The sequence below is a fragment of the Mustelus asterias genome, chromosome 17, assembly GCF_964213995.1.
Source record: "Mustelus asterias chromosome 17, sMusAst1.hap1.1, whole genome shotgun sequence".
Taxonomy (NCBI): Eukaryota; Metazoa; Chordata; class Chondrichthyes; order Carcharhiniformes; family Triakidae; genus Mustelus; species Mustelus asterias.
This window is the reverse complement of record NC_135817.1, coordinates 50,895,256-51,017,151: the sequence shown is the minus strand read 5'-3', so window position 1 is coordinate 51,017,151 and position 121,896 is coordinate 50,895,256. Positions and strand designations below refer to the sequence as shown.

Sequence of the window (121,896 nt, the reverse complement as noted above, 5' to 3'; positions counted from 1 at the left end):
ATCAGGTTCTGCCAGTTGTCAGATAGTTAAACACTTCCTTCCCTTTTCCTACTGTACAATGTATATAGCCAGAATTGATCTTTGTGGGCATTGTGTTTCTTTATTGCCATTTTTAATCCTTGTTTTGGTATGCTTTTTAAAATAACACATTATTTTTTATTATTAATTTCACTCTGCAATTCTTTGGTTATCCCAGCATCAGTACACATAGGGGTGGAATTAAGAAAAGCTGTGGGCCCAGACTCAATCCTCCTCAACAGAAAGGCCCAAAACTAGGTTGTGTGTCTTTTCTAAATACTCCTGGTAAACTGCCAGTGCCTTTTGCACCTCTTTAAGAAACTTATTCTTCTGCAGGCTGAACTTAAGGCCTTTTGCCACACTGGAAGCGGCTTTCAGGTAAGCCCTAGGAAGTGATGGGGCACAACGGGAGAACAAAGCGAATGACGGGGGAATAGTCACAGCCTTTGGAAGTACTATGAAGATGGGAAAGCATTCCTGCTTTTCCCAGCTGCTTATTAAAACTTTAAACAATGCGCGTGCCATTTAGGTTATTGTAGGTGGCTGGATTTGTGGATGGTGAAGAGGATTGTCAGAGGATACAGCAAGATATAGATCGGTTGGAGATTTGAGCGGAGAAATGGCAGTTGGAGTTTAATCTGGACAAATGTGAGGTAATGCATTTTGGATGGTCCAATGCATGTAGGAATTATACAGTAAATGGCAGCACCCTTAGGAGTATTGACATAGGCACAGAGATCTGGGCATACATGTGCACTGATCACTGAAAGTGGCAATGCAGGTGGATGAGGTAGTCAAGAAGGCATTTAGCACGCTTGCCTTCATCGGTCGGGGCATTGAGGGTAATGCTGCAGCTGTACAGAATCTTAGTTAGGCCTCAATTCGAATATTGTGTACAATTCTGGTCGCCACACTACCAGAAGGATGTGGATGCTTTCGAGAGGGTACAGAAGAGGTTTACCAGGATTTTGCCTGGTCTGGAGGGTATTAGCTATGAGAACAAGTTGGGTAAACTCGGTTTGTTCTCATTGGAATGACGGAGGTTGAGGGGCGACCTGATAGAAGTTTACAAAATTATGAGTGGCATGGACAGGGTGGATAGTCAGATACTCTTTCCCAGGGTTGAAAAGTCAAGTACTGGGGACCTAGGTTTAAGGTGCGTGGGGAAAAGTTTAGGGGAGATGTGCGAGGCACCTTTTTAACACAGAGACACAGAGGGTGATGAATGCCTAGAACGCACTGCCTACTCCCCGATAGCAGCATTTAAGGGGCATCTCGGCGAATAGATGAATAGGATGGGAATGGAAGGCTACGGCGTCTGTAAGTGCATACGGTTTTAGTCTAGGCAGGCATCATGATTGGCACAGACTTGGAGGACCGAAGGGCCTGTTCCTATGCTGTACTGTTCTTTGTCTTTGATTGCATCCGTGCATTGAAGAAGACAGAAGGAGGCAGTTATCTAATTATCATTGCTTGAAAGATATGTCAATAGCATCCACATATCCTAGTGAGTCAAAATACCCATATATTTCCTTGTAATGTAGGATTATTCTTTGTAATTAGTTTTAAAAAATTTGTTTATGGAATGTAGGCATTATTGGCTATACCAGCATTTATTGCCCAAGGCTAATTATCCTTGAGAAGGTGGTGGTGAGCTGGCTTCTTGAACCATTGCAATTTCTGTAGTCTAGATACAATCACAGAATTGTTAGGAAGGGTATTCCAGGATTTTGACCCACAATGGTGAAGGAATGGCAATATAGTTCCAAGTCAGGGTGCGGTATGGCTTGGATCTTCTGCTCTTGTCCTTCTAGGTGGTGGAGGTTGTGGTTTGGAAGCTGTCAAAGCAGCCTAGGTGAGTTGCTGCAGTGCATCCTGTAGATGGTACACTCTGCTGCCATTGTGCATCAGTGGTGGAGGGAGTGAACTTTGAAGGTGGTTGTGGCTGGGGTGTCAATCATGTGGCCTGCTTTGTCCTGGATGGTGTCCATCACACTTGTGACTGGTGCCTTGTAGATGATGAACAGGCTTCGGGGAGTAGGAGTTTAGTTATTCTCTGCAGAATTCCCAACCTCTGACCTGCTCATATAGCCACAGTATTTATAAGGCTGGTGTAGTTCAGTTTCTGGTCAATGGTAGCCCCCAGAATGTTGATAATGGGGGATTCAGTGATGGTAATGTCATTGAATGTCATGTGGCAATGGTTAGATTCTCACTCATTGAGATGATCATTGCATGGCACTTATGTAGTACAAATGTTATTTGCCATTTGTCAGCCCAAGTCTGGATATTACTGCATTTGAGCGTGGACTGCTTCAGTATCTGAGGAATCATGAATGGTGCTGAACATTGTGCAAACTAGTTGAACTAAGTATGGGCTTAGTGCAAAGGTCACTGTACTATATCTGGAAGTGGGTGTGCCCACCTGCTCTTCTATATTGAGCCCATTTTGGCGTAGAGTAGGCACGTGCCAAAGGAGCCAAGCGACCTTCCCTTAGTTGCATGCTCACTAAAAAGGGGAACTTCAGGTTGATTTGGATTTAAAATTTTCTTTATCATAGTTCCTTTCTAGCAGGAGTTGAGTATTACCAATTTAAGGATCAAACCACTCTTAACCTTGACGATCCAAGGCATAATGTAGGTGAAACCAGGTGTCAAGGATACACAAAACATGACACCATTTCAGTAACTGTCCAAATTAATCCTTCCCTCATATCCTATCCTACATATATACATAAGCACTGACACTGACCAACTAACCAACAAAATTTGCGACAAATCAACTCTTTGCTGAAGCTAACTGTTCTTCTAATGTTTGTGCCTCGACAGATGTGGGAAGAATCCTGCTGCAGTGCCCTCCCTGGAGAAAACACCAGTAAGTTCACCTAGCCACAAGCTCATAGTCAGGCAAATGCCGTTATAGAACCATCCATTCAGCAGAATGTAGATCTGAGATTGAGGGTAGTGCACTGGGCAATACACAAAGATGTGTAAGCAGGAACAAAATTGAGGCAGTGTAGGAAGAATAGGTAGCATCAAGACAAAGGGTAAAATCACCTTCATTTACAGAAGCTAGACATCCTAATTTCCAGAGTTGAGCTTGTAAAAGAAGATTCTTTGAAATCATCAGAGGTTGTTGGATTCATTGAGGCATATGTCTAGGAGCTATATGGGTACTTGGGCACAACAGGGAAAACATAGGACTGAATATTTTGGTGAAGGATGGAAGTCCCACTGCTGGGGCTAAAATCAGCAGTCAACTCTGCTCCACAAGCAGCAGAACATTGGGGCAGCATTTTCCCAGTCAATAGTAGGATGATCACACAGTCCCCCAGCCCACCAAGAATGCAGCAGCGGCCCTCCCGACAGGCAAACTGCCTACAGGGGAGAAAAGTGGCCTTTAATTGGGCTCTTGTATGACTTAATTGGATACCACTGGGTGGCCCCCACCACTGGCAATATGCCATGGTGACAGGTAGACATCAAGCTCTTCTTTTGACACATTCCCTACCATATTATCAACCCTCTCATCTCCCAGCCTATTGCCAAACCATTTGGAAAATTCAGCCCATTCAGTCAGCATTGGAAGGAATGGCAGCTCCAAAACCAAACTGACATGAGTGGCTACCATATAGGTCTGGGATGCATATTTTGCCCTCAATTGGGTGGGATGAGGCATCCAAATGAGCAAAAAGATTAGCCAACTTCAGCAAGATCATTGACACAATGGTATCTGCTCAATAAGAGGTTAGCAAGCACAATATAGTGGAAGCCTAGGAGAAGGAGGCAGAGTGCTGGTATTCAGTGATGATTCTATTTCCCTAGAGAGGAGATTTAGAAACATCCAATAGGCCAGGTAGGTATTATTGTAAGGTTGTTTGGTGTCTCACTTAGAGGTCTGGAGGCTTGTAGAGTTGAACATTTATTAACAGATCATGAGTGTATACATCTCCAAAGTTCAACCTGCATAGGTGTTGTCTCCATGCTGGCTTCTGATGGGACTATTACAGTCATCAGTCTACTATCATGTGAGTCTCTACATCATACTGTAGCCTGAACTGTTTCCCCGGTTCCACATTAATGCTTACTAACCTGAACACCCCTTATACTTTGTGCATACCCAGTCAAAGAGAGTGATAACCTTGACTGACACTGGGAGTGCAATGCCTGCATTGCTGAGCGGCTGCAATGAAGCAGATCACATAGCTATTATGCTGTCTCCTTGAGAAGATAAAATCTTCAAAGGCACTGCTGTTCTGTAAGGTTTAAGAACATCCAGTGAGCAAATATATTCTTTAAGAGAGCAAGTGTCCTTCTCCTCTCACCCCAGTACCAAATTAATGCTCACCCTCCTCCTCTTGCACTAAATAAGCCAGGTGCAGTGATATTCCTAACTGAATCCTGATTTTACTGATGGGGGTCTTAAAACAGTCCTCAAATTTTTAAACAACTTGTTAATTTTCTGAGAAATGGCGACGGAAGTGTACAACTTGTAGCCTCTCCTTTCAAAATATCTAAAAGTGAAATGCTACAATTATAAACCTTTGCACCTACTTTTTAATGGGAATCTTCATTTATAGAGAAGAGCTGTCATCAATTGACACCCTATTATAATGTGCACTGCATACTAACACAAATGCTGTTAATTGCAACCCAAGTTCATTGTCACTAGATATCTGAAGGCAACAGAATCCAGGCAAAACCTTGAATCACAAGTCAACATCTTTCCCTAAAATTTGGTCCACTTTAGAAACTGCGAAGTGGAAAATCACCTCTATGATTTGCATTATATGTTGAATTTTGCATACTCAAATTGTAAAGCCAAAGACGAGGTCATCACTTTAATTTCTTTATATATATACGAAACTTAATCAAAATTGGACATAATTTAATATCTGTCCCCAGAAGTGGAGTTGCCACATTGTTGGGCAGGAGGGTGCAGAGTGGCGATTCCACCATATTTTCACCTTAATCCAATTAAATCTTGGCTGAGTAGGCTTGTGGGCAGCCTCTAGCCCAGAGGCCAATTGAGGCCCTTAAGAAGTCAGTAGCAGGTGGGGGAACTGACTGTCTGCGATGCTGCCCAGAAAACCTTGTGGCCTTTTGGGGAAGTTGGGGGTCGGTGGAGGTGGGGGAGTGGGGTTGTTCATTCTGTGCCTGATTATTATGAAGAGCATGCTTCGCAGGAAGCTAACTCTGTCGCCTGTTCAGTTAACTGATTATAGTATGCAGCCAGCACACTTAGATCACAATTGAGCGATTGCACATTTGAGAAATGGGTACAAAAATGTGAGAGGTCAACACCACTTAAAGCTATCCTGCACTCTTCAGCCTACAACTCTTAAGGGGGTGCTGCATTCTGGTTGCAGCAGGTGCTGGAACTGGTTGCAGAAGAGTGTGTTAGCAAGAAGGGAACCGCATTATAGCAAAACATGGCAGAGAAGGGTTCTGAGATTTTCCAATCCTCAAGCCTAGGTCATGCCCCTGCAGTGGAGAAGAAGTGCAATATATCTGTAGGAAGTCCTCCAACTAACATTGCAGAGATAGTGGGGCCAGATAGCTGTGGCAATCAATGTTAGCAGGCAAGACTCAAAGACCTAGACGCAGTGGCATAAATAGCTGAATGATCCCACACGAATGGTCAAGGTCAGCAAATACATCTTTGAATGCCACATCCCACCAACAGATCCACTAACCTCACCCTCACACACTTAGTACAGCTTCAAGCCTCTTACCCACATCTCACAATTTGCACACTTTATACTATTTAACCATGACACATTACCCAAACACATTGTACCACACTCATTGACACAGTTCTTTCTCTCTTGCAGGACAAGTGGCAGTTAACCAGAGGAAGCAGCACCTAACCAGTGTGTCACATGTATAACTGTATATCCCTTATCATTAGGAGACAATTGTTGCCATCATTGGAGTGACTTAGCTGAAATCACCACAGTATGCTCATACCTCATTCTCCTTTTCTAATTCCACTATATCTTCATCCCACAATCTATTCTGAGTTATAGGTGGCAGATGGTGTAAATTTGAAATTTTTGACTTTGCTCCATCCCCTCACCACAACCCAAGCAGTATGCCTTTCCCCTTTCAGATGCACACACATTGCAACTTGGCCAAACTTGGTGAAAGAGAATGAGATAGAAGACTGTGTTATGTAAGAAATACTGTCCTTTGCTCTTGCATTCACTACCAGCAGCCCATATACAGGCAGTGTAGGTACTATAGAGTCTAGCTTAGAAATGGGATCTTCTTGTGGTGAGGCCTGCAGTCAGGGAAAGGGATAAGGATAGAATAAGTGCCAGCTTGCTGGAGGGTGAGACCACACATGGCAGAAAACCTAGATGAACTCTTTGGTGGGGTGGCATTTAGCAAAGGGAATATGTATTGTAATGCTTGGTGCATTGACAGACCTCAGCTTGCTGCCATGAAGGCTCAGACTGCTGCTATTATAGCTGTAAGTCTTCAAAGGGTCTTGCATAGTATCTCAACAGTGCAGCAATCTGTGCTCCCACAGATTGCTAGGATTGGTAAGGTGCCAGGAGGAGTGTGGTGGCACCATTGAATATGAACCTGGTGCCTTCTCTCAGGGTGACAGCATTCAACCTCCCATCCTGCAACTCGACTAGTGGCCTTGCTGTTGTCTGTCGTCCTGGAAACCCATATTGCTACTTCCTATGCTGAGACGATGAAGTTCAAAATTGGGCTTTCTGGGGCTAGAGTTGCCCAAGTCATCCTGCAACTTTCACCACTGAAATTCAGCAGCTTTCAAGCCATCCTACAAACACTAGGGAGCAACACATTGGAGTGCCAAGACAGGCACTAAGGGAATGCATAATAGTGGTTAGTTTGCATTTATGTGCAATATGGCATGCTTTGGTTTATACATTTGGTTTGGAATGTTTATTTTATGTAGGTTATAGCTTTGACATGATACTGATTAGGAAGCTGTTATGATCAGTAACAGAGAGAGGCTAAGCTATTTGTGGACTTTGGAATAACAACAGAAAATGCTGGAGCTTTCCAACAGGTCTGGCAGCTACTGTGGAGAGAGAAACATTTCAGATCAATAGTCCTTCTTCAGAACAGGGGACTTTGGGTTTACTGGTACCGCATTTGGTTGAGTCAGTTAGAAACAAACCAATCAGACCAGAAAAGGGCTTGTGTAGGTTGCCTCTTCTTGTTCCCCACCATGCAGCTGGTGGCAATAGCTGTTCCTTCATGATGGTGAGATTTGAAAGATGCAGCAGACCACAACAAATCTTGGCAAGTTTTCTGCCATGTACTTCAGGACTGCTCCAGAGCAATCCAGGCAGTAGAAGCATTGTTTAAAGTGCAAGCAACATCAATGATCTGTTCTAACACATTTTTGTAACAACATGGTTTTCATTATATGTATGCTGCCCAAGTGTACTGAGATTGCACACCATCATTATGAACCATGTGGTTAATGAATTTGTTTTTTAATTCATTCATGGGGTGTGGACATTGCTGGTTAGGCAGTGAGCGGTGGTGAACTACTTTCTTAAACCACTACAGTCCTTATGGTGAAGTTTCTCTCACAAAGCCTTTTTGTAGTGATTTGGGACAACTGAGTGACTTTCTAGGTTATTTCAGAGGGCAAATAAAAGTCAACTTATTGCTATGGGTCTGCAGTCACATGTAGGCTAGAACAGGTAGTGATAGCAGACTGTCTCCCCTAAAAGACATTAGTTACCATATAGAGTTTTAGAATCATCCAATAGTTGCAGGGTCACTATTACTGACACTTGCTTCTTATTCACACTTTATTTCATTTAATTAATTGAATTTTTAAATTCCCCAGTTGCCATGATGTGGTTTGAACGCATGATCCAGACCATGTTTGGACATAATATCTACTATGCTATTGCACCACCATGTCATTGTAGTTCAACTGCAGATAGCAGAGCAAACTGCCACAGAATAATGGCATCATAACTGCTGAAAGGGTGTTGGGCACTTACTGGCATGATTTGCTATGTATGGTCATGCACCAACTACACATTAAGAAGGTGGAATCCCTTCTGGTTGGGATACATTACAGAATTAATAAGCAGCATTTGCACAACAATGCACGTGAAATCAGTACTATCCTCATAAAATCACATTCTCACTCTACCTGCTTGCCTTTGACAAGAGATAATGACATGTAAAATAAAAACAGAAAATGTGGGACAAACACAGCAGGTTTGGCAGCATCTGTGGCTGTTCAAAAATGCTGCCAGATCGGCTGACTTTTTCCAGCATTTTCTGTTTTTATTTCAGATTTCCAACATCCACAAGATTTTGTTTTTATTTTTAAAAATGAAATGTATTTAACTTTATTGGAATACAGAGAATCAGTAACCTCCCTTATGCAACACTGGATGGCAAATTGCGAGATGCTGCAAATATCTTGTGCTCCAGCCTGGTAAAACATGATGCATAAAGGTTTATGGTTACAGTCATTGGCAATATGGTACTTGCCCTGCTCGAGCTTGTGGCTCTAGCAGGTGGCAGATTCTCATGAAGATTTCCTTCATGAAGCGTAGACTTCTGACACACTGTTCCTCACTGAGGCTCAGGTTGGAGAATTGCTTCTCAACACCTTGATGACAGCCCTTCTTCCCCTCCTCCTCCTCCCTCTTCCAACAGCCTATCCTGCACTCTGCTGCCTCTGCTTATTGTCCCTGTCGTGCTGAAGGCCAAGAGGGTAATACAAACTATGTTACCCATGTCTGGGAGCAAGTAACGTATGCAGAATCCTTGGAATCAGGACAAAATCATTCAGAATGTGCCATACCACTCCCTGTAAACTTCAATGACACTGGAAACTACTAAATGTTTCTACATTTGCAACAAGAGCCAATAGAACATAATTAGCAAATAACCTGAAAGTAGTTGATGGTCCCTTTAAATAGCATTTATGGGGCTCTTCCTACAACTGAACATGTGTTAAGGCTGTGCAAGCTGGAACATTGAATTCCAAAATTACAGCATTGCTGATTGATGTCACAATCTGCCTATTCTGCTTATTTTGGACAGACACACCCTATATACAAGCTAATACCCTCACCAGATGTATATGGCGTGGACACCATTTTGAAGGCAAAGTGTCACCTGTGTATCTGGCTTTTGAGGCCACTATCTTGCATTCAGTTTTAAAAGTCTCCTATACAGCAGCAATGGCTGCTAGAAATCCTGCATTAATTTCTTATTCTAGACAGGTATCAGTGCAGTGGTGGCATGTGATTAGATATTCAAGGTGAGAAGCTAATAATCCATGAAAAGTTCTTCATTGGTTAAAGTCTGATTCTTTAGGTTTTTCCTAACACATCACTTACTGGTGTCACGCTTTTCTGTGGCTCATCAATGTGTCAGTTGTTGCATAAGCCGTGTTGTATTACACTGCATCTGCAGCTGACTGAATCTCAAAGACAGCGAGTCCTTCTGGGGAAGTCAATGAGAACAAGATCGCCATCTCTCTGCAGTATGATGCGTGGGTGAGGGAGTGTTGCTAATTGTAGACTACATAATTTATCATAACTGGGAAGAGCCTATAGTGATGCAGTTTTGCTTCAAAAGCTAAAGATCTGTATGAATTTCAAAAATCACATTAATTCTCAGAATTCGCTTATCAAATATAGTTCCTTGCTTGTATCAATTTAAGGTAGGTATTATATTTTCTAAAACAATCAAATATTCTTTTTTGGGTATGTAAGATTGATTTGAAAGTAATTCTGCTAATAGTTTACACTGCTGTTTCTTCAGTGCTGCCATCTTTAAACTATGATTCTCAGTGTAAAGCCCTTTACAGTCCAAAATGTTTCTTGCACATTGATTACATTTTAGCACAGGTACATTCCATTTAGTTTCCATGTTTATGTTTCATTATGTTTTGCTAAAATCTCCTGTCTTTTAATATGAACATAGTGGACTTTCCTTAACATCAAGTCTGATGCGATAAAGTTCTGGTGAATTTTCATATGCAATGCCACTCATTTTCTCAACAATAATTAATTTGCATAAATTTATGAGGTGAAATCACTCTTAAAATGACATTCAAGTCACAATTTCAGTTTAGAATCATTTAAAAACCCAAGGTCTGCAATTTTACAGAGACTGTGGACTTTCCACTGCCAGGGACAAAAGTGGAAGGTGAACCTGCTTAGGCAGGTGGCAAGACTCGGGTGCATTTTGTTAGTGGTCACCAATTAAGTAGCCATTATCGAGGCTGCCATTCTATTAAGGACAGCCTGCCTTCAGGAGCTGTTGGTCCCATCACAGGGTGTGGAAGTTCAACAGCCTCAGCAGTGTTACCACTAGCAATTCCTTTGCTGGGGCTGCATGTGAATACATGAGAGTACATCAAAGACAGCCAAGTTGGCCATGGTGAAATGTCAGAGGTTGCTGAGGGTAAGCGGCCCTGTTGCCCTGGGGGCTGCCTTTGCCACCAGCGAGGCCCCTTTGTGGGAAAATAAGTGTCCAATAAGGTGGGCCTCTTACCCTGGAGCTCACTGGAAGTCTGCCAAGGTTTACCTGCTGGTCTCCCCACACAGCAGTGGGCCATCTCTGAGTGGGCAAAATTCTCATGGAGGAAAGAATTGACCCATAATTAGCTAATCAACCAGCTCAAGTGTGCTCCTGGAGGGTGGCTGATCTACCACTTTTCCCACCATTGGTAAAATGGCATGGAGGCGGAAGGATTTTACCACTCTCCCCAATATCTTTCAGAGCCATTTTGCCAGCCTTCCTGCCTCCAAGCCCCTTACCATTGACCCAGAAAATTCTGGCCAAGGCTTTAATATTCCATGGGGATTTTACCAATCTCTTGTCATAACCCTAGTTGAAGAGTCAGGCTGTTACCTTGCAGGAGGCGATGGCTGAGTGGTATAATCGCTACCGGGGAGGCAATGGCCTAGTGGTGTCCAGACTATTAATCCAGAAACTCAGCTAATGTTCTGGCAAGCCGGGTTTGAATCCCACCACAGCAGATGGTGTAATTTGAACTCAGGAAAAAATGTCTGGAATTAAGAGTCTACTGATGGCCATGAAACCATTGTTGATTGTCGGAAAAACCCATCTTGTTCACTAATTTTTTTCAGGGAGGAAATCTGCCATCCTTACCTGCTCTGGTCTACATGTGACTCCAGAGCCACAACAATGTGGTTGACTGTCAGCTGCCCTCGGGCAACTAGGGATGGGCATAAATGCTGGCCTGCCAGTGATGCCCATGTCCCACAAATGAATTTTAAAAATGTTCCTGTATGGTGTCCAGAGTTATAACAGAAGATCACTGGAATGTTTTGGGCTCAAGCGTTTGATTGTCCTGATGATTCATAAGATAAATACTTCACCTGAGAAACTGTTAGACCTCAGCTTTGATCATTGGTCTCTATGCTGAGTTAGCTGATCTCAGTCAGTGCAGCAGTAGGGACATAACAGGTCTCAACACTGATCTCAGTCTAGAAAAATTCACCAAATGTTCCTAGTTTTGAATGCTATCCAGCGGTCCATTGAAATCAATTAAGGACACAATCCGATAAAGCAATGATATCCATCATATTGAATAGCCTGCTTAACACTTCCTGATCAAGGAGCTCACACATTCACCTCAACCAGCTGCACCCTTACACTGGACACATGGTGATAATTTGGGAACAGTTTTAAAAACAATCACAGTTCAACCCTTGAAGAACATATACCCTCAGTTGTGAGTTCTAGGTTTGTCATCATCCAGGACTGGTGTACAAAATAATGTTGTTTTCTGAACTGCTTTCTATCATCAAAAAGAGGCTCAGAATTAGCAGCTATCACTTTCTACATCAGACAGTCCTGGACCTTCAATGGGATCCAATATATGATTGGCAAATGTAGAGCCAAGCTTATTGGCCAACCAAGGGGTAGATGTGGGAACCACTTGCTGGTTCAGACCATTTAATGCTACTTACTAAAATTACTGCTTCTGTCTTGGGGGAGGGGGGCGGAGGGCAACAAAATTTTGAATCTAAGAGGGCAGCATCCTATCCTAATCAGCCACACTGGATTTCCAGTTGTGATGCTACTGTTTCTTTAAGAAATGTATCTTAATCATGTTTCTCTGCAGTTTTTTTTAAGCAAGCCTGTTTTTTTTGTACTGTTGCCATGATGTCCATTGAAGGCATATAATAGACCTTTTTGCTTATTTTTAATTTGGGCTGAATGTAATGCCTTGAAGTTTTACGAGTTTTATGACCCTTTTGAATTGTTGGGGGAAGACTGATTGACAGGTAATGGTCAGGTGGCTCATTCACAGAGGAATTCAAGCATTCATTTTCAATTTTAGTTAGAAGCTAACTACAAGCAGCATTTCCATGTCTCTCCCTTGTATTGGAAATTTAGCTCTTGGTGGCTGACTAGCTAGTATCTAGAGGCAAGAAGTACCTCTGTCTGGTGAAGTGCTTTGCTAGCTAAAAGCTAGAGGCCAGCAGTGGCTCTATCTCTACCTTGAGGTGTACTGAGAGCTTCTGGACAGGGGAATTCAGAGTTTCAATTCTCTATCCAAAGGACTAAGTCACAGCAAGTGTTGCAAAGCTGCAAGTTCCAGCATCACATGAGCATACTTACTTTCTGTGTTAAGCCTGGAACGGGGGTGTATGTAGGGGTGCTTGTGTTGGAACAGTATTTGTAGCTGTTCAGATTTATACGATATCATGGTTGTTTTTTTTTCTTGTTTGTAATTAGTAAACATTATTGCTAATTGTCTTATTATATGTTAACTGTATTCTTAATTAAACTTTGTTTGATAAAAGCTCCCTAGTGGGTCATTTGAAATCATACCTGGAATGAAACGTCTTATGCTTATCCATGCCAAACTTCAAAGTGCAAAACTCATAGCGGGTGATTCTCCCATCCCGCTGCGCTGCTTTTTTAGCGCAGTGGGCTGGAAGACTCTAGTGGCGGCCTATTTGTGCAATTCATGTTGGGTGTCCAGGGTTCCGCGCATCTCCCAATGCCAGATTTACGGCACCGTCAGCTCCAGCATGGGGCTGCCTTAGTATGTAACAGCTAATTTTAATATTAACAGGCCCAGGACTGAAATCTCTGGGCCTGCTAGCCTCTTCCACACGCCCCCCCCCCCCCCCGCCCCACCCCCACCAGGAGTGGTTCACTCCAGCCGGGGGTTTACTATAGCTCCCCACGTGTGAGGAGCTGGCAGCCTGACCCCGCTGGATTGAAGTGGCGGAGGCAATCGAGGCCCCCTAGAGGGTCGGGTGCCAGGGGGTGTCCCCTGGGCATTACCACCTTGACAGTGCCAGCTTGGGGCCCCTGGCACTGCCCAAGGGGCAAAGTGGCAATGCCAAGGGGCACCTTGGCACTGCCCAGGGGGCATCTTGGCACTGCCCATCTGGCATGCTGTATGCGGGGCCTAATGGGAGGCAGGGACTCTGGGGGGGCAATCGGTGGAGGTGGGAGGTCCCGCTGCCACTCTGCAGTCGGGATCAATGGGGGAGGGAGGGAGACCAGTGATTGGGGCTGGCCATCTGGATGGGGAGGTTGGGGTGGAAGCAGCTTGCTGGGGGTTCAGAGCTGCATGGAGAGATTGGCACTGTGGGGGGGGTGGGGTTCAGGACTGCTGGTGGGGAGATTGGGGGGTGAGGACAGGAGATGGAGGCGGGCCAGGAGGTGGGGGAGTCAGAGCTGGGCCCGGACATGTTCGGGGGCCAGTGATCAGGCCGTGGAAGGGTTGGTAGGGCAGCAATGCAGAATTGTGGGGCTGGCTCGTGATCAAGCTGGCCAGCAATTGGGAGGCCAGCAGACAGGGGCCACAGCGCATGCACTGATCTCGGTGCTGGCAGATCGGTGCATGCGTAGTGACCTGCTCAGCGCCATGCTGCCAGCCTCTCCAGTAGGAATAGGCCCCATCCACTGGTTTCTGGAGTGAATCTGGCATGTGCACTCTGCAGTGCACAGAGTGTGGGAGATTCATTTTGAAACTCCTACTGAAAAAACCAGTGTGATTTATTCCAACTTTTACGCAAATTCGACACTTAGAATTTTTTCTGTCAGATAATCTCGGCTGACTCCATAAAACACCTTGGAGTTTCTGACCTGGATTAGCCGAAAGATGTGCGGATTAGGTGGATTGGCCATGCAAAATTGACCCTAGTGTCAGGGGTATTAGCAGGGTAAATGTGTGGGGTTACGGGACTAGGGCCCGGGTGGAATTGTGGTCAGTACAGACTCGATGGGCCAAACGGCCTCCTTCTGTACTGTAGTGATTCTATGATAACACAATGAACATGCCAAATATGTCCTGAGTAGCGTTGGTATCCACTAATATATATTAAATAAAGGGATCTTTCCTTGACCCCATATATTTTGCCAGGACTAACAAAGGAGATCTGAAATGGATGCATCCCAGCTCTTATGATTTATATATGTGCAATCTATATTAAAGACTTGGGATGACGAGACCGAATGTATTATATCTAAATTTGCTGCTGATACAAAGATAAGTGCCCAAAGGATAAGTGAGTGGGCATAAATTTAGCAGATGGAGTATAATGTGGGAAAATGTGACATCGTCCATTTTAGTGGGAAGAATAGAAAAGCAGAATATTATTTAAATGGGGAAAGACTGCAGAATGCTGCAGTACAGAGAGATCCGGGTGTCCTTGTATATGAATCACAAAAAGTTAGCATGCAGTTACAACAAATAATTAGGAAGGTAAGTGAAATGTTGGCCTTTATTTCAGGAAGATGCAGTATAGAAGTAGGAAAGCCTTGCTACAACTGTACAGGGCATTGGTGAGACCACAGTTTTGGTCTCCTTATTTAAAGAGGAATATACTTATATTTGAAGCAGTTCAGAAAAGATTCACTGATTCCTGGGATGAAAGGTTGTGTTATGAGGATAGGTTGAGTATGTTGGGCCTATTCTTATTAGAATTTAAAAGAATGAGTGATCTTATTGAAACATAAGATTCTGAGGGAGCTTAAGGTAGATGCAGAACAGATGTTTCCCCTGATGGGGGAATCTAAAACTAGGGGCACAGTTTCAAAATAAGGGGCCTCTCATATAAAATGGAGATGAGGAGGAATTTTTTCTCTCAGAGGGCGAAACCTGGCCCTATTTTTGCATAGTTGAGTTTAATATTGCATCTGCCCCGTGCCTGAAGTTGCTGTATCTTTTGTGGGTAAGCAACAATGAATGCCATTAGCTTTTCTGTTATTTTGAAAGCAAATTATAGCCTGATGTCTCTGAACTTGATAACTATAACATCCGTTCCAAATAATAATATGAAGCACAATCAGTACTTGCAGTAAGATATTTGCATTCAGTGGTAAAATTCTAAAATCCTGGAATTCAATTTTACACAAAGTACTGATATTAATAACTAGCACAGGAATTCTGATTGACTTGTCATGCAAACATTTTCACTACAACAATTAATTGATTGTAATTAATGCAACCAAATTCTGCAGCTGAGTAACATTTCCAGTTCCATAATTGATGCATAACTTGTATTTTCTAAAATTGGCAACTTATAAAAAAGAAACTTGCTGAACACTTGCAAGAGAATAGAAAAAAATCGCAACTTGACATGTGGCTGATGAGAGATCTTTAGATAAAGAAACCTCTCTTTCTTCATGCTGAGAGCTATTGGTAGACAGATGCCCTTCTGTACTATTTGTTAATATGACTCATGCAACTTTCAGAGCAGTGATTTATCTAGATCAGAGGCAGAAATCTCCATGGAATTGTGAATATAAATGGCTTGTACACAAATAATACTCTGTGGGCATTCTAAAACTGATAGAACAGTAACAATATGATTCAGGCAATTTTCAGAGCAATGCTTTATCTAGATCAGGGGCAGAAATCCCGATAGAATCATGAATATAAATGGACTCTATGCAAATAATTCTCAGTGGGCATTCTAAAACTGCTAGAACTGTAACAATAATAGGAATTCTACACCACATTAAAATGTTCGAATTTAGTATCAAGATTGCACCAGAGATTTCATAGAGTAAAATTACATTTTACATAAAGTTATGTAACTGAAGGTGTGTCATACATGTTCTGACCAGATATTTTTCATTGGGATCACTTAATTTTCTGTTAAAATGTTTGGAGTGATTGTTTCATTGATTTATGCCTTGTTCAAAATGGGGGGCAAAGATAAACCCGGCAACTACAGACCAGAAAGTTTGACTTCAGTCATAGGGAAACTTCTGAAAACTATAGCTTGGGCAAAAAGTTAAAAGTCACTTAGACAAGTGCAGGATAAGTAAGGAAAGCCAGCATGGATTCATGAAGGAAAAATCATGTTTGACTAACATGCTGGAGTTTTTTGAAAAGGTTGAAGAGAAGGTTGATGAGGGCAACACTATTGATTTTGATATGTATGGATTTTCAAAAGGCATTTGATACAGTGCCACACAACAAACTTGTGAACAAAATTCTAGCCCATGGAATAAAGGGGAAAGCAGACACTTTGATAAGAAATTAGCTAAGTGACAGGGAGCAGAGAATAATGATAAATGGTTGTTTTTCAGATTGGAGGAAGTGGCAGAGTTCCCCAGGGATCAATGTTGGACATTTGCTCTTCCTGATATATATTAAGGGCCTAGATTGTGGTAATCAGTGTATGATTTCAAAATTTGAAGATGATACAAAGATGGGAAACATTGTCAGCTGTGATTAGGATGGTCTTGAACATGTTGGTGGAATGGGCAGACAAGTGGCAGATGAAGTTCAATGCAGAGAAATGTCAGGTGATTCATTTTGGCAGGAATAAGGAGAGAGAGAGTATAAAATAAAGAGAGAAATTCTAAAGGAGATGCAGGAACAGTGTATCCTTGGTGTATATGTACATTGAAGATGGCAGGATATGTTGAGGGAGGAGTTAATAAAGCATATGGTATCATAGGCTTTATGACTAGGGACACTAGTAAAGAGGTCACGCCAAACTTGTATAGAACTCTAGATAGGCCTTGGCTGGTGTACTTCATCCAATTCAGGGTGCCATACTTGAGGAAGAATGTAAAGGCATTAGAGACAGTCCAGAGGAGATTCATAAGGATGACTCCAAGGATGAAGAACTGTAGCCAAGTAGATAGATTGGAGAGGTTGGGACTGTTTCTTTGGAGAAAAGAACGCTAAGAGGAGACTTAGTAGAGATATATAAGATTCTGAGGGGAATGGACAGGATAAATAGTGAGAAATTGTTCCCACTCAAGAGAGGATCAAAAACTAGAAGACACAGATTCAAAATAATTGGCAGAAGAGGTAAAAGTGATGTGAGGAAAACATTTTCACCCAGAAAGTGATTGGGGTCTGGAACAAACTTCCCGATAGGCTGGTGGAGGCAGGTTCAATTGAGGTATTCAAAAGGGAATTGGATTGCAATCTGAAAAGAAAGAATGTGCAAGCTATGGGGATAAGGCAGGGGCATTGGACTAGGTAGAATGCTCCTTCAAAGAGCCAGTGCAGACTCGATGGGCCAAATGGCCTCCTCTGCACTGTGTGATTCTATGCAGTTTTCTTAGTAAGAAGGATCACAAAGCACAGAGCATCTCTGGCAGCTCCTTTGCTAGCCCATTGGTTTGAATTGAATTATGACACAATCAGATCTTGGTTGTAATCGAAGGTACTGAATTTCACATTTTTCAAACATTTTCAAGATACTTATTTCAATCATGCCTCATTCAAAGAATAGCTTGAACTTTGAAAACATTATTGATTAGCTGGAAACTAAAAATAGAAGTATGAGAGCATTATTGACTCTTGCTGTCTGAGTTATTTTGCCCAAATCTATATGAATGATTACCTTGGTGATCTGAAAACAACTACCACACGTCACTGAATAAACATGTAGCATACAATCGTTGGTACTATAGTTCTTCTGCAATGCATATGCTAGCTTTCAATATTATGATGCTTGAAATTTTCTAAATGACCAAAATACAATATGCATCACAGTACAATCCAGAAATGTTTAAGATAAAAGCAAATTACAGTGGATGCTGGAATCTGAAATAAAACAGAAAATGTTGGAATATCTCAGCAGGTCTGACAGCATCTGTGGATAAAGAACAGAGCTAATGTTTTGAGTCTGGATGACTCTAAATCAGATTGCTTGTTGTCTATAAGGTCATTAAGTTCCCAATCTTATTTTAGTTAATGTATCCCTAAAATGCATTTGGAAAAGTTCAGATATTCATTGCAATATAAATATAAATTGCTGGAAATACTTATTCTCTTCAGGTTGGTCCTCAAATTTATTTATGTTTCTATTTTACAATTTCCTTTGCATTGCTATGTTGTTGTGGGAAAGAAAATTGGTGAAATTTATTATGTTCTTTTTAAAAGATTGTGTAATGCTTATCATATATTTATCTTCTTCTATCACAAATATTGCAAATTTGTCATGAGAAATTAATACATCTGCAAGTTGTTTTCAAACTGCCTTGCGTAGGATCATAAGAACCTAAGGGGATTTCATTGTCAGAGCCAAGGAAGTGACAAATCGCGTATTTTCATTTCTCCCCATTGATTCATTTTGTTTCTTCAGTTTGATTATTTTAACGAATGCTTCCTGTTTTGGTGCTGCATTTAAATAATCAATGTTATTTTAAATTTACAAGTATGATCTCAAATTGTTACATTAAATATAATGACAACTGCATAGTTATGATTTTTTTTAGAAATATCTAATTGTTTATCCAGAAAATATTTGTGTCAATTGGGCTTAAAGTTCCTGGAGAGTTCCTTCAGGCTGGAGGCACCTTCCCCCGGCCTAACCCATGACAGCAAGATCGCACCCCCTACCCCCCCCCCCCCCCCCACCCCTTGTGACACCTCCAGGGCATCCCCTATTCTCCTTTCCCTGCAACCCCTGGTATTTACCAATGCTGCAGTTCCCAGGACATAGTTTCAGGCACGGCACTGCAGTACCCATTTTGGCCACTGCAGCACTGTGCCTGGATGGACTGGAAAGCTCGCAGCCATTCTGATTGGCCCAAAGCTCTCCAAGGCCGGACTTTCATCCAAGTGAGGACAGAAGCCCAGCTTGCTGCCAATCAATGCTCACTTGAGCATGAAATGTCAGTGGGCCTGTTGGGAGTCAGTGGGGAAGGAAGCACTTCCCATTGACTCTCTGGATGACAGGTGCCAAGCACACACCATCCTGAAAATTCAGCCGACGAACTCTTGAGTGGACATGAGCCATTTTCCTACATGAAAGAACTTCTCTAGGAACTTCCCCCGAGAGACCAGTTGCAGAATTATTTTTACAGAGGGTTGTTAAGAATTTACTTGTGTGTCTTCTTTATCTAAGCAAAGATTGTAGACACAAGAGTTCCTAAAAGGGGGGAAAAGTAGTAAAAACAGAGCTAATCCAAGCCACATAGATCAGCTAAGTCCAAAGTTTGATTGAACAGTGACAGCAACAACTGTGCAATAATAGCATGAGGGAGTTATATTTTGAGATACTACTCAGTTGCATCTGCCATATCAGGCAGTCAGTAGTGGACAGCTGTATTAAGTAAGTGCTCAACATTATGTTTGCAATGAACAACATTTTCATCAGTTTATCCATAGAAAGAAGGCATCAGCTGAGTAGAACACACAACATTGTGTCAGCAGGATTCATTCTCAAGCGAATTGTTACCCATCAGGTATAAGGGTTCTACACATTACCCAGGACATAAAAAAAGAAAAGATTACACTAAACTAACGTTCAGGTGGTTTCTGGCCATAGAAACATCATAAGGTACATTAGTGGCAGCTATCTAGAAAGCAGCTTTCATTTGGGTAGTGTAATCCGTCTGATGTCATATCTAACTTTCCGTAGTCTTTGTCATGCGGCAAGCTCACTGTAGGTTGCCATTTCCGATCAGTTCAATAAAGCCCCTCACTGAGAAGACACTGAAGAAGCTCTGATGTCCATGTACTTGAAATATGGTGATCATAAGAAGAGGAAAATAGAGTTTCGAACCAAGGGGCTGGCTGCAGGGAAGACCCAGCTCAGAAGGACACACAGGTTCAAATCTGCAACAGAAAAAAGCTTCTGAAACTGGGACAAAGGAAAATCAAACAACAGCTGCAAGTAAAATGTTAGTTACAGAAAAGACACAACTAAGAAAGGCACACAGAAAAGTTCAAATCTGCCGAAAGCTATAGCAAAAGGACATAGGAAAAGCAAATATAAATGGACAAAAGGAAAATAGACAAAGGCTGCAAGAAAAATTGTTGAGTGAGTACAATGGCTGCAGTAAATTTTCCAATCCCAGCTCCAGGGGACATGAAATGCAATACTGGCAAAATTGGTAGGGTTTTTTCAATTACAATGGCAAAACTAAGATATTGCATCTGAATTAATTAACAAACCTGAACCAGTAAGAGTAACCACGGGGGCGATTCTCCCAAAAGGTCTGAATTGGCAGGAAAACTGTTCTAAATCCCGACTGTTCTGACAGTTCAGCTTCTCACCTGAATCTCCGCACTCTGTGCACGGAAGGGGTCCCAGTCGTGAATATCATTAAAAACCCAGGGGGGCAGGATCTATTTGCACCAGAGTTTGACAGTTCTGGAGCTCTGCGCATGCACAGTGGCCCCAAACTGTAAACCTCCCGTTTGCTGGCCAGCCCGATCGCTGGCCAGCCTGGGACCACCGCAGTGCTGCCCCTCCAGCCTTCCCCACAGCCTGATTGCAGCCCCCACAACAATTCCCGGGCCAGCCCTGTCCCCCCCCTGTCCCGGAGCGCCCCGATGTCCAGGTCCCACCCCCCAGCAGTAGCGATGCCCCCATCCCCCTCATCCCGGCAGACCCCACCCCCCCAGGGGTCAGACCCCCCCGGGGGCAGGCCCTCCCCCCTCCCCCGGCAAGGTGCCCCCTGGGCATGGGAACTTTGCCCCATGGGCAGTGCCGGGGGCACAGGCTGGCACTGCCAGTGTGGCCATACTTGGGGGGCCCTGATTGCCCCTCCCTTCATTTCGGCGGGGTCACCCGCTTGTTCCCCGAACGTGGGGAGCTAGATTGAACCCTGCCGGAATGAAGTACTCCTGGCGGGATGGGAGATTCAATCTGGACCTGTCTGGCTGGTGACTGTTCGCTGGCTCTGGGAGATGCGCATGCGTTCCCAGCACATGCGTAAATCCCTGTTCAAGGCTGCAGACACACGTCTTCCACTGCAACCCACCAGAAAAGTTGCGGGTTGCAATGGGAGAATCACAGCCCACATTTCTAACACTGCTGGAGAGGGACTGCCACAAAGTGTATACCACTCAAAATCTAACCAATGAACAAACAAGAAAGACAGCAGTGATTTTGAAAGCCTTGAATGTACTCTTTGAACCCCAAGTGAATGTATGAACGCTATATCTTCAACACTAGAGCACAAGATGCACAAAAAACCATTGAACAGTATGTGACAGCAGTAACACAGCTTGCAGAATCATGAGAATTTGGACAGCTAGAAAATGATTTCATTCAAGAAAGATTAGTTTTAGGTGTCCAGGTCCCCTCGGTGAGAGCAAGTCTACTGAAAGATGAGAAGCTGATGTTAAGGAAAGTGATGGACGTATGTCGAGTTACGGAAGTTGTGAAACATCCGCTAGAGCTTATGTCTGGCAGAGAAGACTAAAAGATACAGCATGCTGAGAGACATTCCAGGCTATCACAGACAAAGGGCAGGATCAAATACTATGGAGAACAGCATATCAAGAAAAAGACGAATTGTCAAGCATGGTGAAAGCAATGTTTGAATTGCAAGAAGCATTTTGCACACAAGCGTTTGGCGAGAAAGAAGAAAAGCAAGCCTATACAGATAGCTATTGGAGAGATATTTGCAGAAGGGTCTGATGAAGAACTATACACAATACAACAGGTTAGTTCTGCCAAGTCTGCAGGCAACAAATGGTTTATGACTGTTACAATGATGTTTGCAGATGTAAAGTATCAAACGAACAAGAAATGTTACCTAGAGAGTGCTGCACCATGCAATACAATGACCTTCACAGATCTGTCTGAAAGAGTACAACATGGCAATCTGAAAATGAAACCCTCGAAAGTGAAGTTGAAGCTATATGACAGCACGATACTCATGCCGAGAGAACAAGTTAGTCTGAGATTCCAATGCAATTTCAAGAAGGAAGATCTCAATTTCCTGATCATAGATGGGATGCAACAGCCACTCATCTCAGCTGAAATAAGCCTAAAGCTTAGGCTGGTAACCCAAGATGTGTAGGTTAGATGGATTAGCTATGGTAAATATATGGGATTACGTGGGTATGGTGAGGGAAAGGGCCTGGGTAAGATACTCAATACAGATGCGATGGGCTGAATGTCCTCCTCTACACTGTAGGGATTCTATGATTTTATGAAGACTCAAGCTGAATTTATATCTTTGAACACGCACAATTAACTGAAGTCTTCAGTGAACCAAGTTGTCTGAGATCCGAACAAACAAATGTCAGAGATGACACAAGGGGACCAGGTGGAAATAATGGGTCTCAATTCTATAGTTGGCAACTCAAAGCGGGAGTTTAAAAACTGAACCAGATGTACAGCCAAGCAACACGGCAGGCAGAAAAGACACACAAAGAAGTTGTAACCTTGAAAGACTCCTCGAAGAATGAACATGTAGCCATGAAATAATACGAGAAGCCAGTTAGGGTACAAACCCTCAATGATCCCAAGTGAGTCAGTCTATGTATAAACTTGGAACATGTATAGAAAAATTGTCACCTCAATCGTGTGTGGTGGAAGTGAATGGCCAAATATTGTGGTGCAGCCATAGGCATATACAATCAATTAGCAAAAGCTGTTCCTTCACAACATGAAGCTGTTCCTTCTCTGTAATTGGCTGGTCAAGGAGAAGGGATCTCACCACCTGTACAGAACTACCATCAATCCCAGAGGCCCAAGTGTCCCAACTGCAATGGAACAATAACATTCACCAAGCCATCAAGGCCCATAGGATTGACACCTCTGGACAGGGATCATCACCCAGACAAACAGTCAATGTCAAAGTGTACATGTACCATTGACAGACCGGCATGATTTAAAAACAATGTCCAAAATTTTCTGGCTATGAGATTACCAATTTAACTAAATTTTATTACACAATTTAAGATTAAAATAGCTAGATCCCTGGTTGGTTGTGCAACATATTGTTTTAGAAAACTGTCTTGAATGCATCCCATGAACCCTCCTCCAGGCTACCTTTGCCAATTTGATTTGTCCAATCGATATGAAGGTTGAAGTCCTCCATGATTTTTGCTATATCTTTGTTACAAGCTTCTATTGTTCTTTGATAATGCCATGTTTAATGATATAGTCACTGTCAGGGAACTACTCCCACAAGTGTTTTCAGCCCCTTGTTATTCCTTATCTCCACGATTCTTATTTTATATCCTGATATTCTGAGTCAAGATCCTTTCTCACTACTGTCCTTAAGTCATCTGTTATAAACCTTTTCCATTTCCTATTGTAAATGTTGAATACCCTGGGATATTTAGTTCCTAACCTTGGTCACCTTGCAACTATGCTTATGTAATTGCTATTAGATCAACACCATTGCCCTCTATCATACCACTAGTTCATCTATCTTGTTATGAATTCTTCATGTATTTGTCGTAACGTTTTTACCATTATTCCTTGCTTGCATCCTATTTATTTATGCACTATTCCCCTTAAACTCTCTGTCTCTTCCTGACACATTCTGCTTATCTTTACCCAAATCACTACACTACTTTATTGCCTTGTTTTTTGTTAATTTCTAAATTTCTCCTCACCAGACCCCTTGCCTGCTTTTTAAAAACTCTTGTCAACAGCCATAATTATTTGATTTGCCAGTACGTTGATCCAACTCTGGTTTAAGTGTTGACCATCCTCATGGAGCATTTAACTCTTTCCCCAAAACTGATGCCAACGTCGCATGAACTGAAACCGCTCCCTCCCACACTACCCTTTGAGCAAACCATTTAACTCTCTGATCCACTTGATACTGCCAATTTGTGTGTGACTCAGATAGTAATCCTTTTTTCCCTGTGAGGTTCTGCTCATTCATTTAGAACTTAGTCCCTCAAACTTTCTTTACAAAACCTCATTCTTAATTTTACCTATATCACTGGATCCTACATGGACTGTGATACTTTGATGTACTTTCTATCATTCCAATTTCTTCTTCAGCTGTGATAAAGTATCCTTAACCCTGACACTGGGCAGGCAAGATGACCTTGGGACCACCTGGTCATGACTGCAAAGAATGATATCTATTCCCTAAAAATATTATCCCCTTCCGTTACTGAGTGTTACAGTCAGTGTACACCATATGCCTTGCCATGTCTGTCTAACCGTGTTTGAGAATGACTCCAAATCTGCTACTTTGTGCATATTTCTGATTCGGGAATGATACAGTCACTATCTTTGAATCTGCAGTCATGAGTAAGTATACATTTTAAGGTGCTCCATCATGTGTCCAAATTCATTTTTGAGATGGGGAAGTCTAATGTCCCTTTTCTTGATTGGTTGAGAAATCCACTACTGTCTACCGCAAGCCTACTTTCACCAGTCAATCGACAAGTTGGGCCTTTTATTGTTCCACAAGCTGTAAGATTGGCCTTATCAGCAATTTAGTAATTAGGGTCCTAACTCTTTGCTAAATTGCAAGCTTTATGCAGAAAAAGAGTGTGTTAGGGATGGGCAATAAATGCTAGCCTAGCCAGCCACCAGCGATGCCCGCATCCCATGAAATAATTTTTAAAAACCATCCTGCAGGGCAACAGCTAACCCAATCAGATTATTATTCACTGTGTATTGTGAAAACTCATAAATGGGCCAAAGGCCACACTGTTGGACCTGAAGTATCCTGGTCTACCTCAAATTACCCTGGAAAGACAAACTATATCAAAAATTTGAATAAACAGGTTAAAGAAGCCATTTCAGGTGGCTACTATGTAGTGCCTACTGTACTTTCCACTAACAGGATGTTGCCATCAGGCTAAAAAGTTGTTCTGCCTACCTCAAAATTGAGCAATGTTGTGCATGAATTTCAGAGCCAGTGTGATGCCAGGTATGTAGGCCATGTATCCCAATGGTTGGCTGATGATTTCAACAACATATTCCTTTGGTTGTTCATAATAGGAAGACTACAGACCATAGACAATCAGCTCACGCTTGTAAAACCTGAAGCAAAATGTCTACTGTTAGATGTGACTCCATGATTGGGCTGCACTTGCTGGGCAATCGTAAGTGTGCAAACAGCTACACTAACTACTAATTTAAGATAATCTGTTGAGCTCATAATGTAGTTTATTTATGCTTGCTTTTTTGCAACATATATTGTTCTTTGCAAACAAAAGGAATATGTTCAAGCCTTGTGCCCTTTTTGAATTATCAGGGAACTTGGGGAACCTATAGTCTCCCACTGTTTTCACCATGGCAACTCCTTGGCTAATCAAGGTCAATTGGAGAGTCAACAGGAGATGAGATTGTTGATTTGTGGCAATTGACTTTGATTGTACTTTAATTGTTTTGATCATTTAACATTTAGCATTGTTGCATTTGTTCTGATGAGTGCAAAATGCAAATCATCAGCAACATGGCTGTTTTCAGCAATAACCTTATTTATTTAATTTGTTAAAATTATTATTCAATTGATTATTTTGCTTCTATTAATGAATTAGTTTATCAAGCTTAAGTTATTAATTTAGTATAGTTATTCATTTCTGAGTTTAACCCACTTCCCTAGTTTAAGAAAGGAAACAAAACTGTTGCCAACCAATCACCTACCTGTTGTCCTGTGACGTCGCTCCTTGATTTATTTTTGTTTATTCTGAATTTGCACATCTCCTGTTCTCACTGCTTTATCGCTGGTGTCCCAGCTCCCGCTCTCAGTTGCACAGAACCTTTCTACGAGGTTTATTTCTTGTTGACAGGTGTCATGAATCATGGCAGTGGTGTGTATCCTTAATCCCTTAACAGTCAAATAACGCTGGCAGTATTGACTGTCGTAGAATGAAGAAATTATGGTTCCTGGCAGGGTAGAAAACTTTGACTGGCTTCATTCATATAGTAGTAGCTCATTCAGGTAATGAGGGGTTTGGAACTGGTGTGAGGGGCCAAATTACCGCATTTTTGAGAATTGCGCCACAGGAAAGAAAGGGAGTGTTCTTTCTTGCTGCTGGTTGCTTTCCAAAAGAAAATTAAGGTCATTTCTGGCAGCAAAAAACAACACACAAGTAATCATTGTATTAGCCTTTATGGTCAATGAAACTTTTTGGGTCTTATGAAAGTTTTCTTTAAAAAACACAGCAAGACTGTTTCAAAAATATAATGGATCTTGGGGTTCAGATGATGTTGATAAATTGCTTGAGCTTTAGTTTGTGGTTTTTGATGTAATCTGAATCCTTCTGTTACCGTCTTGTAACATACTCCAGCCTATGTTTTCTCTATATTTAGTGCTGGTACTTGTTGCATAAATAGAACAAGTGACAATACTCAAGTGGATTATAAATAATAAACCACTTTGATGTTGACCGACATAGCTGGATTCCTAACATTAATGGGTTGCGTGGACCAACATCACTGATTAATTTTTTTGTAGAAATAATCTACTGCTGAAAGTGATGGATCATTTCCATCTATTACCCCAAAGTATTTATTTGAAAGAGTATAAATTTAAAATAGGTATTAATTTTTAAAACATCCTGCTTTGTGATGGGATAATAAGGGGCAACTAAACATTATTGCTGGTGTGGAGAATGGTAAAAAAGATGTCCCCACAAACTTTGGTGGGGTCAGCAATGAATGTGCGAAGAGAATTTATTTGCACTTGAGCCAAGATGTACTGGGTTATGTAGTATAAAGGGTTAATAGCTATTATACTAGTCGCGAATATACATCATCAGTGATGTCAGATTACATGTTACTAGAACTCAGAGAGAGATGCTTCTGGAAGGACGTTAATGCCTGTACATAATTAATACATTTTTGGAAGGTCCTGGGATGCCCTGTTCCAGTAGTCTGTTAAAGACACCTGAGATCACGTATGGTGGCAACAGTAAACTTACTGAATAGCAAGGATCCCCGATAAAACTGCTAATGGTGGGAAAATGAAAGCCAATGAAAATAATGTAGTGAGGGAACGACTGTGGCAAAGAATTGGAATTAAAAGTGCCAACAGGGTCCCAAAACTGTTGATTAATGTAACAGACAATCATGGCTGAATCTTTACCTGCACCAGACTTTTTTGGCCCCAACTAAGTAGCACACTGGCAAAACTGATGTTACAGATTCAACAAGTATAGGACCATATTAGGGTTAGCACAGAAGTCTAACAAAGAACAGGTCTGCACAATCCTTTGTTCCATTGGCAGCCATGCAGATGGATTTTAGAGCACACAGCACTCTATGAAGAGGTTAGTAAGGTTTTAGATTCATCTTTTAGTCTGTGGGGAAACACGATTACAGACCATGTGAGGTTAACTGGTATTCTCAGGAATCCAGAGAACATATGATTTTTTTCATTAATAACCTATATCATTTGGCTGATAATTATCAGTATGGGGCTCAAAATGAGTAACTAATCCAAGAGCGCATTGTGGTGGACATGCTTGATAAAGGCTTATCTGATTTTCTGCATTCCATAGAAGAGCTAACATTGTTCAAGGCAGTTCAATTAGTAAGACAGGCTGAGCTACTGTAGCAGAACTCAATTTTAATCCAGGCTGATAGAGAACCTTTATGGAGTTAAACTGCTGACTCATTCCAGTTTGTGAGCAATAGAGGTACCAGTGTAACCAGCAAAAAGCAGACCAATAATGAAGAAGGGTGGTCGCCGCCATTATGCAGTGTTCCTGTTGTGGCATGAAAACACCCCATAGGCACAAAGACTGTCCCACCACTGATGCAGAGTGCCATTCCTGCAGCAAGCGAGGCCATTTCAAAACAGTACGTTACAACAGAAAGCCTCCTACTCCAAAATTTAATGGAAGACTAATCATCCAGGAAATAGAAGATACAGATGAATACGAAGTGCCTCTCCTGGATGAAGTTACAAAATCCAAGGTATCCTTTAGGAGTGTGGATATCATAGTCAATGGCGACAAAGCCAATTTTAAATTGGACAATGGGGGAAGTTCTTTCTGATATGGTACAATGGCTGAAGCCTGAATTTCTCCGCTGTCACTCGACTTCGAGGTCCATGGATCACTTCACTGAAGGTGCAAGGGCAGATGACTACTACCCTTCCATGTAATGGAAGATAACTTATCAACACTGTCTACGTTATTTATAATCAAGTTTGCTCTTTATTAAACAGCGAAGCTTATATAGCTTTGTAGCTTCGTTACTCACAAGTTGCAGTAAAAACCCAAGTCAACCAAAAATGGTATGAACTGGTTTCCAAAGAAGAAGCTCCATATTTGTAGCCACAGGAGGATATTTGGAAATTGTATTCCTCGTTGAGGAGAGGGTGGTTGAAGGAAGAGACTGGGCCATCGCTGATAACAGTGACCAGCCAGAGGAAGAAATTCTGGACATCACACTGCTTTTTGAACAGAGTGGATGAGGATGATACCACTAATAAGTGTGACCAGAATACTGATGAATGTGACCAGATGCCAATCCACAATTCTGGTAAGGACATCAATGATATAGAACAGCCTAGTGTAGGCACTGATATTCACAAAGAGAAACCAGGGATAAAAGCTCCAACAATGGCCAGTGAGACAATTGCAGAGCATGAACTAACACCCCAGACCCTGATGTTAAGGCTGAAGAGGAAGTGACTGAAATTGCTGATATACTAGCTACTCATCTCACAAACACTTCAGGAAGTGTAATGTTTCTAGATCTAGTAGAGGCAGCAATACAACAAACTAATTCAGTAAACACTGTATTGTAACAAAATCTGAGGTAACATTCAAGTATATTCAAGATGTTGTTTTGACAGCTGAAACTCTCAAAATGTCAATGCCTAGCCAAACAGGTAAAGTAAAGTCACCATAGCCCAGATGACCAGAGGCTGCTCGCCCCTTTGTGGGGGAGAGCTGATTGGTGGTGATTTATCCTGACAATCACCACACCTCAGGTGAGGGACAAGGTTGAGAAGGCAGGCCTTCATGAATGACCTCAGCTGGTATGGGAATTGAACCCACACTGTTGGCATCACTCTGCATCATGAACCAGCTGTTAGCTCAGTTGGCTGGATTGAGATGTAGAGCGACACCAATAGCGTGGATTCAATTCCCGTACCAGCTGAAGTTCTTCATGAAGGCCCACCTTTTCAACTTTGCCCCTCACCTGAGGTGTGGTGATCCTCAGATTAAATCACCACCAGTCACCTCTCCCCGACAAAGGGGCAGGCAGCCTATGGTCATCTGGAACTATGGTGACTTTACTTTACCTGTTAGACTAGGCATTGGCATTTCGAGAGCTTCATCAGTGAAGGAAACATCTTGAATCACCCCCACAAAGAGAGCAGCCGATGGTCATCTGGGACAATGGCGACTTTACCTAGCCAAACAGCCAACAGCTGACATGAAAGCAAAGCGTGCACATGCCAAACAACCACAAGCAGAAACACAAAATCCCACAGTACTACAAAAATATTATCAACTCCACTTGAGAATAATCTTCATCCTTTTGTTTGTGCATTAGACCTTTTGGGATTGCACAGCATTTCATTCCTGGCACAGGAACATTGAATGTACTTAAGCAATGGATACTTCCAGCAGTGGAGATCTTGTGATGCAGTGAGTAGAGTTCCTACCTCTGAACCAGAAGCTCCAGATTCAAGTCCCACCCCAGGACTGGATCGCTAATGAAGATGCATTCGTAACACAGCCAACAGTTGAGTATCAACTTGCAAAATCTTTCCAACTCGCCAATGGCAGGCAGTAAGAGCGAGAGAGACTCCTGGTCTGCCATGCATGAAACAGAATTGTGTCTCTCAATCTATAAGCCTCTGGCGACTGGGTATTGACCTATTCCAAGAAAAACCTCACTATGGAAACAGATGAAAGTCTGCCTTGTGCACCACTAAGTGTGGGAAGTGAAATGACAACAACAATTTTCAGTAATAATTTAAAATTACTGGATCAAAAGGCTGTAGACCCAAAACACTTCAACAAAAGCTGACCAAATCGCATTCCTTCCAGAAAGAGTAGCCAGCAGCTGCTGGGGCCACACAAAAGAAGAAAAAGAGAATATCTGTTCATCACTTTTATACTGCACATCAGAAAAAGGAAACTCTGTCTACTGAGGACGAACGTAAAGAACACTGAGGACACAGTTGGAGATTGACACCACTGGTGCAAGAGACTGTGAAGGGGGAGGGAGGGGGCGGCAGGAAGTGTAAATATTTAATCAGTAGAATGAAAGACTTGGGGTGGGATTTTCTGGCTGCGCTTACCACAAGGCCAGAAATTCCTGCCCAAGGTCAACGGACCTTTGCATGGTCTGTCTCTGCCTGCTATGATTCCTGTGGCTGGTGGGATGGGAAAATTTCGCCCTTGGGGAGAGATGTAGTATAAAGAGTTAATAGCTCTTATGCCATCATCAATGATGTCAGATCACTTGTCACTAGAACTTAGAGACAGAGATGCTTCTGGAAGGATCCTCAAGCTTATCTATCCTGTATATAGTTAATAAATGTTTGGAAGTTCCTCAATGTCTTGTTTCCGGTAGTCACTGTTTAACACACTTTAGGACTGTTAATGATTATGATTCATGCTGCAACATTTTTGGGCTAATACATTTAGCTTCTGAAAAAACAGGTTTTTGACCTTACTTTTAAACTCCTCTTCCCAGAAGGGGGATATAATGTTGTGCAGCTATACCAGGAGTTTATCTCTGCTATGTTTTAGAATTTTAGCAGGGATTCCAGCTGTTCCAGAGACCATGGGGCAAATTTTCCCATTCCGTCCACCATGGAGTTCGGAGCAGGCGAGAGGCGGACCATGGAAAGATCTGTTGACCTTGGGTGGGATTTTCCGATTTTGGGATGAGCGCGGCAGGAAAATCTCATCCCATATTGTTTTTCAGGTTACAAGATGGCATTTTTCAATTTTGTCCTGGATTGAGCTAGCTCTGAGACTGAGCCGGATGGGGTATGGAGGAATGGAGCTGGGGGTGCTCAAGTTAAAGATAGAGGGTGGGATTTTCTGACCACACTCGCCCCAAGACCGGAAAATCCCCCTCCAGGTCAACGGACCTTTCAACGGTCCTACCCTACCCGCTATGATTCCTGTGGCGGGCAGGACCGGAAAATTCCACTGAGTCTTAGTTGAGGAGTTCTTCAAAACTGACTGCCTCCCTGTCCTTGATTAGTTCTCCCCATTTTTGGTTCTCAGCAGGGTGGATCTTTGAAGGCTTGGGCCATAGATTGTTTTGAAAGCGTGTTATTGGTTTCTGCGAGTTATTGGATCTCCCATGCTCTTTTTACCCACCATTTGTTCTTTATGTCATGGGTTTTATGTTGTACTGCTACCTTCAGCTGCCTGTAGCACTGCTGTTTTTCTCTTGAGGGTTGGTGATGTTTTTCCAGTCTGTGAAACCTTTGTGCTTATGCTCAATTAGGTCCTTAAACTCTTGGTCATTTTTGTCAAACCAGTGACAATGTTTCCTGGTAGAGAGACCAAGGAGCTCTTCACAGCTGCTTCTTATTGTTTATTTTAGAGTTGACAGAGTTATATAGACCCACCGTAGCTTCTGGTGGCTGGAGGTTGAGAGGTTGGCAGTAAGATGTTGACTGAGAAGGGCTGCCTCGGTGAGATTTTTGAAGCCTTCAGAACAACCAGAGACCCAGAGACTTGGATCAAAATTGCAATTCATTTTCCTCACTGCGACACTGTACCTCACCTTCAGTAAATTACCCACATACTTCAAGATAGAGTGACTGGAAACATTTCAATCTACACTATAGGTTCCACCTCTCAAAATTATTCCTTCGCACTCATATATTCCTATATAATGGGACTGTTCAAATAGTCTGAAGATAAAAGTAGACTAAAATAAATAATAACGTGCCTGTGCAAGTACTATGTGTGCCTACACATACCGTAGTTTGCAATGTACAATAATTTTTTTCAATTTTACTAGTGTATTTCTTCAGCAAATTCCCACAAAATAAATGAAGGAAAAATACTGTGCAACAGTGCAAGCCATCTTTGGCAGCTTCAACGCAATCAGTGAAGGGCCAGATTTTAGTCCCTGGATCAGAAAATCCTAGCCTAGTTCAACTATGACATATCTCATGAATTTCTACGCAACTTCCATTTAATGGCAGTTTTCTTTTTAAAATACTAAACATGACACTAATTCTTTGCTCGACAGTAAACATAATTGCAGCCATCGCTGTCATTTTTTTGGCCTCAGTTTGGATATGTCTATTTGCCAGACTGGGTGTCTCATAGTCATGGTAACTGTGATCTCAGTTATTGCTCATGAGAGCTGTTAGTCTCAGACCTGTGTTTGTTAATTTTGATGTTTCCTCCCTTGTGTGCTTTAACTGTTAAGGTAATCAAAAAGGTTGACATTTATTTTTGTTTAAGATGTGCTTTGATGCTTGCATAATAAATAGGCAAAGTTCATCCCTATTCCTGGCCACTGGGTCTGAAATCTTTGTGACGTGAAAAAATCAGATTATTTCTTAATCATAGCAGAGCCAAATTAAGAATTCCCAGAGCCATTAGCATGAAGAACATTGGGGGTCCCTTGTATAATACTTCCCAACATCCTCTATGTTGAGCCAGAATATTGAGGGAGAACAAAAAATTGAGGCAAGAGCCTTAGAGACACAATCTTTTGGAGTCAGAATTGGTTTCTTGTTCTACATTATCCACTTTGGTGCAGTTGGGTCCGAATATCTACATTCTCAATTGAACATGTTACCAACATACAATTTATCTAAAGTAACGTTAAAAAAAAGTGATGTCTTATAAAATGTCAGAAGAGATGTTTCCTGCAGAGCCACATGGAAGGGAGCAGGAGAGCATAACGAATAAACTGTAGACTGCCACAAAACCTGGAGCGGGGCAGGGTTTGGTGTGTGAACCTCTCATGTCTTGTGCAAGATGTTCTGAGAACCAGGAGGCCATGCGCACAAATAACAAGTTTCTTCCATATTTTCTTTCTCATGAGTCTCAGATTCTGGTTTATGCACTGTGCTCCCTTGCTGGTAGAGAATCTATCTGAGTGAAACATTTGCATTCTGATTGACTAGGAGTTGGGTTTCAAATTACAAATCCCATTCGATACCAAGCTGCTTATTTTAATTTCAGTAACATTACCTGTCTGTGCCCCACATCAATCCCACCATCACCTAATGTTCTATTCCATACTTATCTCTGTTCTAGACCTGATTCAATTGGACCTTACTGAGCCCATTCTTACGGGTGTAAAATGGGCTCAACGAGGGCCAATCTCAAGAATCAAGGTCACATGCCCAAAGGTCACCTGAAAGACATTTGACAAACATTGGAGTAAGCAATTTTTCAGACACCCTGCTGTCAGCTTATTACAAGAATTAAATGAGGGGCTTATTGTCTACTTTAGGCTCTTTCTGCTTAATTAGATACTGTAAAGTGAAGCAAGAGGTGGGTCTCTTCTGCCTGAAATTCTGAGGGTTTTTTTTAAAGTTTATGAGTTTTATTTATTAATGTCACAAGTAGGCTTACATTAACACTGCAATGAAGTTACTGTGAAAATTCCCTAGTCGCCACACTCCAGCGCCTGTTTGGGTACACTGAGGGAGAATTTAGCATGGCCAATGCACCTAACCAGCACGTCTTTCGGACTGTAGGAGGAAACCGGAGCACCCGGAGGAAACCCACGCAGACACGGGGAGAACGTGCAGACTCTGCACAGATAGTGACCCAAGCCAGGATTGAACCCAGGTCCCTGGCACTGTGAGGCAGCAGTGCAAATCACTGTGCCATCGTGCCGCCCGCCTGGTTGACCACCATGAACATGTTTTTTTTTTGAAAGATTGTTGTTTTGCATCCAGGGAGAGCAAGGAAAATAAATAGAGGGAGTGCTATATCAACCTTATGGAACCTCCAATCAGCTGGTAGACTGAGAGCGATAAAAGCTTGAATGTGAAATATTTGGTGGCACTTTCAATAAATGTATTGTGTATTGTATGGAGAGGTTTAAACAAGCAAAAGGAGAGAAAAAGATCTGTTGGGGTAATCTTTGCTGTGATTGTGACTGTATTCAAGAAGGGAGACAAGTCTGATTACAGTAACTACAGAGGACTCTCCCTTCTGTCTGCCACAGAGAAAATTATTGCAAGGATCCTCCTCAATTGCCTCCTCCCAGTGGTGGAAGAATTCTTCCAGAGACTTGGTGTGTTTTTTATCCATCAGGAGGCAACATAGACAGGATCTTTGCTGCATGGCAAATTCAAGAAAACTGAGAGGAACAGCATCAATCACTGTACGTAGTGTTTGCCACCTCATGAAAGCCTTTGACTCTCTCAAACACATGGGTACAATCCTCAAATTTGGCTGCCCTCAGACATTGGTCACCATTATAAAACAATATACCAGCAATCAGCATTGAAAGAACTTTAAAAATAATTCTGTTTTTCTGAACTATGGCAATGTTAAATTTTAAGTGCTTTGAGAAGTTTTATTACATTAAAGGTATGATATAAAGATGTTATTGTTGTTGTTGCTGTGCCCCTGCAATAAATACAAATGAATAAGTGATTCTGCATCTCCTCAAGAATGCTTCAAGCACAAGAAACAAATGTCTTTCCAAATTGGCAAACATTTTCAAAAAGAAATATTTGATTTCATAACAGAAACATAAAATAATATAAAACTTGCAAAGGCAATTTAAACCTCTGTATGATTTGCACAGTCATGAACTCAGTCCAACTAATTCATTTTGCTGAGGATATGCATAGCCAGAGCAAAAACTTCCAAGAAGATTAATAATTACCTATTTAACTATTTAAATAAAAACAAAAAAATGTTGGAAATATTCAACAGGTCAGGTAGCACCTCTGGAGAGAAACAGGATTGACATTTCAGGTCAAGCTGACCTTTCTTCAGAACTGAAATGTAAAAGCTTTGCAGCCAGTGAAAGCGGGGAGAGAGGAGGGAGAACAAAAGGAAGGGTCTATGATAGGATGGAGGACAGAAAAGATTAAATAACAAAAGATATGGTACAAAAGGCAGAGAGTGGTTTTGGATATAGTAAGGAAATAAAAGATGTGTCTGGATGATGCATGAATGTAGGTGAGGGCCAGTGCTGAATTTTCCATGGCCTCTTGCCAGGATAGATTGTCTCACATAACAATCTCCCTGCTGTCTTCAGGTACAAATCTAATTTCAAAACTTTTTAATTAGAACAACAAAGATTATGGGTTGTTTATGAAAGAGGTATTTAAAATTTTGAAAAGATGAGGCTGGGAGATAGAAGCAGAATGTTTCTGATAATTTAGCAGTCTAGAATGGGGGACCAGAGTTACAAGATTATGTGTAAAAGATTCAGAACAGATAGCAGGAGAAGCTTCATATAGAGAGCTGTGTGGAATTCAGTTCTAGGGCTAATGGGGGAGGCAGAAACAATTAGAAACAAGATTAGATTAGATAGGTGGATAAAGGAAAAAGATGAAAGGATATGAGATCAGAATATGATTAGAACAATTTGTTTACGTGGAAGGTAGATGCTGACACAGATCTGAGTAGCCAGTTTCCGTATTGTAATTTCTTTGTGTTTCCATGTGCCCAGGAGATAGAAGTGGCTAAATTAACATGGGTAATGGTGAATGTCCTTGGGGTGACCCAACATCCATCACACCCATCCAGTGTTGTGCCACATAAAAGATTAGGCAGTTACCACTGTTGTAGTGATAGTTATAGGGCTACCTGGAGATCTTGGCTCTCCTAGTGGCAGGTAACAAGACTCAGCTGCCATCTACTTGAGTTTGTCTTCTCCCTGGAGCCTCATTTAAAACCCTATATACTTAGACATAGAGAGGAAACAAATCCTGAACACTTCTTAACCACACAGTTATTGTTAGTGCAATCTGATGTGAGTAGGATTTCAGTGTGCCCACAAGATTCACTTCATATAGCATTGAATCAGGTTAATACATGGAAATGCAGCTGCATTCACGGAAGCTGATGGAAGGTTGTGAGCAGAGGTGCAGATGGTTTTAATGGTTAGGATACCAGGTTTTTACATACACAGTTCTATACTTATGGTCACAGGCCGGTTGGTCATTGATGGAGTGAAAACAATTCTCCTCAGCAAGCCTAGGGTTTGGAGATAGGAGGCTATAGCCTCTTACAGAATATCCGGTTTCCTATGTTCTACTTTAAAACATCCATGCAAACTGCAAGTGTATGAATCTTGCGTTTAATGTGTTTTCCATGGGGAAATAGATGAATTGAGCAGCATGCACAAATAAGGCATCTGTGACACACATGCTACAAATATATTGGGAAATGTGGCAGTTGTTTCCAGCTGTTGTTTATAAAGTCCCGGTGGTGTTGAAGTTCAAAACAGGTGCTAACTTGACAGCCATTGTCTTCCAATTACTTTCTAGGTTAGTAGTTGGCAGGATTAGGCTTCCCGACTTTTTCCCATTTTGACACGGTTCCTTGATGAAGTCCTTCAGGACCCATATGCCTAGATGTTCCTTTGGTTTACTAGCGGTTGTCAGGTGATCTTCTGCTTCATTAATGGGGGCTATAGCTAGTCTCTCTTGAACTGCAGCCTGATTTGGAAATGGAGCACAGACAGCAGAGAGGAAATTGTGTGCGGAGAGAGGAGGACTCTCAATTGAAGACTGTATCCACTTAGGGTTTTTAAGGTGCACTTCCACCTCTACCTCAGCCAGAATCAATGTGTGAAGAGCTTGTGTTTCACAATGACCTAGGCCACCTCCGACAACCCTACCTGTAGCCTCACAGCAAGATGAGGATAACATTACCAGTGGCCGTTTACATCACCATGGTCCTCAATTTCTACTTCAGTGGATCGTTCCAAGTGGGAACAAGTGAAATTAACAACATCTCACTATTTGCTGTCTATTGCCGCATTAGAAAGATAAAGAACTTGATCATCTTCTCACTGACTAGAGAGAAGTAGGAGAGAGCACATGAAATTGCCAGGCTGACAACATTCTCAATGGTGCAGGATACAATTGACTGCATATATGTGGCTCTATGGCCCTGTATGTGTGGTGAACCATCATTGGTTCCCACTGGATAGTGCTGAGCCAGGGGCTGGCCAGTACTACAAGGATGTACATATGTTACTGTTGGGTTGTGCTATTGTTGCTGTTGGGGTTAAGGTGGGGTTGTTACACCTTTGTACTGTAGTGTTGTGGCACATCCCAGTCGGGCTCCGCCTCCTGGGAGAGATATAAGAGTCCCTGCTCTGGCCGGGACCCCTTCAGTCTGGGATAGTGTATATAAGTTCTGGTAGCTTCGTTAACAGTAAATAAAAGCCTTTCATTTACTGAGCTTCAAGCCTCGTGTCTGAATAGCGCATCAATTTTATTTACTGTCGTTAAACTCTCGTCGAAAAAAAAAGAGAGAGAGTATGGAGCAAATTCTGAAGCCGGAACGCCTTACGCTAGATCCACATGCGGTGGGCGCTTCTAACACCTTCGACCACTGGCTGAAGTGTTTCGAAGACTACCTGACAGCCTCCACAGTGGTCGTGGAAAACGGGGTCATTGGCCCTGATCCAGACCGTATGCGCCCCCTTTCTGAACTTCCCTTGCCTGCTAGTGCAAAAGCACTGAGAAGATGCTTAGGCTTCTTCTCTTATTATGCGCAGTGGGTTCCCAACTACGCGGATAAAGCCCGTCCGCTCATTAAGTCCACGACTTTTCCCTTAATGCCAGAGGCCAGATTGGCCTTCGATAAATTGAAAGCCGACGATGCACGCTGTAGACGAGTCCATCCCCTTTCAGGTGGAGAGCGATGCATCTGATTTCGCCCTGGCCGCCACACTTAACCAGTCGGGCAGGCCCGTCGCCTTTTTTTCCCGCACCCTCCAAGGCCCCGAAATTCGGCATTCAGCGGTGGAAAAGGAGGCCCAGGCCATTGTGGAGGCCGTCAGGCACTGGCACCATTACTTGGCGGGAAAACGGTTCACCCTGATCACGGACCAGCGGTCCGTGGCGTTCATGTTTAACAACACGCAGAGGGGCAAAATCAAGAATGACAAGATCTTGCGGTGGAGAATTGAACTCTCCACCTATAACTACGACATCATGTATCGTCCAGGGAAACTCAATGAGCCCTCGGATGCCCTCTCGCGTGGAACATGCGCTAGTATACAGGAGGACCGTTTGCACGCCCTCCATAATGACCTCTGCCATCCTGGGGTCACTCGGCTCTACCACTTTATAAAAGCCCGCAACCTGCCTTACTCGATGGAGGACGTCAGGTCAGTAACAAGGAGCTGTCGGGTTTGCGCAGAATGCAAGCCACACTTTTACCGACCTGACCGGGCACATTTAGTCAAGGCCACTCGTCCCTTCGAGAGACTGAGTGTCGATTTTAAGGGCCCCCTTCCCTCAACAGATTGGAATGTGTACTTCCTCAATATCATTGACGAGTACTCTCGGTTCCCTTTTGTTGTTCCCTGCTCTGATACACCCGCTGCCACGGTTATCAAGGCATTCCGTGATCTCTTTACCCTGTTCGGGTACCCCGGCTACATCCATAGCGACAGGGGCTCGTCGTTCATGAGCGATGACTTGAGGCAATTCCTGCTCTCATACGGGATTGCCTCTAGTAGGACCATGAGCTACAACCCTAGGGGTAATGGACAGGTGGAACGCAAGAATGCTGCAGTCTGGAAGGCTGTCTTACTGGCGTTGAAGTCAAAAGGTCTTCCAGTCTCCCGTTGGCAAGAGGTGCTCCCTGATGCGCTCCATTCTATTCGCTCCCTCCTGTGTACGGCAACCAATGCTACTCCCCACGAGAGGATGTTCTCATTCCCTCGGAAGTCTTCCTCGGGGACCTCATTACCATCTTGGTTGACGTACTCAGGACCCGTCCTCCTGCGACGATATGTAAGGGCCCGCAAGTCCGACCTGTTGGTCGAACAGGTCCATCTCCTCCACGCCAACCCTCAGTATGCCTATGTGGCATACCCTGACGGGCGAGAGGACACGGTCTCGATCCGAGACCTGGCGCCAGCAGGGGACGTAGCAACCCCTGTCGCTCCCATACCCCCGTAACAAACCCTTTATCTCTTGTTTCTTCCCCGGACACGGCGCGGGCAGCATCGGGACCATTGCTTAACCATTTTACTCCCATGTACAGCTTGCCTGAGCCCAGAAGATGGTCGCCACCGCAGGGCGTGTCAGGATCCCCTGGACTACCGTCACCTTAGGGTCAACCGGCCTGTGAGTCCGTGGAAGAACAGCTGGACGCTGCTTTGGGGAGAACGCCACCGCAAGTGCCTACTCCAGTGTCACAGCCGGTATTGAGGAGGTCACAACGACGGTGCGGTCCCCCTGACCGTCTGAACGTATAGACTGCTGACACTTTATTCTGTTTTTTTTGTACCCCGCCGGCCTTTGTTCTCAAAGGAGGGGTGAATGTGGTGAACCATCGTTGGTTCCCACTGGGTAGTGCTGAGCCAGGGGCTGGCCAGTACTACAAGGATGTACATATGTTACTGTTGGGTTGTGCTATTGTTGCTGTTGGGGTTAGGGTGGGGTTGTTACACCTTTGTACTGTAGTGTTGTGGCACATCCCAGTCGGGCTCCGCCTCCTGGGAGAGGTATAAGAGTCCCTGCTCTGGCCGGGACCCCTTCAGTCTGGGATAGTGTATATAAGTTCTGGTAGCTTCGTTAACAGTAAATAAAAGCCTTTCATTTACTGAGCTTCAAGCCTCGTGTCTGAATAGCGCATCAGTATGTTACCAGGGAAATGTTCGTAAAGGCAATGAGTGAATACCTGCTATCCTGGCAGCAGCCTTGAAACGTTCATCCGGCACCAATTATCCATACCTAACACCTTTGAGTCATCATAAAGAACCCAAAAGCTACCTGTTAGGTAACAATGAACACCTGCCCTACTCTACTGACCCCGTAAGAACAGCATGTCTATAATGACAACCTACAATAGGAACATAGTAATATAGGACTTAGGAGCAGGAGTAGACCATTCAGCATTTCATGCTTGTTCCACCATTCAATAAGATCATAGAACATAGAACATTACAGTGCAGTACAGGCCCTTCGGCCCTCGATGTTGCGCCGACCAGTGGAACCAATCTAAAGCCCCTCTAATCTACACTATTCCAATATCATCCATATGTTTATCCAATAACCATTTGAATGCTCTTAATGTTGACGAGTCCACTACTGCTGCAGGCAGGGCATTCCACGCCCTTACTACTCTCTGAGTAAAGAACCTACCTCTAACATCTGTCCTATATCTCTCACCCCTCAATTTAAAGCTATGTCCCCTCGTGCTAGCCATCACCATCCGAGGAAAAAGGCTCTCACTATCCACCCTATCTAATCCTCTGATCATCTTGTATGCCTCTATTAAGTCACCTCTTAACCTTCTTCTCTCTAATGAAAACAACCTCAAGCCCCTCAGCCTTTCCTCATACGATTTTCCCACATACCATGGCTGATCTGGTTATGATCTCATCTCTACTTTCCTGTCTGCCCTCCATAACTCTTGAGTGTCTAACAAAGGTTTGACTCCACCTTGAATATATTTAAAGATCCAGCTTCCACTACCTTTTGGGGAAGAGAATTTCACACTCAAAAGACCCCCTGAGAGAAAAGAATTCTCTTCATCTCTGTCTCACAATAGAGACCTCTCATTCTTAAAATATGTCCCTGAGTTCTAGCTTCCTCACAAGAGGAAATATCCTCCCGGGATCCACCCCATCAAGCTTCCTCAGCATCTTGTACGTTTCAATAAGTTTACCTCTCATTCTAAACTCCAATAAAATGTGAAGGTGAGAAAGTCTGTACGGAACTGGAAGAAATAGCAGAGGTGCTTAATGAATACTTTACCTCGGTATTCACGGTGGAAAAAGACCTGGGTGGTTGTACTACAGGATTGCGGCGGACTGAGAAGATTGAGTTTGTCGACATTAAGAAAGAGGATGTATGTTGGAAATTTTGAATAGCATCAAGATAGATAAGTTGCCGGGACCGGATGGGATGTACCCCAGGTTACTGTGGGAGGCGAGAGAAGAGATTGCAGAGCCTCTGGCGACGATCTTTGCGTCATCGATGGAGACGGGAGAGGTTCCGGAGGATTGGAGGATTGCGGATGTGGTTCCTATATTCAAGAAAGGGAATAGGGATAGCCCAGCAAATTACCGACCGGTGAGTCTAGCCTCAGTGGTTGGTAAGTTGATGGAGAAGATCCTGAGGGACAGGATTTATGAACATTTAGAGAAGTTTAGTATGCTCAAAAGTAGTCAGCACGGCTTTGTCAAAGGCAAATCGTGCCTTACAAGCCTGGTGGAGTTCTTTGAAAATGTGACGAAACACGTTGACGAAGGAAAAGCGGTAGATGTGGTTTACATGGACTTCAGCAAGGCATTCGATAAGGTCCCCCATGCAAGACTTCTTGAGAAAGTGAGAGGGCACGGGATCCAAGGGGCTGTTGCCTTGTGGATCCAGAACTGGCTTGCCTGCAGAAGGCAGAGAGTGGTTGTAGATGGGTCTTTTTCTGAATGGAGGTCGGTCACCAGTGGAGTGCCCCAGGGATCTGTTCTGGGACCCTTGCTGTTTGTCATTTTCATAAATGACCTGGATGAGGAAGTGGAGGGATGGGTTGGTAAGTTTGCCGACGACACGAAGGTTGGTGGTGTTGTGGATAGTTTGGAGGGATGTCAGAAGCTGCAGCGTGACATAGATAGGATGCAAGACTGGGCGGAGAAATGGCAGATGGACTTCAACCTGGATAAATGTGTAGTGGTACATTTTGGCAGGTCAAATGGGATGAAAGAGTATAATATCAGTGTAGAGGATCAGAAGGACCTTGGGGTCCGGGTCCATAGGACTCTTAAATCGGCCCCGCAGGTAGAGGAGGTGGTTAAGAAGGCATATGGTGTGCTGACCTTCATCAATCGAGGGATTGAGTTTAGGAGTCAGGAGATAATGATGCAGCTTTATGAGACCCTCGTCAGACCCCACTTAGAGTACTGTGCTCAGTTCTGGTTGCCTCATTACAGGAAGGATGTAGAAATTATTGAAAGGGTGCAGAGAAGATTTACAAGGATGTTGCCTGGATTGGGTGGCATGCCTTATGAGGATAGGCTGAGGGAGCTCGGTCTTTTCTCCTTGGAGAGACGAAGGATGAAAGGTGACCTAATAGAGGTGTACAAGATGTTGAGAGGTATAGATTGGGTGGATTCTCGGAGGCTTTTTCCCAGGGCTGAAATGGTTGCTATGAGAGGACACAGGTTTAAGGTGCTGGGGAGTAGGTACAGAGGAGATGTCAGGGGTAAGTTTTTCACTCAGAGGGTGGTGGGTGAGTGGAATCGGCTGCCGTCAATGGTGGTGGAGGCAAACTCGATAGGGTCTTTTAAGAGACTTCTGGATGAGTACATGGGACTTAATAGGATTGAGGGTTATAGGTAAGCCTATATATAGGCCTAGGTAGGTAGGGACATGACCAGCGCAACTTGTGGGCCGAAGGGCCTGTTTGTGCTGTAGTTTTTCTATGTTCTATGAATATAGGCCCAACCTGTTCAACCTTTCTCCATAAGATGAGCCCTCTCCAAGGAATGAGTTGAGTGAACCTGCTCTGAACTACTCCAAATGCAATTATGGGCGAGATTCTTTGGCCTCCCAGCTGTGTGTTTCCTGTTGGCAGGAGGTGGCGAGTTGTTTGCTAGTGGCGGGATTCACTGGTCCCGCTGCTTGTCAATGGGAATTCCCACTGATGTCACCACAGACCGGCGGGAAACACGAGGGTGGGGGTGCGCAGCCGGCGGGATTAGAGAATTCCACTGGCGTGAACGGCTGGAGAATTCTGGCCTACATCCTTTTTCAAATAAGGCAACCAAAACTGTATACAGTACTCCAGATGTGGTCTCACTAAGACCCTGTACAGCTGCAGTAAAACATTTCCACTTTCATATTACATTTCTCTTGGAATAAATGCGAAACATTCTATTTGGCTTCCTAATGACTTGCTGTGCCTGCATATTAACATTATGTGACTCATGTACCAGGATACCCAGGTTTCTCTGTATTGCAGAGATCTGTGATTTCTCTCCATTTAAATTGTATACTGCTTTTCCATTCTTCCTGCCAAAGTGAACAAGTTCACATTTTTCATATTATACTCGATTTGCCAAATGTTTGCACACTCACTAAACCTGTCTATGTCCCTTTGTTGGCTCTCTATCTTTACATGACACATTACTTTTCTACATGTCTTGGTGCCATTGGCAAATTTAGCTGCCATGCATTTGGCCTCTTTATTCAAGTCATTGATTTAGATCATAAATAGTTGAGGATCCAGCACTGAACCCTGTGCCACTCCACTAGTTATAGCTTGTCAATCCAAAAAAAAAGAATTTATCTCTACTGTCTGCTTCTTGATGGCTAACCAATCCTTTATCCATGTCTAGAATAGCCTGCTCCCTGGTTGGCTCTAGAATCTACTGCTCTAAGAAATTATCTTTAAAAAAGCTCAATGAACTCATATGCACAACCAGGAACACAGTGGAACAAATCATCCTGAAACAACTGTTCCACTCCCTGGACTGCTTTGGGGAAGCCCTTCAGCACATACTGGAGCAGTGTAAAGGTTCATGGTGATCCATTGCATCCTCCATAATATTGCCATCAGGAATCTGGAGGCCACTGCTGGAGGATGATGAGGACATAGAGAGGATGCATACTGGACTTCTTCCATTTAGATGGCTGCCAAAGATGACCTGTTTCTATTCCCAAAGGACAAGTGTCCTTTATCACCATGGATCCATCATTCCCCACCATTTCTTTCATCTGAGGTATCCTATTATAGCGTCCTTTTCACCAGAATCCTGGAATAAAAGCCATCAACAAAGATATTTCTGTAACAACTTTATCCAACAACGCACTCAATTGCACAAAAATAACAAAGTTATCATCCTTGAACCTTCCCTTATTGCCTGTTTTAAGGGAGCCTTCACCTGTCCTAGTGCTCATTGATGCGCGATATAACTCACGAGGCTAGAGATGCTCGAGGAAATAAAGGCTTTTATTAACTACTACAATAGAGCTACCATATATGATACACGATCCCAGACTGAAGGGTCCCAGACAGAGCAGTGACCTTTATACCTCTCCCAGGAGGCGGAGCCCGACTGGGAAGTACCATAATAACTATAATACAGGTAGAACAGCCCAACACTAACCCCAACAGTAACATGTAGAACAACCCAACCCTAACCCCAACAGCAACATATATACAGACTCATAGTACTGGCCAGACCCTGGCTCAGTACTACCTGGTGGGAATCAACGATGGTTCACCACATTCACCCCTCCTTTGAAGACAAAGGCCAGCGGGGTACAAAACAAGTACAGAACAATTGTTCATCAGTCTATAAGTTCAGACGGTCAGGGGGACCGCACCGTCGTTGTGACCTCCTCAACACCGGCGATGACACCGGAGTAGGCACTCACGGTGGCGTTCTCCCCAAGGCGGTGTCCAACTGCTCCTCCAATGTCTCACGGGCCGGTTGACCCCGAGGTGGTGACAATCCGTTGAGTTCGGACACGCCTTGAAGTGGTGACCATCTCCTGGACTCAGGCAAGCTGTACACGGGAGTAAAAGGGTTAAGTGATGGTCCCAATGCTGCCCGCATCAGGAGGGGAAACAGTAGTTGGGGGGTCTCTAACAGGAGGTATGGGAGCGACAGGGGTTTCCAAGCCCCCTGCTGGCGCCAGGTCTCGAATCGAGACCGTGTCCTCTCGCCCGTCAGGGTATGCCACATAGGCATACTGAGGGTTGGTGTGGAGGAGATGGACCTGTTCAACCAAAGGGTCGGACTTGCGGGCCCTAACATGTTGCCGCAGGAGGACAGGTCCTGAGTACGTCAACCAAGACGGTAATGAGGTCCCAGAGGAAGACTTCCGAGGGAATGAAAACAGTCTCTCATGGGGAGTAGCGTTGGTTGCCGTACACAGGAGTGAGCGTATGGAGTGGAGCGCATCAGGGAGTACCTCTTGCCAACGGGAGACTGGAAGGCTTTTTGACTTCAACGCCAGTAAGACGGCCTTCCAGACTGTAGCATTCTCACGTTCCACCTGTCCATTACCCCTAGGGTTGTAGCTTGTGGTTCTACTAGAGGCAATCCCGTATGAGAGCAGGTATTGCCTCAAGTCATCGCTCATGAACGACGAGCCCCTATCACTGTGGATGTAACAGGGGTACCCGAACAGGGTGAAAAGATCACGAAATGCCTTGATAACCGTGACAGCGGTCGTATCAGAGCAGGGAATGACAAAAGGGAATCGTGAGTACTCATCAATGATATTGAGGAAGTACACATTCCGATCTGTCGAGGGAAGGGGGCCCTTAAAGTCCACACTCAGTCTTTCGAAGGGACGAATGGCCTTAACGAGTTGTGCCCTGTCAGGTCGGTAAAAGTGCAGTTTGCATTCCGCGCATACCCGGCAGCTTCTAGTTATGGACCTAACATCCTCCACCGAGTAGGGTAGATTCCGGGCTTTTATGAAGTGGTAGAGCCGAGTGACCCCTGGATGGCAGAGGTCATTGTGGAGAGTCTGCAAACGATTCTCCTGCATACTGGCGCATGTTCCATGCGACAGGGCATCCGAGGGCTCGTTGAGTTTCCCTGGACGATACATGATGTCGTAATTATAGGTGGAGAGTTCGATTCTCCACCTCAAGATCTTATCGTTCTTGATCTTGCCCCGTAACGTGTTATTGAACATGAACGCCACGGACCGCTGGTCCGTGATCAGTGTGAACCGTTTTCCCGCCAAGTAATGGCGCCAGTGCCTGACGGCCTCCACAATGGCCTGGGCCTCCTTTTCCACCACTGAATGTCGAATTTCGGGGCCTTGGAGGGTGCGAGAAAAAAAGGCGACGGGCCTGCCCGCCTGGTTAAGTGTGGCGGCCAGGGCGAAATCAGATGCATCGCTCTCCACCTGGAAGGGGATGAACTCATCGATAGCGTGCATCGTGGCTTTCGCGATGTCGGCTTTTAGTTTTTCAAAGGCCAAACGAGCCTCTGGTGCTAGGGGAAAAGAGGTAGACTTGATGAGCGGACGGGCTTTGTCCGCGTAGTTGGGAACCCACTGTGCGTAGTAAGAGAAGAAGCCTAAGCATCTTCTCAGTGCTTTTGCGCTAGTGGGCAGGGGAAGTTCGAGAAGGGGACGCATACGGTCTGGATCAGGGCCAATGACCCCGTTTTCCACCACGTATCCGAGGATAGCTAGGTGGCGCGTGCAAAATACACACTTCTCTCTGTTGTAGGTCAGATTCAGGCGAGATGCAGCGCGTAGGAATCTAAGGAGGTTGGTATCGTGGTCCTGTGGTCAAGAGTGATGGTGATGTTATCCAGGTACGGGAAGGTAGCCCGCAGTCCGTTATGGTCCACCATTCGGTCCATAGCATGCTGGAAGACCGAGACCCCATTGGTGACACCAAAAGGAACCCTTAGAAAATGGTACAAGCGACCACCCGCCTCAAAAGCCGTGTATTGTCGGTCCTCTGGGCGAATGGGGAGCTGGTGGTAGGCAGACTTTAGGTCGATGGTGGAGAACACCCGGTACTGCGCAATCTGGTTGACCATGTCAGAAATGCGCGGGAGGGGATACGCATCCAGCTGCGTGTATCTGTTAATGGTCTGACTATAGTCAATGACTATCCGGGGTTTGTTCCCACTCTTGACCACCACGACCTGCGCTCTCCAAGGACTAGCGCTAGGTTGTATGATCCCTTCCTTGAGGAGCCGCTGAACCTCGGATCGAATGAAGATCCGATCCTCAGCGCTGTAACGCCTACTCTTAGTCGCAATGGGCTTGCAGCCTGGCACGAGATTCTGGAATAGGGAGGGTGTGGTAATCTTAAGCGTCGAGAGGCTACAAGTGGAGCGCGTTGGGCAATTTGGAGGCTGCTGTTATCCCACTGAAAGTGGAGGGAGTGGCCCACCGTACTGTAGGGTTACACTCTTCAAGTGGAACATGAAATTTAGTCCGAGGAGTTTTGGCGCGCAAAGGTGCGGTAACACCAGGAGCTTGAAGCTCTCGTAAACTGTGCCCTGCACCTTTAAATTTACCACGCAACTCCCTAGCACGGTGACAGACCGGGACCTTGATGCCATCGAAATTGTCTGCTTGACAGGCTGGATCTGGAGGCCACACCGCTTCACGGCGTCTGGGTGGATAAAGCTCTCAGTACTCCCGCTGTCAAACAGACAATAGATCGTGCGTGTGTTTACCTGTATGTCCATCATGGACTTGTCGAGTCTGTGAGACTTTGCCTGGTCCAGGATGATCGATGCCACCGTTGGTTCGTGAGCGCCACTGCAGGCAGCTGAGATGGATGATGACGATCCCTGCTGGTCATTCGCGGTCGGTGCCGACCAAAATGGCTGCTCCCATAGGTTGCACGTGGGCGATGGCACCAAAATCAGCGACCCCTGGTGGTCGCGCGTCTCTTGCGACTCCGTCGTCTGGAATGGCGACGTCCTGGCCTCGCACGTGGAAGAAACCCTTGACGACGCCGACGATGAAGAACCCGGCTCCGGGGAGTCGCACGCCGCACTGCTGTTCCTGGAAGCAAGTTTGGATTGACATACCTTCGAATAATGCCCCTTCTTGCCGCAGGCGGAGCACAACACCGCTTTAGCGGGACATCGCTGCCGATTGTGCTTCACTCCCCCACAGAAGTAACACCGCGGGCCGCCCGGAGCTGCTGCCGTCGTCAGGCCTGAGGGTGGGCATGCCATCACGCAGCTTTTCGGACCCGCTGGACGAAGTGAGGTCTGTGACTGCTCCTGCCACGCTGTCTCCACGTGGTCTTTGGGATACATTGCCAGGCTTTTGGAAGCCGTTTCTAGCGTATCGGCTAGCTCTATAGATTTAGTGAGATCGAGATTACCTTGCTCCAACAGCCGAAGTCGGATATAAGATGATCCGATTCCCGCCACAAACGCATCTCGAGCGAGGTCGTTCATGTTCTGGTCTGCCGACACTGCTTTGCAGTTACAGCCCCTGGCTAGCTGTAGGAGCTCGCACGCATACTGTTCCGTCGTTTCGCCGGGCTGCCATCGTCGAGTGGCTAAGAGATATCGAGCATGCATCTCGTTTGGCGGTTTAATGTAGCGCTTCTTAAGAAGCTCGAGGGCCCCTTTGTAGTCGGTGGCCGCACGGATCGCTAGATATACAGCGTCGCTTACCCTCGCGTGGAGGACCCGGAGTCTGTCGTCGTCCGTGGTGACCGCTGCGGAGGCTTCGAGGTAGTCCTGAAAACATTTCAACCAGTGGTCGAAGGTGTTGGAGGCGCCCGCCGCACGTGGGTCCAGCGTAAGACGTTCGGGTTTTAACATTTGCTCCATGCTCTCTGTATCGTTTTCTTTTTTTTTCAACGACGAGAGTTCAATTAGTAGTTAATAAAATTGATGCGCGATATAACTCACGAGGCTAGAGATGCTCGAGGAAATAAAGGCTTTTATTAACTACTACAATAGAGCTACCATATATAATACACGATCCCAGACTGAGGGGTCCCAGACAGAGCAGTGACCTTTATACCTCTCCCAGAAGGCGGAGCCCGACTGGGAAGTACCATAATAACTATAATGCAGGTAGAACAGCCCAACCCTAACTCCAACAGTAACATGTGGAACAACCCAACCCTAACCCCAACAGCAACATATATACAGACTCATAGTACTGGCCAGACCCTGGCTCAGTACTACCTGGTGGGAACCAACGATGGTTCACCACACTCATGTGCTGTGCTACCCCAATAACTCAGCATGGCTGATTGAAGGTTGACAACGTTCAGTGCAGGAGACTGCAGGACGACCTGGAGCAACTCTGGCCCTGTGTTCCCAACTTCAGACTGCACGACCTCAACATGGGAGGCAGCAGTCTGGTAGAGTGTAGTGGCAAGAGCACAAATACTGTCAGCCTAATTGAAGATTGCAGGTTCATGCTCTACAGGAAACCCCTCAGCAACTATAGTAATCTGTTGGAGCACAGATTTCTAGACTGCTGTGAAACCCTGCAAACACCTTTGAGCATTAGTATCCACGGACTTTATGGCATCAGTCTGAGCCGTGTGGCTCTCATGACCTCTGCCTGACCTTCCACTGCAGCACTAAGATGCTGGGTGATTCTTGCCTGTACTGCAGTAGAAGCTGAAGCTTTGAACACTTTGTGGTATAAAACGGCTCAACTTATAAGTGTTTTCATGGAGTTGGTCACTATTGCCACACTGGAAAGAATGAGTTCCAGGCTTTATACGAATCACTGTACCACTTTGGAGCCTCCATCTTCCTTGACATTGATAATGGACTCTCTTGCAAGCCTGTCAATGCACCAAGCATTGACAGGCTTGCAAGAGAGTCTTCATCAGGTAAGTGGAGACTCACCTGATGAAGGAGCAGCGCTCCGAAAGCTCGTGATACCAAATAAAGCTGTTGGATTTTAACCTGATGTTGTGAGACTTCTTACTGTGCCTACTCCAGTCCAACGCCGGCATCTCCACATCCAGATGCTACAGACCCTGTTGCAGCTTGCACCAAGTTGCGGAGCACCATCTTCTCTGTCTGGTTCTTGGGATGAAGGTGTGCCTGTTCCCCTGCTGGTTCCTGGCTGCTCCCTTGTATTTCATGCCACTTCTGCCTGCAAGAGAGAGAGCAGAATTTTAGTATGCGTGCATGTGTTTGGGTGATATGCCTGCCATAGCTGAATAGCTGGAGGTATTTAGAGGCAGCAAGAGGTGTGAGTAGTGGTGCTGGCATCATTGGAAGATGTATGAAAGTGAGGTGGAGCATTGGAATGTTAGGCACGAGTCCTGAGTACCATGGAATGCTGATGGGGTGTGTAGCATTGAGCAGCATGAGAAGTTGCTCGTTTGGTGGGTGTAAGATTCCGTGTGAAGGCCACCAGCCTGATGTCAATAAACTTCTTCTGGCACTGCTGGCTGGTCTTCAGGGCCAGATTCATAAAGTTGACCTCCTTGGTCTTCTTCTCCCAATTATTTTGGTGAGTTGTCCTTGAGAATCCCTAGCAACCCTGTGGAAATATGGCACTGGGCCCCCTGTTCAGTTCCATGACTAAGGCCTCCAACTTCTCATCTCTGAACTCCAGAGCTCTTTCTTTACCCTAGTGTCCCATTTCCATTCTCTCCATTTGCAGCAGTGACATGCAGCAACAGTGTCTTGATTCAGTACAGCATCCCTTTAAGAGGGACAGACTTCCTTTAAGATCTGGAAGCTAGCTGAAACATATACTGGTGTTGCAAGTTGGTGGGCCCATGTTGTGCACATGCAGCCAGCTAGCAGCACGGTCATACTGGCCCACATGCAGAACTTATGGTTTGTGCGCTGCCTGCACCAAGAGAAACGGGCATGAACATTGTGTACAAAAATGGGCCTCAATAAATTCACACCTTCTTAGAATCTACAGTGCAGAAGAAGGCCATTTGGCCCATCGAACGTGCACTGACAACAATCCCACCCAGGTCCTATCCCCATAACCCCACATATTTATCCTCTTATGTTCAGTCCTGTGCTCAGTTCTGGTCGCCTCGCTATAGGAAGGATGTGGAAAAGATTGAAAGGGTGCAGAGGAGATTTACAAGGATGTTGCCTGGATTGAGTGGCATGCCTTATGAGGATAGGTTGAGGGAGCTCGGTCTTTTCTCCTTGGAGAGACGAAGGATGAGAGGAGACCTAATAGAGGTGTATAAGATGTTGAGAGGCATAGATCGGGTGGACTCTCAGAGGCTTTTTCCCAGGGTGGAAATGTCTGCTACGAGAGGACACAGGATTAGGGTGCTGGGGGGTAGGTACAGGGGAGATGTTAGGGGTAAGTTTTTCACACAGAGGGTGGTGGGCGAGTGGAATCGGCTGCCGTCAGTGTTGGTGGAGGCGAACTCAATAGGGTCTTTTTTGAAAGACTCCTGGATGAGTACATGGAGCTTAATAGGATGGAGGGTTATAGGTAGGTCTAGAAGGTAGGGATGTGTTCGGCACAACTTATGGGCCGAAGGGCCTGTTTGTGCTGTAGTTTTTCTATGTTTCTATGTTTCTATGTATCTATTCTGCCTGACACTAAGGGGTAATTTATCATGGCCAATCAACCTGACCCGCACATCTTTGGACTGTGGGAGGAAACTGGAGCACCTGGAGGAAATCCATGCAGACATGGGGAGAACATGCAAATTCCACACAGACAGTGACCTGAGGCTGGAATCGAACCTGGGTCCCTGGAGCTGTGAGGCAGCAGTGCTAACCACTGTGTCACTGTGCCACCAGTGCCACTCAACCCCACCAAATGTCTTAGTTTGCTTTCTCTGCAATCAATTCCTTGGAAGACTCCCAGCTGTGGATCTTAGGGTTTTATACCAGCTATTGGCTAAAGTTCTGCTGCGGTCTACTTCCGTCAGGAGAACAATGAAAGTGACCTCTGCCTTGAATTTCTTTTGACAGTGTCTTTCCAGGCATCCTGGGGAACTTCTGTCATATTATTTAGGTAGCAAAAGCCACTAGCTTTCGGAGCGCTGCTCCTTCGTCAGGTAAATGGGAGTTCTGTTCAGAAACAGGGCATATAAAGACACAAACTCAATTTACAAAATAATGGTTGGAATGCGAGTCCACTCTCTCTCCACTCACATTGTCTGTACCTTTAAGACTTGATTACCTGTAAAGACTCGCATTCCAATCATTATTTTGTAAATTGAGTTTGTGTCTTTATATGCCGTGTTTGTGAACAGAACTCCCACTTACCTGACGAAGGAGCAGCGTTCCGAACGCTAGTGGCTTTTGCTACCAAATAAAACTGTTGGACTTTAACCTGGTGTTGTGAGACTTCTTACTGTGCTTACCCCAGTCCAACGCCAGCATCTCCACATCATATTATTTAGGTAGCAGCCCTCCACTTTGTAAAAATGGCCACTGACATTCTGCACAGGAAAACCACACAGGTTACTGCCTTCTCAATGGATCTTCAAAATAAAGAGACCTGCAGCCCATTTCTATAGACTGGCAGGGATCCTATAGGTGAGAGGAGTAATTGGCAGAATACAAGTGGAATTCAAAGCCTTTGTGTGAAAACCTCTCCAGGTTTATTAATAGGATAAGTATTTAGTTCACCAAGGATTGGATTTCTGCAAAGATTTTTATGATCTCTTTCTGTAACTTTAACATAAGATCAGTGAAAATTCCACATAAATTGAATAAATGGACATTTACTCCATTTCTTTGGAATTTCTGGTGAACTTATGCCGAAGTTATGACTGAAGCTCATGAAAATTCTACCTGTAAATGTTCAGCTAGTCACTACCCAGGAAGTTGTCATGACTCTTGCATCATGCAACAATCCATCATAATAGACTCAGGATGATTGATTGACGATCAAGGATACACATCGCAGACATGGCTTATGGCTCCAGTGAGGCATCTATAAACAAAAGGAGAAAACAATTAGCAATGATTTTACGTCCAGAATCTTCAGAATAGATTTTCTTCAGTTCAATTGAATCAAGACGTACCCAATTTTGTTGAGTTTTATTTCCATTTCATTGGCGAGCTACTTGTTCAGCTTGAGCAGCTCATTGGTTGAAGACGGCCGAAAATCATGCTGCTGCAGTATAGTGCAGGGGAGTTAAAGGTCAGGAGGGTGGGTGGTCCTGGAGTCAGTGGGTGTAGGTAAAGACAGGCATCAGCAGGATCATGAATGATTTCACAAAAATCAATTTTTAATGTTTAACTTAACCTGTGTTTGAATTGTTCGTAGGCTACTCAATGTAAGTGTCAATGGATAGGGCATGCATGGCACAACATCACACCCTTTCATGGGGGTCATTTTAATGTCATCATACTCCACTTTTTATGAGCTAATGAGGCCTTTTGGAACCAGAGCTACAAACAGCTAGACCATTTCATCATACATTCAAAAGAGCACCTTAATAATTAAATAAGGGTCGGGATTCTCTGGTTTTGTTCGTCCCACCAGCACTGCCAGTGAGAACAGAGAATTTGGCACTCAGCCAAAACCCCATTCACTGCAGCAGGACTAGAAAATTCCAGCCATGGGTGAAGTCGGAGAATTCTGGCCGAAATGTTTAAAGTGGCTGAAAAAGTGGATTGTGCTGTTCACAAATGCTGTGGCTAAATAGTTAAAAGGGCTTGGTAAGTCACACTCATATGCAAGTTTTATGCCCAACAGGTTTAGGGGGGGGTGCATCTTATGTCCTGGTATAAACAATCTCTGAATGCTCAGCTGTTTGGTTGCCATGCGTAAAAGTTGCAGGTGTTAAGTCGAGGAGACTGGTCTGACATTTACATTTGTTTTTCTTGTATTTTTTCTGATATATTAAACAAATTGCTCAAAAATGAAAGTCTGAATTTGCTTACAAGAATTAATCTAACTTTTCTTCTCTGAAATAAAATTCATTTTTTAATGAGAGAACAAATTAAATCTGGTTGAAACCTGAGGGAGGATAAAAGGTTATTGGAGTGAGAAATTGATATTCACAGATTGAAGGTCACACAAAGTTCCATGTCATTGAACTCTGCTATTTCTGGCACGACAGTGGGATTAAAATGCAATTTGACATTTTTTATTGCCTTTTCTACTTCATTTATTTATGCATTATCTTTCTATACGATAAGCAAACAGAATGGAAAAACCACTTGTAAGTTTGGAACAGTGATCTAATCAAGCTTGATTACATAACTGGCAGCAGTTGGATAAAGTAACAGCTATTTCCACCCCCACGGCTGGATCTGGTTGTCCAGAGGGATTAAGATAAATTGGGAATGAATTTAGTATGGGTTTGGCTGAGGCAAACTGGATGTGATTCCTTGAGACTATCTCTTGAATTATAGGTGTACTAAATTAACTAGATAAGAAATAAATAACTTGCATTTACTTAGCACTTTTCTTTTGACCTGAAGTTTTTAAAAAGCCAGTGAAAGGCTTTTGAAATGTAGTTATTGTTTTAATGTATGAAACACAGAGCCAATTTTCGCACAGCAAAGTACTGCAAACAGTAATGTGGTAATTACCAGATAATCTGCACAGGCACATTCACCAAATTAGTTATTGCCTAACGGGTCAGAAATTGGCACCATTTTCTTTTAATAGTATTTATTATTCTACAGTGCCTCGAAAGGTTAGTCATGGCACGGATCAACTCCGGCCTCCCATATTGCCTGGATCCATGACAGTTCGCCTATCGCCGCAACAGGTCCACAGCAGATGCCATCTCCCTGGACCTACACTCAACCCTGGAACACCTGGATAACAAATACACTTATGTCAGAAACCTATTAATTGACTACAGTTCAGCCTTCAACACTATTATTATTCCTACCAAACTCATCTCCAAACTCTGTGGCCTAGGGCTCGGCTCCTCACTCTGCGACTGGATCCTAGACTTCCTAACCACAGACAGCAATCAGTATGGATAGACAATACTTCCTCCACAATTATCCCCAACACCGGTGCCCCACAAAGCTGTGTCCTCAGTCCCTTACTATACTCCTTATACACTTATGACTGTGTGGCCAAATTCCCCTCCAACTCGATTTTCAAGTTTGTTGATGACACCACCGTAGTGGATCGGATCTGAAACAATGATGAGACGACATACAGGGAAGATATAAAGAATCTGGTGAACTGGTGCGATGAGAATAATTTCTTCCTCAATGTCAGTAAAATGAAGGAAATAGTCATTGACTTCAGGAAGCGTAGTGGAGGACATTCCCCTGTCTACATCAACAGAGATGAAGTGGCAATGGTCGGGATCTTCAAGTTTCTAAGTGTCCAGATAACCAACAACCTGCCCTGGTCCCTCCATGCCGACACTATAGTTAAGAAAGCCCACCAACGCCTCTAATTTCTCAGGAGGTAAAGAAAATTTGACATGTCCACTACGGCTCTCACCAACTTTTACAAATACACCATAGAAAGCATCCTTTTCGATTGTATCACAGCTTGGTATGGCTGCTGCTCTGTCCAAGACCGCAAGAAACTACAAAGGGTCATGGACGAAGCCCAGTCCATCACTCAAACCAGCCTCCCATCCATTGACTCTATCTACACCTCCTGCTGCCTTGAAAAAGCAGCCAGCATAATCAAGGACCCCACGCACCCCAGACATCTTCTCTTCCACCTTCTCCAGTTGGGAAAAAGATACAAAAATCTGAGGTCATGTACCGACCGACTCAAGAACCGCTTCTTCCCTGCTGCCATTAGACTTTTGTAAGAAGTCTCACAACACCAGGTTAAAGTCCAACAGGTTTATTTGGTAACACGAGCTTTTGGAGCGCTGCTCCTTCATCAGGTGAGTGATGAAGAGTTGGGTTCACAAGCATGGCATATATAGACAGACTCAGTTGCAAGATAATGATTGGAATGCGAACCTTAACAGTAAACAATGCGAGTGGAGAGAGGGTTAAGCACAGATTAAAGAGGTGTAAATTGTCTCAAGCCAGGACAGTTAGTAAGACTTTGCAAGCCCAGGCAAGTCGTAAGGGTGACAGGTAGTGTGACATGAACCCAAGATCTCGGTTGAGGCCATACTCATGTGTGCGGGACTTGGCTATCAGTTTCTGCTCGGCGATTCTGCGTTGTTGTGTGTCTTGAAGGCCGCCTTGGAGAATGCTTACCCGAAGATCAGAGGCTGAATGCCCATGACTGCTGAAGTGTTCCCCGACAGGAAGGGAACACTCCTGCCTGTGAATGTCGAGCGGTGTCCATTCATCCGTTGTCGTAGCATCTGCATGGTTTCGCCGATGCACCATGCTGGGACATCCTTTCCTTCAGCGTATCAGGTAGACAATGTTGGCTGAGTCACATGAGTTACAACGAGTCGCGGCTTTACCGTTTGTATCATGCAACACTTTGGTGAAAAAATTGAGAGGCATGGGTTTCATGCTAGAACACTGGCAGAGCGGGCTCTGATTTACCCGTCCCATAGTAATCTCAGGTTTTCTGTAATCTGGGCGCCATATTTGAAGGGCATCCCTGCACAGAGTTAGCACTCTCTAACAGATCAAAAGGTGCTGGAAAGTCATGGCTTCCAAAGGAAGGAAACATGTTTCTCCCAAATTCAGTAGCACTTCTCTCAAGTGCCTGCATGTTGTAGTGGAGGCTCTCTGTGACGGTATCTACCCCTGCACTGATAAAGAACCTCATCCAATGTGACCAATCAGCCTGGGAGGCAGTGACAGCAGTGCTGAATGCCAGTGCACTACAAAAGAGGATAGCCACCCAGTGCAGGAAGAGGATGAATGATGTCCTCCTTTCTGCGAGAGTAAGTCACTCTTCTCATCATTCTCAACTCACATACTGACACACCCAGCACACATCCACAGGGATCTCACTCATTACCAGCTCAAGGGATATCATCATCCACACTCCATCAGCTCCTCTGTGGATCATGTCCTTATCCCATCTATAGCATCATTCACCACCCACACATGCAAGCGTCCTTCTCAGCTGCCTTGGCAGGCATCCTGCTTATATTCTCTCCACCTGCTGTCATGCAAAACAAGCTGGTTCATAACAAGAGGGAGAGGTCCAAGAGCGGCGGTGGAATGCCCAAATATAGGTCTGACCGACTTTGAGAATAGAGCCGGCCAACGTGTCGGCGATGATGTGGACTGTTCCTGTGCTGCGGTATAATCAGCGGCACTCAATCAAGTGAAGCTCCTGCCCTACAACATCCATCAGATAACCATGTTGTGGGTGATGTCTCCTGTTTCACAGTCCCCTGTCATGAACTAATGATCTCTCCTTTTTTTTCACGGGCTCATATGGGAAGTATGAAAGGCTATCCAGAGCCAGACCCTCGACTCAAGCTCAGAATTCATCTCCAAAGGTGAAACTAATGACATACATATTGGAGACCCTTCACAGTGCTCACCCGCACCCTCCACCTGCACAGAGACAATCCTCGGTGGAACGTAATGCAGGAAGCCTTGGGGTCACAATCTGTGAAAACAATGCACTGTCTAATCCACAGCAGGTGAAGGCAGGGACATCCCAGGGTTCTGTCACTCAGAGGACAGCTGGAGACCAGGAATCTGCTGAGCCCAAGTCAGATGATGAGCCACTGGACTGAGTGACACCTCAGTTGCTGGAGTTGGAAAGACAAGTTCAGGAACATTGGGAAGGGATGTCTGCTGAGCTTCTAATTCACAAAGCATAATGGAGAAGTCCATGTGCCTTCAGTCCGAGAGTGATCACGTCAGCATGCCAATGCACCAAGGTCAACACTGGTTGACTGACGGCCATCATGGAGATCATAGTCCAGGACAACAATCCTGTGCTCCTGTAGAAGCTGCACTTCATCACTGAGACACCAGCTAGCATTTATTAGTATCAAAGTTAGAGAGCTGTAGGGCATCTCAAGCTCACTGCAGTTTCCTCTTCTCAGGGAGTTAGTAGGGGCTGTCCGACATCCATAGGGAGGAGGACCCATTGCCCCTCATCCCAGAGGCATCCACCAAGGTGGTTCTGGGAGTGTCTGAGCCATCTGAATTGCCTCTTCCTAGGATGCTATCAGATCCAGCTCTGCATGCCAAGGACGGAGAAGGGCCACACAGCAGACCACAAGAGCAGGCTGGGGCCCTCTAGGTCTCGGCCCTCCAGAGGACACGCGGTAAGGTCATCGCAGAAAACAGGCCGTAACAATCAGCAGGCTGCCTCTGCCTATGCTCTCGACGTCAGGGATGCACCAAGACATAGCAGCAGGGTTAGAAAAGTCAAGAAGATGAGTTGCACAAGGTGGGCACAGGTGTGAATCACTTGTATATAATGTTTATCAATGTAAATACACTCATAATCATGTCTCCTTGTTATGATGAGTTGTGAATGTGTCATTCAGAAGTGAAACTTTGGTCCCTGCACAAAATGAAATCAGGAGTCGCAGTCCTGGGCCGTACCTCTGTGCATGCATAACCCTCTGACCACAGTGATTGTCTTGTCCCAAAGTTACTGCCCACATCAGTGATGCCTGAACATTGATGTTGATTGTGGTTATTGCAAAAATATCATACCCTTGCATTTCTGGGTCACATACTGTTATGTGTGCTCTGAGCATCTTTGAGATGGGGCTGGCCTCACTTCTTGTCTGCATTCTGGACAGATGTGAGTGTAATGCTGAAGGGAACAGATGATTATTGACAGATGAAAATGCAATACTATAGGGGACAGGTGTCCTGGAAATAGTAGATCCATTGATGGTTATTTTCCAAAAGGTTTTGGACCCTGGACTAGCTCCTACAGATTGGAGGGTAGCTAATGTAAGCCCATTATTCAAAAAGGGAGGAGATAAAGAGAAAACAGGGAACTATAGACCAGTGAGCCTAACGTTGGTGCTGGGGATGTTGCTAGAGTCCATTATCAAGGATTTCATAACTCAACATTTGGAAGGCAGTGGTATAATCAGACAAAGTAAGCATGGATTTACAAAAGGGAAACCATGCTTGACGGATCTATTGGAATTCTTTGACGATGTAACTAGTAGAGTTGACTGAGGAGAACCAGTGGATGTAGTTTATTCAGAAGGCTTTCGACACGGTCTCACATAACAGACTACTATGTAAAGTTAACACATATGGGATTTCAGATAATGCCTTGAGATGGACAGAAAGCTGGTTAGCAGATAGGAAGCAAAGAGCTCACATAAATGGATCTTTTTCTGATTTGCAGTCAGTAATTAGTGGGGTTCCACAGGGATCTGTGCTAGGACCTCAACTGTTCACATTATATATTAATGATTTGGAAGGTGGAACTCAATGTATTATCTCCAAATTTGCAGATAGCAAAGTTGGGTGGGAGGGTGAGCTGTGAGGATGATGCAGAGATGCTTTAGCGTGATTTGGACAGGCTGAGTGTGTGGGCATACACATGGCAGATGCAGTATAATGTGGATAAATGTGAGGTTATCCACTTTGGTAGCAATAATAGGAAGACATTATTACTTGAACGGGTGTAAATTGAGAGAGGTGGATACTCAGCAAGACCTTGGTGTCCTCATGCATCAGTTGCTGAAAGTAAGCGTGCAGGTACAGCAGGTAGTAAAGAAGGCAAATGGCTTGTTGGACTTCATAGCAAGAGGATTTGAGTATAGGGATAGGGACAGGGATGTTTTGCTGCAAGTGTTGGTGAGGCCACACCTGGAGTATTACGTGCAGTTTTGGTGTCCTTATCTTAGGAAGGATGTCCTTGCTATGGAAGGGGTACAGCAAAGGTTTACCAGGCTGATTCCTGGGATGCAGTTCTGTCATATGAAGAGAGATTAAGTCGGTTAGGATTACATTCCCTGGAGTTTAGAGAGGGGATCTCATAGAAACTTATAAAATTCTAATAGGGTTAGACATGGTAAATTCAGAAAGAATGTTCCCTATGGAGCAGGGATCCAGAACTAGGGGTCATAGTTTGAGGATAAGGGGTAAACCTTTTAGAACTGAGTTGAGCAGAAATTTCTTCAACCAGAGGGTGGTGAATATGTAGAATTCACTACCAAAAAATGTAGTTGATGCCAAAACATGTCTGATTTCAAGAAGAAATTAGATACAGCTCGAGGGGCTAAAGGGATCAAGTGATATATGGGGAAGGGCAGATCAGGATATTGAATTTGATGATCAGCTATGATCAAAATGAGTGGTGGAACAGGCTCAAAGGGCCAAATGGCTTATTCCTGCTTCTTGTTTCTATGGGGGCGATTCTCCCAAAAGTGCTGAATTGGCGGGAAAACTGGTCTAGATCACGATTGCTTTTTCAGTGCAACTTCAGACCCGAATCTCCCCACTCTGTGCAATGCAGAGGTCACAATCATGAATATCGTTAAAAGCTCAGGCGGTGGGGCCCATTCACGCCAAAGGATCTGAAGTTGGCGGGATGAGCGGGAACCTGCGCATGCACTCATCTCTGGGAAATCGCTGAAAAGACCTCCCAGCATCCAGATCACTGCCACACAACCCCCACAGACATCGCTGGCCCCCTCCCCCTAACAGACACTGTTGGCCCCCCTCCCCCATACAGACATCACTGGCCCCCCTCCCCCATACAGACATCACTGGTCTCATTGCTGGCCCCCACAACCCCCCCATAGACATCGCTGGCCCCTCTCCCCCATACAGACATTGCTGGCCCCCACAACCCCCCCACATACATTGTTGGCCGCACCCCCCCCCCCATATAGACATCGCTGCCCCCCATCTCCCCCCACACACAGACATGGCTGCCCGCTCACCCCATGCCCCCATGGATCCGGATAATGTGGGTACCCAATCCCTCCATCCCTTGAACATTCTGTCCTCACTGCTGCCCTGCAGAGAACTTACATTGTTCTGACATGCACAACCCCACCTTGCGATCATTCCCTCTCTTGAATGGGAGCCAGCTAATCAGCTTCCTGAGGGATGCATGACACTCAACTGAAAGCAGCCTTCAAAATTTCTCACAAGTATTTGTTGCCAATTGGCCCTTGACTGGCCACACTCGCTGCACCTGCGCTCCTCTAATAAGCCAGTGCTGTATATAAGCTGCAGGAATTGACACATAGCCAGTCATGCCACAAAGACATCTGCGCACAAACCAGCACCCAGATTTACAGAGGCCGACCAGGAGCACCTGCTTGATGCCGTGGAGGAGAGGCATGAGCGGATCTTCCCCGGCCAGGGCTTTCACCCAAGGGGTGCATCTGCCACAGCATTATGGGAGGAGGTGGCAGAAGCGGTGAATGCCAAGAGCCTGACACCACGCTCTGGCCAGCAATGTCGGAAAAAAATGTACGACCGTCTTCAAGCAGCAAGGGTGAGTGAGCATCCCACTTGGAACCCCGCACATTCTTGACACGGATCTCAAACCCTGCTTAGAAGCCTGAAGGGTATGCAACAAGTGACCCTTCCCCCAGGAACAGAATCTAACCCCTTCCCCTCACCCCTCAATGAGCACCCTTCAGTGGTGACCGCTTTTCCTGAAACTGCCAGCACAACGCCCGAGACATAGGCACGCATTGCGCACCATGCACTGCAATATATTAATGCTTGCTATCCACCTTATGTTCCCACAGGAAAAGAACATTCACAATGTACGGGAGACGACACAGACTGGTGGTGGTTGCCTGACCTGCAGCAGCTGATCAGCATCGAAGAGCGTGCCATGGAGCTGGCAGGGGATGATGGGCCATCCCAAATGGTCACCGACAGCCAGGTCGGCGTCCAGCATGCAAGTGAGCAGAAGCGCACCCTCAACCTAGGTCATCCTTGAAGTAAGTGTGATGCTGCATGGAATGTTTTGCCTCCCTTCTCCTAATATGTGTTCATTATTGTAGCTTTAACCCAGAGGAACCCGGCCCTTCAGGTGTTGCCACCGCCCCTGCTGCTCTGGAGCAAACTGCCCACGACTCCCTGGATGACACCTCGGAGAGAAGCACTGAGGAATCCTCTGAGGGCAGCACCACTGAAGCGGCACCGGTACCACACAACCCACCAAAACAGAGACTATCATCATGGTGGGTACCTTTAGTGTTGAGGCTTCTGGGTCATGATCTGGTGAGCACATCACAGACACTGATGCACATCAGGTGGAGGCGGTCACATCTGAAGACTCAGGCACACGAAGGTCTGACAGAGGCCACGATTCAGCTGTCTCCAAGCCAGCTGCTGGGCCCCTGGGTGTGTTCCTCCCAAGGCTGGTGGAGATGCATCAGCAAACCCGGGGAGTTGTGGAAGGGCTGTCAGCAACCATGTTGCAACTGCAAGGCTGTTTAGGGGAGTCCAAAAGGGTGCTGTTGCAGCAAGTGGTGCCGACATAGTGTGTGAACCAGGCCAACACTGCAAGGGCGGTGACCACAGTGGAAAGTCTGGCTCAGGGGTCTGTCCTCATGGGTGACAGGGTCCAGACCATTCTGGAGACACTACGAGTCATGGACGAGTGTATTTCCAGCATCCAGGAGGCACAGGGTGTCGGGGGCATGTGGGAGACACTGCTGGCCATGGCTGGGATTCTCGCTGGCATTCTGGAGACACAGCAGACCGTGGCTGTGAGCCTTGACAACTTAGCCCAGGCTCACAGGGCTACTGCTGAGGGGCTCCAGAGCCTGGACCGCTCACAGAATGCTGTAGCGGAGGGGCTCCGGAGCTTGGCCCAGTGTCAGAGGGCCAGGGCTGAGGGATCACACATCATGGGGCAGACGCATCTAGGCCTCCAGGACTGGCAGAGCCAGGTGACACCGGAGCTTCTGGAGCTCAGTCCAGCTTCGCTGGCGTCCCATGGAGTGTCCCCGGGGCATCTGGGCACCCCAAGGGAGGAGGAAGGGCTTGAGGCCATTCCGGGGCCTTCCACCCAGGAGATCCCAGACATTCCGAGACCTTCCGATTCCCCCCTTCCTCATACCGGGGCATCTCACAGCCAGCGAGATGAATAGGGTGGCACTGAAAAAGTGCTATCTGCAAGTCCCAGGGGATGTCCGCCAAGGGCATCACAGGCAATGAGGAGTGCATCACAGATGGACATCTCCACCTCCCATGTGCATCCTGGGGTAGCACCTAGAAGAAGCAGTAGATAGCACAAAGTTAGAAAGTTGTAGTTCACTAAGTGGGCACGGGTGAAGGTCACCAGTAGTCAGGGTTTAATAATCAATAATGTTAAGAACATAATAAACTGTTAATTGCACCTCACAGCTGTGACTAATGTGTTTCTGATCTCTCCCCCCCCCCACCGCCCCTCACAAAGTGCTGAGTGGCCCCGATTCCCAAACATAGAGGTGCTGTCTGATGAGCCTTGGAGTCTCAGCCACATGTTACAGAGTGCCTGCCCTACCTTCCCCAAACATCCACCAGACCCTTGGTGCAAGTGAACCCCCCCCACCACCCCCCCCACCCCCCAATTGACCAAAGAACATGTGTCCCCAACCCTTACAGCTACGTGGGCTAGGGTGGCAGCGTGCATTCGGAGTACAGGTAGGAGTCAGATTTGAGTGGCACCAGGGGTAGGATCTCAGTGTGCACAACAGCGAGTTGTCATCATCCTCCAGCCTTCAACCAAAACTCGCAACCATTACCAGCCCAGGCACATTAACAGGTTTGGGTGTTTCTGGGCGATAGGATGGTAGGATGACAGAGGCTGGGGAAGGGTGATGTGGTGGTTTGAGGACCCAGGTCGGTTTGGTGGGGGAATAGCGGCTGCACTTCCTGGGGTGTGGTGGATGTGTGTTGGTTGCAGCCCCCTCACTGCACAGCACCGGCTAGGTGAAGTGGGCTGCAAACAATGCATCCCTCTCTGCCCTTCCCTGCCGGACACCTGCCATTGCCACCCACCCTCTTTCCTCCGGCTCTTCATATGATGGGATGTCCACCTCGCCCCCTTGCCGCTCCTCCTCCTCCTGCTCCAACTGGTCTCCCCGCTGCTGGGCGATGTTATGCAGAGCACAGCAAACGATAATGATGCGTGAAGCACGCACAGGGTCACACTGGAGGGCCCTCCCAGAGCGGTCCGAGCGGTGGAACCGCATCTTAAGCAGGCCGATGCACCGCTCTATGACGGACCGGGTGGCTGCATGGGCCTCGTTGTAGCGGGTCTCCTCCTCGGTCTCAGGCCTCTGCACAGGAGTCATCAACCATGACCTTAGAGGGTGTCCTTTGTCACCCAGTAGCCATCCCGGGAATCTGGGCTGGTCTCCAAAGAGCCCAGGGATGTCCGACTGCCTGAGCACAAAGCTGTCATGGACACTCCCTGGGTGGCGTGCATCGACCTGCATGGTCCTCATTAAATGGTCGCAGACAATTTGGACGTTCAGGGAGTGGAACCCCTTTCTGTTCACAAATTGCTGCGGTCCTGCATGTGGGGCCTGCAAGGCGATTTGTGTCCCATCCATTGCTCCCTGGACAATGGGAATCCCAGCAATGGAAGCAAAGCCAAGAGCCTGGGCCTCCTGCTGTGCATGGCCCACATCGAAATTTATGTATTGCCCTGCCCGGGCACAAAGGGCATCTGTGACCTGCTGCACACATCTGTGCCCGGAGGCCTGGGAGATCCCAACTAGGTCGCCACTGGGTGCCTGAAATGAGTCGGAGGCATAAAATTCAAGGCAGCCGTAACCTTCAAGTCAACAGGGAGCAGGTGGCCGCCCCTCCACTGAGGTGCCAGGTGTGCGAGCACCTCACAAATGTGTCGCATCGTGATTTTGGAGAGCCGCGGCCGGCGACGGTACATCTCCTCTGAGAGGGCCTTGAATGAATTGCGGGGCCTATACCTCCTTGGCCTTCTGTGCATCCTCTCGGGAGCCTGCTCATCCATCTCCTGGCCCTCAGCAGCAGCCCCCTGCCCTCCTTCCTGAAGGATTGGTAGTGGCCTCTCCACCTCCTGAGCCGCCTCCTCCTCCTCCACCCCTGCTGTCACCAACATGGCCAGCTCCAAATCGAGCAAACCGAGATCCATCTGCACAGTGGCGTTTGGAAAGAGCGTAGAATGATGGATTATTCTCATTGGCTGCATAGACCCAGCACCATCCCAATTTCTCACTTGGGGCAGTACCCCCACTTGTGGGTGCTGGCAACCCCACACAATCCATGAAGGCTTAAACTAGTATGCCAGGGGGATGGGAACCTATGTAAGGAGTCCGAGAAGGAGGGAGCAAGGACAAAATGTGGGGAGAAGGTTCCAACTACATCAAAAATCAGGAAAAAAGTTAAAAGGAAGGAAAACTCAGGAGATGTTATTAATGGAAGTGTTAGAATTCAAAAGAAAGGTACAAAAACTAGCATAAGGGCACTTTATCTGAATGCTCGTAGCATTCAAAACAAGGTAAATGAGTTGACAGCATAAATCATTGCAAACGAGTATGATTTGGTGGCCATTACAGAGACATGGTTGCAGGATGGTCACGACTGGGAGTTGAATATCCAGGGGTATCAAACAGGAAGGTAAGGGAGGTGGGGTAGCTCTGATATTTAAGGATGATATCAGGGCGGTAGTGAGAGATGATATAGGTTCTATGGAAAAAAAGGTTGAATCCAATTGGGTGGAAATTAGAAATAGTAAGGAGAAAAAGTCACTGATAGGTGTAGTCTATAGGCCACCAAATAATGACATCATGGTGGGGCGAGAAATAAACAAAGAAATAACTGATGCAGGTAAAAATGGTACAGCAATTATCATGGGGGATTTTAATCTACATATCAACTGGTCAAACCAGGTCGGTCAAGGCAGCCTTGAGGAGGAGTTCATAGAATGTATCCGCGATAGTTTCCTTGAACAGTATGTAATGGAACCGGCAAGCAAGCTATCCTAGATCTGGTCCTGTGTAATGAGATGGGAATAACTAATGATTTTGCAGTTAGGGATCCTCTTGGAAGAAGCGATCACAGTATGGTTGAATTTAAAATACAGATGGAGCGTGAGAAGGTAAAATCCAATACCAGTGTCTTGTGCTTAAACAAAGGAGGCTATAAAGGGATGAGGGAGGAGTTGACTAAGGTAGACTGGGAGCAAAACTTTATGGAGGACAATTGAGGAACAGTGGAGGACTTTCAAAGCGATCTTTCACAGTGCTCAGCAAAAGTATATACCAGTGATAAGGAAGGACTGTAGAAAAAGAGATAATCCGCCATGGATATCTAAGGAAATAAAGGAGGATATCAAATTGAAAGAAAATGCATACAAAGTGGCAAAGATTAGTGGGAACCTAGAGGATTGGGAAATCTTCAAAGATCAGCAGAAAGTCATGAAAAAAGCTATAAAGAAAGGTAAAATGGATTATGAGAGTAAACTAGCTCAGAATATAAAAACAGATAGCAAAAGTTTCTACAAAATATATAAAACGAAAAAGAGTGGTGGAAGCAAACATTGGTCCTTTAGGGGATGAGAAGGGGGATGTAATAACTGGAAATGAGAAAATGGCTGAGGCATTGAACAGGTATTTTGCGTCGGTCTTCACAGTGGAAGACACAAATAACATGCCAAAAAATTAATGACAGGAAGGCTATGGCAGGTGAGAACCTAGAAACTATCATTATCACAAAAGAGGTAGTGTTGGGCAAGTTAATGGGGCTAAAAGTAGACAAGTCTCCTGGTCCTGATGGAATGCATCCCAGGGTACTAAAAGAGATGGTGGGAGAAATAGCAAATGTGGATGAAGGGAAGGCGGTGGATGTTGTCTACCTGGATTTCAGCAAGGCCTTTGACAAGGTCCCTCATGGGAGGTTAGTTAGGAAGGTTCAGTCACTAGGTATACATGGGGAGGTAGTAAATTGGATTAGACACTGGCTCAATGGGATATTGGGTTTATGTCACACTATTTCACATAAATATTTCTGCTTTTTTCCTCCTGAGTCTTTATCATGCGATCCTAGAATCAGAATTTATGTCACACTATTTGTAACTCCCACAGTTGCGTGGACCTGCAGAGTTTCACTGGCTGTCTTGTCTGGAGACAATACACATCTTTTTAGCCTGTCTTGATGCTCTCTCCACTCCCATTGTTTTGTTTCTTAAAGACTGGATTAGTTGTAAGTATTCGCATTCCAACCATTATTCATGTAAATTGAGTCTGTGTCTTATAAGTTCTGTTTGTGAACAGAATTCCCACTCACCTGAAGAAGGGGCTCAGAGCCTCGAAAGCTTGTGTGGCTTTTGCTACCAAATAAACCTGTTGGACTTTAACCTGGTGTTGTTAAACTTCTTTCAATGGAAGAAGCCAGAGAGTGGTTGTGGAGGATTGCTTCTCTGAGTGGAGGCCTGTGACTAGTGGTGTGCCGCAGGGATCGGTGTTGGGTCCATTGTTGTTTGTCATCTATATCAATGATCTGGATGATAATGTGGTAAATTGGATCAGCAAGTTTGCTGATGATACAAAGATTGGAGGTGTAGTGGACAGTGAGGAAGGTTTTCAAAGCTTGCAGAGGGATTTGAACCAACTAGAAAAATGGGCTGAAAAATGGCAAATGGAATTTAACGCAGACAAGTGTGAGATATTGCACTTTGGAAGGACAAACCAAAGAAGAACGTACAGGGTAAATGGTAGGACTCTGAAGAGTGCAGTTGAACAGAGGGATCTGGGAATACAGGTACAGAATTCCCTAAAAGTGACGTCACAGGTGGATAGGGTCGTAAAGAGTGCCTTTGCTACATTGGCCTTTATAAATCGGAGTATCGAGTATAAAAGTTGGAGTGTTATGGTAAGGTTATATAAGGCATTGGTGAGGCCGAATTTGGAGTATTGTGTACAGATTAGGTCACCTAGTTACAAGAAGGATGTAAATAAGATTGAAAGAGTGCAGAGAAGGTTCACAAGGATGTTGCCGGGACTTGAGAAGCTGAGTTACAGAGAGAGATTGAATAGGTTGGGACTTTATTCCCTGGAGCGTAGAAGATTGAGGGGAGATTTGATAGAGGTGTATAAGATTTTGATGGGTATAGATAGAGTGAATGCAAGCAGGCTTTTTCCACTGAGGCTAGTGGAGAAAAAAACCAGAGGGCATGGGTTAAGGGTGAAAGGAGAAAAGTTTAAAGGGAATATTAGGGGGGGCTTCTTCACGCAGAGAGTGGTGGGAGTGTGGAATGAGCTGCCGGATAAAGTGGTAAATGCGGGGTCACTTTTAACATTTAAGAAAAACTTGGACGGGTTCATGGATGAGAGGGGTGTGGAGGGATATAGTCCAAGTGCAGGTCAGTGGGACTAGGCATAAAATGGTTCGGCACAGACAAGAAGGGCCAAAAGGCCTGTTTCTGAGCTGTAATTTTCTATGGTTCTAAATGCACTAGTGGTAATTTACCAAAATTCGCTGGACTCTGGGGTGGTTCCCGCAGATTGGAAAACAGCAAATGTGACGCCACTGTTTGAAAAAGGAGGTAGACAAAAGGCAGGTAACTATAGGCCGGTTAGCTTAACTTCTGTAGTAGGGAAAATGCTTGAATCTATCATCAAGGAAGAAATAGCGAGACATCTGGACATAAATTGTCCCATTGGTAAGACGCAGCATGGGTTCATGAAGGGCAGGTCACGTTTGACTAATTTGGTGGAATTCTTTGAGAACATTACATGTGCAGTGGACAATGGGGAACCTGTGGATGTGGTGTATCTGGATTTCCAGAAGGCATTTGACAAGGTGCCGCATCAAAGACTGCTACATAAGATAAAGATGCACAGTGTTACAGGTAATGTATTAGCATGGACAGAGGATTGGTTAACTAACAGAAAGCAAAGAGTAGGGGTAAATGGGTGTTTTTCTGGTTGGCCATCAGTGACTAGTGGTGTGCCTCAGGGATCAGTGTTGGGATTGCAATTGTTTACGATTTACATAGATGATTTGGAGTTGGAGACCAAGTGTAGTGTGTCAAAATTCACAGATGACACTAAGATGGGTAGAAGAGCAAAGTGTGCAGAGGACGCTGAAAGTCTGCAAAGGGATATAGATAATCTTAGTGAATGGGCGAGGGTCTGGCAGATGGAGTACAATGTTGGTAAACGTGAGGTCATCCATTTTGGTAGGAATAACAGCAAAATGGACTATTATTTAAATGGTAAAAAATTGCAGCATGCTGCTGTGCAGAGGGACCTGGGTGTCCTTGTGCAGGAATCTCAAGGAGTTGGTTTGCAGGTGCAGCAGGTAATTAAGAAGGCAAATGGAATTTTGTCCTTCATTGCTAGAGGGATGGAGTTTAAAAACAGCGAGGTTATGTTGCAGCTGTATAACGTGCTGGTGAGGCCACAACTGGAGTACTGTGTACAGTTTCGGTTTCCTTACTTGAGAAAGGATATACTGGCACTGGAGGGGGTGCAGAGGAGATTCACTAGGTTGATTCCGGAGTTGAGAGGGTTGGCTTATGAGGAGAGACTGAGTAGACTGGGGCTATACTCATTGGAATTCAGAAGAATGAGGGGAGATCTTATAGAAACATAGAAGGTTATGAAGGGAATAGATAAGATAGAAGCAGGGAAATTGTTTCCACTGGCGGGTGAAACTAGAACTAGGGGGCATAGCCTCAAAATAAGGGGAAGCAGTTTTAGGACTGAGTTGAGGAGGAACTTCTTCACACAAAGGGTTGTGAATCTGTGGAATTCCCTGCCCAGTGAAGCAGTTGAGGCACCTCATTGAATGTTTTTAAGACAAGGATAGATACATTTTTGAACAATAAAGGAATTAAGGGTTATGGTGAGCGGGCGGGTAAGTGGAGCTGAGTCCATAAAAAGATCAGCCATGATCTTATTGAATGGCGGAGCAGGCTCGAGGGGTCAGATGGCCGACTCCTGCTCCGAGTTCTTATGCTCTTATGATGCCATGCGTGACTCGATTAGGGTCGTGTGAGATTCCCATCATGCCAAATGCTGGCACAGATTATGCAGGTCGGTGTGCAGTCGTGGGCAATGTGCCCCCTTGAGCCATTGCTATGTGTGCAACTGCAGCATCCGTTACAGGCATGTGTTGCTGGTCCGTGTCACAGATGTGTGCCCAGTGACAGCAGATTCTATGCAGTCCATGTCTGAACCTCTGCACCCCGACCTGGAGCAGCAGCTGCTTCATCTGGTTAGGCCTCAGTCAGCACATGGTGCACTCCTCCCCCACCCCGGAACACCAGCACTCAGTCGAGTTCCTGACCACACCCCGCGGCAAGACAGTGCCATTGCAAAGTGCCCTGGAGGGGAAGGCTGAGCAGGACTCCTTTATGGAACATCATCCAGAGAGCTCTGAGAAAATAGAAGCCCCCCCATCCCCTCCACCGCAGATATCACTGGTCCATGGGCCAGCATCTGAAGACAGCAGGAGGAAGCCCACCAGACATCTCCAGGGCCTGCCTGCAACATCCCCCACACTCCGCTAGCAGCACTTACCACCTCACGCCAGTTCAAGGTTGCCACGCCAGGTTGAGACTTTTATATACCCACTCTGATTCGCACCCAAGTGACACCACGCCAAAGAGGTGGGAGACACAAACGTGGGCGGAGATTGCATGTCAATCCTGATAATGGCATGCTAAGGTATGGAAAGTCATGCAAAGCAGTGGCATGCCGGTTTTCTGCACGGTCCCGGTGGCGCCATTTTTTTCCGATTGGGGGATGCGCGCGGGTCGTAAACGCTCGCGGGGAACCCGTGAAATGGCCGACACATACATCTCCCGACCCGACCCGCCAGAAAATTTGCGGGTCGCAATGGGAGAATCGCCTCCTATGTTTCTATGTTTCTATTATTGATAGATGTGGGTGTAATGCTGAAGGAGACAGGTGATTATTGACAGATGTGGGTGTAACACTGAAGGAGACAGGTGATTATTGACAGATGTGGGTGTAACACTGAAGCGAATAGGTGTGATTATTGACAGATGTGCGTGTCGTGCTGAATGAGACATGTGATTATTGACAGATGTGGGTGTTACGCTGAAGCAAATGGGTGATTATTGACAGATATGGGTATAATCCTGAAGGGGGCAGGTGATTATTGATGTGTGGGTGTAGAGCTGAATGGGACATGTGATTATTGACAGATGTGGATACTCAAGGGGACAGGTGATTATGCTGCAAATGGATCAAATACTTTTGAAGTCCACGTTCCAGTTTTATCCCAGCAAGGTCTGCATTAGATGGGACTCTGCACAGAATATGAGTGTGCTGATATCTGTCAGACTAGTGCCAGATGCTCCCAATTGCGATCCTATGCTCTCAGGAAAATTGTCACTGCATTTTGTTATCCTTCTCGTCAATCATTTGGCTTTTAGGGCCCCACTTCTGGCCAGAACAATGGCCTGCATCCTGTGATTCCAGAACTTCATCACCCTTTGTTTTTGATTTGATTTGATTTATTATTGTCACACGTATTAACATACAGTGAAAAGCATTGTTTCTTGCGCGCTATAGAGACAAAACATACCGTCCATAGAGAAGGAAATGAGAGAGTGCAGAATGTAGTGTTACAGTAATAGCTAGGTTGTCGAGAAAGATCAACTTAATGCAAGGTTAGTCCATTCAAAAGTCTGATGGCAGCAGGGAAGAAGCTGTTCTTGAGTTGGTTGGTACGTGACCTGACTTTTGTATCTTTTTCCCAACGGAAGAAGGTGAAAGAGAGAATATCCGGGGTGCATGGTGTCCTTAATTATGCTGGCTGCTTTGCCGAGGCAGCGGGAAGTGTAGACAGAGTCAATGGATGGGAGGCTGGTTTGCGTGATGGATTGGGCTACATTCACGACATTTTGTAGTTCCTTGCAGTCTTGGGCATAGCAGGAGCCATACCAAGTTGTGATACAACCAGAAAGAATGCTTTCTATGGTGCATCTTGTGAAAGTCGGTGAGAGTCGTAGCTGACATGCCATATTTCCTTAGTCTTCTGAGGAAGTAGAGACGTGGTGGGTTTTCTTAACTATAGTGTCGGCATGGGGGGATCAGGACAGGTTGTTGGTGATCTGGACACCTAAAAACTTGAAGCTCTCGACCCTTTCTACTTCGTCCCCTTTGATGTAGACAGGGGCATGTTCTCCTTTACGCTTCCTGAAGTCGATGGCAATCTCCTTCATTTTGTTGACATTGAGGGAGAGATTATTGTTGCCGCACCAGTTCACCAGATTCTCTATCTCATTCCTGTACTCTGTCTCATCATTGTTTGAGATCCGACTCACCATGGTGGTGTCGTCAGCAAACCTGAAAATCGAATTGAAGGGGAATTTGGCCACACAGTCATGGGTAAATAAGGAGTATAGTAGGGGGCTGAGAGCACAGCCTTGTGGGGCACTGGTGTTGAGGATGATCGTGGAGGAGGTGTTGTTGCCTATCCTTACTGATTGTGATCTGTGAGTTAGAAAGTTCAGGATCCAGTCGAAGAGGGAGATGCCGAGGTCCAGACCACGGAGTTTGGAGATGAGTTTGTGGGAATAATAGTGTTGGAGGCTGAGCTATAGTCAATAAGTAGGAGTTTGACATAGGTGTCCTTGTTATCTAGGTGTTCCAGGGTTGAATGCAGGGCCAGGGAGATGGCATCTGCTGTGGACCTGTTGCGGCGGTAGGCAAACTGTAGTGGATCCAGGTAGTCCAGGAGGCTGGAATTGATTTGTGCCATGACTAGCCTTTCTAAGCACTTCATAATGATAGATGTCAGAGCCACCGGACAATAGTTATTAAGGCACGCTGCTTGGTTTGTCTTCGGTACTGAGATGATGGTCGTCTTCTTGAAGCAGATAGGGACCTCAGATTGTTGTAGAGAGAGGTTGAAGATGTCTGTGAATACCTCTGCCAGCTGATCCGTGCAGGATCTGAGTGCTCATCCGGGTACCCCATCTGGGCCAGTCGCTTTCCGTGGGTTGACCTTCGAGAAGGCTGCTCTGGTATCTGCAATGGTGACCCCAGATACAGGCTCATCCAGGGCTTCCAGGGTGGAGGGCATGCTCTTGCTGATCTCTTGTTCAAAACGGACATAGAATGCATTGAGCTCATCAGGGAGGGGTGCGTTGGAGCCGGCGATTTTACATGCTTTCATCTTGTAGCCTGTTATGTCTTGCAGACTTTGCCATTGTCGGCGGGGGTCGGAGGTCACCTCCTCCTACTCATCGGATGAGATGTGCACTTCCTCCATCTCCTCATCATCCATGATCTCCCCCCTTTGCATCACCAAGTTGTGCAGCATGCAACAAGTCACAATGATGTGTGACACTCTCTGGGTGGTGTCCTGCAGTGCTCCACCAGATCTTTCGAGGCACTGGAACCTCATTTTCAGGATTCCAATGGTGTGTTCCACCAAAGTTTCCGTTGCGGCATCAGCCTTGTCGTAGCTTCCCTCAGTTGGAGTCTCAGGCTACCACAGGTAGAAGAATGACCAATGGCTTTTGCTTTGCATACTCTGACTCATGATGAATCTAACTATGCTCAACTAGAAAAAGAAACATTAAATATAAATTTTGGCGTACAAAGATTTCATCATTATTTATATGGTTGTCATTTCACATTATTGACGAATCATCGACCCTTAACCATTATTTTTGCGCTGTATAAAGGCATTCCTTCATTGGCTACTAACCAATTGCAAAGTCACTGTTCTGAACACTCCTACAATACAATGCACTGTCAATCAAAATGCCATTCTAAGGCTGATGCATTATCACACATGTCTTTGTCTATTGAGCAGCTGCCACCAACTAGTTTTGCTAATATTCTTTAGTTTTCACTCGTAGATCATTTGCCTGTGCAGCTTCTCAAGTTCAGAGGCATACTAGAAATAATCTTTTGATGGGGAAGGTGATGGATATGGTATTGAAAAGAACGACAGTTGGAACACATCATATACATCCTGATTTGAAACCATATGTGTCAAGAAAGCTTGGGTTTACCATCCAAGGTAAGTGTCTATTATGGGGAATCCGAGTTATCATTCCTCCTAGTCTACATGGAGAGTTCTTGAACAACTATATTAAGGACATCAGATATTATCCGGATGAATGAATTAGCACATAGTTATTTTTCGTGGCTGGGTCTGGATGCTCAGATTGATGAAAAAGTGGGACAATGTCAACCCTGTGCATGAATAAGAAATACACCACTGTTGTCTCCTTTACACCCTTGGGAATAACCTAAAATAAATTACTGTATGTAAATTTTGCTGGTCTGTTTGAAGGTTACAAATTGTAAGTCATAATTGATGCACACTCAATGTGACCAGAGACCAGAGAATGTGACTATGAGATCTACTATAACTGAACAAACCATTGAAAAACTTGACAAAAACCTTTCAAGATTTGGTAAACCAGAACCGATTATTAGTGATAATGGTTCACAGTTCACTTCACAAGGGTTTGAGGATTATGTCAAAGTTAATGATATTCAGCATATAAAATCTGCACCTTACCATCCATCAACCAATCTAAACGATTTCTACAATCCTTGAAACATTCTTTAAAAGTTTCAAGGAAACAAGGTTTGTTATCACGTCATGTGAATAGCTTTTTGGCACTTTATAGAAACACTACTCATGCAACTTCCCAAAGTTCTCCTGCAGTTCCCAAAGTCCTCCTACTCTTAAAGAGAAAGTTGAGAACTTTGATTTATTATTACCTCCAGAAACTTAAGAGATAGTAGAGGGTCAACAACAATCTTAAGTTGCTAGATGAAATGTGAGGGCAAAACAAAACTCATTTTAACAAGGAGATTGAGTATTAGTGCATAATTATGTCACGAGTGAGAAATGGGTACCAGCCGTAGTTCTAGCAAAAACAGGTGCAATTTCTTACACGGTTCAAACCAAAGATGAACTAGTTTGGTGACTCCATGCTGACCAACTGTCAGCTCAAAATGATTTCTCAGAATCATCACCAGAAGTATCAACAAGTCCCTAATGTTGTGGATACTATGGAAGTTGAATCTGAGTTGCCTGATGATTGTGTTTCATTTTCTATTCTGTACAATCAAAAGCTCTTGCAATAAACCTGTTGGGGATGATTCGCCCAAAAAAATTCTAAGTGTCGAGTTCGTGTAAAAACTGGAGTAAATCCCATTGTTTTTTTCAGCGAGAGTTTCAAAATGAATCTCCCACACTCTGTGCATTGCAGAGTACACTAGCATGATTCACGTGAAAAAGCTGGGGGCAGGACCTATTCTCGCTGGAGAGGTTGGCAGCATTGCGCTGAGCGGACCACTGCGCATGCGCCAATCTGTCAGCGCTCAGATCGACACATGCGGAGCAGCCCCGCACTGCCAGCCTCCCGATCACTGGCCAGCTCGATCACTGGCCAGCCCTGCAACCCCGCACCGCTGGCCATATGACCACCCCACAGCCCAATCACTGGCCCCCTGAACATGTCTGGGCCAGCCTCGCCCCCATCTGCCTGGATCTCCAACCCTCCCCACTCCCAACAGTCCCAAACTCCTGATCACCCTCCCCACCCGCAGCCCCAACCCTCCCCCCACAGTCCCGGCCACGCCTCCTTGGCACTACCCGATGCCCAGTGGGCAGTGTCAAGATGCCCCCTGGGCATTGCCACTTTGCCCCTTGGACAATGCTGGAGGCCCAGGCTGGCACTGTAATTGTATTTAAATGAGAATTTGAATAATTTATACAGCTCCGCACCAGAAATCGGCATGGAGCTGACGTCGCCAGAAAGCCGGCACCCGGAGACTCGCAGAGGCCATGGCGCCCAGCGGGAAGCCTGCTGAATGGCCTCCGCTTGAGTCTCCCGGCCACAACAAAAGCAGCGCAGCAGACTGGGAGAATCAACCCCGTTACTTTGAACCTGTGGGCGCGAACCATGGGGTGAATTTTCCTATTCCGCCCACCGCAGGAATCTTAGCAGGCGAGAGGCAGACCATGGAAAGGTCTGTTGACCTCGGGTGGGATTTTCCAGTTTCAGGGTGAGCACGGTCAGAAAGTCCCGCCCCACATCTGTTTCTTTTTGTCTAAAAACCATAACCCCTCACATAGTTAGGACATTAAAAGTATCATAAGCCACATCCTCAGTGAGTAATCCTTGTCCCTGAGGAGCCAGCCCTGTGAACACTGGAAGATGTCAGGGATCTGAGATCTGCTGATGGTGTATGAATCATGGACGCTCCTTGAGTTTTGTGCGCAGACCTACGTGATCTTAGAATCTTAGAAACCCTACAGTACAGAAAGAGGCCATTTGGCCCATCGAGTCTGCACCGACCACAATCCCACCCAGGCCCTACCCCCATATCCCTACATATTTACCCACTAATCCCTCTAACCTACGTATCCCAGGACACTAAGGGCAATTTTAGCATGGCCAATCAACCTAACCCGCACATCTTTGGACTGTTTGCTATGGTCACAGACCAGCTGAACATTGAATGTGTGGAAGCCCTTATTGTGACACACTTTATTGTTGCCATGGAGATCTTAGAGCCATGTGAGTTCAGTCAATGGCACCCTGCATTTGTGGAAAACTACAACTCTCGGAAAATCCCAGTGGTCTTGCTTCCTGATTTTGATTAAAATTGGCGAAGTTGTGTAACTTGGTGAAGATGGCGTCTGTGACCTTCTGGATACATTTGTGGGTGAAGGCTTCAGAGATTCCACACAGATCACCAGCTGAACACTGGAAAGAGCCACTGCCACAGAAATTGAGTGTGGTGGTCATTTTTAATGCCACTGGCAGACGATGCCCTTTTAATCAGCAAGGTACCAGATCCTGTGGAAAATGGCATAGGAGACTAATCTGTTCTCTTGACAATCCCCTTGGTTTTCGTTCATCTGCAGGAAGGACAAGCACCATCTATATATCCTGGGTCTAGCGAGGTGCCTATGAATGACAGCTCTCTGTGGATTTTCTCTACATGCAGAGGAGGCCCTGCCACCCCTTGATCTTGAGGGCTGTTCTCCTCACTTTGTTGGGCTCAGTGTCTTCATCACATTTTTCTCCTTCTATCTTGCCTATACACCATGAAGCAGGCAGTGAGAGCACCAGGCTCCAAGTTCACAATGACCTTCTCACTGCAGTATCAAAAAGAGAGACATGAGGGTCAGCATATGTCTTTTAAGGATCTCTCTTGATTAAGTTTCCGGCTCTGGCTGCATTTCAAGGCCTCCTCACACATGCTGGAGTGTCCTGGCTACCACTTGGATAGCAAATGTTCACTTCACTTGATGCCTGGCCAAGATTTGGTCTTGGTCCTAATCAGCATATTGTGACAACACAAACTGAGCATCTCAGGACAGCTTACTGGTTCTTCAAAGACAAATCAATGCTGACTGTGTCTCTGGCAGTGACTCTCAAGAAGGTCTGGGGAAATGATTGCCTGGGCAGGGAATGAGATATGCTCCTATTAGTTCAGGCATCTGTCAGGGGCATGGTAAATGAGGAACCCTACCTTTTACCCTGAAAAGGCAGAGATTCCCAGGAGGCAAAATGCTGGCAGAATAGTCAGCATAACAAGCTTCAAAATTTTGGTCACAGCATCTTTTGCCTGATGTTCCCTTTTCCTATCCTCCTCCTCTGCAATTTGTACCCTATCAACAATAATAATTTGTATTATTGTATTGCACCTTTAATAAAAATCTCAACAGCGCAAATGGCTCGAGCTATTTTAACTCCCAGATATCATCCACTATTCCCCAACCAACTTCCCACATAAACACTTGAGAATCTGCAACTGTCCAGTGGACTGGTCTGGTGAGGTTTAATTGTGGGTACTCCAGAAGTACACTCATTCTTCCTATCCCTATAATGAGAGTAACTAAATATTATTTGGGGTTGTTGTAGCCCCAGGAATCTTCCTATTGGTTACAATTACAGTCAACATCTGATGACATCATCACAGCCTATCCATATATTTAACCAAGAACTGCATCAGCTTCAAATGAATTTCTTTGTCACCTTCTCAGACTAGTAGATTCAGAGAGAGCAAAGCGCAGGATGTCATCCAGTAACCTCTCATCCAATTTTAACCGCTCATCTGTTTGTTTTCTGCCAACTAGATGATGTTAAAATTGCCCTCCGTGTGTCAGTGACTGACAGTAGATCATGCAAGAATGTGTGTCACAATAATTCTGTGTAAATCTCTTTGAAAGTTTGAGCATTCAGTCAGTTATATTTGCAACTTAAGTTCCTAAACATACATAATGAAGAACGAAACAACTATAAGGTTGTGCAAGGACTTGGCAAGGGCCAGTCGTAAATGTGGAATAGATTGGGTAGCTATGTTCTGTGGCAAGTTTGCTTAGGTCGTGTACCTGGTAAATGGTATGTCATAGATATCTTCCCAAGCCAATTGCTCTCGTAAGCAGTCTGAGCTCATACTTTTGCAGACACAAAATCAAAAGCAAAATATTTTTAATGCTGGAAATCTGAAATAAAAACAGGAAATCCTGGAAACACACAGCTGGTCAGGCAGCAGATTAAACCATTTCAAGCTCCCCTGGATGCATTTTTTGTTTCTTCATCATCCCATTACCACACTCCTTTTGCCTTTTTAAAAATTCATTACAGGATGCGAGCGTCATTGCTGGGCCAGCATTTATTGCCCATCCCTCACTGCCCTCCATTTCATAGGGCATTTAACATTGCTGTGGGTCTGGAGTCACATGTAGGCCAGACCAGGTAAGGATGACAAATTTCCTTCCCTAAATGTTCACCCTGATGTTTATAGGGAGGCAGTGTCGGAGGAGTTCTGGATGGAAACCTGGAGCTCTGCCTTTCCTGGACAATCTGCTGATATTAAATGCAGGATATTGTTTACCTTTTTCTGGCAGATCTCCAGCCCAGTAAAATGTATGATTGATGAACTGGTTGCCTGTCAGGTGGAAAAGCTTGCATCACAGCTTATGAGACTCCAGGCCTAATGAAATGGTCTACCAAGCCACTCAGTTCAAAGGCAATTAGGGATGGGCAATAAATGTTTGACATGATCACCAAATCATCAGGATTGTGTGGACAATGGTAGTGCCCAAGGTCCCCACATTAAACAAAGTCATGCATGGGCTTTTACTAGAGTTCATTTGCCAAGTCCTGTGGCGAAGGAGAATTGGTGATGGGCATAAGGCTGTGAACCAGCGGTTACTAGTCAAGAATCTCCACACGTGTGGCAGAAGCATGAAGGTCTTGGACATGTGCATTGGGACAGAGGTCTCTTTGGGCAGTAGCACCTGTGACTGAACAGCCCTTTTCAGGATACCGCCTATTCATCCCAAATGGGGAGTCAGCTGGAAAGGGTACCCCAAAAATAGATTGTCCCATTTTCTCCTGGCTGAGGAACTACACTGTAAACTGTGAGGTCACCATCTTTGGGGTCAAAGATATGAATAATTTCTTGCCTGACCATTCAGAAAGAAGAGTTGCAATCTTATCATGTGATGCTGAGTTATCAAGCTTCTGAATTGATATTGGTGTCCTTATTGAGACCCATATTCCTGGCAAGGGGCAGCTGAAGGAACAAGCAAGGAATAGACTTTCTCCCGGAAAGGAAGGACTGACAGTGATCCTTGTTTCCATGGAGTATTGACATCCAGAATGGGATCTTGGATGCACGGCCAGAACTCTCCAATTATATAAATGTAAGGCTCATGGCACTTCACCTAGAGTTCAGCCATAAATAGAGAAAGCTGGCCAACAGTGTGAGGAGGGGATAGGCAGGTGATAGAGAAGGGGAGCGCTCAGACCGAAGGTTTGAGATGTGTCTATTTTAACGCAAGGAGTATTGTGAACAAAGTGGATGAGCTTATAGCGTGGATCACTACTTGGAAATATGATGTGGTGGCCATTACAGAGATGACTCAGGGACAAGACTGGTTACTTCAAGTGCCGGGTTTCAGATGTTTCAGAAGGGACAGGGAGGGAGGCAAAAGAGGTGGGGGAGTGGCACTGTTGATCAGAGATAGTGTCATGGCTACAGAAAAGATGGACACCATGGAGGGATTGTCTACGGAGTCTCTGTGGGTGGAGGTTAGGAACAGGAAGGGGTCAATAACTTTACTGGGTGTTTTCTATAGGCCGCCCAATAGTAACAGGGATGTTGAGGAGCAGATAGGGAAACAGATCCTGGAAAGGTGTAATAATGACAGAGTTGGCATGATGGGAGATTTTAATTTCCCAAATATTGATTAGAATCTCCCTAGAGTAAGGGGTGTAGATGGGGAGGAGTTTGTTAGGTGTGTTCAGGAGGGTTTCTTGACACAGTATGTAGAGAAGCCTACAAGAGGAGAGGCTGTACTTGATTTGGTATTGGGAAATGAACCTGGTCAGGTGTCAGATCTCTCAGTGGGAGAGCATTTTGGAGATAGTGATCATATTTCTATCTCCTTTACAATAGCATTGGAGAGAGATAGGATCAGACAAGTTAGAAAAGTGTTTAATTGGAGTAAGGGGAATTATGAGGCTATCAGACAGGAAATTGGAGGCTTAAATTGGAAAGAGGTTTTCTCAGGGAAATGTACGGAAGAAATGTGGCAAATTTTCAGGGAATATTTGTCTGGAGTTCTGCACAGCAACGTTCCAATGAGACAGGGAAGTTATGGTAGGTTACAGGAACCATGGTATACAAAGCCTGTAATGAATCTAGTCAAGAAGAAAAGAAAAGCTTACAAAAGGTTCAGGGAGCTAGGTAATGTGAGAGATCTAGAAAAGTATACAGCTAATAGGAAGGATCTTAAGAAGGAAATTAGGAGAGCCAGAAGGGGTCATGAGAAGGCCTTGGCAGGCAGGATTAAGGAAAACCCCAAGGCATTCTATAAGTATGTGAAGAGCAAGAGGATAAGACGTGAAAGAATAGGACCTATCAAGTGTGACGGTGGGAAAGTTTGTATGGAACTGGAAGAAATAGCAGCGGTACTTAATGGATACTTTACTTCAGTATTCACTATGGAAAAGGATCTTGGTGGTTGTAGTGCAGACTTGCAGCGGACTGAAAAACTTGAGCATGTAGATATTAAGAAAGAGGATGTGTTGGAGCTTTTGAAAAGCATCAAGTTAGATAAGTCGCCGGGACCGGAGGAGATGTACCCCAGGCTACTGTGGGAGGCAAGGGAGGAGATTGCTGAGGCTCTGGCGATGATCTTTGCATCATCAATGGAGACGGGAGAGGTTCTGGAGGATTGGAGGATTGCGGATGTTGTTCCTTTATTCAAGAAAGGGAGTAGAGATAGCCCTGGAAATTATAGACCAGTGAGTCTAACCTCAGTGGTTGGTAAGTTGATGGAGAAGATCCTGAGAGGCAGGATTTATGAATATTTGGAGAGGTATAATATGATTAAGAATAGTCAGCATGGCTTTGTCAAAGACAGATCATGCCTTACGAGCCTGGTTGAATTTTTTGAGGATGTGACTAAACACATTGATGAAGGAAGAGCAGTAGATGTAATATATATGGACTTCAGCAAGGCATTTGAGAAAGTGAGGGGGCATGGGTTCCAAGGGGACATTGCTTTGTGGATCCAGAACTGGCTTGCCCACAGAAGGCAAAGAGTGGCTATAGATGGGTCATATTCTGAATGGAGATCGGTCACCAGTGGAGTGCTCCAGGGATCTGTTCTGGGACCCTTACTCTTTGTGATTTTTATAAATGACCTGGATGAGGAAGTGGAGGGATGGGTTGGTAAGTTTGCTGATGACACAAAGCTTGGAGGTGTTGTGGATAGTGTGGAGGGATGTCAGAGGTTGTAGCGAGACATTGATAGGATGCAAGACTGGGCGGAGAAGTGGCAGATGGAGTTTAACCCAGATAAGTGTGAGGTGGTTCATTTTGGCAGGTCAAATAGGATGGCGGAATATAATAATGGTAGGACTCTTGGCAGTGTGGAAGATCAGAAGGATCTTGGGGTCCGAGTTCATAGGATGCTCAAAGCAGCTGTGCAGGTTGAGGCTGTGGTTAAGAAGACGTATGGTGTATTGGCCTTCATCAATCGAGGAATTGAGTTTAGGAGTCGTGAGATAATGTTGCAGCTATATAGGACCCTGGTCAGACCACACTTGGAGTACTGTGCTCAGTTCTGGTCGCCTCATTACAGGAAGGATGTGGAAGCCATAGAAAGGGTGCAGAGGAGATTTACAAGGATGTTGCCTGGGTTGGGGAGCATGCCTTATGAGGATAGGTTGAGTGAGCTCGGCCTTTTCTCCTTGAAGAGACGAAGGATGAGGGGTGACCTGATAGAGGTGTATAAGATGTTGAGAGGTATTGATCAAGTGGACAGTCAGAGGCTTTTTCCTAGGGCTGAAATGGTTGCCACAAGAGGACACAGGTTTAAGGTGCTGGGAAGTAGGTACAGGGGAGATGTCAGGGGTAAGTTTTTCACTCAGAGGGTGGTGGGTGCGTGGAATGGGCTGCCAGCAACAGTGGTGGAGGCAGATTCGATAGGGTCTTTTAAGAGACTTTTAGATAAGTACATGGAACTTAGTAAGATAGAGGGTTATAGGTAAGTCTAGTAATCGCTAAGGTAGGGACATGTTCAGCACAACTTTGTGGGCTGAAGGGCCTGTATTGTGCTGTAGTTTTTCTATGTTTCTATGTTTTTCTACAATCAATACGCCACCGTCATCAGTGTTTATGCCCAAACCCTTGATTTTGTTAAAGATGTTAAGGAAAGGTTCTACTCTGACCTTGAAAGTCCTCACTAAATTCCTAACAAAAAGAAAAGATCATCCTTCTGGGGACTTTCATTCCAAGGCTTGCCATGTCTCCGGTATCCGAAGAGGAACCATTTGAAAAAACAGGATGGGAAAAGTCAATGCAAATGGCATCTTCCTGCTGACAAAGTGTGTTCAGCATGACATTATTATAACAAACACCTTCTTCTGCCAGAAGGATAAATATGAAACCATGTGGAGGCATCCTCGATCAAAGCATTGGAACCTCCTGGATTATGTCAATGTTCAGGTCAAAGATCTAAATGATATCACTCAATCCATGCGGGGGACTAATTCCTGCTGGATAGATCACCGACTTGTTAGATCGGTGATGAACATCCACCTAGCATCAAGACATTACAGGGCCCAAACATTCAAGAGGGAGAAGGCCTCAATGTCTCAGCCCTAAAGCAGCTCAACCAAAATGAGGAAATCCAAGTCCAGCTCATGGACAGTCTGGAAAATCTTCACACAACCAACACAATTCCAGAACAGTGGGATCAGATAAAGTCAACTGCACTGGACTCCTGTGCCCAGACCGTGGTGTTCAAACATTGTTGCCACAGGTTCAATGAAAATGATACTAAAATATGAGATCTCCTAGAACAAAAATAAGCACCTTCATTGCCTGGCAGAACAAATCAAAGTTGCAAGTCAAGAATGCAGCATTTCAACAGATCAAGGCTGACACCCAAAGACAAATCCAGAAGACACAGGACTTGTGATGAGAAGAGTAAGCCGAGATCCAACAATATGCTGACTATCACAACATGCAAAGTTTTTTTGAAGCCACCATATTGCAAAGGCAGGCTGGAAGATTGGAAAACTTTTAAACATCAACAAAGGGTTACTAAAAATGTAATAAAAAGAGCAAAGTTAAATTATGAAAGAAAACTAGCACAAAATATAAAAAAGGATAGCAAAATCTTCTATAAATGCATAAAAGGAGAGTAGCTAAAATGAATGTTGGATCCTTGGCGGATGAGACTGAGGAATTAATAGTGGGGAACACAGAAATGGCGGGGGCATTAAATCAGTATTTTGCCTCAGTTTTCACGGTGGAGGACACTAGTACCATTCCAATAGGTAATGCAGCCACAATAGAAAGGAAGGAACGTGAACAATCATCATCAATAGGAAAAAAGTGCTGAGCAACCTATTGGGATTGAAGGCAGACAAGTCCCCAGGGCCTGATAGCCTACATCCTAGGGCCTTAAAGGAAGTGGCTGTGGAGATAGTGGCCAATATTTTACAGCCTCACTCAGGCGAGGCACACAAAATCCCGTCCAAGGCCAACGGAGAATTCTGTTCTGTGAGCCTCGACCGCCCTGATTCCGGGGCGGGCGTGCTGGTAAAATTCCAGCCAGTGGATCCATTAGTTATAATGTTCCAAAATTTCTTAAATGCGGGAAAGATTCCAGTAGATTGGAAAAATGCAAATATAATGCCATTATTCAAAAAGAGGGGGAGGCAGAAAGTAGGAAACTACATACCAGTTAGCTTAACATCTGTTGGGAAAACTTTTAGAATCCATTATTAAGGGAGTAATAACAGGATATTTGGAAAGTTAAAACACAGTCCATCTGAGTCAGTATGGTTTTATGAAGGGTAAATCATGTTTGACTAATTTGCTAGAGTTCTTTGAAGATGTAACAAGCCAAGTGGATAATGGGGATCCTGTAGATGTAGTATATCTGGACTCCCTGAAGGCATATGATAAGGTGCCACACTAAAGGTTACTTTACAAGGTAAGATCACATGGGGTTAGGGATAATTTATGAGCTTGAATATAGGACTGGCTAGCCAACAGAAAGCAGAGAGTTGAATAAATGGATCTTTTTCTGTTGACATGATGTAACTAGTGGGATGCCACAGATGGGTCCTCGGGGCCCCAAATATTTACAATCTATATTAATGACTTGAACGGAGGGATAGAAGGTACTATAGCCATATTTGCAGATGTCACTAAAATAGGTGGGATAGTAAGCTACGATAAGGAATTAAACAATTTACAATGGATAAGAATAGATTAGGTGTGTGGATCAAAATTGGCAGCAGGTGTTTAACGTGGAAAAGTGTGAGGTTATTCATTTTGGTCAGAAAAATAGAAAGGCAACTTATTATCTAAATGGAGAGAAACTTCAAAATGCTTCAATGCAGAGAGATCTTGGTGTCCTGAATCACAGAAAACCAGCATGCAGGTAGAGCAGGTAATAAGGAAAGCAAATGGAATTTTGGCATTTATTGCTAAAGGAATAGAGTATAAAAGTAGGGAAGTGTTGCTGCAACTGTATGGGGCATTAGTGAGTTATGTGAGTGGATCAAAATTTGGCAGATGAAGTTTAACGTAGACAAAATTCCCTTTCCTCACAAGATGGTATTTCTCTTCTTAAGGATGACAATGCCATCTGTTAACATTGGAAAGAACGTTTTCAACAACTCCTCAACTGTGAATCCTCACAAAACAAAAAAGCTTGCAGTCCCAGTAGTATCCCACCTAAGGTCTTCAAAGCTGGAGGATTATTGCTCACATCAAGACTCCATGCATTCATCTTACGGTTTTGGGAAGCAAAGGAACTCCCACTCCCATTTCAGGAATATGACAACTGGGGCCAACTGTGATACCAAAGTTACGATCGGTCTACTTCAGTTTCAGACATGATATATCATCAAGTAGGAGTTCACACCTGCACTGGACGAGCAGAGAACTTAGTAAGCTATGGCCGGGATTTTCTGGTCCTACTGTGGCAGCACCTACCACAGGAGATTCAGTGGCCCACTGACTTTGTGCAGGATCAAATAATCCCAGTGGTGGTAGGGCAGGAAAATCCCATCCTATGCTATTCTCATTTTAACTCCTTTACTTTGACACCTACATGTGGGACAGGAATTTGTGTTTTGTGTGGGGACCCCAACAACAGGGCCAAATGGGAGTTACAACTCTGTACTGTGTGGGCAGCATCATCTACCTGGCAGTAGTTTTCCCTCAGTTGTTCAATTGTGGTCAGAGGGTGGGCTCATTGTTGAATTAGGGATGGGCTTGTAAACTGGACAGCGAATAGGAGGCCATTAAAGAGAAAATAATGAGGCCCTTCAGTATGGAAGAAGCAACTGACTGCCTTTTCATATAAGAGAAAGAGAGCATGCCCTAGATGGAGGCTCCCTTTTTCCAACTTTATAAAGTTTTTAGTGAAAAATAGAATCAGCTGCTACAATGGGAAAAAATCAGTAACAGCTGGGACACGATAGTAGTCGTGCAAACTGGCATTCCATTTGAAGGTATAAAAGACCAATTTGGACAGTACCTTCATTTCCCAGTTTTTATTGTATTTGCTTTCTCCTGCAGCTGTGATCAGGCAGGTTGGGGAGAGCGACAAAGTTTGCCTGAAGTTCTGGCTCCCCAGTCTGTCCACGGGTGGTCTCCTCCTGGCAGCTGGCCCATCCCAGACATATCTGGGTTCTTGGAGGCAGTGACAATAGGCCTTAGTTGGCCTTTAATTTCCATTATTTAGCAAATATGGCTTGCAAGGAGGTAACCCTGTCACTCCCCATCTCGCCTCTGGAAAATGTCCTGGGGACAGAACAGTGAGAACGAATTGGCACATTGGCTGGCAACATAAATTTGCAAGCCTGCCAACATCTGTTCTCACTCTCAGTAAGGCTTAAAAATCTTGGTTGTGGTTTGTTACAATGAAATAGTATTCAGCAAAATGTTTGCACTTAATGCTAAATTCAGATAAATCTTCTGCTTGTTATTGAATGTGTATTTTGCTTTAATATTTTGTTAATTAAAATATTTTTAACCATGTCTGTTTCCAATTATGCATTAGTTTCCTAAACATAAAATTAAATTAAATAATGTTCAATTACTAATCGTTAGAAGGAGAATTCCTGATTAAAATGTTAATAGAAAGTTTTTGGCTGGAAATTTGTAAATACCGATTTGTCAGGAGTTCACAGCAAATAAATTATTTAGAAGTTACATCAAATGACAGTGACTCATATATTATTAAAAAGAGTTGAATTGCAGGCTGCAGAAACAAAAACCACTTTATCCCTCTGTGCTGTAACTGATATACAGTGGATGGTGTCAGAAGTTATTTTCTTCTAACAGTCTGTGTAGTATGTTATCTGCAAGCCAGTGGAAGTCACCACCTGCGTAATATCGACAGTGTGATCCACATTCAATGGCATGCACTATAAATATAAAACTCATTGACGGCTCTCATTTTGTCCCCTGGAACTACATCAATAAGTTAATGACAGTCAGGGCTTTTTAGGTCTCTGACTACACGTGAAATAAACCAATCACTAATGCTTTGAAACAAATCTAGGGCAAATTCTACAAGATGACGTCAGGTTGCTTTGCTTCAATGGTGACATTATTTATGTAATATCTGAACTTGTGCCAAGTGCGAAGGCTTCACTTTGATTTCACCAAAGGGGTGAAGATTGGTTCTGACAGGAGTTATAGTGACATTTGTAAAGGGAAGATTCAACTGCATAATGCCTGAAATCTGACCTTTGTTTGACACTATGGAGTAATTTTGACTTTTATGTGATAGTGTAAAATGGTTAATAGTGGATCAGTCGCTCATTTTACATCCCTCCTGCTTTTTATTTCTATTGACTTCAATGTCCCCAGTTGGATATCCCATGACTAAAGCTTGCTGCCAGCAGCCTTCTCCTGAAGTCATAAAGCAGCATCAATTTTTGACTTACCTCATAGTCCAGAACAATTCCCACTTGAGATTTCAAGCACTTAGCCAGAGGCATTAAAAAGAGGTTCAGTAATTAAAATTTGCTGGGCTCCCAGCTCCCTCTCCTATGTGGTATTGCTATCTGCTCTTGCTGGTTTCCTTCTGAGTATAAAATTGGCCCACTGGGATACAAATTTCCTTTGATTTAGCTTTAGCTGTCCTGTTGTGTATGCCCTATGTAATGCTTTAAAAGCTAAGCCTCGCACAAAAATAAAGGAAGCAGCAGGAGAGTTGGTATTTTACTAACAGTATGTCAGCGGGCGCCAACTTATGCCAAGCACAGTTTGCCACAATTTATGATCAGAACAGATCGGAATACATCATAAGAAAACAAAATCATGTATTCATTCAACGCAAACTAGGACATGTGTAATGTTAAAGAATTAGAACCATAGAGTTGACAAGCCAGGGAAAAGCCTGGGAACTACAGGCCAGTGAGCCTCACATCTGTGGTGGGTAAATTGTTGGAAGGTATTTTGAGAGACAGGATCTACAGGCATTTAGAGATGCAAGGACTGATTAGGAACAGTCAGCATGGCTTTGTGAGTGGAAAATCATGTCTCACAAATTTGATTGAGTTTTTTGAAGGGATAACCAGGAAGGTAGATGAAGGCAGTGCAGTTGATGTTGCCTACATAGACTTTAGCAAGGCCTTTGACAAGGTACCGCATGGTAGGTTGTTGCATAAGGTTAAGTCTCACGGGATCCAGGGTGAGGTATCTAAATGGATACAAAATTGGCTTCTTGACAGAAGACAGAGGGTGGTTGTAGAGGGTTGTTTTTCAAACTGGAGGCCTGTGACCAGCGGTGTGCCTCAGGGATCAGTGCTGGGTCCACTGTTATTTGTTACTTATATTAATGATTTGGATGAGAATTTCGGAGACATGGTTAGTAATTTTGCAGATGACACTAAGATTGGTGGCATAGTGGACAGTGAAGAAAGTTATCTCTGATTGCAACGGGATTTTGATCAATTGGGCCAGTGGGCTGATGAATGGCAGATGGAATTTAATTTAGACAAATGCGAGGTAATGCATTTTGGTAGATTGAACCAGGGCAGGACTTACTCAGTTAATGGTAGGGTGTTGGGGAGAGTTACAGAACAAAGAGATCTAGGGGTACATGTTCATAGCTCCTTGAAAGTGGAGTCACAGGTGGACAGAGTGGTGAAGAAGGCATTCAGCATGCTTGGTTTCATCGGTCAGAACATTGAATACAGGAGTTGGAATGTCTTGTTGAAGTTGTACAAGACATTGGTAAGGCCACACTTGGAATACAATTCTGGTCACCCTATTATAGAAAGGATATTATTAAACTCGAAAGAGTGCAGAAAAGATTTACTAGGATACTACCGGGACTTGATGGATTGAGTTATAAGGAGAGGCTGGATAGACTGGGACTTTTTTCTCTGAAGCGTAGGAGGCTGAGGGGTGATCTTATAGAGGTCTATAAAATAATGAGGGCACTGATCAGCTAGATAGTCAATATCTTTTCCCAAAGGTAGGGGAGTCTAAAACTAGAGGGCATAGGTTTAAGGTGAGAGGGGAGAGATACAAAAGTGTCCAGAGGGGCAATTTTTTCACACAGAGGGTGGTGAGTGTCTGGAACAAGCTGCCAGAGGTGGTAGTAGAGGCGGGTACAATATTGTCTTTTAAAAAGCATTTAGACAGTTACATAGGTACGATGGGTATAGAGGGATATCGGCCAAATGCGGGTAATTGGGATTAGCTTAGGGGCTTTAAAAAAGAAAGGGCGACATGGACAAGTTGGGCCAAAGGGCCTGGTTCCATGCTGTAAACCTCTATGACTCTAATGACTAGTGGTAGGTGTGTGTGTGTGTAACATGACTACTGTAATAACACAGGAAGCCCACCTGGAAAGGAACAATATTTGTTGTCAAATACAAAATAAAGCCACTACTCCATGTGGTACATACACAAGTCCCAAATGGGACAAAACTTCTGCAGACCCTTTCTGGTGTCTGTATTATAAAGGACCCAGGCAATGAGCTCCACATGGACAGGCCATTCCCTGTTACCAAGGGAACCCATATTGAACCAGCCCCACAGGGATATCAATTGGAGATTCCCCATGGAACTCATGAGAGTTATCATACCCCTCCCCCTCTGAGTTCAAGGGCTCCCACTCACTCCTATGGTGATGGGGCTGTCTTTGTCATTTGACCCATGGCCTCGTTTCTGTCATTTGCTTGTGTCGATCTGGTTATCTGTCTCCCTAGCTTGTAAGAGTTACCAGGACCAAGTTTATTTTGAGGTACAGGTTTGTTGGTTGAATTATAGTCATCTGCTATGATGGCTGCTTCCCAGGCCTTTGAAGTGCTTTATTCCTCTATATGAGTTTGAGCCTGCACAGAAGGCAATTTCTGAACCATTCTAACAGGATTACCTCTCTCAATCCCTCATAAATGTAGTTAATTTTGAGCACTTGCATCCACCAGTGCAAACTATTTAATTTCTTCCAAATTTGTTTGATTGAGCTTTTTGAAGGAATTCCTAAATCTCTGGTGATTTGCTTCTGACACTCATTCATAAGCACTCGGGATAGCAATTTTCATTTGATCATTGTTTGCAGATGTCTCTTTGGACAACAAGGAATAAACCTTATGGGCTTCACGTGTTAGGTGACCCTGCATCAGAAGAATCTAAACCTCTGCGGGCCTCTTTAACTTTTCTGTAATCCTCTCAAAGGATATGAAGAAGGTTTTGATGTCACCTTCTTTCAACCTCAGCAATAACCTGGAATACTTTAAGAAATCAAAGTTTTAAACTGGGTCATTTGAATTACCAATGGCTTCTCTACTACATAAATGCAATTTTTTCCAAGCTAGCTCAATCTGACTTTTTTCATTTCCTCTGTGCCTATAACTCCTCCTCAAGCCTTTCCCTCTGGAATTCTCTCTCTTTTTTCTCCTGTAAATTTCTTTCCCTCTGTTCCTCCTAACACACACCACCTCAACAACCACCTCCCCCCAATCACCTAAAATACGACAGAAGCAGACCATTACCCTGTTTTCCTTTGTTCTTCCCCCCGCCCCCCCCCCCCCACCCCCTACTCTTTCTCTTCTGCCACACGGGGGTATTCCCCATTCACCACCCCACACAAGAAAAAACTAATAGGAATAATAATATATAATATTTAAGAAGGAAAAGGCCCAGGAGACAAGAAGAGAACAAGCCACAAGATAAGGGCAAGACATCACAGGGAGCAACAAGGTTTGGACATGAGCTGAAAGAAAAGTGGCAGAGCACAAAGAAAAGGGGACATGTCCTCTCTCTGTCCGACCTCAAAAATCTCTCTTTCTTTTTTTCCTGTAAATCTCTTTCCCCCTTTTGCTTTCTCTCCTACCTTTTGATGCACTATCAATCAAGCAAAGACTAGTTTGTCTGCAAGAACAAATAGGCTTTTATTCGCAAAAGACTTGGAGCACACCCATGCTGATGAACTGGTCCAGAGACTGAAGCAGGGGGGTGGGGAGCAGTCACCTTTATACCTGGACCAGGGGGGAGGAGTCTCAGGCAGGGCCGGCAGGGACATGTCCAGGCATGTCACACACACACACACACACACACAGGCAATGAGTTAACAGTGGTTTACCACACCTTTCCTGTCCTTTTTGCTTGAAACTCTAACTCTAGCCTCTGCTCTTCTAGGTGAATGTTTGCGAGGTAACTGCTTCATTTTTAGGTTCTATACCAGTTCTGGGCTGAGGGAGAAATGCTCAGCCAACTTGTTCAGCATCTCAAGTGTTCTTACCCTTTTCCTCACATTAAGCTCCACCTGATCAGCTATTCAATAGTTAAAGTTGCTAACTTATGCCAAGTTAAATCCTCCTGTTCTATGAATAATTTCATGTTAAAGTCAGAAATTCTACTTTCTAGTGTTGATATACGCAAAGCCTGCTGCTCTATAGTTTTTTTAAAGAAAGTGGTGGGGGCAATTCTCCCAAAACACTTCTAAGTGTCAAATTTGCGAGAAAATTGGTATAAATCACAATTGTTTTTTCAGTGGGAGTTTACACTCGAATCTCCCACACTCTGTGCAATGCAGAGGTCACAATCATGAATCTCATTAAAAGCTTGGGGGCGGGTCCTATTCACGCCAGAGGCTAACAGTTCCAGGCCTCTGCACATGCGCAGTGACCCCGAACTGTCAGGCTGCAGTTTTTGCTGGCCAGCTCAATCGCTGGCCAGCCCGGGATCTCCACAGTGCTGTCCCTCCCAACACCCCCGCGGGCCCCAGGAGCATTCCCGGGCCAGCCCTGACCCCCCCCCCCCCACCAACCACCCCCATCCAGGAGCAACCTGATCTCCAGCTGCTCCCCCCCAGCAGCAACGATTTCCCCCCTGCTGACCCCCCCTCCCCCAGCCCGCTCCAATTGCTGGCCTCCCTCCAGCACCGGATTGATCCCAATGCACATTGGCAGCGGACCCTCACCCCCACCGATCGCCCTATGCCCTGCCCCAGCTGGCCCCACCCACTAGCCCCCCCCTTGGCACTGCCCCCTAGGCCACACCCCTTAGCACTGCCCCATGCCCAATGGGTAGTGCCAATGTGTCCCCTGGGCATGGGCACTTTGCCCCTTGGTCAGGGCCAGTTAGCATAGGCTGGTAGTGCCAGGGTGCCCATGTCCAAGAGGTACCAAGCCCCCGTCGCCCGACCCCCTGGTGGGCTCTGATCACCCCACCTTCACTCCAACAGTTCGAGCCACAAGTTCCCCGAAAGTGGGGACTAGTCTGAACCCCACCAGAGTGAAATTGTACTGACAGTGTGAGAGATGCAAGTGGGCCCGGAGACTTCAGTCCTGGCCCGATAATCACATTTAAATAAAATTAAAATAGACTTAAATGACTTACCTGCTGTTCCTGCCGTTTTTCAACGTGGTCCCAGCTGTGCCGGATATCTAGCGCTGGGAGATGCACGCGCGTCGGGAACGCATGCGCGAATCCCGTGAATCGGCCCACACGCGATTCTCCCGGCACGCCACGCTAAAAAATTAGCGCAGCGGGATGGGTGAATCGCCCCCACCATTTCAACTATCACTTTTCCTTTTGCTTCTAATTTATTATTTTAATGTCAGATTCAGCTAGTTTTCTTCAATTGGTTCAAATCCTGATGAGCTCCCAATTTTGTTACAGACAGGGATGAGAGAGAACTGAACCCCAATTCCATTCCCTATTGTTCAAAACCAATGTGCCTTTGAAAAAGAAGATGCGTGTGTTTCTTAACCCCTGACTGTGTGGTCAATTTGAATAGACAGTAGTGACCTTATGTGGGTTTAAATAAAGATGATAATTTATTCACATATTCACCCCAAAAATCTAACACTTATGTCACTCACTTGGCACTACACATACACACACACACACACACACACACACACACACAAGCCCAAGAAAAATATGGTACAGGTCATAAACAAAAAAGTTGTGGTGTTTTTGGCTTATTTTAGGAAAAAGCATGCCGTGCAGGCCCAATGAAGAAGCTGTTTCATTCATAAAGAATAGTCTATGTGGATTAAATAGTTGGAGTCAATTATCAGGAATATTGCAGGATTCCCTTGAAGAGATGGCTATTTAGCAGTTCGCACATCTAGTTACTTGCTGGAAGACTTTATCATCTCACAGTCTCCAGTTTTTAAAAGCTATAGAAGTTGTCGCCTTTATTGTTGCTATCTCTGCCTTGTTGTTCACTGACTGATTTGGTTTCCCCCTGTTTCTTGGGATGCTAATATGTGTTATCTGAAGATAATTTCAATCACATGATCAATACTTCTGTTGTCTATCCAGAATGATTAAAGTTAGAAGACATTGCTACACAGTGGAAGTAGGATAGTGGACATTCACACCTACTTATAATTAACAGGTTTCATCAGCTTTCCTTTGCTAGGTTTCAAATTCTGACACGTTGGACCAGACTCTTCGACCTTGTCTGCAGCTGGTATTTCTGGTCCCACTACAGTGAATGGAGATTTGGCTGATTGCCAAATTCTACATTCTTGCTGGCAGCAGTGGCGGGGCGTGAACGGTCGAAGAATTCCGGCCATTAGGTCTGGGCTTGTGTTTTGTGTAAGTCCACAGATAATTCAGGGTGAAAATTCCACAAATGCTTTTGCCTTGGTATGTGCACTTAAGAGGGAGGCACCTGAGACATTTTCATTCAGTTGGAAATTTTTCTGAGACTTCAGATACATTTGAGTCTATGCAGAAATTGCAAAAGTCACCTGATCCTTGGTAGCCATCTTTGAATGTCCTTTTTTTTTTAGAAAAGAAAAAGCAGTTTCAGAAAAGTATACACTGAATGTAGTCCATGTTTAAAATTATGAATATGGCATGTATTTACGTGGCGATTACAATTACACTGTCATCACTGAGTGTCTGTGGTGAGTGAATGTTTAAATTGGTGGGTAGGTTACCAATCAAGCAGACTGCTTTGGCCTGAATGGTGTTGAGCCTTCTGAATATGTTGTGGATGATAAACAGACTTTGTGGAGTCAGGAGGTGAGTGACCTCCTAGCTTCTGACCTGCTCTTGAAGCTGCAGTATTTATAGAGCTAGTCCAGTTCAGTTTCTTGGTAGACTAACGGGACTGAAGGTGGACAAATCCCCGGGCCCGGATGGAATGCATCCCAGGGTACTGAAAGAAATGTCAGAGGTAATAGCGGATGCATTAGTGGTTATTTATCAAAATTCGTTGGATTCTGGGGTAGTGCCAGCGGATTGGAAAACGGCTAATGTTACGCCGCTGTTTAAAAAAAGGAAATAGACAAAAGGCGGGTAACTACAGGCCGGTTAGCTTAACGTCTGTAGTTGGGAAAATGCTGGAATCAATCATTAAAGAAGAAATAGCGGGCCATCTGGATAAGAATGGTTCGATTAAGCAGACGCAGCATGGATTCATGAGGGGAAAGTCGTGCTTGACGAACTTGTTGGATTTTTATGAAGATGTGACTAGTGCGGTTGACGGAGGGGAACCGGTGGATGCGGTGTTTTTGGATTTCCAAAAGGCGTTTGATAAGGTGCCTCACAAAAGGTTGCTGAAGAAGATTGGGTCACACGGAGTTGAGGGTAGGGTGTTAGCGTGGATTGGGGGTTGGCTATCCGACAGGAAGCAGAGAGTCGGAATAAATGGGTGCTTTTCTGGTTGGCAGATGGTAACTAGTGGCGTGCCGCAGGGATCGGTACTGGGGCTTCAACTATTTACCATTTATATAGACAATCTGGAGGAGGGGACTGAGTGTAGGGTAACAAAGTTTGCAGACGACACAAAGATAAGTGGAAAAGTGAATCGTGTGGAGGGCGTAGAAGGTCTGCAGAGAGATTTGGACAGGCTGAGTGAGTGGGCGAGGATCTGGCAGATGGAGTATAACGTTAACAAATGCAAGGTTATTCACTTTGGAAGAAATAATAGCAAATTGGATTATTATCTAAATGGAAAGAAATTACAACATGCTGCTGTGCAGAGGGACCTGGGGGTCCTTGTGCATGAGACGCAAAAACCCAGTCTGCAGGTGCAACAGGTGATCAAGAAGGCAAATGGGATGTTGGCCTATATCGCAAGGGGGATAGAATATAAAAGCAGAGATGTCTTGCTGCATCTGTACAGGGCATTGGTGAGGCCGCAGCTGGAATACTGTGTGCAGTATTGGTTCCCTTATTTGCGGAAGGATATATTGGCCTTGGAGGGAGTGCAGAGAAGGTTCACCAGGTTGATACCAGAGATGAGGGGTGTTGATTATGAGGAGAGACTGAGCAGATTGGGTTTGTATTCGTTGGAATTTAGAAGGCTGAGGGGGGATCTTATAGAGACCTATAAGATAATGAAGGGGCTGGATAGGGTAGAGATGGAGAGATTCTTTCCACTTAGAAAGGAAACTAGAACTAGAGGGCATAGCCTCAAAATAAAGGGGGGTCAGTTTAGGACAGAGTTGAGGAGGAACTTCTTCTCTCAAAGGGTGGTGAATCTCTGGAATTCTCTGCCCACTGAAGTGGTGGAGGCTACCTTGTTGAATATGTTTAAATCACGGATAGATGGATTCCTGATCGGCAAGGGAATTAGGGGTTATAGGGATCAGGCGGGTAAGTGGAACTGATCCACTTCAGATCAGCCATGATCTTATTGAATGGCGGGGCAGGCTCGAGGGGCTAGATGGCCTACTCCTGCTCCTATTTCTTATGTTCTTATGTTCTTGTTAATGGTGACCCCAGGATGTTGCTAGTGGAGGATTCAGTGATGGTAATGCCATTTTGTCATGGGGAGATGGTCATTGCCTGGTACTTATGTAATGTGACTGGTACTTGCCACTTATCAATCCAGGCCTGAATATTGTTTCGGTCTTGCTGAACATTGACACGGACTGCTACAGTATCTAAAGAGTTGTGAATACTGTTGAGCATTCTACATTCATCAGCAAACATCTCCATTTCTGACCTTATGATGGAAGGAAGATCATTGATGAAGCTGCTCTGTGCATGATTGAAGGAGATAGCATCAGGCATGGGCTCGCTGCTGAAAGCCACTACACCAATATTGCCTTTCACTCCTCTCCCCCTTTTTCCCATGGCCTCCACCTTACAATCCCTACCTTGCCCTCACTAATCTTTGGTCTTTATACTGGAATGAGAGTTGTATGGTGGCATGTGGGACTTCCAGCCAAGTGAGGACTGACATCCCACCTTGTGGAGTTGACTGACAATCAGATTGGCCAACAGCTCCCCAGTCCCACCAGGCACAGCGCTGCAGTGGACAGAGAAAACATGGCAGCAATGTGCCTGGGTTAAGGTGTCGGGATATGGAGGCTAATTAAGTAACAGGGGTCCCTCGCAGGGGAGGGTAGGGGACTCCTGTGGGATCACAAAGAGGGTGATTGGAGTATTGGCTGGCGGGGGGGAGGGAGATCGGAATGTGTCTGGTCCTAGGTGCTGGGCTCCTGCTGGATTCAGTTACCAGGCCCGCTGGCACTAGTGGCACAAGGTAATGCCAGCCTCTGATTGGCTAGCAGCTCTCGGTGAGTGGGACTTCTGCCCTTGGGGACTTCAATCACCTGGAAGGCCCATTAGCAGCCACTTAAACTGCCCGAAGAGCACTCGATGCTGTCAAGCCTCCCCATGGAACTGACAGGGGTTTCCCATTATTCTCTGACCAGTAGGTGAGATCTCCATCAGCACAACAAAATCCCAGCCTTGGCTTCATATTCAGGTAAATAGATATACAAATTATATTATTTGGGTGCATCCTGTAGTGGTGCCTTTATAAATAGCCTGTTAGGCTAAATGTAGACCTGTTTTTTTTCTGAAAAAGCCAAATACTGAGGATGCTGGAATCTGAAACAAAAACAGAAAATGCTGGAAATTCTCAGCAGGTCTGACAGCATCTGTGGAGAGAGAATAGAGCCAACGTTTCAAGTCTGAATGACCCTTCGTCAGAGCTTCGTCAGAGTAGGTCATCCAGACTCGAAACTTTGGCTCTGTTCTCTCTCCTCACGTTGTCAGACGTGGTGAAGTTCTTCAGCATTTTCTGTTTTTGTTTTTTTTCTGAATGCAGAGTGGGGGCAACAGCATGCAATGTTGTAGAGGGCTTTCAAATAGGCAGCAGGCCTCTTGTTTACAAAGGGCCTAACACCTGTTATGGAGCATATGCTCTGGACACATTTTAGTAATGCAAAGTATTTCCAGCTTAAAAAGATCACACATTTCTTGCCTGACATATTGGAGGCATAAACCCCATTTAGAACCTGAATAACAGACTTGGCACAATCGCATTTCTAAACCGGATTAGCTGGTTATTCATCTCATTGCTGTAGGTCTGTTATTGTTGCTTTAAATCAGCCTTTGACTTGGAGAAACACAGTCCCTGCAATTAATGTGTGAAATACTGTGATGTTTTAATGATGTGATTAGGTACTATATAAATACAAAGCATTATATATTGTTAAATACCATGGTGGAACTGGAGTAGTGTCAGATTCACATTGTGTGAAACTTGCACTGGTTATTGTATAACCACCTTGCTTCAGTGCTAACCTTTCAAAAATGAAATACAAAGGCCTGAATTTGACACTCCCTCAGGGTGGATTTTGAGGTGGGAAAAGAGGAGTGTTAAATTGCATGGACAGAATTTTGCCCAGGAACTAGCCTTCCCTGGCCTGGAAACCTGCACTTGCCATAAATAAGGTCTCTAAGTGACCACTTAATGGTCATTTAAAGGCCTTTTCCATCCCAGCATCAATATTTAGGCTGGCAGGAAGCTGATAGATTGGTTGGCGGGGGGGGGACTAGAAAAATTTTAAATCCTCAATCTTAGACAAGAAGATGGAAGGCAGTGTGTGAGACGCCTCTATCACAAGCTCCTTTCTGACTGGGGATGTCCCCTTCATTTGGACCTCCCTAGCCTCCCCAGATTATCCACCAATACTCCAATTACCCCCTCGTGACCCTCAGGAGCCCCTTACCCTTCCTTCCCAAGGACCTCTGTCAGGTACTGGCCTCTATGTCCTGAGGTCATGCTGCAACTGTACAGGGAACTGGTGAGGCCATACCTAGAGTACTGCGTACAATTTTGGTCCTCTTATTTAAGAAAGGATATATTAGCTTTGGAGGGGGTACAGAGAAGGTTCACCAAGTTGATTCCAGAGATGAGGGGGTTAGCTTATGAGGAGAGATTGAGTAGACTGGGCCTGTACTCATTGGAGTTTAGAAGGTTGAGGGGAGATCTTATAGAGACATATAAGATAATGAAGAGGCAAGACAGGGTAGAAGCAGCGAGGTTATTTCCACTTACAATGGAAACAAGAACGAGGGGGCATAGCCTCAATATACGAGGGAGTCCATTTAGAACAGAGTTGAGGAGGAACTTTTTCTCCCAGAAGGTAGTGAATCTTTGGAATTCTCTGCTCAATGAAGCAGTAGAGGCTACCTCGTTAAATGTGTCTAAGTCACAGATAGATAGATTTTTAACTATTAAGGAAATTAAGGGTTATGGGGAGCGGGTGGGTAAGTGGAACTGAACCCACTATCAGATCAGCCATGATCTTATTGAATGGCGGAACAGGCTTGAGGGGCTAGATGGCCTACTCCTGCTCCTATTTCTTATGTTCTTATGACACCTTAACGCAGGCACATTGCTGCCATGCCTCTTCTGGCCACTGCAGCGCTGTGCCTGGGGGGGGAGACTGGAGAGCTGTTGGCCAATCTGATTGGCAGTTAGCTCTACAAGGCAGGACTTCCATCTTCACTTGAACAGAAATCTGACCTGCTGCCATACAACGCTCATCCCAGTATAAAATGGCAGTGAAATTCAGCCCAGTCTGCCGGGCTGCTTCTATGGGTGGAATCTTTTTTAGGCATTAGGGGAATCTTGCCTGCCAGCTGGAGAGTGATGAGAGACCTGTGCTGCCTCTTCAGCCTGCCAAACCACAAGCCAATCAAGTAGTGGCAAGTCCAGTGACGGGCCTTCCCCTGGAATCGAGATCCGTGTACAGAAATCTCAGCTTCCAAGAGCTGCTGGCCAATCAGAGGTTGACAGCTCTTCTGCTCAGCAGTGCCACTGGAGAGGCGGTAGCTTCTGCCAAAAAGACAGGCACTGGAGTCCCAAGATCGCAGAGCAACACAGGCCACAGCTATGTAATGTTTTGGATGGGGTGGTGGTATGGGTGATTTGCTGAGTAAGGGTCATGGGAAGCTGGGAGATTGGCAACAAGGAAGCAATGGCCTAGTGATATTATCACTATTCTGTAATCCAGAAACTCAGCTAATGTTCTGGGTCCTGAGTTCGAGTCGTGCCACAACAGATGGTGAAATTTGAGCTCAATAAAAAATATCTGGAATTAAAAATCTACTATGACCATGAAACTATTGTCGATTGTCAGGAAAACCCATCTGGTTCATTAATATCTTTTAGGGAAGGAAATCTGCCGTCCTTAGCTGGTCTGGCCTACCTGTGACTCCAGAACTACAGCAATGTGGTTGACTCTCAACTGCCCTTGAAATGGCCGAGGCACGGGCAACTAGGGATGGTCAATAAATGCTGACCAACTAGTGATGCCCATGTCCCATGAATGAATAAAAAAGAGGCAGGCGGCTGTTCCCAATTTCCAGTCCCTCAATTAGGTACTTAGTGCCTTTGATCAAGGGACTCCACCAACTCCCTGAGGTGACAAGTTGGCTGTATGATTTTAGCTGCCATGCATGCTGTACAGCAACAGGCTCACTTGCAGTTGGGTTAATACTAACATGGGTGGAATGAGGCCTTTAAGTGGTCATTAATTGGCCATTTAAAGGCTTCAATTGTCTGTGGGGCGGGAAGGTCAACCATGAGCCTTCTCGCTCAGAATTTAATACTGGCAGAGATGGGAAAACAGCAGGATTCCAGTAGGCCTGCCTAATTAAATGCCCTTCCCACATCCAAGCATGCCATGAGAAAGCAGAAGATTCCACCCTGTGGGCAGAGTTCTCCCAAACCCCTGCTGGCTGGTTCGATGGTGGGCCTGGGGGAGAATATGATGGGAAGCCCAGAAACGGGTTACACGCTAGTGTGAATTGACAGTGGGATCTTTTGCATGTGCCTGTCATAGTGAATTGGGAAACCCCCTGGAGACCTAAGGGGTGAAAATAATTTGCATGCTGTTAATGGGATGCAGGTGAAGGCCCAGCCCACCCCCCACAACAGATCTTCCATGATGCCAGTGGGAAAACACACTGGCTGAAACACATCTGGAACAATGTGGTGCGCAGATGGCAGGATTCATCTGGGGTTGCCTCCGGATTCAGGATGGAGGCCATCCACAGCCCTGGACCCTGGAACACTGCAACAGTGGGTATGGGGAGCAACTACAGGTGGACTTTACAGATTCAGTGGCCTGGAGGGGGCCCATCTTCCAGCCTCAGAATGTTCTTGGCGATCCATCTTCTTTCACCGAAGGTCCATCTTCCAACACCGGAGTGCACCTGGAGATCCATCTTAATTTTCAGGAAGTCCACCTTCTTTTTCCAGTAGTGGGTCAGTGAAGTTGGGCGCCTTTTCAATATGGCACCTAACTAGGATGGCGGACTACGTGCCATCAGGCCTGTCCTGCCACAGAATATGGTGCAAATTGCCCAGTTGCATAATTAGAGATCAGTGTCGGAAGATTTGGCATGTTTTTCTACTAGCATCCGCAGCGAGAAAGACTCAACATTCCCACCCCCAGCACGGGACTTAGTCCCAAAATGAGAGAATTCTGGCATGTCTTCGAGGCTAGAAAGAATCTTTGTCATCAGCTCTTTTCTAATTTTAGAAATTTTACTGGCAGTTGAGGGTCAGTGAACAGGACTCTATGTGCATCTAAGCAGATATGCTGAAAGGTCTGATTTTCTTAATTAGAGAGCAATGCAAGTGGACAGCCGACCTTGGCATTGTCAGTTGAAAACACATTAAAACCAGGTAGCAGTCTCCAACCATGCCTGTGATATACAGAGGAAAAGAGTGGAGTAAATGTTGCTTTGGAAGCTATTTTTTGAGCAGGAATTACAATGTATTAGGGGATTCTCCTTGTTCTGATTCACAATGCATACAAGGTGTTCACCACTGACATCAACAGTTAAATGCAAAAATATGTATAAGATTCAATTTATACCATCAGAAGAGTGGAAATATACAAAATCTGATAATAAAGTTCACTTTTTTAACTAACAAATACGTTGAAGGAATTTATCCACTATTGAAAGGCAAGAGCCCTCACTTTTTGCTGCATATTTTTCATGTGTGCCCCCTCCTTTGTCCCTAAATGGAATAGTGTGTGAATTCAGACATCTTTGGTCGCTCACTGTTGTATGCTGGGGGTCAAATTTCCTCACCTCTCATGTGAATAAACCAAAGTGTCTCGTGATCGGAATAGAAAAACCTGATGGGCAGCAGCTCCATGAACTCCACAAGTCTGCTCATAACATTATTCCTGGCAATTTCGTCCTAAGGTGATACAAACTATCAATATACTTATCGATCCAGTGTTAATAAAAGCCCTGGGTGGAGCTGAAGGGACAAGGGTTGGAACTTTCTTAACGTAATTTATCGCAGTGCTTAAGAGCAGTCAACAGTCTTATCAACTGGCACTTATTGAATTGTTTAGAAATGCTACCATAGAACACTGATATGGCCGACTTGGAGTGTCGCTTATCACAGGTTCCTGGAGAAGGTGTGGGTGGATCATTTCCTTGAATCTTTCCAATTTTTGTAGTGATTGTGCTCCTTATAAAGTATTAGGTTGGAATTTCCTAGATTCTGCCCCAGCAAGAATGAAGAAATCGCAATCTTTGTCCAAATCAGGATATGATGAGACATGGAGGGGAACATGGAGGTGATAGTTTGCCCATAACTTTAGGGCATCTGTCCTTCCTGTTGATAGAGGTCACCGGGCAGGGAGATGTTGTGGATAAAGCTGGTAAGTTGCTACAATGTTTTGTGTAGAATAGATAGTACACATTGCAGTCACAGTGTGCCAGTGTTGTAGGGGGTGAATGTTGAGTCCAGTGGCAAAAGCAACAATTAACCCCTGTCCTGGATGGTGTTGAGGAGCTTTAGTGTTGTTGCAGCAGCTGCCATGCAGGCAAGTCCCCCCCCCCCCCCCCCCACTGGCATGATGTGATGTCACGTTGGTGGGTTTTGTAAAATGGAAACTTGGTGAACGGTCCCTGCCGGGGAAGATGACATGCAGGAGGACGGGAGGGAGTTTGGAGGGATGAAGGAGTAGGGGGAAGAAGAAGGAGTAAGAGAGGATGAAGGAGTAGAGGGTGAGAAGGAGAGAATGGGTAAGGGAGGATGAAGGAGTAGAGGGAGAAGAAGGAGTAAGGGGTGAAGGAGTAGGGGGAAAAAGAAGGAGTAAGGGAGGATGAAGGACTAAGAAGAGAGCGGGAATATGCAGGTGAACATGCAAATGAGGGATTTGCAGAGTCAATGTCTGCCTCGACAGAAGTGAACTGAGGGAAGGTGCGGAAGGAAGAGATGATGAGTGTGAGAGGGGACAGAGTGAGCCAGGAGGGTGGGAAAGTGAATGTGTATCAGCAGCAGTGAAAGGGGCACTGAGGGTGGTTGGTGGGGACTCAGAGGCACACAGAGACACAGGGATGGGAAGGAGGAGATCAGGGAGGTCATCACTGGTGCAAATTGGGCGGAGGTTGTGGACAAGCTCCCTCCAGAGCACAGAACACATTCACATGCAAGGCTCATACATGCTTGTGGTGTGGAGGCTGCTAGTTTCCACAGTGTAAAAGCTGCTCAACCCCCAGGTGGATAATTAATAAGTCTGGGGCTGTGGCGTAGTTTCATGTTGACATCTGCAGTGAAGAACACTCCCCATTCCCACTCCCACCATGGGACTTGGTCTCAGATGGGACAAATCAGTCAATTAACCAGGATGCTACCAGAGGAAACTTGAGTTCAAAGTGTAGATTTTACTTTTATGTAATGCTGGCAAAAATATCGCAACATGGTTGGGGTAAAGAAAAAATCAGGTGGAAAACCATGCTGCTACATCCTTGTTCTTGTCATCACTTCTGGAACTTTTCAGCAGAAGTCACGCCACGAAGGAGGGGGGGTGGTGTGCTGGCAAGGGGGTTGGAAAATAATCCAGGCCATTGTTGCATTCCTGGTGTCCACTGTTCGAAGGGCCACTTGGGGAATTAAATTTTAAGGGTTCCTGTGACCAATCATAACATAATGTCACAGTGACAAATTTAAACAGTCAATGTTTAGGAATATTTCTCTTATGTTCAATTAGTGTGCTAGCCAAATTATAATGAGACTGCAGAAGCTCCTCTCTCCTAACCTGCTGCTCCAACATCCCATTTAAATCCTGCTTACCAGGAAGTAGCAGAATCTCATGGATTGGGAAATGACATTTAATTAATGGGTGAAACATGATAAACCAAGAAACATTTTTCAAATTCCACAGTGGCAAATCAACAATTTAACCTTTTAGAGAGCCCACAATTATGGTTTGAATCTCCCATTCGCTATTCATGAAACAGAAAATTAGTAGCCTTCCCCCTCATTCTGTTTCTATTTCACTAATCATCTCGCTTTTAAAACATTTTTATTGTTTGAGCAAATTTGCAATAAATTCTGGGTTAGAATTAATCTCAGTTCGTGGCATAAAATGGGTGGTATTGTATCAGTTGCCTATTTTATAGAATGTCTGATATTTTGTGCCATTGCAGTGAATGAGATTAAATATTAGCCACTTGCGTATAATAAGCAGCTAATCTGATTCTACAGTTTTGCAATACCGCCCAAGACAAATTTCTAGCTCTCTAACTCTGATTTGATATCAATTCTCACCGTAATGCTCTACGTCCTTTCTGTTTTTTCAAAAATGTTGACCATCTCACTCAATCTCTCAAAATTTGACTTGAAATGTTTCTTTTCTATCAATTGTGAATTAAGCACTAATTTGAATGCACAATTTCCTTATTTCTGAAAAGGTGAACCTGTTCTTGATCACCATAGCAATGAAAACAAAAGCATCAGCAGAGAGGGGGCAGTATTTGGAAAGGGTGTGCTTTGTTTTCATTTTCTGTCTACAGTCCTGCATTGATATGCAAAGTCACACGAGAGAAAATTATCCCTGGTGATGAGACAATGAAAAAACAGAAAGTGAGACCTTCATTAAGCTATTATTTTCAGCACGTACATCAATTTCTTTTTACGTAGATACCATTATTCAGAATGAAAAAATATACTCAAAGTATTTTGCTTTCTTGCTTGTGGAATGAGCTGCACAATTCTGGGCAAATTTTGAAACTTACAGGGAAATGGAAGAGAAAGTGAAAAGACAAACAAGGAGTTTAAATTAAACAGATTTTGTGGTTTGGAAGAATAAAGAAGATGTCTTCATTTAAATTCTTCCTTGACCACATATATGTGTGCACAAAGAATGGCTGTTTTTCAAATTTACATCTTATATTCAATGACAAGTCAATTAATACACTCATAACTAATATGGCATATTCCAGAATCAACTGGCATGTTGCTGACCTCTTGATCGGTTTATAATGAAGACTTTTTGCATGAATGAGTAGGCAAGTTGATCATTACCTTTTAGCTCGCTGGGACTATGAACTAATCCTAATTAATGAGATTTCTCTCAACTTGAGTTTTCAATCTCGGTTATTTTGATTTTTCAATTAAATACTCTAAATTCACGTCACAGAATGCTCTATTACTCAGGACTGTAACTTTCTGAATGCAGGAAAATACTGTGACTACAACAAAGTTTGTTGAGAGCATGCTTGTTGCAAAATCACCTTAGTCCCCAAATTACCAACCAAATCTCTGAGAAAAATGAACTTTAACATTAACCTGATTTGCAAAACATTAAGAAGGCTACAGATTGAACTTGAACTAAAAAGGAAGATAAGCCACCAAAGAAATGAGTTGAAAAACACATGAACAGTAATGAGGTGAAATGAATTATAAAAATGCTGCAGAAAATGAGAAAGGATTAAAGGATTAATTCAAAGGTTAGTAGATTTCATATGTTAATATTCTCTTTAGTTAGTCGCATGGTTATGAAAAGCTTTGGGGCAGTTTATGCGTTAGTGCGGGTTAATTGCAAATACGTGATAATACTTTAGTCTAAACCTACACAATTTAATTACGACATTAAACAGGCAGAAGTCTATTATACAACAGATTAGTCTGAATTATGAGATTGGGTGGGATACAAGTGCCTAAAAATCTGGATCATATCTGATTCAGGCATGCAGAGGCCAGTGGCAGGATTGTGGAAATCAGTCCCCTGGTCTTCCCACTTCATCACTGGTGAATTGTAAGCACCAATTGTGGCTCCAGAGTCAGATGGCCGATCCAAGGAGACACCAAGATCGGCTTGGATATAGATCGAGGTGGTAAAATAAGTCTGTGGCAAAGCAATCAGGAGGGGAGTGAGCACTGGCCAGCAGAACAGACTTCCCCTGCTCCACAATAAGGTAAATTTAAAAAAATAAACTTACCTTAAGGACAAGTAAGTTGTCTGTCAAGCACCTGAAGAAATTGATGTGTGCAGTGCTTACAACAGTCACGCATAATCCAATTTTGCAAAGCGGGTCTCAAGTCAGTGTTGGTAGCCCTATTTGCATTTGCAAAGGCTAAAGCCTGTTTCTGTCCCATACTTTGGAAGCCTTTCTATGGAACGTGGCATACCTCTAGCATGGGATGGCATATACCATTGCCATATTGGACCCTTCGGCTCTTGTTTACATTGGTTTGCCTGATGAAGACAAGAGGAGACAATTTGGAAGGAGAGTTGTGCAAGGAGGCGGGGAGGGGAGAGGGCAGGCTGCATGAAAACCTCATAAACAAGGGGGTCAAAGGGATCCCACATGGTTTACTGGAAGGAGATGGATGAAAATTCCCGGTGTGGTGGATAGAGGTCCAAGTGATAGAGACTCCTTGCAGGTGATGGGTTCAGGGGAGGGTGGTTGAATCGAAGAACAGACTTCTTCTTGAAGATTCAAGCCTTTTCCCTCTGGATTGTTGACAATCTGGTGAAGACGTGGGTTGGAGAGAGTGATATGAGTGTGCTGGACTGGTATTTAAATATGGCGACGGGACCTTTGAACCCATCAGCTGAGGGTGGCAGCAAGAATCAGCTGCCGGCTCACTAGGAGAGTCATTCACCTGTGCATAATTAATGAGCTTCCAAGTGCAAAATCTGGCACGTGATCCACTATTCTGGTTGGTGGGACAGGTGCCGCAAGAGTTGCCCACTTAATCCCAAAATGGGAGAATTCTGCTCAGAAGCTGAATCTTGACAAAGAAGAACAAGGTGGGTTTAGGTCAGGTTAATGTGTCAGAAACCTGTTTCCCAACTCAAACTACCCATTTCTGGCTTTAACTGAAACTGGATACTGGGTGTGTGACCTGGTTAATTCAAGGCGGCTTGCAGCTTTATATATGATAATAAAATTGCAAACCTCATTTTCATGCTTTTGACATTTTTAATGCTGCCAGCTGGGTTTCCTGAGTTGTGGGGAACCCAGCAACTTCCTCAAGGCAAGGATGTGCCTTCACTTAACTTCTGAAGCCTAAGAACAATTGTGGTAATTGGGCCCCACCCACTCCCCAATGGCCTTTTCCCAAAATTCCCCTTCCCCGCCCGGCCCACGAGCAGCTCTGTCCCCACAACGAGGCCTTGATCCCTTACCACCAGGTCTCCAATCCTTCCCTCAGGACCAATCTCTCCCCCAAGATCTGCAGATCTCTCTGTTGCCCTCCCCCCTACTTTGATTGTCCCTTCTCTTGCCCCCTCCTATCTGAGCTCTGTCAATCCTTTCTCTGGATACATGCATGCTTGTTTATCTGGTTGTCAGTGATAAGCTCCCTGCCCGATTGAACATAAAAAAAACATAAAAACATAAGAACTAGGAGCAGGAGTAGGCCATCTGGCCCCTCGAGCCTGCTCCGCATTCAATAAGATCATGGCTGATCTTTTTGTGGACTCAGCTCCACTTACCCGCTCGCTCACCATAACCCTTAATTCCTTTACTGTTCAAAAATTTATCTATCCTTGCCTTAAAAACATTCAATGAGGTAGCCTCAACTGCTTCACTGGGCAGAGAATTACACAGATTCACAACCCTTTGTGTGAAGAAGTTCCTCCTCAACTCAGTCGTAAATCTGCTTCCCCTTATTTTGAGGCTATGCCCCCTAGTTCTAGTTTCACCTGCCTGTGGAAACAATTACCCTGCTTCTATTTTATCTATTCCCTTCATAATCTTATATGTTTCTATAAGGTCTCCGCTCATTCTTCTAAATTCCAATGAGCATAGCCCCAGTCTACTCAGTCTCTCCTCATAAGCCAACCCTCTCAACTCCGGAATCAACCTAGTGAATCTCCTCTGTACCCCCTCCAGTGCCAGTATATCCTTTCTCAAGTAAGGAGACCAAAACTGTACACAGTACTCCAGGTGTGGCCTCACCAGCACCTTATACAGCTGCAACATAACCTCGCTGTTTTTAAATTCCATCCCTCTAGCAATGAAGGACAAAATTCCATTTGCCTTCTTAATTACCTGCTGCACCTGCAAACCAACTCCTTGAGATTCCTGCACAAGGACACCCAGGTCCCTCTGCACAGCAGCATGCTGCAATTTTTTACCATTTAAATAATAGTCCATTTTGCTGTTATACCTACCAAAATGGATGACCTCACATTTACCAACATTGTACTCCATCTGCCAGACCCTTGCCCACTCACTTAGACTATTTGTATCCCTTTGCAGACTTTTAGCGTCCTCTGCACACTTTGCTCTGCCACCCATCTTAGTGTCATCTGCGAATTTTGACACACTACACTTGGTCCCCAATTCCAAATCATCTATGTAAATCGTAAACAATTGCGGTCCCAACACTGATCCCTGAGGCACACTACTAGTCACTGATCGCCAACCAGAAAAACACCTATTTACCCCCACTCTTTGCTTTTTGTTAGTTAACCAATCTCTATCCATGCTAATACATTATCTAGGAGGCCTGTTTGGCCCAGATGGGCAAGAATTTCTCACAATGTCACTGAAGTTCCACTGTGTAATGGAAACCTGGAATGGTGAGCATCCCTCAACACTACACCACCATTTTGACTTTCAGACCAACCTGCTCCCTGGAGATCAGCTCAATGAAAATTCTGCCCAATGTCCTGGGTTCAACATTTCCTATTTTTATTCAAGTTAAAGAATCGACTGGTTTGATAGGGGGCTATGTTGGCCAACAAGCAACAAAAGGTGCTAAAGAATGTAATGTTTTAAGACCGGTTAAACTTACCACAACATTTTGCTTCTACTTGCTAATTATTGTAACTTGAACTTGCCCAAAGGTGCTCAATCAGAAACATGCAGGTATACATGGGCCCTCACACCCACTACCTCTGAAGGTGTGGAGTTCTCCAGCTGGAATACAGTGACACGTGGCACAATGTTTCAGGGACCAAATGAGACGGTGCCACACTGTAAGGTGTGGTACTGGAGTTCCTGGTGGTGGAGGTCCAGAGGAGAAGGGTTGTCCTTCCTTCTGCAGTGGCTAATGCTGCTGTGCCTGATCACATGTCCTCCTTTCATTTTCATTCAGATCAAGAGGAGTCCTTCACAAGATACTAATCAACCTTCTACCAGTGACTCCTACATTGTGTCTAAGGTGGAATGAAAAAACAAGTCTTATTAGGTGAAATCCTCAGAAAATTTACAGAACTAATTGTTAGTGAAACCTTGAGAAAGTGACCAAGAAAGTCTTGCAGTGTGTTTCGGAGATCCTCTTCACAGCTCTAGCAGGAATGACCATGAGTATCCTTTTAAGTAGTGATTGTCCCTTTAAGTAGCACTTGAAATTAGCATCATGCCATGGTTACTCCCAAACAGTTGGTTACTGTTAGTTGAAGTGTTAGCCACCAAAATCCCAAGCAATCTCTGGAATTTTAAGTATAAAGAACTGTTTAATAAGCCTCCATGTGAATGGTTCTGGTGCTGGCTTCAGCATCTTTACCAAGATGGCATCTTGCTCTAAACACATGCAAAATTGGCATTTCAACCTAAGGCCTCATCTTGCCACCTCTTTAGCACTAAACATTTGGTGAAAATTGCTGTCCCATACAACCTTGACATTAAAGAAGATAGAAAATGGAAATTGTTTCAATAAACACCTACATGATGCAGAGAGCTCAGACATGGACACTGCACAAACTTTAGAGGATAGCAAAGAGTCTGGATGTGGTGACTCACTGGGCACCAAGTGGCTTCTAGCTGGGGCTGGAAGAAAGAATAGCATAGGTGCCTGCTGATTAGCGAGTGAGAGCTTACACAAGTACTGCCGAGAGGATTCAGATGAAGATTTTGATGGAGTCTCTAGAATTCTTAGCATTACAGGTCTGCCAGAAGCCCAGACGTCACTTTAGAGAAGCATGGCAGAGTCTTGCATCAACTAGACACAGGACATTTTGCAGAATTTGGAGCCCATGCTTTTCAGCACAGAAGTGTGGCCAACTCCATGAAAACACTTCTAGACCTGTGCAAAATGCAACATCCAATGTCCCAGCTTCTCCTGATGCACCAGATGAAGCCAATCAATATCTGAGTGCTGCACTGGAAATTCAAATGAGGTCATGAAACCTCAGTTTGGTGCCATCAAGTCTTTAGATACCAGGGCTCAAAGGATCTTACAGGGTCTAATGATGGGATTATGAGGAATGCTGAGGCACTGCTCCAAGGAAGCAGCAGTGGCTCCATGCAGCACAAACCTCTTTCTCTTTCAGGATGACCGTATTCATGCTCCAACAACTACGGCTCCACCAATATCCTAGCTGTTGCCTGTCAGCCAGTAGCCCAGTCTGCTGTCACCCATGTCAAGGTGATGCAGTTTGGAACCAAACCCTCAAGGTCCCGATGCATTTAGGTAAGCCAACTGCAATCTCCCCCTCTGAAAATCAACTGCCTTCCACCATTCATGCTTATATTTTAGCAGCCGCACTCAGAAAGTGGAGATGATTGTCTTTTAAAAAGCATTCAGATAGTTACATGGGTAAGATGGGTATAGAGGGAAATGGGCCAAATGCGGGCAATTGGGATTAATTTAGGGGTTTACAAAAAAAGGGCGGCATCGACAAGTTGGGCTGAAGGGCCTGTTTCCATGCCGTAAATCTCTATGACTCTATGACACGGAAAGGGTAAATTCATTATGATAGGGTCTTGTAGGACACGTGGGAGGCACAAACCTCACAAACTATCTGTGCATTGAGAGAGCACAGCTGCTTTCATCTCACCCCGTTACAACCAAAAGCAAATTACTGCGGATGCTAGAATCTGAAACCAAAAGAGAAAATGCTGGAAAATCTCAGCAGGTCTGGCAGCATCTGTAAGGTGAGAAAAGAGCTGACGTTTCGAATCCAGATGACCCTTTGTCAAAGCTAAAAGGCAGAGAAAGTGGGAGATATTTATACTGCAATGAAAGATGAGTCATAGCCATAGAAACCAGGAGAAAAGGCTGCTCATAGCTGTCCACAGAGAGAATAAAGGGTGTGAATGGCCCAACGGCAGAGAAGCTGTAAGATGTGACAGATGAAAATGTTGGGGGAGGAGGGGGGGAAGATGGGACAGAGGTAGAATATAGAGAAAGGGAAGGGGGATGAAGTAGGGGAAAGGAGTGGGGGGGGGGGAAGAAAAATGAAGAAAGACAATAAATAAAAGGTAGAGAACAGTAAAAAAATTAAATAAAATAGAATGAAAACAAAAGGGTCGAGGTGGGGTAGAGCAAATCATCTGAAGTTGTTGAATTCGATGTTGAGACTGCAATGCTGTAAAGTGCCCAGCCGGAAGATGGGATGCTGTTCCTCCAGTTTACGTTGAGCTTCACTGGAACACTGCAGCAAGCCAAGGACAGACATGTAGGCATAGGACCAGTGTTTCCCCCTACTTCATCCCCCTTCCCTTACCCTTTCTGCCCCCCGCTTCCCCTTCTCTACATTCTACTTCTGTCTCATCTTCCCCCCATCCCCCCCACCCACCCTGCCCCCCTCCCCACCCCCCACACCCAATATCTTCATCTGTCACAGCTTACAGTTCCTCTGACTTTTGGTCATTCACACCCTTTATTCTCTCTGTGGACAGCAATTAGCAGTCTTTTCCCCTGGTTTCTATGACTATGACTCATCTTTCATTCCCACCCCCTGCAGTATAAATATCTCCCAATTTCTATGCCTTTTAGCTTTGACAAAGGATCATCTGGATTCGAAACATCAGCTCTTTTCTCTCCTTACAGATGCTGCCAGACCTGCTGAGATTTTCCAGCATTTTCTCTTTTGGCTTCACCTCATTGCAACCTTGTTTCAGACATGGAAAAAAGAGCTGAACTCAAGAGAGGAAGTGAGACTGAGTGTCCTTCACACCAAGGCAGCATTTGACTGAGTGTGGTATCAAGGAGCCCTGTCAAAATTGAAGTCAATGGAGATTAAGGGAAAACTTCTTCACTGGCTGGAGTTATACTGAAAGGAAGGTGATTGTGGTTGTTGGAGGTCAATCATTTCAATCCCAGGACATCATTGCAGGAGTTCCAGAGGGTGGAGTTGTAGGTCCAAACATCTTTAGCTGTTTATCAATGACCTTCTAGCCATCATTTGGGCGGCACGGTGGTACAGTGGTTAGCACTGCTGTCTCACAGCGCCAGGGACCCGGGTTCGATTCCCGGCTTGGGTCACTGTCTGTGAGGAGTTTGCACATTCTCCCCGTGTCTGCGTGGGTTTCCTCTGGGTGCTCTGGTTTCCTCCCACAGTCCAAAGATGTGCAGGTTTGTTGATTGGCCATGCCAAAATTGCCTCTTAGTTTCAGGGGGATTAGCAGAGTAAATATGTGGAGTTATGGGGATAGCGCCTGGGTGAGATTGTTATCGGTGCAGACTTGATGGGCCGAATGGCATCCTTCTTCACTGTAGGATTTCTCTGATTGTTTCTAAATCACAAGGTCAGAAGTGTGGACGTTTGCTGATGATTGCCCAATGTTCAGCACCATTCACAACTCCTCAGATACTGAAGCAGGCTATGTCCATATGCAGCAAAACCTGAACAACATTCAGGCTTGGATTGAAAAGTGGCAAGTAATATTTGTGCCACACAAGTGCCAGGCAAAGACCATCTTCAACAAGAGACAATCTAACCATCTCCCCAAGATGTTCAATGGCATTACCATTGCTGAATCCTCCATCATCAACATCCTGGGGGTTAGCATTGACCAGAAACTGAACTGGACTAGCCATACAAAGGTCAGAGATGAAGACTTCTGAGGCGTGTAACTCACCTCCTGACTCTACAAGGCACAAATCAGGAGTATGGTGGGACACTTTCCACTTGCCTGGATGGCTCGAAGCTGGATTGCTCAAAGCCATCCAGGACAAAGCAGCCTGCTTGATTGGTACCCCAAACATCAACTTAAACATTCACTCCGCCACCAATGTGACAGCAACTCATTAATGCTCCTTTGACAGCTCCTTCAAACCCCAACCTCCTTTATCATCTAGAAGGAAAGCACAACAGATGCAGGGAACACCACTACCTGCAAGTTCCCTTCAAGCAACAAACCATCCTAACTTGCAACTATATTACTGTTCCCTCACAGTCACTGGGTCCAATCCTGGAACTCCCTCCCTAACAGCACAATGGGTGAACCTGTACCTCATGGACTGCAGTGATTGAAGAAGGCTACTCACTATCTGAGGGATAATTGGAGTTGGGCAGCAAATGCTGATATTACCAGCCTTGTCCACATTCTCTGCAAGGGTGAAAAAGCAATATAGCTGCATCTTCAGGAGGTACATGCATTTTACTTCAGGTATCCCTCCCTCCACCTCAGACATCAGAGAAAGCCAGCTACTGCTGGTGTTCCTTTCTCTGCAGAGAAACAGATGTTGCAACTTGCCACCAGCTGCCCTAAGCTGATATAATTGGACAATGCTGGCTGGTTGAAATGTACAAAGTAATTTCAAGGACCTGAAATATATCAGAAGCACAGAAAATGAAAGCAGCTGTTAACTGCAGTGTGGCCAGCTAAGCCATGCGTTATGAAGAACCAAATTCTAAATCAGTCTTCAGCTCCTGACAGAAATAAAAATGTTCCTACTTTGGCAACTGTCGGAAAATTACACGTATTAGGCCAAAAACATATGATCAGGGTTGATAAAACCAAACAGGATATCCCCTTTCATCTGCTTTCCTGCATTGTACCTTCTAAAGTAAAGCTGTTCATGTGCTTTTAAAGATGTGCATCTAGCCTGTGCAATTTGTATGTTATCGTTCAGTCCTGTAACAGGCCAAATTATAAATTTCTGATTGGAATAGGAGGTAATTTACCCTCTCAACATGTAAGTTGGAGAATTTGCATGGGAGGGAGTGAGGCATGAGGGGAAGAGAAGTGAGGTGAGGGGTCAGAGGAAGGGGCTAAGGGGAGGGATTGGGGCAAGGGAAGGGAGAATGGGGAGGGAGGGAGAGGGAACGGGAGGGTTTGGGAAATGGGGAGGGAGGGGGAGGGATTGGGAAGGGGGTAGAGGAGGGGATGTTGCTGTGCAGTAAGGAGTGGGAGAAAGGGTTGGGTGAGGTGAGGAGAGGGGCAAGTGGCAAGGGGAGGGGCAAGAAGATGGGGTGGTGCGAGGGATAGGTGGGGAGGTGCGAGGGATAGGTGGTAAGGTGGGAAAAGGTCCATAAGTAGCCATTAAGTAGCTGTGTAAGGGCCTTAATAGGGGCAAGGGCAGGCTTGCGGCTCGAGGCACTGCCTGCCCCCTCATGAAGTTTCAGCTGGGTCCCGGAGGGAATCCTGTCCATGCAATTTTCCTCTCTGGCGCCTGTCTCAGAACCCATTGGGGGCAGTGTAAAATTCTGGCCAATGTTTTTATTATGTTACACATCCGGAGACTCAGGTTTGATATGCTCAGTGACATGTTATTACTCTATCCCAAATTTACTCTCTCTCTTAGACAGTAAATATAATCAATCTAAATACAAGTTGTTGCATCACCCAGAATGTATCATAATATTCACACAAGTTGATTAAAAGCTAACGTGGGATCAAGTGAGAAAGAATCTACAGTCGGTTACCATGGTATTCCATCTTCTTAAGTTCTCGGCCCAAAATCTCTGCCACAGGTAGGGCAAGAAGGCAGATACCAAAACCATCCCATCAGGAACTGGCACCAAATTCCTTGCTGGCACCAATCTGACCCAAAGCAGCCATCCAGCCAACTGAGCCACAGCCCCTTATTCCCTTCCCTCTCTTCCCCCATACCTGACCCTCTATAGAACCATAGAGTTGATAGATTGCCTACAGTGCAGAAGGAGACCATTCAGCCCATTGAATCTCCACTGACTCTTCAAAAAAGTATCTTACCCAGGCCCGTCACCACGTCCTAGCCCTGTAGCCCCGTGCATTTACCATTGCTAAGCTCCCTAATTGCATGGGTGGAATTCCCTCCGGGACCCAGCTGCAACTTCATGGTGGGGCAGACAGGGCCTTGAGCCAGAAGCCTGCCCTTGTCCTATTAAGACCCTTGTGTAGCCACTTAATGGCCACTTATGGACATTTTCCGACCAGTACTCAAGTTTCAGAGTGGAAATAAGGATGGGAAACTGAAAAAGTTAGAAATATCCATCTTGGACAGGAAGGCCCCTTCAGATCTGGGATGCCCTCCCCTCTGGAGCCTGGGAGCTCTAGCCCTTCCTCCCAAACCCAGCCTAACTTTTGACACCTGATGCACCATCAATCGAGCAAAGACTAGTTTGTATGCAAGAACAAATAGGCTTTTATTTGCAAAAGACTTGGAGCACACCCATGCCGATGAACTGGTCCAGACTGAGGCAGGGGGGTGGGGAGCAGTCGCCTTTATACCTGGACCAGGGGGGGGAGGAGTCTTGGGTAGGGCCGGCAGGGATGTGTCCAGGCATGTCACATATACAGGTAATAAGCTAACAGTGGTTTACCACAACACCGATATTGCACCACCCCTCCCCCCAACTTCAGGGCATCCCCTACCCTCCTGGGACTGTCAGAATTTATCTGAAGTGAAGCCCTGAGAACAAGGCTGTACATGCATATGCACATGACAAAGTTTTATACAGTTCTAAATACCCATTCAAAACAATTTAACACTTAATAAAATATATTTACTGTGTCCTCCAGGATGGTTTGCAGCTCATAGTGTAAACTGGAGGCAGAACATTGCCAGCCCACTTGTACTGAAACTAACATTTTTGAGGATAATGAAACTCAAAGCAAAACTCTTTGCTTTTAAACACCACTTTGTGTTTTTAGCAAAAATTCTAGTCAGTATTATCTGAACTAAATGCAGTCTCACAAGATACACATTGTCTTCTAACTTGATCAGCTCAAGTTAAGCAGTATTAAAATACCAGTCTGTTACATGCACTATATCTTTCTGTGCAGCCAGAGATTACAGCTTCCAATGACCTGTTTGCATTAACTTGAAATGAGTCACCTGATTGAAGCTCATTCTAAATCAGAGAAAAGAGGTTTTCTTTCCCAATGAACAATTCTATTTTTTCAAAGTCATACAGCTTGGCAATGGATTTAAAGCAATTTTTTGCTCAAATTCGTCGCTTTTCTAACTTATTTTAGAATTATAATGAAGCCAACAAAACACATGGAAAATTGTTCACGGTAATACGTGGGTGTTATTCTGCAATTTGTGGTTCATTTTCAAAAGATTAAACGTCTGTGACTCATCAAGAGGTAACAAGTTATCTTGCATTATTTTTAATAAATTATTTTTGTAAATAATAAACTTGACAGCTGGTTTGTTTACATTGGATGGTAACATCTGCACATTCAATGATATTATCAAATCAAAATGCAATATTCTGATAGGATATTTAAAATTTAAAGCGGTTGGGGGATTGTCTATTGTAAGGCTAAGTTCAAATGTGAAGTGGTGGCACACAAGGATCTGTGTTGGTGCCTCCAGTCTTCATTGCATCTATTAATGACTCAGAGGATGAGATAGAAAGACACCTACTTATCAAAGTTTGCTAATGACACAATGATAGGCAGTTTTGTAAGCAGTGTAACAGAAGCATAATGTTACAAAGAGGTATTTATAGATTAAGTGAGTGGGAAAAATTGTGGCAAAGATTTCAATGTAGCCGTTGGCTTGATAGCTCAGCGGTTAGCACACTGGTCTTGTAAACCTGTGGTCGCGAGTTCAATTCTTGGGCAGCACGGTGACACAGTGGTTAGCACTGCTGCCTCACAGCACCAGGGACCCGGGTTCAATTCCAGCTTCGGGTCACTGTCTGTGTGGAGTTTGCACATTCTCCCTGTGTCTCCGTGGGTTTCCTCCAGGTGGTCCGGTTTCCTCCCACAGTCTAAAGATGTGCAGGTTAGGTTGATTGGCCATGCTAAATTGACCCTCGTGTCTGGGGGATTGGGAGGATAAATATGTGGGGTTACAGAAATAGGCCTGGGTGGGATTGTTGTCAGCACAGACTTGATGGGCCAAATGGCCTCCTTCTGCACTGTAAGGATTTGATGATTCTAGCAAGTGTGAGGTCATCCACTTTGGAGAAAATAAGATCATTATACCTTGGTGCAAAGTTAGAAACAGTGGAAGCCCAAAGGAACTTAGAGATCCATGTTCATTAAAATGCCACGAGATACAGAAAATAATCAAAAAAGGCTAATGAAATGCTAATCTTTTATTTTAAAGGACTAGAATACAAGGAGGTAGATGTGATGTCACAACTACATAAATCCCTGATTAGACCACATCTAGAATACTGCATTCAGTTCTGGGCACCATATCTCAGGAAGGTATAGTGGTCCTGGAGAGAGTGAAGTGTAAATAACCATTATAATACCTAGACGCCAAAGATTAAATTACAAGGAGGGATTACACAAAGAAAACAACAACTTATGTTTATATTAGCACCTTTAATGTTATAAAATGTTTCAAGGCACTTCACAAAAGCGAAGTTTGACACTGAGCCACAGAAGACAACATTAAGGCGGATGACCAAAGTCTCGATCAAAGAGTTACCTTTCAAAGAGCATCTCACCAGAAGTAAGAGAGATAGAGAGATAGATGGTGAAGATGGGGTGGGGATGGGTGGGTAGTGAGATTTCAGAGTTTAGGGGATAGGTAACTGAAAACACAACCTTTGATGGAAAAAACTGGGGATCCTCAAGAGCCCAGAATTAGATGGGCGCAGGTATCTCAAAGGGTTGTAGGGCTGGGTGAGATTACAGATAAAGGGAGAGACAAGGCCATGGGGGAATTTGAAAACAAAGATAAGGATTTGAAAATCAAGGCATTGCTTGACTGGGAGCCCGTGTGGGTCAGCAAATACAAGTGAATGGGACTTGGTGTGAGTATGGACATCGGCAGCAAAAATTTGAATGACCTCAAGTTCATGGAGGGTGTAAGTTTTAGGGCAAATCCTCCATGATTAAAAAACCCAGGGATAAGGAAAATGGCCGACTGGTTGTCAGGAACCTTTACAGCCACATGAATATGCAAGAGGCTGGGAATTACGAGAAGGTCGAGACAGGGATAATCTAATCAACAGGAAACAAAGGAGAAACCACGACCAGCAGACAAGGAATAAATAGCCCAGCAGCAAGACAATGAGAACAGAAATCATTCCATCCACAGACAACATCAATGATTCAGCTCGCTGATGGGATTCCAATCAGGATGACTCAGAGAACATTTAAAAGACATTAAAATGTCAATTAAGGGCAGTCCCGGCAGTTCCGGCCCTTTTGTCCCAGTCAATCGAAACTATCAATGATCAGAAACTGTTTTTGTGTGAGAGAATCACTGGTTCAGGTTTTAAAAAGGGACAAGCAAGCTCTGGTCTCTCTCTCTTTTCTCTTCGGACCAGCATGGCAGCACTCTCCACTCTCTTCTCCTGTTGCTGCCTCTCGTTCGTCTCCAGCAAGCAGCCCGAAGCCCACTGAGCAATTTAAACTAGGATTGTGAGTACCCTCCGGTAATTCGCGAAGTTCCCGAGATCATCATAGTGGATGAGGCTTTGGGGAAGTGGGGGGGGGGCTTTTTCATGCACCTTTCATAGTTTAAGACACTGGTAAACTTGTGTAAAGTAAGCATTCTCGTTGTGTCCGTTTTAGTATTCCTTCCATAGCTATAGTCTTATAGAGCATAAGGCATTGTGTGTTGTTTTCCTGGTGTTTGGTGATCTTGACACACAAATATATATATATATATCTTTGACTTCCATTGGAGTCTGTTTTGATCTTTTCAATTTCTCACCAATGATCTCTGACCAAGTCACAATATTAAATATCCCTTACCATAATTCCGGAGTCTAGAACTGAGGGTACCCTGGGCGCTTCGAAACCGCCCACTCAGGAAAGGCTGCCAGTTAGTGGATAGGCAGCAGTTTCCTTTTCTCTCTCTTGGGGGCGCTACTCTAGTGAAGTAGACGCAAGGTGGCCGTTGTTCCATCGGCGAGAGAGAGAATCACTCGGGCATTGGTGGGGTTTTGGTAACGGAGAACCAAACCTAAAATAAGCCCAGTGGAGTTAAAAAGGGGATCCCGCTACAAGGGCAGTATGTGATAAGCCAGCAAAAATGTGTTGGAATAGTAAAGTCACATAATCATATATAATAGTTAGGGTTGTATTCCTTACAATTCAAAGATTAAGGGGTGATTTAATGAAACTTTAAAAGATTTGTTTTATTCTCTCATGAAATGTGAGAATTTGCTGGCAAAACCGGCATTTGTTTCCCATCCCATTGCTTTGAGGAGGTGTTGTGAGCCGCATTCTTGAACCACTGCAGTCCCTGGTGTGAAAGTACACCCACAGTGGTTTTAAGAAAGGAGTTCCAGGTTTCTGGACCAGCAACAGTGAAAGAATAATGATATATTTCCAGATTAGGATGGTATGTGATTTGGAGGGATGATTGCAGGTGCTTGGGCCAGATTTCCGTGAAAGAGGTGGAAAGGTCAAGTTGAGAAATTTCCTTGGAGCCCAGATATTGTTTTAGTAAATCTACTTTAGTAAATCTCCTCCAAGTCCATCTATTCATCCCATTGTGTTGTGCCCAGAACTGCTCAGAGTGCTCCAGGTGTGTTCTAACCATAGCTTTGAATAGCTGTAGCTTGACTTCTACTTAATTGTATTCTGGTTCCCTGGATATAAAGGCTGACATGACATTAACCTTTTTTGATTATTTTCCGTCCCTGGTTCCTGACATTTTAATGATATATGTACCTGGATCTTTGGGCGTCCATGGTTTCTCGCTTTTCATCATTTTTCATCATTTCAAAGGTTATTTTCTTCTATCCTTTTAGGAAGAAATAGGGAGAGGTACAATGATTATTAACCCACTGGCAGAGTCCAAAGGGCTCTGAATGGGAAAGGCGTTGGCAGAATTATCCCTCAGCAAGTGTACTGGGTGGGAGGTTTGTCAATATGGGCTAGGTTAGCTGGGTTGTCGCTCTTAAGGAGGGGATTGATGCGCGATTAAATCACTCGGGAGGCTAGATCGTACCCGGGAAATAAAGGCTTTTATTACTAACAAGAATGGAGCACACTATATACAATACAATCCCAGACTAAAGGGTCACCAGGCAGTGCAGTGACCTTTATACACCTCCAGGTAGGCGGAGCCAACTGGAGTGTACCACAGAACAATATCAACAGGTAGAACAGCCTAACCCTAACCCCAACAGTGACAACAGTAACATATCTACAAGTACCCATAGTGCTGACCATCTATGGTTCAGTACTCACAGTGGTAACCAACTATGGTTCACCACAGGGCTTGATGGATACTTGATAGGGCCTTGAGAGAATGCTGAGAGAGACACAGAGGAGAGCTGTGAAAGAAGTTCAGGCTGGACTTGATAGCAAAAGGAGTAACAATGGGAGAGTGGGAAGACTGATGTGTTGAGGTAGGAAATGGGGGCAAATTACTTGAGAGAGGAAAATAAAGGTGGTATGACTGGTGACATGATTTTAATAAGCATTATGAACAACATTCCTGTCATTTCTATGTATGTTTGACGCTCAACTGAAATTAAAATTCCGGCTAGGCTTTTAAGCCCTGATTTTAATCTACCTGCACGTTGAACAAATTGCAAGCAACATTAGATAGGGTATAAAGTGAACGGCCAATCTTATCAGTTTCATTTTCACTGGCCAGGTTAGTTTGGAATCAGTACTTTTAAAACATTAACTAGTGTTTTTATATCAGTTGTATTTGTAACAATTATTCTTTGTAGAAAATTGTGCAGTGTCAGCACGGTGGCACGGGGGTGGCACAGTGGCACAGGGCGGCACGGTGACACGGTGGTTAGTCTCGGGTCACTCTCTGTGTGGAGTTTGCACTTTCACCCCGTGTCTTCGTGGATTTCCTCCAGGTGCTCCAGTTTCCTCCCACAGTCCAAAGATGTGCCGGTTAGGTTGATTGGCCATACTAAATTGACCCTAGTGTCAGGGGGATTAGCAGGGTAAATGCATGGAGTACGGGAATAGGGTCTGGGTGGGATTGTGTACAGACTTGATAGGCCGAATGGCCTCCATCTGTACTGTAGGGATTCTGTGGGATTTTATGGAGGTTGACAGGTAAACTAGTATGGTAATTTAGTGATTTAAGAATGAATGCAAGAGTGCCTTTATTGCTCAATTCTAGATGCACGAGAAGGCAGTGATGGGCCCTGAATTACTGTAGTCCTTGTGGATATAGTACTCCCATCATATTGTTATATAAGGAGTTTCAGTGATGGTGAAGAAATGATAATGCATATCCCAGTCAGGATGGTATGCCATTGTCAAAGAAACAAAGAACAATACAGCACAGGAACAGGCCCTTCGGCCCTCCAAGCCCGTGCCGCTCCCTGGTCCAAACTAGACCATTCTTTTGTATCCCTCCATTCCCACTCCGTTCATATGGCTATCTAGATAAGTCTTAAACGTTCCCAGTGTGTCCGCCTCCACCACCTTGCCTGGCAGCGCATTCCAGGCCCCCATCACCCTCTCTGTAAAATATGTCCTTCTGATATCTGTGTTAAACCTCCCCCCCTTCACCTTGAACCTATGACCCCTCGTGAACGTCACCACCGACCTGGGGAAAAGCTTCCCACCGTTCACCCTATCTATGCCTTCAGGTAGAAATTGCAGGGTTGGGAGGTGCTGTTAAGTAAACTTAGTAACTTGCTACAGTGCTTCCTGCAAATAGTACCTACTGTAGCTGTCGTGTACCAGTGGTGAGGGATGAATAATGCATCCAGTAGAGGAGCACTGATTAAGCCATCTGCGTTGTCCCATGTGTGGTTAAGCTGCTTGAGTGTTGTTGCACCAGTACCCATCCAAGTGAGCGTTGAGTATGCCACCACTCTCCTTACCTGAGACTTGTAGATGGTGGGAGACTTGTAGATGAGGGAGTTAAGAGGTGAATCACTCATTGCACAGTATCCAAGCATTCCAATCTTTTTTAACCTTAGTATATGGCTAGCCCATTTAAGTTTCTGATCAATGTGTCCCCCAAAATATTAATGGTGAGAGATTCAGCAATGATGGGAATGTTAAAGATCAGGGAGAGGTAATTGAGATTTTTCTTGTCGAAGATAGTCATTATCTGACATGTTATGTACCACTTGTCAGCCCAAAACTGAAAATAATGCTGAAGATTGATCTAAACTGTTTCATTATTGGAGGAGTTGTAAATGAACACTGTAAAATCAACAATCACACTAATCACTTTATGATGCCCTCAGACTGATTGTTTTCTGACAATCATGATTACCTTCCTGCGGAGTTTTCTTCTTCACTCCATATGTGATGAGATCTAGAGCCGACTAGATATATAGGAATCTGACCTGATCTTCAGTGAGCAGCTTAATGATGAATAGATGTGTTATGATGGCCCTGTCAATAGATCTCCCCATGGGCCTGATGGTGTACGAGCTCCCCTGTGAAGCTAGTGGAGGCTCACCCAATAGAAAAGGAATGGGATCTGTCTCTATATGGGCCGGGAGCAAAAGGACTCCTGGGCTTGACTGTGTACTGTAACTGCAGAGGCAGTGCTTTATTCACTATGCAAATAAAGGGTGTTGGTGATGGAAGACTGGCCTCAGTGAGATTATTACAAGATGTCCCTTGGTGACACAATTTTTGACCCTTTGTATCAGCTTATTGATGTTTTGGAGGAGATGGATACATGAATTATTAGGTTTTTGTTTTGGATTCCTTATTTAAGGAAAGATGTAAAAACCCTAGAAGCAGTTCAGAGGAGGTTTTCTAGATTGATACCTGGAATGAGCCGGTTGTCTTAAGAGGAAAGGTTAGTCAGACTGGGTTTGTTTCCACTGGAGTTTAGA

At 44.8% G+C, this 121,896-nt stretch overlaps 1 long non-coding RNA gene across 1 annotated transcript; it reads left to right on the top strand.

Annotated features, from left to right (window-relative positions):
• Positions 1–2,847: 2,847 nt before the first annotated feature.
• LOC144506473 (uncharacterized) lies at positions 2,848–72,969 on the top strand. The gene is made up of 3 exons (XR_013499909.1): positions 2,848–2,893; positions 61,289–61,486; positions 72,702–72,969. It is a non-coding gene; the product is annotated as an uncharacterized LOC144506473 (long non-coding RNA).
• The last annotated feature ends 48,927 nt before the right edge of the window (positions 72,970–121,896 follow it).